Source organism: Pantherophis guttatus, chromosome 2 (assembly GCF_059756535.1).
Source record: "Pantherophis guttatus breed Tessera chromosome 2, ASM5975653v1, whole genome shotgun sequence".
Classification (NCBI taxonomy): Eukaryota; Metazoa; Chordata; class Lepidosauria; order Squamata; family Colubridae; genus Pantherophis; species Pantherophis guttatus.
In genome coordinates, this window is record NC_142064.1 from 262164696 (window position 1) to 262308874 (window position 144179).

At 43.8% G+C, this 144179-nt stretch overlaps 3 protein-coding genes across 3 annotated transcripts; 2 read left to right on the forward strand and 1 right to left on the reverse strand.

Moving 5' to 3' along the window:
- The first annotated feature begins 7692 nt into the window (after window positions 1-7692).
- On the forward strand, window positions 7693-37600 carry GPSM3 (G protein signaling modulator 3). The gene is made up of 5 exons (XM_034421416.3): window positions 7693-7959; window positions 21266-21421; window positions 23150-23297; window positions 29349-29524; window positions 34910-37600. The coding sequence occupies exons 2-5, from the start codon at window positions 21332-21334 to the stop codon at window positions 35120-35122; spliced, it is 627 nt and encodes a 208-aa protein (XP_034277307.2). The 5' UTR covers window positions 7693-7959; window positions 21266-21331; the 3' UTR covers window positions 35123-37600.
- A 6501-nt stretch (window positions 37601-44101) lies between these two features.
- Window positions 44102-56443, forward strand: LOC117667821 (vesicle-trafficking protein SEC22b-B-like). Its single transcript, XM_034421415.2, has 5 exons — window positions 44102-44818; window positions 46506-46615; window positions 49664-49824; window positions 53489-53635; window positions 55940-56443. The coding sequence occupies exons 1-5, from the start codon at window positions 44744-44746 to the stop codon at window positions 56095-56097; spliced, it is 651 nt and encodes a 216-aa protein (XP_034277306.1). The 5' UTR covers window positions 44102-44743; the 3' UTR covers window positions 56098-56443.
- Window positions 56444-58178: 1735 nt separating this feature from the next.
- Window positions 58179-116959, reverse strand: NOTCH4 (notch receptor 4). The gene is made up of 26 exons (XM_060693350.2): window positions 116705-116959; window positions 112078-112153; window positions 110425-110693; window positions 107248-107595; window positions 105790-105912; window positions 98951-99106; window positions 96237-96422; window positions 94609-94716; window positions 90847-91048; window positions 87722-87867; window positions 87464-87616; window positions 85703-85851; window positions 83818-83922; window positions 83235-83322; window positions 81858-82091; window positions 81083-81195; window positions 77118-77536; window positions 75754-76080; window positions 73847-74010; window positions 72145-72367; window positions 68074-68164; window positions 67854-67983; window positions 62354-62595; window positions 60955-61102; window positions 59485-59582; window positions 58179-59286 (listed from the first exon to the last, which is right to left on the reverse strand). Exons 1-26 carry the CDS (start codon window positions 116745-116747, stop codon window positions 58939-58941), a joined length of 4689 nt encoding a protein of 1562 aa, XP_060549333.2. The 5' UTR covers window positions 116748-116959; the 3' UTR covers window positions 58179-58938.
- Window positions 116960-144179: the final 27220 nt, after the last annotated feature.

Below are 144179 nucleotides of genomic sequence, written 5' to 3' on the forward strand. Positions count from 1 at the left end.
ATTGCCTTTCTCGAGATCAGGAGATGGAAAATCAACCTGAGAATCACCCTCTGGGGAACGCAGCGAGGGGGATCTTAAGAGACCGCAGAGAAGGGGTTCTTCAGAGACCGTTGATCTGGGTTTCTTTGCTTCATTGGCCCAACAGCTGCTCAAAGGCAGAAAGTCCTTTCGGTAGTTTCAGTGGTTGGCATCTAAGTTAATAGACAGGTGGGCAGCTTTATCTGTTGTTGTTCACATTGCCGTGTGAGCTTCATCAACCTTATCGTTTGTTTTGTTCCTGTTCCTCCTCCTCCTCTTCCTCTTTTTCCATCTTCTCAACATGTGACAGTCCCTGGCTGATACTGTATATCCGCCCACCTTCAGCCCCAGAGCCAATGTGGGAGGACGGTGAACTGGACTAGATGTGGGGAGATCCAGGTTGTAGTCTCCACTTCAGCTCTGGAAGCTTTCTGGAGTCTCTGGACCTATTTCTATGTACATTAGCAGATGTTATTTCAGGAAAAACAGGAGAGGGAGGAGGAAAGGTTACTACAGATAGTCCTTAACTTACAACAGTTTGTTTAGTAACAATGGCACTGAAAGAAGTTACTTATGACCGTTTTTCTGAGTTACGGTGTTTGCAACATCCCCATGATCATGTGGTCAAAATTCAGAAGCTTGGCAACTGTTCATATTTATGACTGCTGCTGTGTCCCAAGGTCATGTCACCACCTTTTTCAACCTTCTGACCGGCAGGGGGTTGGACTAGATGACCTATAAGGTCCCTTCCAACTCTGTTAATCTGTTATCTGTTAAAGTAAATGGAGAAGTCAGATTCACTTAGCAACCGTGTTACTAACTTATCAGCCGCAGTGATTCACTTAACAACGGAGGCGAGAAGGGTTGTAAAATGGGGCAAAATTCACTTAACAAATGTCTCACTTAACAACAGAAATTTTCAGCTCAATTGTGGTCGTAAGTTGAGGACAACCTGTACTTTGTTAGCAATTATCTGGAATGGGGCCAGGAGGAGGAGGAGGAGGAGGAGGAGGAGGAGGAGGAAGGGCTCCTAACTGCAGTACTCTGCACTTCAAGTGTACCTCAAAAATAAATACGACTGCATGAATGTGTGTGACTGAGACAGTGGTGGAATTCAAAAATTTTACTACCAGTTCTGTGGACGTGGCTTGGTGGGCGTGGCAGGGGAAGGATACTATAAAATCTCCATTTTCTCCCGATCAGCTGGGACTCGGGAGGCAGAGAATTGATGGGGCAGGGCCAGTCAGAGGTGGTATTTGCCGGTTCTCCGAACCACTCAAAATTTCTGCTACTGGTTCTCCAGAACTGGTCAGAACCTGCTGAATACCACCTCTGGTCTGAGAGTGAGTTTGTTTTGCTCCCGTTTTATTTTAAAGACCTCAAGCGATGTGTGAGGGAATGGGGATAACTGGGAGTAAATGTGCAAATTGGAATTTTGACAGCTAAGTATAAAAAGAGCTTAAAGTATAACATGGCTATTAGCCCCCTCCTCCTGCCAGAAACGGGCAGCACCTTCGGTAGCAAAACTGGGAATTTTCTGGGGGAATCTGAGCCAGTCCTTCCCTCTTAGCCCCAGAACCATCAAGAAGATGTTGTGCTAGGACGGGGAGACTCAAGTACTGGTCCCCTTCTGACTCGAAGGCTTCAGTGGGGAGGGGGGAGAAATTCTGGGTCAGCCATTTTTATCCCAGCATATCTCACAGGTTACTTCCCCATATACGATGGCTTGAGATCCTGGGGGAAAGGCAGGCTATAAATCAAATAAGTTATTAAGCTTAAGTAGGTTTGGGATTGATTTGGAATAGGATAGGAGACCCCTAGGAAAAACCAGGTTATAGGCAACAGTGAGAAACTGGGGGGGGGGAAGAGGGGGGAGATACAGAAGGCTGTGGGAGTTATTTCTTCCCCTGAAAATTGCAGGAGGTGTGATGGCAGTGAGGCAACATTGGAATGGGTGGGAGCTCCCCCCCTGCTCCCCCCCTCCCATTTTGGCTGCTTTGCACTGAAGGATTTTATTATTCTTATTTTTACCGTAATCTGTACCAATTTGCCATCTTCCATATAATACTTTTGGGCATAATCTTATTGATGTAAAACGGGAAGCCAGGATCTGGCCCATTTGCAGAGAATCAGATGGCGGCAGACTGGCTGAGAGAGAGACACGGCCTAGGGCTCTCTAGATACGATGGATTACAGCTCCCGGAATTCCTAAGTGGCATGGAGATTCTTATTTGACTTATAGCTCAACACACCAGTGGGGTGAGAATCAGAGTGAAGTAATTTAGAATAATCAAATTCTGTGGGAGACTATAGGGAGTTCTCAATTTACAACCAGTTGCTTAGCATACCAGGCGTCCTTATGACTTACATCCAGTTTTAGTTCCCCATTACAAAAAGGAGGTAGATATTTTGGAAAAAGTGCAAAGAAGAGCAACTAAGATGATTAAAAGCTTGGAGTCAAAAAGATATGAAGAACGGTTGCAGGATTTGGGTCTGGTTCAGGGGTGAAATCCAGCAGGTTCTGACAGGTTCTGGAGAACCGGTAGCAGAAATTTTGAGTAATTCAGAGAATCAGTAGTGGAAATTTTGAGTAGTTTGGAGAACCGGCAAATGCCACCTCTGGCTGGTCCCAGAGTGGGGTGGGAATGGAGATTTTGCAATATCCTTCCCCCAGGACTGGGGAGGGAGTGGAGATTTTGCAGTATCCTTCCCCTGCCATGCCCATCAAGCCATGCCCACCAAACCAAACCACACCACACCCACCAAACCACACCCACAGAACCGGTAGAAAAAAATTTGGATTTCACCACTGGTCCAGGGGTGAAATGCTCCTGGTTCGGACCGGATCACCCGATCCGGTAGCGATGGAGGCGGGTGGTTCAGAGAACCGGTAGCAAAAATCCCTGCCCCCCACCCCCCACCCAGCTGAGCTGCACAATCATCAGAGGCATTTTAAAAAAAATTTTAAAGCATTTTTTCTACAACCTCTTCGGTGAATAGGTTGTAAAAAAAATGCTTTCAAAAGGCTCTGACGATCCCAGCTGAGTTGCCTGATCGGCAGAAGCTTTTTTTCTTTTAAAAGCCTCTGACGATCCAAGCTGAGTTGCCTGATCGGCAGAGGCTTTTAAAAGAAAAAAAGCCTCTGCCAATCAGGCAACTCAGCTGGGATTGTCAGAGCCTTTTGAAAGCATTTTTTTTACAACCTATTCGCTAAAGAGATTGTAGAAAAAATGGTTTTAAAAGTTAAAAAAAAAATGGCCACGCCAACCCAGTCACATTACCCCCACCACCACCAAGCCACGCCCACAGAACCGGTAGTAACAAATTTTAGATTTCACCACTGCACTGGTCTAGTTAGTCTAGAGGAAAGAAGGACTAAGGGGGACATGATAGCAGTATTCCAATATTTGCGGGGCTGCCACCAAGAGGAGGGGGTCAACCTATTTTCCAAAGCACCGGAAGGCAAGACAAGAAATAATGGAGGGAAAATAATCAAGGAGAGAAACAATTTGGAATTAAGGAGAAACTTCCTAACAGTGAGGACAATTAACCAGTGAAACTGCTTGCCTTCAGATATTTTGAGTGCTTCATCCCTGGAGGTTTTTAAGAAGTGACTGGACAGTCACTTGTCTGAAATGGGGTTGGACTAGAAAGCCTCCAAGGTGCCTTCCAGCTCTATTCTGATTGATTGGTTGACCTGATCCCAAGGACACATGAAACACAAGCTAGGCCTTGGCAACCAGCCTGCATTTAAAGCTGGTTTTATGGCATCTCACAGTCAAGTGACCACATTTTACAACGATTTTTTGGAAAAATGGCATTTTATTTCCAGTTTGGGCAAAATAGGCCCATCACAAATGATGGGTTGGCTTTACGACTGCCTTATTCGCCTACGACTGCAGTGTTTCCTTTACGATCACAGTGTTCACTTAATGACTGCTGCAAAAGAAATCATAGAATCACAACTGGGGTCACAGCCTTTTGTGCCGTGGCACCTGTCCGCTGGAGTATCTTCTCCCACTTCCCCGGGATCAGATCTGCTTCCACTCTTTTGACCTTCCGAAAGGCATAGAAGACATGGTGGTGCCAACTAGCCTGTGGCGCCAAAAAGGGTGTGGCATTTCGGAAGCGGCTAATGGAGCAGCGGCTCCTCCTCCTTTTGCGCACTTTGACCACTCCCTCTCCATCCCGCTCAGTTTTATTTTAATTGCACTTTAAATATAAGATCTTCATTTAATTGTTTTAATGTTTGACGCAGGTAGGCCTTGGCTTGTGACCACAATTGAGCCAAAAATTTCTGTTGCTAAGTGAGACAGTGGTTAAGTGAGTTTTGCCCCACTTTGTGACCTTTCTTGCCACAGTTGTTAAGTGAATCACTGCAGTTGTTAGGTTAGTAACACAGTTATTAAGTGAATCTGGCTTTGTCAGAAATGATAGCCAAATCTGGCCCTAGGTTCTGCCTTGATTTACCTTCCCAATAAGCAACTGAGTCGGAAGATCATTTAAAAGCAGTTTATTAGGGTACCCTGATAAAGTGGGATCTCTCTATGAAAAAGGAGAGAGAGAACCCCGAGCCCCATGTTACATTCCTTTTTAGAGTTAACGCAACAAAGAAAATGCAAGAGGAAAGTTGATTGGACAGGGTAAAAGTATGCATAGAAAATCAATTACATATAGTCAAACATATCACATATTTGCATCCCATAATACCACACAACAGTGGTGAAATCCAAATTTTTTTATTACCGGTTCTGTGGGCATGGCATGATGGGTGTGGCTTGGTGCGCATGGCAGGGGAAGGATACTGCAAAATATCCATTCCCACCCCATTCTGGGGCCAGCCAAAGGTGGTATTTGCTGGTTCTCCGAACTGCTCAAAATTTCCGTTACCGGTTCTCCAGAACCTGTCAGAACCTGCTGGATTTCACCCCTGCCACACAAGTTCATTAAAATGAGGTCTGACATCAGAAGGGGCGTAAATTGTAAGGAAAAAAAGTTGTTTGGAATTCACAAAAGAGATAAACCAGACCCCAATTTGTACTAACCAACGCTTTCTTATCTGGAGCTAATCTCCAGCCTGATTATCAGTTTAGGAATGTTAAAAGTCAATAAACCTGAGCATCTTTTTAAAAGAGAGAAAACAAAGTAAAATACAAAATAACTACAGTATGTTAGTTACAAAAGTTACAAAATCCATGTCATGTGCCCTTCAGAAAGTCGCAAAAGGTGATCCTATGACCCTGGGACATTGTAACCGTCATAAATATGAGACAGTTGCCAAGCCTCTGAATTTTGATCATGTGATCATGGGGATGTTGCAACGGTCGTTAAGTGTGAAAAATGGCCGTAGGTCCCTTTTTTTCAGTGCCCTTGTAACTTTGAACAGTCTCTAAACGAATGGTTGTAAGTCAAGGACTAAACTGCGGAGCATTTTAATCAATATATGCTGCCTAGAGTTAGTTGCCTCTGGTGAGCTGGGTGACATACAAGTTTAATAAGTAAATAAATCAAGTCACGGCACTGATTTATAGGACTGATATCAATGAAGCAGCTTCGCATTGAAAGAGCAATGGCAGAGAATCAGAGTAAACATCTATTTTTGTGTTACTTCCTGAAATAACTAGAAATAGCAGAGATATCACCCTGAAGGCTAATTTCATGAGCAGCCCAGCATGGAAAGAGCTTAGCAACAGAAGTGACTAAGAAAGTTTCCTCTTTGACCTTTGCTTTTCGCTGTTTTCTCTTCGGATACACTTCTGTGTTTTGTTTGGCTGATCCTGATCCTATTATCTTTAGCTGAAAGGTTTTACCTCAGGATCAGACTTTCTCAATTTTGGCAACTTTAAGATGGGTTAGACTTCAACTCCCAGAAGTCCCCAGCCGGCATGCTTGTAAGTTGAGGACTACCGTCCTATAGCGATTCTCATTTGTGAAAGCTGGAACAGGAGTCCCCAACTCCCGGTCCATGGATCACCACCGGGCTGTGGCATGCCAGCAACTGGGCCACGTAAACAAGCGAAGCCCCATCCACAGGATTCAGGCAGCACACGAAACCACACATTCTCTGGTCCATGGAAAAATCTCTCCACAGAACTGGTCCCTGGTGCCCAAAAGATTTGGGTTTAGAAAAATAGAATAATGGAGTTGGAAGGGAGATCTTCTACTCCAACCACCTGCTTAGGCAGGAAATCCTATACTATTTCAGATAAATTGTGGTCCAATCTCTTCTTAAAAACTTTCAGTGTTGGAGCATTCACAACTTCTAGAGGCAAGTTGTTCCACTGATTAATTGTTCTAACTTTTAGGAAATTTCTCCTAGGTTGTTTCTCTCCTTGATTAGTTTCCATCTATTGCTTTTCATCCTGCCCTCAGGTGCTTTGGAGAATAGGCTGATCCCTTCTTCTTAGTGGCAGCCCCTGAGATATTGGAACTCTGCTAACATATCAGTGACAGAAAGTCCACAGGTGGGTAGAAGGTGGCTGACAATCCATCAGATCTGTAAAAGGATGGATGGAAACTGAACAAGGAGAGATTCAACCTGGAAACGAGGAGGAATTTTCTGACAGTGAGAACAATCAACCCATGGAACAACTTTGCCTTCAGAAGTTGTGGGAACTTCATCACTGGAAGCTTTCAAGAAGAGACTGGACTGCCATCTATCAGAAATGGTGTAGGGTCTGCTTGGGTCAGAAGTTGGACTCGGTGACCTACAAGGTTCCTTCCAACTTGATCTTGGAGTCTTAGTGGGCAATCAGCTAAATATGAGCCAGCAGTGTGCAGCAGCAGCTAAAAAAGCCAATGCAATCCTAAATTGCATTAACAGAGGGATACAATCAAGATCAAGTGAGGTACTAATACCACTCTATAAAGCCTTAGTAAGACCACACCTAGAACACTGCATCCAGTTTTGGTCACCACACTATAAAAAAGATGTTGAGACTCTTGAAAAAGTACAGAGAAGAGCAACCAAGATGATTAGGGGACTAGAGGCTAAAACATATAAAGAATGGTTATAGGAACTGGGCATGGCTAGTCTAGTGAAGAGAAGGACCAAGGGAGACATGATAACCGTCTTCCAATATTTGAGGGGCTGCCACAGAGAGGAGGGGGTCAACCTGTTTTCCAAAGCACCCGAAGGCCAGACAAGGAATAATGGATGGAAACTGACCAAGGAGAGATTCAACCTAGAAATGAGGAAGAACTTTCTGACAGTGAGAACAATCAACCAATGGAACAAAGTTGTGGCAGCTTCACCACTTGAGACTTTCAAGAAAAGATTGGACTGCCATTTGTCAGAAATGGTGTAGGGCCTTCTGCTTGAGCGGGGGGTTGGACTAGATGATCTGTAAGATCCCTTCCAACTCTGTTAATCTGTTATCTGTTAAAAGCGAACTATGTATTAAGAAGGGGAGGCCTGAAGAAAGGAAAAACAAAGCTCCAAGTGAACCCAGCGTGTTGCAGATGTGCCATGGGAAGGAGGCAGACTTTCGTTAACCATCTTCCCCCAAGTGTCTGCGACAGGGGAAGTGGTTGTAGAAACTGAAGGTTGAGCAAGTCGAAGAACGAAAACCATCCACACACCTGTCTGTTTCCTTTGCTGCTCTGGCCAGCCGGGGGAAGGGGGAGGGGGGAGGGGGGGTTGGTGTGTGTGTTTGTGTGAACGAGAGATGATCCGATGGCTGCCTGAAGCCGAGCAGCATGCCAGAACAGGAAGCCTGTGGTTTCCCGTGTAGAAATCGAGGCGTAGCCAGGCAGAGCTGAGAGAGAGAGAGAGAGAGGCAGCGGAAGCAGCAGTAGGAGAAACTCTCTCAAAGCAACCGTCCGAATGAGCTGACATGGAGGAAGGCCAGACGCCAGCCAAGCCAGAGCGAGAACGAAGGGGATGAGGAATGGAGCGCTGCCGGAAACTGCCAGCGGTGTGAAAGCAAGAGGACCAGAAAGGTGAGAGGTGGGGTGCCAGAAGGACTTGTTTCATGAAGTTGATTTTGTTTAGAGACAAGGAAATCTTCTGCGTAGGAGGTGGCTTTTCAGCTCAGAGGTTCTGAATAGGCCTAATGGCCTGGGACCTTAAGCCAGGAATTTCTCAATCTTGGCAGCTGGAAGATGGGTGGACTTCAACACCCAGAATTCCCCAGTCAGCACTGGGGAATTCTGGGTGTTGAAGTCCACCCATCTTCCAGCTGCCAAGATTGAGAAAGATGTAACTCCAATCTGCCGTCTTCCAGATTCTTTGGGGTCCAACCCCATAATTCTAAGTCAAGACCCAAAGCTGTGGAGATACGATTTTTCTTGATTAGGGTAGAGGTTGGGCTGTAAGGATATTTGATCTGGTGCCTGGGGGATGTTTCTAAGCATGGTGCTTCTAACCATGTTTAAAAGATTGTGGTGAGCCACCTTGTATGAGATAAGCAGCCACACAAGTCCGGTAAATAGATAATAAATAGACAAAACCAGACAGTGGCTGACAGAGAGCTTCCTGGATACGGGGGACTACAGCCCCCAGCATTTCTAAGCAGTGTGCGGTGACTGGGAATTCTGGGAGTTGTGTGCCCCAATAGGATCGCACTGGGGAAAGTTGGCATAGTCATAATCAAAATGTACTGGAGGTTTTTATTGCAAATGGTCACAGAGAGAGTCAAAGAGGACGATGTCGTGGGTTTTGGCTGTTGATAACCATGGATCTTTATTAACCAGGTTGCTAATATGAGGAAGGAGAAACTGGGCCGAACTAGAAACATGGCACTAGGGTTGCCAGGTCTGCTTCCAAAAAATAGCGGACAAGCGGGGGGGAGGGGGGGGTTAAGTAGTAAAAAAATAAATAAAAAATTACAATTAAATTATATATTTTCTTACAAACATTTTAACACGCCATTTTAGGTCAGTCGACACAAGCTACAATACATTTTAAAAATGTGAACTGTACATAATTTTATAATATATTTTTATTTTAATCTCATCATTAATTTTTTCGGAGAATCGAGTTCAATAAGATATTTGCTCTTTGTCTCATTCTAACTTATGAAAAAAAAGACAAAACGCGATTCTCCTATCCTTATTCTCTTAGACTGTACAGCTTTAGATTACGTACCATTTCATCATAAAGCTTTTGAATAAAAAAAAATGTCCACTCTTTTGTGAAAAAAAATAGTGAACATAATGTGAAAAAAGTGGACTGTCTGCTCAAATAGTGGACACCTGATGTAGGAACTGGAACTGGAAATCTTTGCCACGTCGTGGTTTTCTCAAACCTGGACTGTTTTGTGTCTTTAATAGATAAAGGAGAAAAATAATACCAGGGTATTGTAACATGCTAGCTGGGAGGAAGTCTTGATTTGATCAAGTTTAGGGCAGAGGAAATGCCGAAATAACTCCCCATCCCCCCATCCCCGATTTGGCCAGAAGAGGGGCTTAATTATCATTATAATTGCAACAAGGCCAAACAAGCCATTAACATGTCCCCAGTAAAATATACTGTACATCTGTGCAAGTGTTATGGCATAACCTACTAAGTGGCAGGGCAGTTCTGATCCATCCTATATTGAGAATGAAGCAAAGGGAAAACCAGAATCCTGAATTTTAGGGTTCAAAACTCCGGCAATTTAACACTGAATACCCTCTCAGGTGAGACGGCTTATGAATCTCCCCTCCCAAGGGAATTGTTTGTGGCTGTTGTTAAGATCTGATCACATTTCACTTTCATAAAAAATAAGGCAGTAAAAAATGCAAATATTTCTGGCCAGGACGGTCTATATTTGTGGCTGTTTGAAGTATTTTAAAGAGAATGCAAGCTTTGGAACCTTGGTTTGCAAGGAGAGAAGCAACCTAGAACTAAGAAGAAATTTCCTAACAGTGAGAACAATAAACCAGAGGGAACAGCTTGCCTTCAGAAGTTGTGGGTGCTCCATCACTAGAAGCTTTTAAGAAGAGACTGGACAGCCACTTGTCTGGGATCGTATAGGGCAGGGGTGTCAAACTCGCGGCATCACGGCGGTGTCACGTGACGTATTGGGACTTTCCTCCCGCTTCGCTAAACTGGGCGGGGGCAGAGGCAGCATATGACGCAACTGGCCCATGGGCCACGAGTTTGACACCCCTGGTATAGGGTCTCCTGTTGGAGCAGGGGGTTGGACTAAAAGACCTCCAAGGGCCCTTGCAGCTCTGTTATTCTGTTACAGTTCCCATGTACAAAGTCCACGTAGACATTTAAGTGAATATCATTGGTGTTATAGACCAGCAGAGCCAGACAAAATTAGATTGAGGAAGTCTGGCTTAACAGGGAACTCATTATTTGAGTGTGACACCCTAATGCGGGCAAAACAACTCTACTTACGCCACAAGGTGGATCAACAGCTGCTTTGGAGAAGAACGGAAGATTTGCAGGACTAATTATCCATCTGTAAAAAGGGGAGGCGAGAGAATTTAACCGGAAGTAAAATCATTTCAAAAAAAATTTTCTGTTAAGGCTAGTCTTTAAACTAGCAAGAGGAAAAACAATTGAACAGATTTTTGTGGAAGGCAATATTTTTCTGGAATATTACCGATTTGCAGAAATATTTTATAGTGCAGGATCCAATCTGGATCAGTCACCAGGACCAGAGGTTTAGTCTTCTGAGTTTTCGGATATTTTATACTGCCTTGGTAAGGCCACACTTGGAATATTGCATTCAGTTTTGGTCGTCACGATGTAAAAAAGATGTGGAGACTCTAGAAAGAGTGCAGAGAAGAGCAGCAAAGATGATTAGGGGACTGGAGGCTAAAACATATGAAGAACAGTTGCAGGAACTGGGCATGGCTAGTTTGATGAAGAGAAGGACTAGGGGAGACATGATAGCAGTGTTCCAATATCTCAGGGGTTGCCACAAAGAAGAGGGAGTCAAACTATTCTTCAAAGCACCTGAAGGTAGAACAAGAAGCAATGGGTGGAAACTAATCAAGGAGAGAAGCAATTTAGAACTAAGGAGAAATTTCCTGACAGTTAGAACAATTAATAAGTGGAACAACTTGCCTGCGGAAGTTGTGAATGCTCCAACACTGGAAGTTTTTGAGAAGATGTTGGATAACCATTTGTCTGAAGTGGTGTAGGGTTTCCTGCCTGGGCAGGGGGTTGGACTAGAAGACCTCCAAGGTCCCTTCCAACTCTGTTATTCTATTCTATTATTTAACATTTTGTTGCTGTTCCCCTTTTTTACGATATATTTCCATCCTTGCCACGGTCTGTATTGCATACAGCAATTTCTGTGTATGGAAACAGGGTGAAAGAGAAGAAAGTAGGCAGTTTGCAGAGAATCATGCATGAAGTATGTTCAGAATACAGGTACTGTCAGATGTAAATGCCTTATTCCCTAATGTGTAAATAATGTATATATGGGATATCAGGGGTTAACTTATTCTTTGTTTCTTAATGTATTCATAATTCACCACTCCTACTCTTGGCTCCACCCTTTGTATATATAAGGAGCCACCTTCACCATTTTCCTTGCTTCTATCTGTGAATATTCAGTGAATATAGAATGCCTACTATAATTAAAGAGAAATATATTTGAACCTCTAACCCTCATTATTATTATTGAGTCTGATCCTAAAAATATTGCAACAAACTGGTAGCAGAGGATGGTTAATTGATTCAATAAATAACTAAAAATGTCTAAGAAAGATAGGCCCAACACCAGGGCCTACAGCAAAGAAATAGAAACTGAACAAGAAATAATCAACGAATCCACAAACGCAATTTCGAGAGAATCCGAAGAATACACCACTGAAGAAGAAGAACTAATAAATGAAAATGATGGCCAGGAGGAAATCGAAATAGAAAATAACGAACTCAGGTCAGAGATACTGAAGCTTTTAAAAAGCCAGAAGAATGATGAAAGCCTCATCGCGAACCTCCAAGAAATGCTGAAGAACAGCGGAGCAGCGAGAGAGAAAAACATCGCTAAAGAGAAACCCAAAGACCAAAAAACTGTGAGTGATATGACTACTGAGAAAGTCGTTATGAAAAAGAAAAGATGTGATCCCGCGCGAAATTTTGAATGGCAGCCATCTTGGTTTCAACAAGCCTCCAAAGTGAGCGAAGCAGAGCCAATCAAAATGCTCAGTTCAAAATTTCTGGCGCGAAAAACGTTATCAGACAACGAAAGTGAAAAGGAGGATTCAAACTCTTCGGAAGAGCCTGAATCAGAAAATGAAAACGACTTAACGAAATCCCAAGTAAAGTCAGCAATGAAGACGCTTTTTGCTGCATTCGGGCCAAAATTAAAAATTTCCAAAGCGCCAACGAAGAAGCAAGCGAACAAGCCAATACTTCAAGACCTGCACGCTCCCATCCTGACTTCGAGAACGACGACGCCCGAGCCCAGAGAGCCATGTCGATTCCGCCCTACACCGCAGACCGAAGCAAGTGCCAACGCACCCAAAAGAAAGAGAAGAACAGTCGCCGCCATCAGAACTCCTAAGACCGAGCCAGAGACCGACTCGTCTGAAGAGGAACGGAGCGAGCGAGCTGCAATGGAGAGAACCTTCCACGACGACGTCAAAGAAGAAATGAACAACGCGCATGTGCGAAACTACGTAGACGGTCCGGAAAGACTTGAACTGGCCAGAGAACCGCGCAGACTCGTTGCGAGCATTCCCATGCCGTTTTGCAATTTCCTACACTTGCGAGACCACGGACTGCCTCAGGTTGTAAGTAATGGACAAAATAATGTGGGTAATTTACCCAATGACTTCCCAAAACTTAGGGTTGATGGCATTAATTTACAAGAATGGTATCAACAGCTCCAGGTTGTCTTTATGAAAGAAAATTTACTATTTTTTATCACTAGTCCCCCAAGAAGACCTTGGACTTTAAAAATAGATTGTTTACACCATAAGGCATTTTTCTTAATAATATCTAGCGTGTCTCCTGCAATATATCATAGCATCAAACCAAATCTAACTGTTTCAGAAATAATCCAATGCATGTTTAATTTGTTTCACAGCGATAGTGTAGCTACCACCACAAGAATGTCTAAGGACTTCTTTTCTTCCAGAGTAAAACCAGGGGTTTCCATAAGTGAGCATTTAATATCTTTAAACAAAATAAGAGCTGAGCTGCATTTGAGGGGGGAAGTGATTTCAGATCAAACAATGAAAAGTGTTATTATCAACTCACTTGATTCATCATGGGATAGTTTTATGTCACACTTAGACACCATCAATCTAGGATATTTGTCAATAGAAAGTCTGTCTAACAAATTGATAGCAGAAGACAATTCAAGAAAAAATCGTTATAGCAATCACACAGAACACAAACCTTTTAGGAAGGTAGCTTTCCAAGAAAAATATAATGAAACTTTTAAATGCCACAATTGTGGGTCCAGAGAACACAATAGAAGAGATTGCCCCAAAATTTCAAAGGAAAGACATAGGTCAGAATATAGGAATAAATACAATTATAGACAGTCTTCCACAGATAGACATAAATATAGAAGCCCACCAAATTACAGAGAAAGTAGAGGGGGCAGAGAAAATTCAAAAGAGAAAATCTGGTTCACTGAATGGACTAAATAAACAAGATAGCACCAAAACGCAACCAAATGAGAACAATAATTGGCTTATTGATTCTGGAGCAACTAATCACACCACTAATAACAAAAATATATTGTCTTCATTTACAGAAGATAAGTTTGTAATAAAGGTAGCTAATCAAGAAAAAGTTCAAGTATTAGGCAGAGGGAATGTGACCTTGCCTGGTCTAGGAAAAATAGAGGGGGTATTGTTAATACCAGAAATACCTCATAACATACTAAGTGCCATAAAATTAAGCAGAGATTCTGACATCAATATAGTTTTCTCAAAGGGAAAAGCAACTTTAGAGAAGAATAAAACAAATGTAGGCACTGTGATGATTAAAGGAGGCCTACCCTATCTGATAACAAAAGAAAGATGGTTACATAACATTGATTCAAATATGGAAGATTGCATTGAGGCAGATGATGAAAATATTAGTAACAGTGACAATGATGAATGTAAAATATCTCATGATCACACAGATACACACAATGAGAAGAAACCAAAAATAGGTAAACCAATTCATGACGAGTGTGCTCATATCTTACATAGGAAGTTAGGACATGCAAGTTTTCCTGTAGTACAAAAAATGACTGAACACGCAGAAGGTGTCAAAATAAAAAATTGTGAAAATTATTTGGAATGCTCAGTATGTAAATCTACTAAATTAAAAACTAGTCCCAGGCCAAAAAAATCCACCAGATCAACTAACAAAATTTTTGACTTAGTACACATGGACTTAGTTGGTCCATTAACTCCATCAATCACTTATAGAAAACGTTACTTCCTAACAATAGTAGACGATTACAGTCGCTATGGTTTTGTTTACACATTAAAACACAAGGATGAAACCTTTCAAAAATTTAAGGAATTTTACAAACGCATAGAAACACAACATAATATCAGAATAAAACAAATTATGACAGATAGGGGATGTGAATTCATGTCTAAGGAATTCTCCCAATGGTTAAAGGATAGAGGAATGCTACATTACACGTCTAGTCCATTTTCTGCGTTCCAAAACGGGATTGTAGAGAGAAAGAATTCCACATTACAAACCATGATTAGATGCACATTAGAGGATGCTGGTTTAGGCAAACAATTTTGGTCAGAAGCCCTACATTATTCAAATTACACTCAAAATAGAACCTGGTCCAGTATTGTGAATAAGACACCATATGAGGTGATGTATAATAGGAAACCAAAATTAGCACACATGCACATATTTGGGGTCACTGCAGACGTACACATACCCAAACAATTGAGGAGAAAGGGAGAAAACGTATCCAGAAGATTAAGATTTATGGGATATGAAACTGGCACCAAAGGGTACAGATTCATTGATAATAATAATAAATTTATAGTTTCCAGAACAGCTGTGTTCCATGAACAGGCCAACTGGTCTAAATTACATCTTAATGAAATATTTCCGAATAAATGCAAGGATACCAAATCTCGTGAGGAAGGGACGATAGAAAATCAAAATATTAACAAAAGTAAAAGCAAATCCAAAACATGGACAAATAGTCAACACAAAATAAAAACAGACACATTAACAAAAAAGGAAGCAAGATATTTGCATGACTACCATAGCAAACCAGAAAGAGCTATTAGGAACAACAGAAATCAAATACCAAATAAATACAAAGATTACATAATGCATATGGATGGTGAACAAATAACACCTAATACATATGAGGAAGTATTAAAACTACCTCGTGAAGAAAAAGAAAAATGGGAACTAGCTATGAAAAAAGAGATGGAGAGTTTGCAAGGATTAAATGTATTCACACCTGCGATTGCACCCAAAGATAAAACAATTATTGGTACCAGGTGGATTTATAAAATTAAGAATCTAGAAGGAGGCAATACCTTATACAAAGCTAGATTGGTTGCACAAGGTTATGCACAAAAATATCCGGAGGACTATACTGACACATACTCCCCCACAGTAAGAACAGAGAGTGTTAAAACAGCTCTAGTAGTAGCATCCACACTCAATCTTGATGTATTTCAATATGACATACAGACTGCGTACCTACACGCAAAACTGGATAAGGAAATATACGTAAGAGCACCTCACAGTCAATACACTAATAAAAATGAAATTTGGCTATTGAACAAGAGTTTATACGGATTAAAGCAATCTGGCAAAAGATGGTACGATTGCTTGGTGAAAGTACTTAAAACCATGGATTTCAACGCTACCACTGCTGATAACTGTTTCTTTGTCAAAAAGAGTGATGATCACGTTGAGTTTGTATTGATTTATGTAGATGATATTTTATATATAGGAAAACACAGAGAGAGAAGAGAAATCTTTGTAAACAAGTTAAATGAACATTTCTCGTTGAAATCTCTAGGTAAAGTAAACAAATACCTTGGTGTACAAATTAACAAAACTAGAAGGGGTTTCAAACTTACTCAGAAAGATAAGATTATTGAACTTCTAAACAAATGCAATTTAAACAATGCCAAACCCTGTGACACTCCTATGCAAACTGATTTCCTTAGAAATACTGATGAATCTTCCCCTGAATTCAAGGATAATACATTTTATAGATCAGTCATAGGTTCACTTCTTTATATATCTAATTGGACCAGGCCAGATATTGCATTACCACTCAATTTATTATCAAGGCACGTTAGTAAACCAACAATGTATCACTGGGAAGCTGTCAAAAGAATTTTAAGATATCTGAAAAGTACATTAGACTTTTGTCTAGTATTAGAGCCTAGTGATAATAAAGAACCAAGACTTACATGTTACGCAGATGCGGATTGGGCTGGAGATACATCATGCAGAAAAAGTACTTCTGGTTATATTTTTCTGTTAAATGACTGTCCAGTTTACTGGTACACTGGTAAACAAGAACTGGTAGCCACTTCAACCACAGAAGCGGAATATGTTTGTTTATCCAAAGCTGCAAATAACCTTGTATGGTTTAATGATTTAATTTCAGATGTTTGGAAAAAACCTGCTTTGCCTTTTGTTATGCATGAAGACAATAAAGCGGCCATTGAAATATCTAGATCCGATGCCATTGGACAAAGATCCAGGCATATAGATATAAAATTTAAGCATGTGAGACAATTGTCCCAAGATGGATTTATCAAAGCAGTGCATTGTGATACCTCTGAACAATTAGCTGACATATTGACGAAGCCTTTACCTTCTAAACAGCACAAATACTTAACTTCCAAATTGTATGTCTTATATTGTCCTGAATCTGAATGTAATTGGTGTTGTATAGCGAACCGGCATTTAGAGGGGGATTTGTCAGATGTAAATGCCTTATTCCCTAATGTGTAAATAATGTATATATGGGATATCAGGGGTTAACTTATTCTTTGTTTCTTAATGTATTCATAATTCACCACTCCTACTCTTGGCTCCACCCTTTGTATATATAAGGAGCCACCTTCACCATTTTCCTTGCTTCTATCTGTGAATATTCAGTGAATATAGAATGCCTACTATAATTAAAGAGAAATATATTTGAACCTCTAACCCTCATTATTATTATTGAGTCTGATCCTAAAAATATTGCAACAGGTACTATAGGCCTTGTTTATGGGACGCGGTGGCTCAGTGGCTAAGACACTGAGCTTGTCGATCGAAAGGTCGGCAGTTCAGCGGTTCGAATCCCTAGTGCCATGTAACAGGGTGAACTCCCGTTAGTTGTCCCAGCTTCTGCCAACCTAGCAGTTCGAAAGTATGTAAAAAATGCAAGTAGAAAAATAGGGACCACCTTTGATGGGAAAGTGACAGCGCTCCATGCGCCTTTGGAGTTTAGTCATGCCAGCCACATGATCTTCGGACAGAGCTGGCTCTTCAAGTTTGAAACGGAGATGAGCACCACCCCCTAGAGTCGGAAACAACTAGCACATATGTGCGAGGGGAACCTTTACCTTTACTTTAGACCTTGTTTAATAATGCTAACTTCATCATTAAGTAACACAGTCATAAATTTAAAAACTATATGGCTGAACATACACTCATATTTTTTATTTATTTGATTTGATTTATATGCCGCCCTTCTCCGGAGACTCAGGGCGGCTTACAATGCGTTAAGCAATAGCCTTCATACTTTTGTATATTTATACAAAGTCAGCTTATTGCCCCCCCAAACTGGGTCCTCAATTTACCTCCCTTAGAAAGGATGGAAGGCTGAGTCAACCTTGAGCCTTCCACACATAGATTTCACACACAATTTTTCAACTTTCAATTTCCAAACATTAGGGGTGCTCAAAAGCTGTGACGTGCCTTGGGGATTGTAAAGATATTTTGGTTACTTTAATATAATTTAGTTGTGCTTGGTAAGTAACTACATACATTCAACTTTTAAACATTTTGTTTAATTTGCCGTACATATATATACATACTTATCTGCATGCTCGCACACACAGATGCACACATGGTATTGCAACACAACCTACACTTACAGATGAAACTGAAACTCCTTGTTGTACATATTTTAGCTCTTAACTAGAGTGAATAGGCATAACGGGAATCAGGCTGAAAAATTGTAGTAGGAGTGCAAGTGGCAGCTAGGCAAACAGAATAATAGAGTTGGAAGGGACCTTGGAGGTCTTCTAGTCCAACCCCCCCTGCTGAAGCAGGAAACCCTATACCAGTGATGGCTAACCTTTTTGCCATCGTGTGCAAAATTGGGAGGAACGCGGGGGGTCGCGCGCGCATGTGCCCACACCCATAATTCTATGTGTCCTGCCCCCTAACGCATGTACGTACGGCTCCCCCCCATACCTTCCCTTTTGGCACGTGATGGCACGGTGGGCCCAGTAGGCCCATTTTTTGCCCTCCTCAGGCTCCAGAGGCTTTCTAGGAGCCTGGGGAGGGTGAAAACGACCTTCCCCAACCCCCCAGAGACCCTCTAAAGGCCAGAAATGGCCTGTTTGCCGACTTCCAGTGGGACCAGAAGGCCCATTTTTTGCTCTCCCCATGCTCCAGAGCCTTCCTAGGAGCCTGGGGAGGCCAAAAATAGTCCTCCCCCCCCGGAGGCCCTCCGGAGGCCGGAAACAGCATGTTTCCCAACTTCTGGTGGGCCCAGAAGGCCCAAAAATCAGCTGGCCAGAGCTGAGCTCGCGTGCCCACCGATATGACTCTGTGTGCCACCTGTGGTACGCGTGCCATAGGTTCGCCATCACGGCCCTATACCATTCCAGACAAGTGGCTGTCCAGTCTCTTCTTAAAAGCCTCCAGTGATGGAGCACCCACAACTTCTGAAGGCAGGCCGTTCCACTGATTAATTGTTCTGTCAGGAATTTTCTCCTTAGTTCCAGGTTGCTTCTCTCCTTGATTAGGTTCCATTCGTTGCTTCTTCTCCTGCCTTCTGGTGCTTTGGAGAATAGGTTGACCTCCTCCTTTTTGTGGCAGCCCCTCAGATATTGGAACACTGCTATCATGTCACCCCCAGTCCTTCTTTTCACTAGACTGGACATATCCAAATCCTACAACCCTCCTTCATGTTTTAGCCTCCAGTCCAGCTCCCTAATCATCTTTGTTGCTCTTCTCTGCACTCTTTCCAGAGTCTCAACATCTTTTTTTTATAATATGGTGACCAAAACTGGATGCAGTATTTTGAGCGTGGTCTACTTTGAAGCCATAGTCTGGATGCTTTACAGCAGGGGTGTCAAACTCGCAGTGTCATGTTATCATCACTTGACGTATTGCGACTTTCCCCCTCTTCATTAAACTGGGGGTGGGCATGGTCAGCCCGAGATGCATTCACAAGTTTGACACCCCTGTTTTACAGTCACTGTTTTTCAGAGTGTTTTCATCACTGTTTTTCAGAGCCGTTGTAACTTTAGTCACTAAAACAAATGGTTGTAAATGGAGGACTATCTGTAGCAACTTGGATAGGCAGCTTTAACAGACAGTACTTTTTTTTTCCCCCACACATGTCTAAAAAAAAAAGACTTGGCCACTGCTGCTTTTCTCCCAAGTAAACTACTATTAAGATCCCAGGAGCAGGAAGTGACTTTTTCCCTTGGTAAATTGGCAATCCCAATTCCATTTCTTTGTAGACTTGCCTCTCCCTTCCATTAATTGTCTTCCTAATTGTTTCACTGATAAATTTACAAGACATGGAGCCAATCTCTTTGTGTATATTTCTCTCCCCCACCCCCAAACAAAGAATATGATTTATGTTTATGTTTAAATGCCTATGTGCTGACGGCAATATACGCTTGAATTAAATGCATTTTAAAAAAAGTCCTGATTTATTCACACTTTCTCTTAATTTTTTTTATTTCTGTTTTTATAACCTGCCCATATGTACTATATATATATATTTAATATATATGTTAATTGTTTTAATTAAAAATAATTTCAACCGTATAATTTTTGATGATGATGTTATCCATTCAGTCAAGTGTGACTCATGGTGTTTTGATGGGCCAGGTCTCTCCATAACTTCTGTTCTTGCACTTAGAATAGAATAACAGAGTTGGAAGGGACCTTGGAGGTCTTCTAATCCACCCCCCTGCCCAAGCAGGAAACCCTACACCACTTCAGACAAATGGTTATCCAACATCTTCTTAAAAACTTCCAGTGTTGGAGCATTCACAACTTCTGGAGGCAAGTTGTTCCACTGATTAATTGTTCTACTGTCAGGAAATTTCTCCTTAGTTCTAGGTTGCGTCTCTCCTCGATTAGTTTCCACCCATTGTTTCTTGTCCTGCCTTCAGGTGCTTTGGAGAATAGATTGACTCCCTCTTTTTTGTGGCAACCCCTGAGATATTGGAACACTGCTATCATGTCTCTCCTAGTCCTTCTTTTCATTAAACTAGACATACCCAACCATTCTTCACATGTTTTATCCTTCAGTCCCCTAATCATCTTTGTTGCTCTTCTCTGCACTCTTTCTAGAGTCTCAACATCTTTGATTTTTTTTCTATGCTGGTGTCATCTTTGATGTTGTCCAGCTATTGTGTTCTTTGATGGCCTGGTTTATTTATTTATTTATTAATTAGTCATATTTCTATGTTGCCCATTCTCCGAGGACTCTGGGCGGCTTACACCGAAGACAGTATACTAAATAGCATATTGCCCCCAACAATCTGGGTCCTCATTTTACCCACCTCGGAAGGATGGAAGGCTGAGTCAACCTCGAGCCGGTGAGATTTGATCCGCTGATCTGCTGAACTAGCACTCAGCTGAAGTAGCTGAAGTACTGCACTCTAACCACTGCGCTACTTTTACCGCTAATTCTTCCATGCACAATTGCTTTCTCCAGTGAATTCCTCCACATGATACGGTCAAAATAAATGAGATACAGTTTTGTGGTATTGCCTTTCAGTGACATGTCTGGTGTTATGTGTTCAAGTACTTGAGGGGTCCTTGGTGCTCTCTGAGCTTGCTTGTTTTCTTACAGATGTTTCATTACCCTAACTAGGTAACATCATAATTAGCACTGATTATGATGTTACGTCTGCAAGAAAACAAGCAAGCTCAGAGAGCACCAAGGACCCCTCATTTCAATCCTGAGCTACAAATATTCTCTTTTATTGGTTCAAGTACTTGCTTCTTAGACACCTTTGCTGTCCAAGGAATTTGCAGGAACCTTCTCCGGTACCACAGCTCAAACGAGTCGATTTTCAAAACCATCTTTTCACTTGGAACTCCTACACCTGAAATTCTCAAATAGGACTTAAATCTGTTTCTTTTTTCTTCTAGCGAAGCAGAAAATCCTTCCACATAGAAGAGTCTTCAGACAATCCATTTGGAGCAACTTAAAGAAAAATGGAGCATGAAATGAATGCAATAGGAGAAGAACAGACACCGAAGAGTGATGCTTCGGATGCAGAGATGGCAGGAACGGCAGGAAAACGGGTAAGGGGCCCATCTGTCAAGCAAAGGCACCTTATGCAAACATTATCGGTCCCTATCACTTGAGGGAAGCTGTAGCATAGGATCGACCCCAAGGATGCAAAAGAACAAGTTAAAAACACACAAAGAGGCAACTTTTCCCTGAACAGTAGTTGGGAATGAGCGTAATGGAAGAGATGGAATGCAGCTGAAAAGCAGAAAGAGGAGAATGAATTGGCCCTTTAAGAAAAAAACATAGAGCAGCCTTCCTCAGGGTCCTGCCTTCCAGATGTGGCCGAATGTTAATTCCTGTAATTCTTCTAGTCATCTCTGACAGCAGCCCTAAAACAACTGGAGTGATGTTTGCCCATCTTGGCAATGTTAAGATGTATGGACTTAAATTCCCAGAATTCCCCGCCAGAATGCTCCTGGGGGAACCTGGAAAAAGATGGAGCTGCTTTAAAGGGACTCAACAACTCATTAAAGCATCTGTGTCTTCTTAGCACCACCAACCCATCCTTCAGCGAGGGCCTATATGCCTTTTTATTTTTAGGTTTTCAAAATGTGGATCCTGCCTTTCCAAACTAGGTTTCCCAAGCAATAAGCCATGCTAGAACAGAGATAAAGCCTTTCGGTAACGTTCTAAATTAGAATATGCAACAATATCTTACAGGTGTTCGATGTACAAACACAACTGAGCTCAAAATTCCCATTCCTAAGCCAAGAAAGTTAAGTGACTTTTGCCCCATTTTACAATCGTTCCTGCCAGCATTGTTAAGTGAATCACTGCAGTTGTTAAATTAGTGACACGGCTGTTAAGTGAATTTGGCTTCCCTGTTGACTTTTGTTGTCAGAAAGTCATAAAAGGTGATCAAATGACCGCGGGACACTGACTGTCATAAATACATGCCAGTCAGGGCTGGGCTTCAAATATTTTAGCAAGGGGTTCTCTGTCCGGTTGCTGGGTGGGCGTGGCCATGGTGGGTGTGACCTAGTCAGCCTCCTGCACCACAGTGGGGGGGTGTGTGCGTTTTTGTCCTCCCCAGGCTCTAGAGGCTTTCTTTGAGCCTCCGGGATAGTAAAAATGGCCTCCCTAGGCTCCAGAGACCTTCTGGAGGCCGAAACAGGCCCAATCTTCCGGTAGGCCCGTTTTTCACCCTCCCCAAGACTCTGTGTGCGCCCTGTACTTACCTGCATCCAAAACAGGCTGTGTGGGGACTTCTGGGAGAGGAGGGGTGGGGTGGGCAGGGCCAGCCAGGAGTGGGATTGGGGGGGGGGTCCTCTGAACTGCATAGAATCTTAGCTAGAGGTTCTCCCGAACCCCCAGCGAACCCCCAGCAGCCCACCCCTGATGCCAGTTATCAGGTGTCTGGATTTTGATAATATGACCAGGGGGATGCTGCAAGCAACAGTTGTATAAGAATGAAAAAAATGATCATAAGTCACTGTTTTCAGTGCCGTTGTAACTTAAAACGGTCACTACAAAGGGATGGTTTTAAGTCGAGGACTACCCGTAATCCTTCAGTAAGATTCTAAAACAGTTGAAACGTACAACAATATTCTAATTAAAACGCAGCCTGTTTTAAAAGCACTGTTTCTCTGTTTTGGAAACTTGAAGATGCTGCTGGCTGGGGAATTCTGGGAGATGAAGTCCACACATCTTCAAGTTTCCAAGGGTGAGAGACACTGTGCTAAGTTCGATTCAGATAAGCACCCCATTCCACTTTTCTTTCTCTTGCTTTCCGAATCCAGAGCCTCACTTCTCAAGTTGAATTCAGTGCTCTGCCAAGCCAGAGTCCGGTTCTGCGCTCGAAGCCACGAACTCAGAAACACGCCCTTGTCCGTCCCTGGAAATCGCTGCCTCCCACTCCTTCGGGATTACTGGAAAAAGACCAGAAAGGTAAGAAGAGATCTGCATATTTGTCCTCTCTTGTTTCCTGATATAGGTGGGTCTAGGTCTAGGACTTGTCCCATTCCGATATAGGTTGTTGTTGTTAGTTGCGAAGTCGTGTCTGACCCATCGTGACCCCATGGACAACGTTCCTCCAGGCCTTCCTGGTCTCTACCATCCCCTGGAGTCCATTTAAGCTCACTCCGACTGCTTCAGTGACTCCATCCAGCCACCTCATTCTCTGCCGTCCCGTTCTTCTTTTGCTCTCAATCTTTCCCAGCATTAGGCTCTTCTCCAGTGAGTCCTTCCTTCTCATTAGGTGGCCAAAGTATTTGAGTTTCATCTTCAGGATCTGGCCTTCTAAAGAGCAGTCAGGGTTGATCTCCTCTAGGAGTGACTGGTTTGATCGCCTTGCAGTCCAAGGGATATATATATATATATATAATATAGGTAGTCCTCGGCTTATAACAGTTCATTTAGTGAGAGTACAACAGCAAGTTTGAATTTTTTTTTCTGTCTTGTTTATAATACAATGTGTTTCACTAATTTAGAAAATTGTGGGGATCCAGGAATCAAGTTTACAGAGTAAAGATTCCAGTCAGGGTGTTTTCCACTTATGTTATTTCTTTTTTTTCCTCTGGTAGCAGAGGAAAAAAAATTAGGACACCCCCCCTTCCTTTAATTCAGTAATGTATACTATTTATGAATATAGAAGTTTGACGCTACTTTAAAAATCATGAAACGAAATGGCTGGGGTGATAAAATAGTGCTGAGTTTCGAAAGGCAGATATATTTGGCATTCCTCACTAATTAGACCCTCTGTGTCACATCAGAAGAAAAGTTGTGTACTTAGGTTGTATAAGTACACTATAAGCACACTTTCCACAGTAGGAAATCTATTGTGGTTCAATGGTTTAGCTGAGAAAATTGGATGTCTGCTCAGCACTGCCCCCCTGTGGCAAAGAACAAGACCTCCGCCAAAGTTCAATTTTTATCCCAAGGAGTCAAACTATATTGTAGACACCTTTTTATGCGCATGATGGATATCCTTTTGCTTTTCGTTTTTTGCATTTGGTATCTGACAAAAGCCAAAAGCCAACTGCCCGACAAAATAAGCCGCTGTTATTTTCTTACTTCCTAATTATAACGTAAGCTCAGTTTTACTTTAAAAAAAAAAAAAAAACAAGAACTTTGGGGAACTCTCTTCAATTGTGCAATAGAAACTTCCAGCACTTGGTATGAAATGTGGACTAAGCCAATTTAGTTTAGAAGGGACAGCGATTAAAATTCCCACAAGATGCAACTTTGACGCTAGTTTCAGCAATTGTTCTTGCACAATTGTTTTTCTCAAAAGAATGTGTTCATGAGCAGCAAAGTGTTGGAAGAAATATCCATCTGGTTCAGTTCCAAACTGGGAGAAAGGCACTGGAGACAAAATGGAGGCTGGAGGCTGATTGGAAAAAGGGTCCATTTATTGATGAACAGGGACCACACGTTTGTGGTTCTGGTGCAGCTGATCAGATGGAGTTGAGAGTGGGGGGTATTTATACCTTCTCTTGGGCTTTGCACTAGAACTTCCTGTTCCTGTGCAAGAACATGTATTCTATTGGCTGTTGTCAGACTCCCATGGTGTCATGTACAAAACCTAGGAGTTTGTCTGAGCTACGTTTGGTGGAAGTTTAAAATGCTGGGGGTGGTACAATTGCAATGAAGGGGCTTTGGGTAATTCCTATTGTGACTGAGGCAGTGGTGAAATGTAACATTTGTTATTACCAGTTCTGTGGGTATGGCTAGGTGGGGGGGGTAATGTGACTGGGTGGGCGTGGCCAACTTTTTTTTAAAAAAAGCATTTTTTTACAACCTCTTCAGCCTCTGACGATCCCATTTTTTCGGCTGAAGAGGTTGTAGAAAAGAAAAAATTCTTTTAAAAGTAAAAAAAAAAAAGCCTCTGATGATCGTGTGGCTCATCTGGGCAAGGGGGAGGGGCTCAGGGATTTTTGCTACCTGTTCTCCGAACCACCCACCGCCATCGCTACCGGATCGCCCGAACCGGGAGCATTTCACCCCTGGACTGAGGGCTAATCCTATCTTTGTTGGATCTTGGGTGAGGGAATTTGCTTATGAATAGAGCTAGCTATCTTTTTATCTCTTAATTGCTGACATCTGCTGAGGGCTATTAAGAAAGATGGAGGCTCTTTCCAAGAGCATGTTTCTCCATTTCTCATCCAGGGAAATATAACATTCTGCCTTTTTAATATTTCTCAAAATATTTCATTCTTCTAAGGAGAGGGGTGGGTGCTAACTTTCTACAAAAGTAAGAGGGTTTTTTTTTTGTGTGTCCGAGGACTGTATTTAACAGCTTTGGGGGTAGAGGTATCTCAGAGGTATCTGGAGCTGGGATTTTAATTTTCATTTCCCCCCCCCCACACACACACCCTTGCTGGCTTGGGAATTCTGGGAGTTGAAGTCCACTTGTCATATAGATCAGGGGTTCCCAACCCCTGGTCCTTGGATCAGCACCGGGTTGTGGCATGCCAAAAACCAGGCTTCACAAACAAGTGAAGCCCCAACTGCAGGAAGCAAGCAGCATCCAAAATCACGCCCCTCCAGTCCGCGGAAAAACCTCTCTCCATGGAACCAGTTTCTGGTGTCCCAAACTTTGGGGGCCAGTGCTATAGAGAGTAAGGAAGGTGATCTTAATGGAAGTCTGTAATAACAATTACCTAGGTCAGTGGTTCTCAATCTGTGGTCCACGGACTTCGGGGGGGGCATGATGTCACAGGGGCTCCGCGATGGCTTGTAGAAATGTTATGATTTAAATCTTGAATTAAGTCTTGGTGGTCCGTGGCCATAGTCTGTGGTCACAAAAAGTACTTAAAACTGGTCCGTGGTGAAGAAAAGGTTGAGAAACACTAATGTAGGTAAAAGGGCCCAAAACATTTTTGAAGTCCAGAGCAACGAGATAACATTCAGAAGCGACTCAGGCAGACACGTTCCTGATTCACTGGTGTATAAGAGGGAGAGGAGGGATGGCCCAGATTTATTGTTATAGCCCATCTCAATAAAAATTAGTTTTAGTCGTCTTATGAAGTTGATTTCCTGATCTGGTTTACGTAGTAGGGCTAGCAGTTTGGTACCTCAAAATGTAAAAAGCCAGGAGTCTGACTTTTGACAATAGAATAGGATGGGGTGGGGTGGGGTGATGTGGAGTGGAGTGGAATGGAATGGAATGGAATGGAATGGAATGGAATAGAATAGAATAGAATAGAATAGAATAGAATGGAATGGAATGGAATGGAATGGAATGGAATGGAATGGAATGGAATAGAATAGAATAGAATAGAATAGAATAGAATAGAATAGAATAGAATAGAATAGAATAGGCTTTATTTGGCCAAGTGTGAATAGACACACAAGGAATTTGTGTATAGGTAGTCCTCGACTTACAACAGTTCATTTAGTGACTGTTCAAAATTACAACAGTAGTTGTACTTAAAAAAGTAACTTGCAACCATTTTTCACACTTACAATTTTTGGAGCATCCCCATGATCATGAGATCAAAATTCGGATGCTTGGCAACTGGTTCATACTTATGACCGTTGCTGGGTCCCAGGGTCATATGATCCCCTTCTGCAACCTTTTGACAAGCAAAACCAATGGGGGAAGCGAGATTCATTTAACAACCATGTTACTTACCTTATCAGCTGCAGTGATTCCCTTAACAACTGTGACAAAAAAGGACGTAAAATGGGATGAAACTCATTTAACAAATGTTTCACTTAACAACAGAAATTTTGGGCTCAATTGCGGTCATAAGTCAAGGACTCCATGTGGTCCATAGTAATCCACAGTAGTCCACAGAAGGTGTCTAGGGCCACAGAAAAAGGACTCAGATGGTGCATTTTTCTCTGACATATTAGTAGGAATTTCTGAAATTAAAAGGAGAGGCTGTTTTTATTTCTAGTGAGAAGGCATCTGTGAGTTAAAGATAGTCTTCGACTTATGACCACATTGGAGCCAGGATTTTTGTCGCTAAGCAAGGCAGTTGTTAAGATTTTATGATCTTTTATTTTTGCCACAAATAAGTGAATCACTATAGTTGTTAAGTGAATCATGCAGTCATTAAATGAATCTGGCTTCCCGCATTAACTTTGTCAAAAACCAGCTGGAAAGGTCATAAATGATGATCACATCATCTCAGGAATGTTATAACCATCAAAAATACACGCTAGTGGTCAAACACCCAAATTTTGATCAGGTGATCGTGGGGATGCTGAGATGGTCTTAAATTTGAGGACTGGCCGTAAATCACATTTTTCAGTGCCATTGTAACTCGAATGGTTGCTAAATGAATGGCGGTTTTAATCTCTTTGAATAAGCTGTGTTAAACGGAAAACCCCTCCTGATATTTGGGTACCATAGGAATTTTGGGAGTTGAAGTCCGCAAGTCTTAAAGTTGCCAAGCTTGGAGGCCCCTGCCATAGATGACACAATTACCATAAAAGAACACAACAAATGCCTTAATTTTAATGCCAGTTGTTATTGATTGTGAATGATCTTCACTATAAACATCAACCTGGGCTCTGCAACAACCTTCAACGACACAACGACGGTCACTTTAGGAGACAGGGAATTGTTAAAAAACTCAAGAAATGTCCAACTTCGCTCTTCTATATTTCTTTCCAGAAACCACGCTGAGAAAGGTCGTTTCCCTTAAAATGTCCAACTTTTAGGAAGCCCAGAAACAGGGGGGACTCCCATTTTTCAAGAAAACGCTTTACACACACACAAAAACACGCTGCAGATACTACTTTTGTTGAAGGGGCTTCTTCGAAAGGAAGTTTGAAATCCTTATCTAGCGCCGGTTTGCCAGATCAAATTCTTGTGTAGTGGTACGGTAGCATATAATATGAACTTTTTGCGCTTTGAACTCTACTCCTCTTCCTGGAGTAGAAACTTCCTACTCCTCTTACTTGCACCCAAGACGTTCTCTTTCCGAGACCCATGAAGGAGGAAATGGCCAAATCACTTCTGAAAAATCTTGCTGAGATCTCTGGGTCAGCAACTCCATTGGTGACCTCTCTGACAAAACCTTCGCACGTAGCTGGTCAGGGCTTGTAGGCCTTGCTGCCTCTGGCTTCATTCTTGCAGGCCCAGCCAAGCGGTCTACAAGTCGCTCAAAATTTGGATAGATTTTTTTTCCTCAGGTGGTTGTGCTGTGCAGAGGGAGCAAGCAGAATCAGGGGGGTCTGCTGGAGGACCGCACCCCTTCCTTGCAAGGGATCACAGGACGGAGGGGTGCTGGAGGAGAGAAAGGGAGGGGAGCCTCACAACCTGGTCTGGGTGTTGTTGGAAAACTCATCCTCCTCTTGCATGGCTTGTTCAGCTCCGGCAGTTTCCACTGCGAGTCATCTGATGCCTTGTCTCGGTTCTTACTATATGCTTATCCAAGTCAACACACAGGGCTTAGTACTGGTAGCATTTCCCACCACGCACAAACCTAGTTAAGTTTTAACGTGGCTTGTTGTTTTGCTTTGTTGTAACGCGCAGGCCCATCCTTCTGGAGAAACGTTGGTTCAAGTGGATTGTGCAAAATCAGAAAAGGGGGGAGCTTGATAATTGTGGGGCATGAATTCATCCAATGTTGTTGTTTTTGTTTCCTCCTCCTTCTCTTCCTCCTCATCTTCCTGCTCTTCCTCCTTCTCCTCCTGTTCCACCTCCTCCTCCTCCTCCTCCTGTTCCACCTCCTCCTCCTCCTCCTCCTCCTATTCCTCCTTCTCCTCCTGTTCCTCCTCCTCCTCTTCCTCCTCTTCCTCCTGTTCCACTACCACCTCCTCCTCCTCCTCCTCCTCTTCCTCCTTCTCCTCCTCTTCTTCCTCCTCCTCTTCCTCCTGTTCCACTACCACCTCCTCCTCCTCCTCCTCTTCCTCCTTCTCCTCCTCTTCTTCCTCCTCCTCTTCCTCCTGTTCCTCCTCTTCTTCCTTCTCCTCCTTCTCCTCCTTCTTCTCCTTCTCCTCCGTCTTCTTCTCCTTCCTCTTCTTCTCCTTCCTTTTGCACAGTCTTTTTCTCTTCTCTGACTTCCCTCCAGGCTGAAGAGTTTTTCGACATGGTGGCCACAATCCAGGCCCGGAGGCTCAACGACCAGCGGGCGGATTTTGCAGGGCCTGAAGTTGCCAGCGAAGAGAATTCTGGGATATCAGAAGACCAACTCTATGACACTATTCTAGCTCACCAGGTATGTATGTGCCATTGATCCTCCAACCTCCCGTCCTCTTGGAGGACTCCTTTTTTTTTTCCCAGGGTCATCCTCCTTCCAAACACTAAAAATTGTAGAATTTACGATTTAAGTTGTTGTAATGAGATGGTTTTACAGCTTTATAAACCCTAGTTTTATAGTTGCAGTCCTCTTATGATTCTCTCCTTTGGAATTACCGTGGTGCAAAGGGAAAAAAGGTACTGTCATTTATGCAAAAAATAATAAATGAATAATAATTCCAGGGTGAGGATCTATTTATTTAATCCATTTCTAAGGATTCCCCCTCACCAGCCACTCTGGGCAGTATATGAAAGGATAAATAAACTGACTGTAACAATACAAGACATCCACGCTGAGAAGGAAAAGCAAAATCAATATAGAACAGTTAACAATGACAATTACATCACCGTTACAGAACCACACACACACACCTTCAGGATAGAAATGCCATTGTTTATTTAAACAAAATTTGCATGGGAAGGATCCATCAGGAGTAAGGTTTCTGGAGATTTGGTAAAACTTCACATTTTGCAGAAAAACTGAAGGATTTTTGAGAAAAACAAAAATAGCCCAAACTAGTCCAAATGCCCAGATGAGGAGTATCTACTCAGAATTTTAAAGCATTCCTTAGGTTTTAATTTTATTGCAATTTTCATTCTTTATGTCAGGAATATGTTCAGAGAGGTTAGCAGTGCAAATTAGAAAAGAAAAATATTGTCAATTGTGGCAGCAAGATAGAATGAATTTGCTGCAGGAAGTGTGAGAGCAGACTTTGCTTCTCTGTCTATTATTGCATGGGGGTAATCTATAATTAAATTCACAGTCAATTGAGGGTGAAAACTTAATAATTCAAGTCCACCAAGGACCTAAGAATGATTAAGGTAGTGGTTGAAGAAATAGGCAGTTCCAAGCAAGATAATTTTTATTGTAAAATTAAGAATTTTACATCTGATAAATTCAAAATTTCCCTTCAATATTAAACCTCTTCAAGGACTCCAATTATGATTGAAGGATTAAAAGAGGATTTCTTTTTCTTAAAGATTCATTATTATTAATCCATAAGTATTTGGTCACACAGTTTTTAGGTATCAGTCATGTGATGTTTTTACCATATGGCAGGGGTTTTCAAACTTTTTCAGATCATAGAAACTGTTAGGTTGTTTTTTTTTCTATAGAACCATGATGGCGAACCTGTGGCACACGGAGCCATATCTGCGTGCACATGCGCGCACCAGCCAATTGATTTTTGGGCCTTCCGGGCCCACTGGAAGTCAAGAAACAGGCTGTTTCCGGCCTCCGGCGGGCCTCTGGAGGGTTGGGGAAGGCTGTTTTTGCCCTCCCCAGGCTCCTAGAAAGCCTCTGGAGCCTGGGGAGGGCAAAACCCGGGCCTACTGGGCCCACCATGCTATCGCATGCCAAAAGTGGGGGGGGGGATCACGCATGCATGCTGGAGGGGGGCTGGGGTGGATTGAATTATGGGTGTGGGCAAAAAATTAATTAAAAAAAATATGGGTGTGGGCACGCACGAGCGCTCCCCCCCGCTTCCCCCCCGCTTTTGGCACGCAACGGCAAAAAGGTTAGCCATAACTACTATAGAACAACCAGAATGATGCTTTCTTGAGATACAGGCAGTCTTCAACTTACAACCATAATGGACCCTTCCCATTCCAGTCATAAATCATGATGGTCATAAAGTGCGTCACCCATAGGACCAACCTAATTTTCCAACCTTTTTTGTGGTGGCCTTTCAACGAGCCCATTGCAAATGGCCGTAAATGCGGGCCTGTTGCCAAGTGCCCAAAATGCAGTCATATGACTGGGGGACAGATATCAAAACTTTGGAACCGGATGATATCTTTTGGGGGGGTCCATTGTAACTGTAAATGTTTGCTAAACAACTGGTCATAAGTTGAGGACTCCTTGTAGGCTATAATAACAACATCTCGCAAGCCTACCCATGTCCCAAAGGTGCTTTTGCAAGAGGCAACTGGACTTTCTTGTTTTTCTTTGAAGACATTTCGCTTCTCATCCAAGAAGCTTCTTCAGCTCTGAGAAGCTCTGAGAAGAGCTGAAGAAGCTTCTTGGATGAGAAGCGAAACGTCTTCAAAGAAAAAACAAGAAAATTCAGTTACCTCTTGAAAAAAGCTCCTTTGGGACAACTGTGACCTGAATGACTGAGAATCTCCATAGACAGACTGCCCGTGTCTTTTCTTCCCTCCTTTTTATACAGATAGTCCTTGATTTAGAATCACAATTCAGCCCAAAATTTCTGTTGTTAAGCAAGACAGTTGTTAAGGGAATTTTGAAACCTTTCTTGCCAGAGTTGTTAAGTGAATCACCAGAGTTCTTAACTTAGCAACCTGGTTGTTAATGAATCTGGCATCCCCATTGACTTTGCTTGTCAGAAAGTCGCCAAAATTGATCACATGACCCTGGAACGCTGCAACCGTCGTAAATATGAACCAGTTGCCAAGCATCAGGATTTTGATAAGGTGACCATGAGGATGCTGCAACGGTCGTGTGGAAAATGCTCATAAGTCACTTTTTTCAATGCTGTTGTAACTTTGAGCCGTCACTAAACAAAGGGTTGTAACAGTGGTGAAATTCAAATTTTTTTACTACCGCTTCTGTGGGCGTGGCTTGGTGGTCGTGGCAGGGGAAGGATACTGCAGAATCCCCATTCCCTCCCCTCTCCTGGGTGAAGGATACTGCAAAATCTCCATTCCCACCCCACTCTGGGGCCAGCCAGAGGTGGTATTTGGCGGTTCTCGAACTACTCAAAATTTCCGCTACCGGTTCTCCAGAACCTGTCAGAACCTGCTGGATTTCATCCCTGGGCTGTAAATTGAGGATTACCTATACCACAATGGGTTTTTATGAGTCTCTGGAATATTCTCTCACCTCTCTGGATTCAAGTTTTTGGTTAAGTTGATTTCCCTCCCCCCCCCCAAAAGCTTCTAGATTCCTTCTCTGAAGTCAACCCCTTGGCTCCCTACACACGGTCTGAGTAACCCAATATAAACTATGTATGTCTGAAGCAGCACATGAGGTGGCAAATAAATTATTATTATTATTATTATTATTATTATTATTATTATTATTATTATTATTATTATTATTAATTGAATTTGTATACCGCCCTACTCCCGAAGGACTCAGGGCGGTGAACAGCCAGATAAAACACATATAATACAAATGTTAAAAAGCATTAAAATACAATTAAATAATTTGGCCCGAAAAACGAAATTTAAAACACCCCAAATTCTTAAGACAAATTTAAAATTTAAATTTTTTAAAAAGTTTAAAAGTTTAAACTTATCTCACATAAATTTATTCTTTGGGGAGGATTCGCTAACCAATAAAATTTGTCAGATGTGGGTTTTATTGGATGCATTCATAGGGTCTGCAAATGTTTAGTTTTATGATTCAATGAGCCTGAGCTGGAAACAATTTCAGAGTCGTCTTCTTCATCTAGCAGCAGTGAATTTTATGAAACAAGAGAATAAACTAAATGTGACTGTGTATAATAAATATAGCTATGTAACTGTTCGAACAATTTACTGCTTCTTGGAGAGTTATCTATTTCAGATGCATACGTCCATTGCTTTTAAAAACCTTAAAACTACACAAATTGCTCTTTTGTGTGTTTGCCTCTGTGTGTGTGTATAAAAAACAAACATAGACCTTCATTCCTGCCCTTCCCCCCACCCTTCTTTTTCATCTGCTGAGGGCAGTCAGTGAGGGCTATGAGAAAAATACCTCAAGAATATGGATAGGGTTGGGCTATCTTTCATTTAAACTCCCAAAAGTGCTTTTTCAAGAGGCAGCTGGACTTTTTGGGTTTTCTTTGAAGATGTTTGGCTTCTCATCTAAGAAGCTTTTTCCGCTCTGGGAAGTTTCTTGGATGAGAAGCGACATGTCTTCAAGGAAAAACCAGAAAGTCCAGTTGCCTCTTGAAAAAGTACCTTTGGGACATGGGTAGACTTGCAAGATTTTATTATTATAGCCTACCAGAAGTCCTCAACTTTTGACCAGTTGTTTAGCAAACATTTACAGTTGCCATGGACCCCCCCCAAAAGATATCACTCGGTTCCAAAGTTTTGATGCCTGTCCCCCCAGTCATATGACTGCATTTTGGAAAACTCTTGGAAAAAGCACCTTTGGGACAACCATGACCTGGAGAAACTCCATAGATTTTCATTTGAAGCAGATTCTTCTTAGATTTTCATCTACATTAAACCTGCGGGTGGCCCAGTGCAGGGACCTCTCTGGAGGGTCAATAAATAAATAAATAAACCAAGAGGAGAGCTCCGAACCCATGTTTGAGGCTGTCCACTGGACTTCATTTGCATCTATCTTAGAGGGCCAGCTTAACCCAGCTCATCGCTTTGTTTCATTTCCCACTAAAAAAAATGTGAAATATTTATTTATTTATTTATGTAATTTATATGCCGCCCTTCTCCCGAAGGACTCAGGGCAGCTTACCAGAAGGAACAAAAAATTACATAAACATTAAAATCAATTTAATGTTGACTGAAGAGCTTGTAGAAAAAAATGCTTTGAAAAGCCTCTGATGTTCCCAGCTGAGCTGCGGGATCATCAGAGGCTTTTTTTTTATTTATTTATTTTTAAAAGCATTTTTTCGGCTGAAGAGGTTGTAGAAAAATGCTTTTAAAAGTAAAAAAAAAAAAAAGCCACTGATGAGGTGGGCGGGGTAAGTGAGCGGCGACCGGGCCGGGGACCGGTTCGGGGGCGTGGCCAGCCAATTTTATTACCGGTTCTCGGAACTACTACAAATTTTTACTACCGGTTCTTGTGAACCGGTGCAAACCGGGAGCAACCCACTACTGAAGCCAGTGGCGAAATCCAATTTTTTTTATTACCGGTTCTGTGGGCATGGTGTGGCTTGGTGGGCATGGCAGGGGAAATATACTGCAAAATCTCCATTCCCACCGCATTCCAGGGGAAGGATACTGCAAAATCTCCATTCCAACCCCACTCTGGGGCCAGCCAGAGGTGGTATTTGCCGGTTCTCCAAACTACTCAAAATTTCCGCTGCCGGTTCTCCAGAACCCGTCAGAACCTGCTGGATTTCACCCCTGGAACAAGCCATTTCTATAAAGATCTATCAGTCTAACCGGTAAAACCAAAATCAAAGTATCTTTTGCAACCCTCTGACAAGCAAAGTTAACGGGGAAAGCCAGTTTCAAGGTACTAGCTGAACAACTGCAGTGAAGGAAGGTCGTAAAATGGAGCAAAACTCACGTAGCAAATGTCTCGCTTAGTGACAGAACTTTTGGGCTCAATTGTGGGTGTAAGTCGAGGATTACCTGTAGCCTCTAACTCCTTCTCCCTCTTCTGCAGAGCCAGCGTCTTGAGGATCAGCGCACGGAGCCTCCTATCCCAGTGGGAATTCAAGGGCTGCTGGATTTATTGCTCACAGCTCAAGGGACCCGGATGGAAGATCAGCGCTCTACCCTTCCTCCGGGCCTTGCTGGCCCACCCTTGCTAGGAAGACAGCCCTCCTTTCTACAGTATGAAACTCCTCCTTCCTTCATGGTTTCGGAGTTCAAATGACTTTTGACCTGGTCAGAAGCTGGAACTGGGTTGATCTCAACAGTGGGGAACTGAAAATCAAACAGTGTTGGAAGACTTCGTGCAGGAAAGATACCACGCTTTGCAAGAAAAGGATGAGGAAAAACTCATGTTCCAGCACAAACACAGCTTTGCAAGTGGCTAATTTTTTACTGGCTATGAACATGTACTTGATGCTCTCTGAGCTTGTTGTTTTCCTCGCAGACGTTTCATTGCCAAACTAGGTAACGTCATCAATGCTGGAAGCGGGTGGGTTGACATCTATCCTTTCTAATACTCAGTGGAGACTCCGCTCCTCCCTCTCTGCCTCCTCCCTGCCAAAAGCCCATGGTGACAGTACAGGTACTCCTCGACTCACAACCACCATTGGGACTGAAACTTCTGTCGCTAAGCGAGATGGTCATTAAGTGAGTCGTGCCTGATTTTACCTTTTTGCCATAGTCATGAAGCAAATCACACAGTCATTAAGCAAATTTGACTTTCTCCATTGACTTTGCTTGCCGGACATCCCCTGGGAAGGCAATCGTGACACACAAACACAGACACACACCGGATTCTACAACTATTGTAAACATGTCAGTTCCCAAGCACTCAAACTTTGATCACATGAACACATGGATGCTGCAATGGTCATAAATTCAAGGACCAGTTGTAAATCACTTTTTTCAGCACCGTTTTAACTTTGAACGGTCACTATCTAAATTGTAAGTCGAAGACTTAAACGTATTTAGAGGACCAATGAAAAGTCACAGCGTTGCCATGATTTTTAACGGTTTAGGGGCAGCATGAAAAGGAATGTACCGCTGATTAAGGGCATGGGAAAATCTCTTTTTGCAATACACGGGAGTCTTAAGATGCTACGAGACTGTGGATTTAAGCCAATGGTGAAATTCAAATTTTTTTACTACCGGTTCTGTGGGTGTGGCTTGGTGGGCGTGGCTTGGTGGGCATGGCAGGGGAAGGATACTGCAAGATCTCCATTCCCACCCCACTCTGGGGCCAGCCAGAGGTGGTATTTGCCAGTTCTCCAAACTATTCAAAATTTCCGCTACCGTTTCTCCAGAACCGGCTGGATTTCATCCCTGATTTAAGATTAGCATGTTTATCCCAAAAGCACTATGCATAACGTCTCAGGTACTTCGTCCCTGCAGTGAAAGAGCTCTCAAGTTAGCACTTTTTTAAAATAATTTGATGTTTAGTGCAATGTTTCTGAATCCGGAGCCCTCCAATTGTCCTGCGCAAAGCCATCCTAGGGAAATAGTTCAATAGGTCTAGCAAATTAGACCTAAGAGTTTATTTGAAAACAACAAAATAAATGTAGCTGCTTTCATTTGCCTGCGAAGAAAAGAGACAGGTTGATAGTCTTCTAATTCTTAAACATATTATGGGATCCTGTTTTATTTAAGAATTGCTAGAGAATCCTGCTGGGTCTGGCCGTTAACCCATGCAAACCAGCATTCTGAGTCACACAGTGGCCTATTGGCTGTGTTGGGGAAGCTCACAAGCCTAGATTGGAGAGCGAGCGCCTTCTTCACCTCTTTCTCCCTAGTCACGGGACTTTTCAGATCTTGGGCCCCATGGCAGTCTCTCACACAATGTCTAGGTACGGAGTCCCTGCTGTGAGGTGGATAGCCATGTAAATTCCTTTAATAATTAAACTATAGGTACGTCCCATTGCAAATATTGTTTTTTTTTTTTTTAAAAAGGACGGTTGAAATGACATAGTATTCCTGTTTGGAGGAATACGGTGTTCGTGCACAAGGGAAGTTTTGGAATTTATAACATTTGAAGGGAAGGCATTAAAACAGAGTTGCTCAACCTTGACAGATGTAAGACAGGTGGACTTCAACACCCAGAATTCCCCAGCCAATGTGGCTAGCTGGGGAATTCTGGAAGTTGAAGTCTACTTATCTTAAAGTTGCCACAGATGAAAAACTCTAACTCAATGCAATGTATTTCATGCAGTTCACTTGTTTGTTTCTAGCACGGTGTTTCTCAACCGTGGCAACTTTAAGATGTGTAGACTTAAACTCCCAGCTGGGGAATTCTGGGAGTTGAAGTCCACACATCTTAAAAGTCACCAGGGTTGAGACATTCTCTGTTAGAATCAACCCGTGAGAGGTATGATGTATAAATCAGCACCTGCAGATGCTATGTTGTTCTGCAGTCTGATTTTTACTCTCAATATCTTGAGAGTATAATTCCCCAAATTCAAGGTGATGTTATCCTAATGTATCTAGATTTAAAGGCTATGGGGGGGGGGCTCTTGAGTTCCACATTTTCTATTTGTAATAGCCTGGAAGTGGAACCGTAATTGAATTTTCTCACCAATTAAGCTACTTCTCCCCCAAACATATTTAGCACATAAAAGCTAACAAAACCTGCAGCTGTTGACTGCTTCTCATTCTCCATGCACAATTGCGCTTTAACGCGGTCGTAATAAATTTTGTTGCGAAGCTACGGTGTTGTGTTTCTCTGCAAGAGAGAGTTCAAGCATGGGTGAGCATGTGGTAGAAAAGTGAATCAGGAACAAACAAATGGGTGATGATAAACCATTAAAAATTCCCGTAACTTTTAACTGGGCAAAATGGTACCTCATAGGGCAACAATTTTTTAACCAAGGTACCTCAAATGGACTAACTTATAGAATGCATCCAAAACGACTCCTCTGGATTTGAAATTCGGAAATGTTATTAAATATTTCATGACATAAAAATGATCGTAAAAGCTTAGGCCATAATACAAAACGTTATAAAACATTTCCTCTTGTTAATGTTTGATTGCTGGATAGTTCAGTATGGTCTACTTTCAAAGCAGAGACATCTCTTGAAGGTCTCCCTGGATTTTTAGAGAATTTTTAAAGTACATTAGAAGCTCTGCCTTTGTTGAAGACATTGAAAGATCTGGTCAAGAAATATCTTTGAAAAATACCAATATCATTATTATTTTCCTTTTAGACAACTAAGCTGTCACAGGTTGTCTAATAGGGAAATAATAATAGATATTGTGCCTCTGTTTGCTTAGAATGATACAAGCCCTGATTCCTGATTTATTTAGAACGAGTGATGTATGGGTGTAAGCAGACTACACTGCTCAAAAAAATAAAGGGAACACAAGCAGAAGACATCCAAGATCTGAATGAATGAAATAGCCTTATTAAATACTTTGTTCATTACATACAGTAGTTTTGTGTTCCCTTTAGTTGTTTGAGCAGTGTATAAATTACTGTATGTAAAGAACAAAGTATTTAATAAGGCTATTTCATTCATTCAGATCTCGGATGTCTTCTGCTTGTGTTCCCTTTATTATTTTGAGCAGTATATTTATTCTCATTTTGTTCCAGATAAACTAGAAATGCCTTGCTTCAAATTCTATCTGAACCTGGATTCCTCTTTTTTTAGAACAAGTTAAGATTATGAACAGAATTAATTTAGAGATAGTAATGCGTTTATCACAATTCTAAATTATATCTAGTATCTTCATCCACTTGCATGAATGAGAGAGGTAAAACAAGAATGAAAAAACTCTGTGGACTATTATACAGTACTATAGCCCACAGTGGACTATTATACTATAGTCCACTGTGGACTATATAAACTGGAATAATTTAGGCTTATTCTATCTGAATGTAGCTAGTTAACACACATTTAAAAACAGGCAGTGTTTCAATCATATTGTTGCCGCTGCCATTTTGCCTTTTTTGAGCATATCTCATAGCAGCCCTTTACAGATGTGTAAAAAGAAGATAGGAATTTACCACATATTAGAATTGCTTGTGGATTATCGATGGCTACAGATAGTCCTCGATTTACAGCAATAATTGAGCCTGGAATTATGATTGTAAATCAAGGTGGTCATTAAGGGAGTCACCACATGACTGCACTCGATTTTATGACCTTTTTTGCAGTGGTCATTAAATGAACTCATGGCCATTATGATCCATCATAATTCTGAACAGTCACTAAGCTACTGGTCGTAAGGTGAGGACTACCTGTACTTGACCAAACCACTTCTTCTGAGGTAAAAATTAGTGGGGAAAACAATAAAACTGATTGTGAAAAGCAAAATAAATGGGGGATGGATTTGACTCCTCAATCTGTCCCCATTGAGTTGCAGAACACAAAATGATTTTGTTTTCCCAGAGTGACTTTCATTCTTCTCATCTGAGAATTTGAACATGAATTGACTGGATTTAAATGTAATTTTGGGAAATAAAGTGCATTTAATACACACACTAATTGTACCCCCAAGACCTTAAATACAGGTAGTCCTCAACTTATGACCACAATTGAGCCCAAAATTTATGTTGCTCAGTGAGAAGTGTGTTAAGTGAATTTTGCCCCATTTTATGACTTTTCTTCCCACATTTGTTAAGTGAATCACTGCAGTTGTTAAATTAGTAATACTGTTGTTAAGTGAATCTGGTTTCCCCCTTGACTTTGCTCCTCAGAAGGTCGCAAAAGGGAATCACATGACCCCGGGACACTGCAACGGTCATAAATGTGAGTCAGTTGTCAAGCATCTGAACGTAAATCACGTGACCATGGGGATGTTGCAATGGTCATACGTGTGAAAAATGGTCATAAGTCACTTTTTCCAGTGCCGTGGTAACTTCAAACGGTCACTAAATGAACTGTTGTAAGTGGAGGACTACCTGTATTGTTTAATGCCTCTTAAGGGAGTTTTGGCCAAAATGAGGGGTGGTCGGTTGCATTTTACAAATGACTTCAGCTCTCTAAAGCTGGGGTGTCAAACTCGCAACAACATGTTGTCATCATGTGACGCATCATAACTTTTTTCCCCCTTTGCTAAAATGGGGGTAGGCGTGACCAGAGTGTGATGCATCTGACCTGCGGGCCGCGAATTTGACACCCTTGCTCTAAAGGGTCGTGCAAACCCTTGCAAACTAAGGGGGGAAAAATAAATAAATAAAGTGGATGCTAGTTTAGATTAATTAAATATAGATAACACAATTGCTCCCTGTATTGAATTCTTTAAAGCCTCTGTCACATTAAAATTGCATTTGGGGGCCTCCTTTGGGAGGGAGCCTTTTCTTCAAAAGCAGTAGCTGCTGCAAGTCGGTTGTAGGCAAAACTCTTAATCTAAATTATTTACGTTTTTTACAAGGCCACCTATCTCACAGTGTAGGTAGCCCTTTGACCTATGACCGGTTGCTAGCAATCACTATGGACCACTCAAAAGGTATTAGGACTTGGTTTCAAAGTTCCGACAGCTGCCCTGCAGTCACATGACTCCATTTTGGACACTCAGCGAACAGCCTGCATTTATGGCCTTTTGCTGCACCCAGTCACGTGACCGCAATTTATGACATTTTTGGAGAAAACCAGCATTTCCTTCCAGTTTTCAGCAAAAACAGCCCATAGTGAACAATGGACTTGCTTTATGGACGTGGTATTTGCTTACTGAACACTGCAATTAAAAAAAAGGTGATTAAAAACAGCTCCAGTCACGTGGTAACCCACTTGTGACATTTAGTGGGATAGGGGATAAAACTGAAGCAGGATAAAGACCAGTCGTTTAGAATAGAATGAGCTGGAAGGGACTTTGAAGGTCTTCTAGTCCAGCTCCCTGCTCAATACCAGGGCTGCTCAATACCTGCTCAATACCAGGGGTGAAATGCTCCCGGTTCGGACCGGATCGCCCGATCCGATAGCGATGGAGGCGGGTGGTTCGGAGAACCGGTAGCAAAAATCCCTGGTCCCCCCCCCCCCCCATGTCCAGCTGAGCTGCACAATCATCAGAGGCTTTTTCTTTTAATTTTTAAAAGCATTTTTTCTACAACCTCTTCGGCCAAAAAAATGCTTTTAAAAGTAAAAAAAAAAAGCCTCTGATGATCGCGCGGCTCAGCTGGGATCGTCAAAGGGATCGTCAGCTGATGATCCCAGCTGAGTTGCCTGGTCGGCAGAGGCTTTTAAAAGAAAAAAAGCCTCTGGCGATCAGGCAACTCAGCTGGGATCGTCAGAGCCTTTTGAAAGCGTTTTTTGGCAACCTCTTCACCGAAGAGGTTGTAGAAAAAATGGTTTTAAAAGAAAAAAAAATTGGCCACGCCCACTGTCACATTACCCCCCCCAAGCCACACCCACAGAACTGGTACTAACAAATTTTAGATTTCACCACCGAACTATACCCGTGATGGCGAAGCTATGGCATGTGTGCCAGAAGTGGCACACAGAGCCATCTCTCTGGGCAAGCAAGCTGTCAGCTGTTGCTCTTCCGGGTTGCGGCGTGCCAGCCAGCTGATCTTCATGCGCATTTGTGTGCCGGAAATCGGAAGAACAACTGCCCGGTGTGCATGCGCGCACTGGGAAGATGATCTTCTGGTTTCCGGCATGTGTGCATGTGCACCAGCCACCTAGTCTTCCGGTTTCTGGTGCGTGTGCGTGCATGAAGACCAGCTAATCGGCGTGCTGGAACCCAGAAGAGTAACAGGCGATGGCTCGCACGCCTGGAGAGATGGCTCTGCATGCCACTTCCGGCACGCATGCCATAGCTTCGCCATCATGCATATAGCAGGGGGCTGGACAGGGTGGCTGCTCTTCCCGTTTCCGGCACACACGCGTGCTCCCATTTCAGCACTCGGTGCCAAAAAGGTTCACCAACAGTGACTTATACCATTTTAGGTAAGTGACTGTCTCTAGGCAAGGGGTCAGCAACCTGCGGCTCTGGAGCCGCATGTGGCTCTTTCATCCCTCTGCTGGGGTTCCCTCTGCTGGTCGGCTCCACAATTGATAGGGATTTAGGTTAGGACAGGTAGAGGAAAAAGGATGCCACACTAGGAGGAGACTCTATGGTGGGGGAATTGGACTTCCGGTCAGCAGAGGAAAAAGGATGCCATGCTAGGAGGAGACTCTATGATGTAGGAACCGGACTTCCGGTCAGCTCCAGAATTGAATGGGGTCTTCCGGTTAGGACCTTTGTGGCTCTTTGAGCGTTTAAGGTTGCGGACCCCTGCTCTAGGTTCTTCTTAAAAAGTCGTTAAAGGACATTGTTGGAAGGAAAATCTGTCTGGTTCAGTTCCAAGCTGGGAGAAAGACGCTGGAAACAACATGGAGGCTGATTGGAAAGAAAGTTTATTGATAACGGAATCACACACACAAAGACAAAGCACAGTTCTGGGTCAGCCGAACAAATAGTTGAATGAGTGGATGGATCTTTATAGGTTTCCGTGACATTGAAGTCTGAACTGTTCTGAGGGTGGTGCAATGAAGGGACTTGTGTTCTGAAAAGATGTTGAGCAATTCCTGTTGTGGCTAATGGCTTTCGTCCTGTGTTGGATCTTGGGTAAGGGGCTACATGTTCTAATCCTACCATTCTGCTTTTGTTAGCTGCCAAACTTTGCTGCAAGGAGTTTCGAAATATCCTGTCTCCAATGGATTTCTGCCTCTGCGGTGTTTGCTTTGCTTATGAATAGAGCTATCTAGATAGTTGCCTTCCTTTTTCAATAAACTCTTTAATCTCTTTAAGTGCTGGCATCTGCTGTGGGCTATGAAGAAAGACTGGGGACTGCTTTCTGCCTTTGAGAGCATGTTTCTCCATTTCTCCCTTTGGGGAGATATAATATTCTGCCTTTTTTAATATTCCCCCCCCCAAAAAAAATTTCATTCTTCTGCAGGTGGGGAGGAGGAGGAGGGCTTCCCACAGCATCAAGCATTAATTTCTTGATGACATTCTTGATGATTGTTTATTGGTTCAATTTTATATGCCGCTCTTCTCCGGAGACTCAGGGCGGCTTACAATGCGTTAAGCAATAGCCTTCATACTTTTGTATATACCTGCTTAGTAGGGCTTTCGGCCCCCCCTAAGCAGTGTTCTTTTTTATATAAAGTCAGTTTATTGCCCCCACAATCCGGGTCCTCAATTTTACCTACCTCGGAAGGATGGAAGGCTGAGTCAACCTTGAAGCCTGGTGAGATTTGAACTTGCAGTAATTGCAGGCAGCTGGTGCTACTTAACAGCACTTTAGTCTGCTGCGCCATCAAGGCTCATCATTACTACTTTATTTGATACACAATAATAAAGGTTATAATTTGTTGGTCTTCGCCTTGTTTTCAAAAAGCTAAGAAAGCTTTTGAAGAAAGCAGCAGAGCTTATACATTTATTTACCAAACAATCCAGGTTTGATGTGTTCTGTCTTCCTTTCGTGATCTTATCTTGGTGTTGGATTACTGGCGATGGGGGCCACCAGTGTCGACCTGCGGCCCCCAGGGGGAGAGCCTTCTCTGTGGGGGCACCTGCCATTTGGAACGAGCTCCCCCTGGAGATACGGAGGATCCCGGATTTACACACTTTCCGCCGTGCCCTCAAGACCTTTTTATTCCAGCAGGCTGGGCTGGCCTGACTCCTTTTAAATTGTTTAATTTTAATTTGTTTTTAAAAACAGGGGTGTTTTAATCATTATGGGCCAAATTTATTTAATGTGTTTTCAATTGTTTTTTTTAAATTTTATATTATATTATATGTGTTTTATCTTTGGCAGTTCACCGCCCTGAGTCCTTTGGGAGTAGGGCGGTATATAAATCCAAAATAAACTAAATAACATAAGGAGCCTTGGTAGTACAGTGGTTTAATGCACCGTTATTAACATCAGCTGCCTGCAATTTCTGCAGGTTCGAATCTTACCAGGCTCAAGGTTGACTCAGCCTTCCATCCTTTCTAAGGTAGGTAAATTGAGGACCCAGTTTGTGGGGGCAATAAGCTGACTTTGTATAAAATATACAAAAGAATGAAGGCTATTGCTTAACGCATTGTAAGCCGCCCTGAGTCTCCGGAGAAGGGCGGTATATAAATTAAAAACAAAAACAAAAACACAACGTGGCTCTCCTTTTTGTCTGCCCTCTTGGGGGGGGGGAGGTGAAGGAGGCGGGCGAGAGAGAACGTTCGACAAGTGCGATTGTGACGTCACAATCGGAACGTTCTTTTCTTTTGTTTTAAACGTTGAAACCCGAAGGTTTCATTCCACCGCGAAAGCGGCTCGAGTTTCGAACGAGCGAAAAAGCGACGTACATCATGTTGCGCGAATAAATCGCGGCTCCCTGCCTCCTCCCCCCCCCCCACGCCCCACGCGAAAAACTTCCCCGCGCGATTAACAAAAAAAAAAAAAAAAAAAAAGCAATGCCACTCCATCACGCGAAGCGCCAAGGGCCGTATATATATTTTTTTCGCACTTCTCGTTTCACCGCCACGGCATCCTCCCAAGACGCTTCGGCCGAAGCGGAGAAGGGAGGAGGATCGGGGAGGGAGGGAGGGAAGAACTTTTGCGGTTCCGCTTTTCCGACACACACAAACACACAAACACACACAAGTAGCGGACACGCCCTGGCAAGTTTGCAAAAGTAAAACTTCTCGCCTGTCTCGCTCCGCCCTTTTTTCCCCCAGCCACCCCCCCCCCCGCTCCTCTCACCGGCCGGATCAGCCACGTCAGCGGGAGACTGAAGTCCCGGCTGCAAGACTTTCACCGAGGGACGGAGGCGAGGAAGAGGAGCTGGCGGGGGGTGGGGGATCCGGGACGCTGCCCCCCCGCCCTGGGCTAAAGATCCTCTTTTTTCCCCCTCTTGCCCTCTTTTTTCCCTCCCACCAGCCAGCATGGTTCTGCTTACCATGATCAGCCGCGTCCAAGACGGGCTGCTTTTGGCTGCCTCCATGCAAGAATCGGAGCAGGTAAATGGGGGTGGGGGTGGGGGGGTTATGGGGGGAGAAGAGGGACGTCCTGCACCCCCCAATGCGGCTCTATCCCCCCCCCCTTTTCCTTCCGCAGTTGCTCAGCCGCCTCGGTTGTTCTGGAGCGCACCTGCGATTTCCTTAAGAAGGCTCCTTTTTTTTTTAAAGAAATTCGACAGGTGACAGTTTTTAATTGGAAAGAATGGATGGGGTTTCTCCCGCGGTTTTTATTTGGTTTTTAAAGCTCATTCTGAAGCCAGTAAAGGCGGCTTTACGAGCCTTGGGGAAAACGATGCGCTTGGTTTTATTTAGATATCTGCCTCCCCTTCCCTCCTCCTCCTCCTCCTCCTCCCTGCTATTTTATTTGCTGGCAAGGCCCCTTCCAACTCTGTTACTGTTAATTTGGGGCAGGGGTGAAATTCAAATATTTTCCCCTACCGGTTCTGTGGGCATGGCTTGATGGGCGTGGCAGGGGAAGGATACTGCAAAATCTCCATTCCCACCAGGGGTGGGTTCTACTTACCTTTACTACCCATTCGCAGCGGAGCCTCATGCGCAGAAGCATTTTGATGATGTTGGGGTAGGTGGGCAGAGCCTCCCGCCCGATTTTACTACCGGTTCTATACAGTGGTGTGGGATTTAAGTAATTTAACAACCAGTTCTCTTCCCTAATGATTTCTTCCAACAACCACTTTGCCAAACTGCTCAGAAAGTTAACAACCGGTTCTCCCGAAGTGGTGCGAACTGGCTGAATCCCACCACTGGTTCTATAGAACCGGTGCGAACCGGGGGCAACCCACCACTGATTCCCACCCCACTCCAGAGGAAGGATACTGCCAAATCTCCATTCCCTCCCCACTTCTGGGGAAAGGATACTGCCGAATCTCCATTCCCATCCCACTCTGGGGCCAGCCAGAGGTGGTATTTGCCTGTTCTCCGAACTACTCAAAATTTCTGCTACCGGTTCTCCAGAACCTGTCAGGACCTGCTGGATTTCACCCCTGATTTGGGGGTTTACCCTTCGCCCTCCCTTAGGCAGAGTTGCGGGAATACAGGAGAATACTAGCAAAAGGTATTTTATTTATTCCTGGCACGTTAGGACCAAGCAAAGAGGGCCTTGCTCTTCCTGGCTAAATGCAGGAAGTCCTCGGCTTACGACCAGGGCGTCAAAATACAGGTAGTCTTCAACGTGCGACCACAATTGAGCCCATCATCTCTGTTGTTAAGTGAGACATTGCTTAAGTGAATTTTTCCCCATTTTACAACTGTTCTTGCTCCAGTTAAGTGAATCACTACAGTTAAGTTAACAACACGGTTGTTAAGTGAATCTGGCTTCCCCGTTGATTTTGCTTGTCAGGAGATCACAAAAAAGGGATCCCATGACCAAGCAGCTGAATTTTGGTCACATGACTGCGAGGATGCTGCAATGGTTGTAAAAGGGTGAAAAATGGTCATAAGTCACTTTTTTCAGTGCCGTTGTAACTTCAAATGGTCACTAAACGAACTGTTTGTAAGTCAAGGACTACCTGTACTGAAAAATCAGAGTGTATAATTTTCCTTCCGTCACTTAGGTTAGGTGAAATTAACGGTAGAATTCTCCAACCTGCTTCTGTTCAAAGTTGTGAGGGATTATAATTTCTACTCCGGCTTTTTGAATGACGAACTTTTTTCCCGCATGTATCTGAAGTCAAATCGGAACTTCCAAGAATATCACAATCAAGCCAAACAGCTTTTCCGAAAACTTGGGGCTCATTCGCCAAATCGATGTTCTCTGCAGGCTGGAACGATGACTTTTCAGTAAGTTTTTCCAAATCATAGTGAGGGACCGGTCTACTCATTTATTTTTGCAGGCACCGGTCTACCCATTTATTTTTGGAGGCACTGGTCTACCACCACACTGCCTTTTAACACTGATCAGCTGTAGGGTGGCCCTTTGAAGCCCTGCGGCAAGAGTTTAAACAGTTTTTTCCTTCTAGCTGATCAGCTGGGACTCAGGAGGCAGCAATAGATTGGGGGTGGGGCCAAATAAAAGGTAAGAATAACACGGAGGGGGGGCGGGGGGACAGAACCGGTTCGGTGACATCATATCGTCACCGCTACTGTCTTGGTGGAACCGGGAGGAACCCACCACTTTATCCAGGGGTGGGTTCTACTTACCTTTACTACTGGTTCGCAACAGGGCCGCGCGCATGCGCAGAAGCATCCTGATGACGTCGGGGTTGGTGGGCGGAGCCTCCCACCAGTTTTACTACCAGTTCTATAGAACCGGTCCGAACCGGGGACAACCCACCACTGCACCCATCCCATGGCGAAACAACTGAGGAATGTGCCTATTCCGTCAGCTTGAAATTTCTTGCAATGCCTTAGGACTTGAATTATCCAAAAAAAAAAAAAAAATTAAAAATGAGGGAACTCATTACCGGATTATAAACTCACACCAATATTTAGTAACTTCTGGAACCTGGTCAGCCCTTTTGCCTGTCAAATGCTTTATAACAGAATAACAAAGTTGGAAGGGACTTTGGAGGTCTTCTAGCCCAACCCCCTGCTGAAGTAGGAGACCCTATATCATTTCAGACAATCCAGTCTCTTCTTAAAAACCTCCAGTGATGGAGCACCCACAACTTCTGGAGGCAAGGCATTCCACTGGTTAATTGTTCTTCCTGTCAGGAAATTTCCCCTTAGTTCTAGGTTTGTTCTCTCCTTCATAAGTTTCCATCCATTGCTTCTTGTTCTGCCTTAAGGTGCTTTGAAGAATAGGTGGGTCCCCTCTTCTTTGTGGCAACCCCTTAAATATTGACTGTTGTCATGTCATTCCTAATCCTTCTCTTTGTTAGACTAGAGTAGACATTCCCAGTTCCTGCAACTGTTGTTCTAGCTAAGGGGTGGGCAATTGTGGCTCTTTTACAACCTGTGGACTTCAACTCCCAGAATTCCTAACAGCCAAGCTGTCTCAGGAATTCTGGGAGTTGAAGTCCACAGGTTGTAAAAGAGCCACAATTGCCCACCCCTGTAATCTAGCTTAAAAAATTACAGCGATGAAACACTTAGGGGACTGTGATTGTATTTTCACACTAAATCAGATCTTAATTAAGCTGAACATCATATGTGCCAGCTTCAGTATTCACTCAGCTCCTTGGTATGAAATATCTACCAGCTATAGATTCATAGTTATTTAAACTGAGAAATTGAAGTTTAGCACAAGTCAAGAAATTAATCCAACTTCAAGCCATGATTCAATGACCTGGGTGGTTCTAAATAAGCTTGTTGATTGAAGCCTCCTTGTTTTTTATCTATTGTAAAGAAACAAGAGATTCACCCATTTAAGTTTATTCATCCCAAATATTTTCTTGGATGGTTCTTAACTGATTTAGTATAAAGCACTGAGGGTCAATGGAGGGCAGCGGTGTGTAAAATGGATGGAAGGGGTAGTTTGGTTTAATAGTTAAGGCACTAGGTTTCTAGTCCCTTAGACGTGAAAGCCGGCTGGGTGACTCTTAGCCCCACCCACTTCACAAAGTTGTTGTGGAGAAAATAGGAGGTGGAAGGAGTATTAGAAATCTTCACTGCTTTGAGTTATAAAAAAAAGGTGGAATAAAAATAAATGGAGGGATGCAGGGATGACAGTAAGCTAATTTTTTATACAAAGGGGCATTATCAGTGTGTAGCACTGTGTGGTATTTTCATCCCAGAGGCCTGCCATGCACAATCAGAAAAGACTTCCTTCATTTTCCAAGGTTTTAAAGTACATATTTATGACAATTTAATATCACTTGTATGCTTTTGTGGCAGGAGACAAAAATACTTGGGAGTTTTTTTTAAAAAAGTAAAAATGGTTAAACTAACTTAGACAATCAAGTCTTTCGGCTTCGTACTTTATGATGGATGAGAACACCTGCTTTTATGACCGTCTGACAAATTTGCTGCCAAATTTTGTAAAGGGATATTTAAACCAAGAAATGTAGGAGATGCAGACATCACCATGGGTGTTTGCTAAAGGAAAAGGTAAAGGTTCCCCTCACACATATGTGCTAGTCATTCCCGACTTTAGGGGGCGGTGCTCATCTCCGTTTCAAAGCCGAAGAGCCAGCGCTGTCCGAAGACATCTCCGTGGTCATGTGGCCGGCATGACTCAACGCCAAAGGCGCACGGAACGCTGTTACCTTCCCACCAAAGATGGCTCCTATTTTTCTACTTGTATTTTTTACGTGCTTTCGAACTGCTAGGTTGGCAGAAGCTGGGACAAGTAATGGGAGCTCACCCTGTTACACAGCACTAGGGATTCGAACCGTTGAACTGCCGATCTTTCGATCGACAAGCTCAGCGTCTTAGCCACTGAGCCACCGCCTCCCTTATATGGGTGTTTGCTACCATCAAACTAAACGCTCCAGATGTGTGTGTGACATAATGATGTGTGACACAATGGTGCTTGTCCAAAAGCAATGGGACGTCCATAATGAGAAGTATGACATACCCTGAGATATGGTGACGCACTCACGAATAATTTACAGATGTGTACAGCATGTCCACAGGGAAGCTGATATGAATTCTTGTCAATTACTGTTTCCAAAAGGCAGCTAGACTTCCTTGCCTTTTTTTCCTTGAAAACATTTTGCTCGTCATCCAAAAATCATCTTCAGTTCTTCGGACAACTGAAGAAGCTTCTTGAATGAGAAGTGAAACGTTTTCAAGGGGGAAAAAAACAACCCAAAAGTCCAGTTGCCTTTTGGAAAAGCAACTTTGGGGCAAGATTGAGAATCTCTACTGTTTCCAAACCTACGTGCAGATTTACTTCTCAAATCTTCTTCTCGTTTCCCTTAATGTCTGCTGTATTTTTCCCTACAGTTACCTGATCAGCCAGGGGATTTGTTACCTGACACTCTGTGAAGCTAACTATTCAAAGAAGTTGGCCTTTGCCTTTCTGGAGGAGCTGCAAACGGAATTCTGGGAACTTTACGGGAAGAAAATCTCATCGGTGTCCCGGCCTTACGCCTTCATTGAGTTTGGTAGGTGTAAAGGTGAATAGATTTCTGACAAGGAATCCCATCATAAAGAGGTCTGCAACATGGCATCCCTGGGCCTCAAGTTATCTGTCCCCATCCTGTTCTGACCTAGGCTTCCCCAAACCACGAATCAGACTCCTCGTCCCGACAAAAACCCCTTTTTATTAAGTTACTGTAAATTCTTCTCATTCACATCCAGCTAAGTCTTTCAAGGGTGAATTTACAGTCACAGACCTTATCTGGCTTAGGGAGCTGCCAGGCCAATATCTTCAAAACTTGTCAAGGAGTCACGGAGAGTCACGAACCAATTAAGCGAATTAATTGTCTCCTGCAAACTCCCCTCCCCTTTTGCTCCTCTTTTATTCCCTCCGGGAGGGGCCATTCATCATCCACCTGTGGCCTTACTCCCAAGTCGACCCTTGTTCTTTAGCTGTTCTCTTCGTCTGGCAACTCTGTGCATGCGCTCACTGGGAACAGGCTCCAGCTGTTTGAATGCCTCACTGATGTCTGACTCTGAAGGCAGCTGATAACTGGCATACGGCCCTGCCCCCCTCTCTGCCTTCATCAGAGCCTTCCCCGGACTGGCCCATGTTCCACCCCAACCTACTTACTGTCCGAATCTGCTGCCAGTTCTGCTGGCCACTTGGGGGGGCCACAACACATCCTTAAAAGTCATCTGAAGGCTCAAAATGATCCTGCCTTGATTTTCTTGTATGTAAATGGGAGCAGGGAAGGAATGGCATGGATTTTCATGGTCCTGATGTTCTACTTTTCTGCAATACAGATAGTCCTCAACTTGCAACCTTTCATTTAGTGACAGCACTGAAAAAAGCGACTTACGACTGTTTTTCATACATACAACCATTGCAGCATCCTTATAGTCAAAATTCAGACACTTGACAACGCTCATGTTTATGAAGGTTGCAGTATCCTGGAGTCATGTGATCACTTTTTGCGACCTTCTGACTAGCAGAGTTAATGGGGAAGCCAGATTCATTTAACAACCGTGTTACTAACTTTACTGCAATGATTCGGTTAACAACTGTGGCAAGAAATGTTGTAAAATGGGGCAGCGTTCACTGCACAAATGTTTCACTTAGCGAATTTTGGGCTCAATAGTGATTATAAGTCAAGGACTACCTTGTAAAGAGCGTTCCTAGAATTCTTCCCATATCTGCTTCTTGACCTGGGCAGCCTCAAAGAGATGATCTGTCCTCAATCCTCACAATTTCACTGTGTTGGATCAGAATTTCTCAATCTGGTAATTTTATATGTGCCAACTTCAACTCCCAGAATTCCTCAGCCAGACCTTTAGGATGGGGATAGATACCCTGGTGCCCAGAGAGGCCACGTTGGCAAACCTCTCTATGATGGGATTCATTGCCAGAGACATGTCTTAAAGTTGCCAAGATTGAGAAACACTGTGTTGAACATTTCTCCTTTCTTCTTCCACGGAGTGCAAATTTTTTTCTGCCACAATCATCTGCCCGTTTCTCTTTTTAAAAAATAAAATAACACTGCCATCTAGTGTGGTAGTTGTGCTCTAGGCCCAGAATAATTTGTGACAAGTCTTTCCTGTATATTTTTGTTTCTGAATTCCAGTTGTTGGCAGGGCAGAAGAACAGGGAAACAGTGTGTAGAGTCTGTAGAGCAGGGGTCCCCAAACTTGGCAGCTTTAAGACTTGTGGACTTCAACTTCTAGAATTCTCCAGCCAGCTATGCTGCTATGCAGGTATGCTGGCTGGAGAATTCTGGGAGCTGAAGTCCACAAGTCTTAAAGCTGTCAAGTTTGAAGACCTCTGCTGTAGAGATTCTCAGTCATCCAAGTCATGGTTGTCCCAAAGGTGCTTTTTTCAGGAGGCAACTGGACTTTCTGGTTTTTTTCTTTGAAGACATTTTGCTTCTCATCCAAGAAGCTTTTTTTTTTTTTTGAAGATGTTCTTTGAAGCTTCTTGGATGAGAAGCAAAACGTCTTCAAAGAAAAAACAAGAAAGTCCAGTTGCCTCCTGAAAAAAAGCACCTTGAAAATTAGATGGACAAGATCTTGGATAGACCGCCAGTTGCCTAGATGAGGGGTCCCCCCAACCTCCGGTCTGCAGACTGGCACCGATCCGTGGCATGCCAATAATCGGACTGCGCAAACAAGCGAAGTCCCATCCCAGCACATAAAACCACACGCCCTCCAGTCCACAGAAAAACATATCTCCACGGAACTGGTCTCTGATCGTTGGAACTTTTTTTTTTACTTTTTAAAGCAATTTTACCGCAATTTTTCAGGCGAATAGGTAATTAAAAAATGCTTTAAAAAAGTAAAAAAAAAGAAGAAGGCGTGGACAATCACATGGCACAGCTGTGATTATCTGAGCCTTTTTTGTAACTTTTTAAAAGGACTTTTTTACTACCCATTCGCCCGAACTGGTAGTAAAAAAAATGCTTTTAAAAAGTAAAAAAAAAAAAAAGGTTTCCGAGATCACAGCTGTGCCGCACGATTGTTGGAACCTTTTTTAAAAAACTTTTTAAAAGAATTTTTTACTATCGGTTCAAGTGAATAGGTAGTAAAGAATGCTTTAAAAAAGTTTTAAAAAAAGGTTCCGACGATCGTGTGCATAACTCTGATCGTCGGAACCTTTTTTTTACTTTTTAAAAGCACTTTTTACTACCTATTCCCCTGAACCAGTAGTAAAAAATGCTTTAAAAAGTTTTTAACAAGGTTCCCAAGATCGCACGCCACAGCTGATTTTCCCCTCTCGCTGTTCTACTTACCTTCCCAAGCCTCCTTTTGGCACATACCGCGCATGTGTGAAAAGCTTGCGTTTGATGTGAATCTGCATGCGCGCAAACCGGTTCAGATTTCACCACTGGGCCAGACCAAGTTACTTGCACTGTGTTTCCCTTGCAATCAATGGGATCGATATTGTCATTTGCCCATTGATTTCAGTGGGACATTCAATGGAAACGCAACGCCATTGGTATCTAAACACAGATTCTGCCCACTATGTTGAGATCTTGCCAGGGTACTCAAAGCAGCCTATGGCTGGCTATGCTGCTTGGGAGGATTCTGGAAGTTGAAATCCAGACCTCCGCCATGAATGCAGGTCGTGCCAAACTCCAGGCAGTCGGATAAGAACAAGGAAGGAAGAGCTATGCACATTATTTCAGACAGGGATCTTAAAGGCTCATTTGGAAGGAATATAGAAACTTGGAATCTGCAACTTCGCACCCTGATTTTTATTGAAGATTTCTTTAAATGTTCTGTAATGCTTCTTCCCAGGTTTTTTCACCACCTGGGCTGTCATTTTTTTTTTTATTATTCATTTTTATTTTTTAATATAAACATTCCATCTTCCCTTAAGTAGTGTATCATCTGAGTACAGAAATCTTGATGCAATAATCATCAAGATTTACAACAGCATCCATTACATTGATATTAATTATCTGATCTTACAATTGAAATATTGAACATAGTTTAAAAGTCTAACAAATAAAATGAGAACCATTGCTGTTTGTGGTGAGAGGAATTCAAAAGTTGGATCATGGCTGAGTAAGTAATCTCATGTGCCATGGTGAGTTGGGAAAGGTTTGGAGTACCAGGTTGTAGAAGGCTGATGTAGATGGAACAAAATACTTGCAATGCAAAAATGTGGCTTGTCTTATTTTTCCTTATTAGACATTTACATCCAGAAGCTGAAGAAAACCTACCTAGACACTTGGTCAAAACGCCATCTAAGCAGCATCAATACGGAGCTCCAGGACGTTCAGAAGATCATGGTGACCAACATTGAAGAAGTCCTCCAAAGAGGGGAGACCTTATCAGGTACAGGATGGAGACCTACATGAATGGGTTTGCTTAGCCATCTCTGCATTTACCTAACAATTGCTGCAGAAAAGGCCAGAAAATTATTTTCGATCACGTGGGTACCTCAACTTAAAACCGCAACTATAATTACAAACTCAGTTATGGTTGTATGTTGAGGACTACCTGTATTGTGGCTTTTATTGTAAATGGAGGGTGGCCAAGATGTCTTGCAAAGTCTCTTTACACTTTTCCAAGTTCTTTCACAATTCAGAGCAGGAACCCTATTCCTGCAGCGATCATCCTGTTTTAGGAAGTCACTTCTTTATATATTTCCTTTTTCTTTACTAAAGATGTCCTTGACTTATGACCAGGGGTGAGCTTCAAAAATTTTAGCAAGGGGTTCTCTGCCCAGTTGCTGGGTGGGCATGGCCATGGTGGGTGTGGCCTAGTCAGCCTCCTGCACCACGGCGGGGCAGGGGCACGTTTTTGTCCTCTACGGGCTCCGGAGACTTTTTTCGAGCCTCCGGGAGGACGAAAATGGCCTCCCCAGGCTCCGGAGGCTGGAAATGGGCCCGTTCCCAAAGTCCCGGTAGGCCCGTTTATCGCCCTCCCCAAGCCCTGCACTTACCTGCATCCAAAACGGGCCGCATGGGGACTCCTGGGAGGGGAGGGGCGGGCTGGGTAGGGCCAGCCAGGAGTGGGATTTGGGGGTTCTCCGACCTACACAGAATCTTAGCTAGAGGTTCTCCCGAACCTCTGTGAACCCCCAACAGCCCACCCCTGCTTACGACCACAATTGAGCCCCAAATTTCTGTTGCTAAGCAAGACAGTTGTTAAGAGAGTTTTACCCCATTGTACAACCTTTCTTGACACAGCTGTGAAGGGAATCAGTAGAGTTAAGTTAGTGACACAGACGTTAAGCGAATCTGGCTTTGCCATTGGCTTTGCTTGTTAGAAAGTCACAAAAGGGGATCACATGACCTCAGGAGACTGCAATGGTCATAAATATGAACCAGTGGCCAACTCTTGGAGTTTTGATCATGTGACTACTGGGAGGCTGCAACGGTCATTAATGTGAAAAACAATCATGTCACTTCAGTGCTGTTGTAACTTTGGTCACTAAACTAATGGATGTTGTAAGTCAAGTACTATCTATATATTCTTTTTTTTTTCTTTTCTACTTTTTCTTTACTGCACAGACTATTCTTTTAAATCTTTTATATATACAGACACACACACACACACACACACACACACACACACACACACATCAGACAACACAAAATGTCTGATAAAGCCTGAAAGTGGTGATTTGAGATATCACCCCACTATGGCTATACAAACATCTTGAGCTACGTAAGAAAAAACCCTGACTACAAAAGTATTATACATTTGAACTTAACGAATTAAAAGAACAAAATAAGAATAAATATATATATATAGTCCTCGAGTTACGACAACAATTGACCCCAAAATTTATCTTGCTAAGTGAAACGTTTTAAGTGAGTTTTGCCCAATTTTAGGACTTTTCCTGCCACAGTTGTAAATGTAAATTGTTGCATTTGTTAAGTTAGTAACACAGTCGTTAAGTAAATATGAACCAGTTGCCAAGCATCTGAATTTCGATCATTTGACCATATGGGGGACGCTACAATGGTTATAAGTGTGAAAAACGGCCATACGTCACTGTTTTCAGTGCCGTTGTAACTTTGGTCACTAAATGAAGTGTTGTAAGTCGAGGACTACCCATAGTTTTTATCTTTTTAATTGTCATTTTGAATAAAATTACTATAGAAAAGAGGCCATCTAATCTGTCTGGTTGGCAGTTCAGCTGTTCGAATCCCTAGTGCCGCGTAATGGGGTGAGCTCCCGTTACTTGTCCCAGCTTCTGCCAACCTAGCAGTTCAGAAGCACGTAAAAAATGCAAGTAGAAAAATAGGGACCACCTTTGGTGGGAAGGTAACAGCGTTCCATGCGCCTTTGGCGTTGAGTAATGCCGGCCACATGACCATGGAGAAGTCTTCGGACAGCGCTGGCTCTTCGGCTTTGAAACGGAGATGAGCACTGCCCCCCTAGAGTCGGGAACGACTAGCACATATGTGCGAGGGGAACCTTTACCTTTAGCTTTTAATCTGTCTGGGGAGGCCATTCAAAATGGCTGATTCTGCTCTTGAACAGCCCCCTTTCTGAGCCTTGCTCTACTCCTTCTCCTCCCACCACCCCCCCAGAAGTGGGAAACCCCCACAGCAGCTTTTCCTGGCAAGGCTGAATAGAAAGACAACTGAGGCCACTGTGTATACTTTGCCTTCTCTCCTTCTTCAGCTCTGGACTCCAAAGCCAGCAACCTGTCAACCCTCTCCAAGAAATACCGCCATGATGCCAAGCTCCTCAACAGCCGCTCCGCTTATGCCAAAGCTGCCGCCACCGGCCTCATCTTCATGGTGCTTCTACTCTACATCCGCTTCTGGTGGCTGGTGTGACCCAATCTCTCTCCCTCTTGTTTCCAAGGCCCCATGTGACTTGGGCTTTTCTTTTGAGTGAGGAGAAACATGGAAATACCGCAAAGTTCGCCACTCAGGACGATGTTCCTGTTTTTGGCATCATCCCCATTTGCACGGTTGGTCTTAGAACGGCAGCTGCAAGATGCCGAGTGGACTTAATGACTATTTATAATGGGGGAAAAGCGAGGAGAGATTCGTAACTTCCCATAGCTCAGCTTTTCTTTCAACAAAGCCCTTACAGCATTGTCAACTGCTAGCAGGTTGCTAGTGTCATAGGGTCCTACCGCAATAAATCTGTAGTTTTTGTGTGTGTTTTTTTAACATACTACAAGTCTCCCAGACTGTGTTGCTATCAGCAAGCTGAGCCTTACAACCCTACAACTGGATATGACATTTCCCTCCCTGAATCCCCCCAATATCTCCACAGGGAAACATCGAAACCTAGAAACACTGACGGCAGGAAAAAGACCTAGTGGTCCATTGAGCCTGCCCTTTTATTTATATATTATTTTTATTTATTAGATTAAATATTAAATTTTATGTATTAAATTTATCAAAGAGGTACCCTGTGGTAAGATGGCTGCCCGTCTTACCACAGGGTAACACTTTGAGTTTGTTTGTTTTTGTTTCCTTTTTAGCTTATTGTTTTTAATTGATTTTTTAAAAAATATTTTACTTATTTTTATTTTCGTTTTTATGATTGTATTTTTTCGGATGGTAAGACGTGTGTTTATCCCAAGCACGTTTAAACTCAGTTACTGATGATCGACCCACTACCTCCGCTGGAAGTTAGTTCCAAGCTTCCAGTATTCTTTCTGTGAAGTTATACTTTCTAACATTACTTTTGAACTTCCCTCCTGTCAGTTTGAGGTCATGCCCCCGTCTTCTTGATTTATGGGTTAATATTGAAAATACTACTTTCTAGAACAGGGGTCTCTAACCTTGGCAACTTTAAGACTCGCTGGCTGAGGAATTCTGGGAGTTGAAGTCCACAAGTCTTAAAGTTGTCAAGGTTGGAGACCCCTGTTCTAGAACCTTATTCACACCAGGGGTGGGTACTACTTACCTTTACTACCGGTTTGCAGTGGGACTGCGCTTGCTATGCTCATATGCGTGCACCTCTGCACATACGCAGAAACTTCCTGATGACATCCGGGTTGGTGGGTGGAGCCTCCCCACAGTTTTACTACCGGTTCTTGCAAACCGGTCCGAACTGGGGGCAACACCATTGATTCACACCCTTAGTATATTTAAAGGTTTACATTATGTCCCCACCCCTTTCCCTCCTGTCCCCCAGGATGAACATATTCAGTTCCTCCAAACTTTCCTGATATGTTTTGTCCCTCATACCTTTCACCAGGGGTGGGTTCTACTTACCTTTACCACCGATTCGCAATGGGATTGTGCGCGCGTGCGTGCTCGCTTTGCTCGCGCACATACCTAGCTTCTGCGCATGCGCAGATCGCTGATGATGACATCTGGGGTGGTGGGCGGGGCCTCCCGCCGGTTTTACTACCGGTTCTTGCAAACCGGTCCAAACTGGGGGCAACCTACCACTCCCTTCCACCATGTTTGTGGCCCAGAACTGGACTCCCTCAGTCTTCTCAATATCTTGTTAAATGAGGTCTCCAGAACTGGATGCTTGAGGTCTGACTAAAGCCGTATATAGCAGGAGTATGACCTAATTTTTCTTGCTGGTAATCCCTCTAGTCTAGTGATGCATTTCAGATATGACATCTCAAATGCATTTGCTATCTGTCTTGTTTGCTTGCAAGCAGGTAACAGTAACAGAGTTGGAAGGAACGTTGGAGGTCATCCAGTCCAACCCCCTGCTTACGCAGGAGACCTGTACTAGGGATTCAAACTACCGAATTGCCAACCTTTCTGATCGACAGGCTCAGTGTCTTAGCCACTGAGCCACCTAGTCAGGTCGACATCCTGGTTTGCAGACTGGGAGATGGTGTAGTTATTACTGTGAAAACAGAGGTGAAAATTCCCACCTAAGGTGAAAACATCCACCTGAGGAATCTTGTCTACAAATGAAATCACCAGGAACTGAATTCAGTTTGGGGGAAGTTTTAACTTTACTTCATGCCTGTAGGCTTTTGCACAATTATAATAATCGGTAACAACATTCCATTCTTTAGAGACATTCTTAGTGGAAGGTGAGCTGAATTGCAAAACACTTCGGTGGAATCAGAAAAAATGGGGTAGAAGGTTTGATGAAACCTAGCTTGAGATCCTTTTCCATCCCACGCCTGCTTTTTCCAACCTCCATATATGTTGGACTTCTAGAATTCTCAGCAGCCTAAATTGCCAGGTTATTCCATCCTTCCCTGCAAAGAGACCAACTCTGAAGACAGCTGTAAGAAGACAACCTAGTAAGTCTCAATGAGTTTGAAGAGACTTCCTCTTGAGTCAATGGCTGTATGTCTTTTCCATTCTCCTTCTTGATATATGGGCTGAAATCCTGCTGCTAGGACTACTGGCCTGAATTAGAGTTGAAATCCAACACATCTGGAAGATATTCTGGGGAAGATCTACCAAGGTGGGATGAGCTACTCTATATGCTTCAGATTTTGTAAGATGACATTAGGAATCCAAGTCATGTTGCATCACACATGGGACAGCAGAAACATCTGGAGCTTTTTGAGGTCACTGCTGGAATTTCTTCATTTCTCCACATTGCCCTTTGATATTTCACCAATCCAAGCCACTGCCCTGCATATGTCACTGGGGAAAGCTATGTCCTTGGCCAGAGTTCCCTTCCAGCTCCTATTCATTGCTGACCCACAGTGTCCTCACGCAGGGGGTGAGGATTCACTCCACCATCTGCCCCATGGCCTCTTCCGATGGGGTAGCATCCTTAAAAGGTCCCTCGTTCTCTGGAACGGGAGTTAGCTGGGAAGGCTTGGTTGGATACGGCCATCTGTGCAATTTGGATGAAGGCTGTGGGCGGGGCCTGTGTGGTGAAAGCTGGCCGGTCCCAGGAGGAAGGCAGGATCTGTCCAGGAGGGAGAGGATATCGTGGTGTAGACGCTCAAGTGCCACGTCTTTGGGGAGGTGACCCGTATGGTTCCGGAGGTTCTGCTTGGCACCATGTTGCAGAAGTAGACCTGCCACTTGATAGCTTCCCTCCCGGGCAGCCAGGAACAGAGGGGTTTGGGCCTGCAGACAGTGAAATGGGACAAAGAAGAATTAGGGGTGACATGATAGCAGTTTTCCAGTATTTGAGGGGCAGCCACAAAGAAGAGGGGGAAGGCAACTTTCTTTATATTCTAGTGCTTGGGGGAATCCGTTTGGCATCTTCACGTGTTGGTAGCCTTCTAGAGAAGGATCCACCAAAAGAAATCAAATGCACATTACCTGATTATCTAGAACGTCCTTGTCAGCTCCATTTCTGAGCAGAATGAGGGCAGCCCGGACATTGTTGACTGCTGCAGCCCAATGGAGAGCACTCTTCCCTGTGAGACAGGAGATATCCAGGCATGAAGGAAAGATTTTGAGTCTAGGATGGTGGGTGGGAAACTTGATTCACCCAAAGGTGCTTTTTTCAAAAGGCAACTGGACTTTCTGTTTTTTTTCTTTGAAGATGTTTCTCATCCAAGAAACTTCTTCAGCTCTTCAGAAAGTCCAGTTCCCTCTTGAAAAAGCACCTTTGGGACAACCATGACCTGGATGATTGAGAATCTTCATAAACATTGGACTTGATTCAATAAGGGCCTTCTCTGTGGGGGCACCCACTATCTGGAACGAGCTCCCCCCGGAGATACGGAGGATCCCGGATCTGCGCACTTTCCGCCGTGCTCTTAAGACCCTCCTATTCCAGCAAGCCGGCCTGGCTTAATTTTCTCCCCTTTCTTTTAAATTTTTAAATTGAAATTTTAATTTGTTTTAAATTATTGGGATTTTTACTTGTCTTGGGCTAAATTATTTAATTCGGTTTAAATTATGTTTCTAACTTTTGTATTTATGTATTTTATTTTGTGCCTGTTCACCGCCCTGAGTCCTTCGGGAGTAGGGCGGTATATAAATTTAATAAAACAAAACAATAAAACAAACAAACAATAATGGTGGGCAAACCATCTCTGAATTTTTCCTTCCACTGCTTTATGGAATTTTGAGAAAGATTAGAATCCTGCCCTGGATTCTAATGTATAATAAGTAGATAATGGGAAATGGTGCCCCCCCTCCCCCCCAGACTGACCTTTCTCAATCTGCTGTCCAGAGGTGGGCTGCTGCTGGTTTGGACCGATTCACCCGAACCAGTTGTTCCGATTCTGTGCTGGTTGGAGAACTGGCAAATCGGACCACTGGCTGGCCCCACCCGTTTTTCGGCCCTTTTTCAGGCCGTTTTTCCGGCCAAAATTGGGCCAAAAATCAGCCTGAAAACGGCCCAAAAAAACAGCCTGAAAATGGCCTTCAAAAAGATCTGAAAACGGCCTGAAAACGGCTCCAATAAAGGCCTGAAATTGGCCTGAAAAACAGTCTGAAAACAACCCAAAAATGCCCCAAAACAGACTGTTTTGCAGGCTGTTTCAGGCCAATTTTTGGGCCGATTTTGGCCGGAAAACTGGCCTGAAACCAGCCTGGATTTTGGCTGTTTTTCGGGCCATTTTTCAGGCAGTTTTCAGGCCATTCAAGGTGAGTTTGACATCAATAGCCCCCTCCTTTCTCTGTTACTTCTTCCATATTTATTTCCCTTTCTTTGTCAGAAATGGACAGATCTCAAAATTGTAGTCCTTTGGTCTTTTCTACCACAGTTCCCTGGAAGAGTTGTCATTACCACTACCTCCGCTTATAACTCAGCCAGCATCTTGGAGCCGTGAACCTCACCTCTCTTATCTATGGCATGGATGTCCGCGTGGTTGGCCACCAGCTCTTCCACCATATTTTCGACCCCAAGCCGTGTGGCAAGAATGAGAGGGGTGGTGCCATCGTCTGCCGAAGCATCCAGTTCTGTCTGTCTCTGCCGGAGAAGGATCTGATGGAGGCCATTTCACCATTAGGAGATGCAAGTGCAAAGAGCAAAATACAATATTTGAGGGATGCCTTTTTATTGCTAAACTGCCTTGCCCCATAAGGAGCTAATCTCTCAGTGAAATTTTCAGCAAATTATTCACTTTGGCATTTATTCTACATGGGAAATCAATTTACAGGAAGTCCTTGACTTACGACCACAATTGGGGGGGGCAGACTTTCCATTGCTAAGTCAGACGGTTGTTAAGTGAATCATACCCAATTTTGCGACCATTTTGCCATGCTTGTTAAAGCGAATCATTGCAGTTGTTAAGTGAATCATGGAGCCATTAAGCAAATCCAGCTTCTCCCATTGACTTTGTATATTATTGGTTCGATTCGATTTCGATTTATATGCCGCCCTTTTCCGGAGACTCAGGGCGGCTCTAGGGTCTATACGGCGGTATAGAGTCTTCTGCTTGAGCAGGGGGTTGGACTAGAAGATCTCCAAGGTCCCTTCCAACTCTGTTATTCTGTTACTGTCAGAAGCTGGCATGTTGCAACTGTCATAAATATGTGCCAGTTACCAAGCCCTTGAATTTTGATCAGGTGATGATGGAGAAGCTGTTGTAAATATGAGGACTGGTCATAAGTCATTGGAACTTCAGAACCAGGTCATAAGTACCTTTTGGGGGTATTTATAATCTGGTTCCCCCCCCCTTTTGGGGGTTCCAATGCAATTTCAATCAGTCGTTAAGTGACTGATTGTTAAATCAAAGACTACCTGTATATATAACAACAGAATCTGGAAAGCCTGACCAAATGTCTTTCTGTTCCATATTATATTAATCCACGGGTGGGCTTCAAAAATTTAACAAGGGGTTCTCTGCCTGGTTGCTGACATGGCCATGATGGGCGTGGCCTTGTCGGCCTCCTGCACCATGGTGGCAGGAAGGCGTTTTTGCCCTCCCCGGGCTCTGGATGCTTTCCTCAAGCCTCCAGGAGAGTGAAAATGGCCTCCCCAGGCTCCAGAGGCCCTCTGGAGGCCGAACTTCCAGTAGGCCTGTTTTTTGCCCTCCCCAAGCCTCCGCACGCCCCCTGCACTTACCTGCATCCAAAACAGGCCGGTGGGGACTCCTGGGAGGGGTGGGGTGGGAGGGGCCAGCCAGGAGTGGGATTTGGGGGGTTCTCCGAACTGCACTGAATCTTAGCTAGAGGTTCTCCCGAACCCGCAGCAGCCCACCCCTGTATTGATCCTATTTTCTCTTTTTCTGACCTGGAATACCCCCAAAGCATCGGCTGCTATCGCACTATGCAAGGGGGTCCGTCCCCACTGGTCCCGGGCATTAACATCGGCTCCAACTGTCAGGAGTCTGCGGGCAGCATCTGCACGAGAGTATCGAGCTGCTAAGTGAAGAGGGGTCTCTCCGAAGTTCTCCATTTGCTTGTCTGTCCAAGAACTCTCCACCTTCAACCCAGAAGAACAAGCCAAGGACATTGGTGGAGTCAGGCCACAAACTGGAAGTATAAAGAGCATACATGAAGCATACATGAAATAGGATTGACTATTTTAGCTCAGTTTGCCATCTTTAGCCAACTTTGAATGATTTTGGACAGAGAGCATTCTGATTCTGATTTCTCAATAGCAGTAACTGTGAGAGGGATCTTGGAGTCCTAGTAGACAATTGCTTAATATGAGCCAGCAGTGTGCAACAGCTGCCAAAAAAGCCAATGCATAAACAGAGGGATAGAATCAAGATCACGTGAAGTGTTAATACCACTTCATAATGCCTTGGTAAGGCCACACTTGGAATACTGCATTCAGTTTTGGTCACCGTGATGTAAAAAAATGTGGAGACTCTAGAAAGAGTGCAAAGAAGAGCAACAAATATGATTAGGGGACTGGAGGCTAAAACATAGGAAGAACGGTTGCAGGAACTGGGTATGTCTAATTTAATGAACAGAAGGACTAGGGGAGACATGAGAGCAGTGTTCCAATATCTCAGGGGTTTCCACAAAGAAGAGGGAGTCAAGCTATTCTCCAAAGCACCTGAGAGCAGGACAAAAAGCAATGGGTGGAAACTAATCAAGGAGAGAAGCAACCTAGAACTAAGAAGAAATTTCCTGACAGTGATAACAATTAGCCAGTGGAACGACTTGCCTCCAGAAGTTGTGAATGCTCCAACACTGGAAGTTTTAAAAAAGAGATTGGAAAACCATTTGTCTGAAATGGTATAGGGTTTCCTGCCTGAGCAGGGGGTTGGACTGGAAGACCTCCCAAATCCTTTCAAATTCTGTTATTCTATTCTATTGAACTGATCTGATCTGATCTCAATCCTTTGAAGTAGACCAGATCAGGAACTTGATCCTATTGTTAGGGTATAATAACAAATATCTGAGTTTCCCTCTGCTACTTTATATATTATTCTTACTCTTTCTATAATAATAATAATAATAATAATAATAATAATAATAATAATAATAATAATAATAATAATAATAACAACAACAACAACAACAACAACAACAACAACAACAACAACAACAACAACAACTTTTACTCACCAAACATGAAACTTAATCAACTGAACACTCAAAAACGCATCACAAATACCACTGACTGGTGCTAGTGGTTGATACGGGTTACCAGCGTCCTATCAGTATCAGGTATTGATAATAATGATAATAATAATGATGATGATAATAATAATAATAATAATAATAAAAATAAAATAAAAATTATTTATTATAATAATATTTTATTTTATTACTTATTTTATTAATAATTATTAATTAATTAATAATATAATTATTTATAATAATAAATAATAATAATTGTTGTTGTTATTTCTCATACCTTCCCTTGCCCAAGACTTGTCTCTTACAGGTAGTCCTCCACTTATGACCACATTTGAGCCCCAAATTTTCATTGCTAAATGAAATGTTTTTTAAGTGAATTTCACCCCATTTTACGACCTTTCTTTTCACAGCTATTAAGCAAATCAGTGCCTTCATTAAGGTAGTAAACAAAGTTATTTAAGCGAATCCAGCTTCCCCATTGACTTTGCTTGTCAGAAATTTGCAAAAGGTATTCATGTGACCTCAGGATGCTGTGACCGTGTCATAAATATGAGTCAGTTGCCAAGTGTCTAAATTTTGATCACGTGACCATGGGATGCTGCAACGGTCATAAGTATGAAAAATGGTCATAAGTCACTTTATTCAGTGCTGCCGTAACTTCTTGGTTTTGCTCTTAAAATTTTTCTTTTTAAAGCAAAATTATTAATACAAACCTTTAATTATTTTTATCTTTATCCTTATGATCCTCTTTTAGATTTGCCCATTTTTCAGGTTTGCTCTTTATTTTTTCCAACAAAATATGGTCACTGTAGAAATAGCGGAAAGCAGGATCCCGACAAGCAAAATCAATGGGGAGAAGCCAGATTCGTTTAACGGCTGCTTGATTCACTTAAACAACAGCAGTGATTTGTTTAACAACACCACCAGGCAAAACATGTCGTAAAATTGGACATGACTCATTTAGCAAACACCTTGCTTAGCAATAGCAATATTCTGTGGTAGTAAATCAAGGACTACCTGTATCCTTAACAAGGTATTTCCATGTAAAGCTCAGCCAAAATCCCTTAATTACAAACCACAATAGTTTGTTTCACACGTGGCTCTAAGTCAAATTCTAATCATATTATTACTTAGTCTAGGGAGTGAACAAAATCATTTGCTAGTCTGGCTGTTTGAAGTATACATGCTTAGCAATTTGTTATTGAAAACTATCCAACGCAGCACCTGCCAATTTCCTGAGCTTTGCCAGCAGCAACAAAAACAACAAAATGCAGTCTGAGATCCACCCATCCTAAACACACACAAAGAAACAAATGCAATGCCCCTAGGCAAGTACAATATGATCTGATCTCATCTAATTGAACTAAGTGATCCTGTTTTATAGACCTTACCAGGGGTGAAATGCTCCCGGTTCGGACTGGATTGTCCAATCCGGTAGCGATGGCAGCGGGTGGTTCGGAGAACAGGTAGCAAAAATCCCTGCGGGGCCCCCCCCCACCATGCCCAGCTGAGCCGCACGATAATCAGAGGCTTTTTTTTTTTAACTTTTAAAATCATTTTTTCTACAACTACTTCTGCCGAAAAATGCTTTTAAAAATAAAAAAAAAAGCCTCTGATGATCGTGCGGCTCAGCTGGGATGTCAGAGGCTTTTCAAAGCATTTTTTTCTGCACCCTCTTCTGGGGAAGAGGTGATTAAAAAAATGCTTTGAAAAGGCTCTGCCGATCAGGCAACACAGCTGGGATCCTCAGAGCCTTTTCAAAGCATTTTTTAAACCACCTCTTCCCCGGAAGAGGGTGCAGAAAAAAATGCTTTAAAAGTCTCTCTGACGATCCCAGCTGACTTGCCTGATCGTCAGAGAGACTTTTCAAAGCATTTTTTTAAACCATCAGGCAACTCAGCTGGGATCATCAGAGAGACTTTTGAAGCATTTTTTTCTGCACCCTCTTCAGCGGAAGAGGTGGTTAAAAAAATGCTTTGAAAAGGCTCTGACGATCCCAGCTGTGTTGCCTGATCGGCAGAGGCTTTTCAAAGCATTTTTTTGCATTTGCAGAAAAAAATGCTTTGAAAAGTTAAAAAAAAAAAAGTTGGCCACACCCACCCAGTCAGTCACATTACCCCCCCACCACCACCACCAAGCCACGCCCACAGAACCGGTAGTAACAAATTTTATATTTCATTCCTGGACCTTACCCCTGTTCGGTACACTGTGTTGTAAATACAAAGAAAATAATTGAAATGTAAGCACGATTTGGGTTTTTGGAAGGGGAAGCAAATCGACGTTCTTCCCTGGCCACTGAACAGGACAATGAAAATCATAGCTGGCTTGTTACCACACCATCAGCAAAAGCTGCCACAATATTTGGCATACTACATATTCACTCAAGTTACACAATTCTTCCTTTGGTTCCTGAATTCCCTGGGTTTGCCCAATAGGTTGGATGTATCACAAAGGGGTTAGAGCACTGTCAATCAATCAATCAATCAATCAATCAATCAATCAATCAATCAGGATAGAGCTGGAAGGGACCTTGAAGGTGTTCTGGTCCAACCTTCTGTTCAAGCAAGAGGCCCTATGCCAGTGATGGCTAACCTTTTTGGCATGTGATGGCACAGCAGACCTGGTAGGCTCGTTTTTCTCCCTCCCCAGGCTCCAGAGCCTTTCTAGGAGCCTGGGGAGGGCGAAAATGGCCTTCCCCACCCTCCCTAGAGGCCAGAAATGGCCTGTTTGCCGACTTCCAGTGGGCCCAGAAGGCCCGAAAATCAACTGGCTGGTGCACACATGTGTGCCAGAGCTGAGCTTGCGTGCCCACCGATATAGCTCCGCATGCCACCTGTGGCACGCATGCCATAAGGTCGCCATCACGGCCCTATGCCATTTTAGACTGGTGGCTGTCCAGTCTTTTCTTTAAAACCTTCAGTGATGAAGTACCTACAAGTTCTGGAGGCAAACTATTCCACTGGTTAATTGTCCTCACTGTTAGGAAGTTTCTCCTTCATTCCAGGTTGCTTCTCTCCTTGACAATGTCTCAACCTTGACAATTTTGAGATGTGTGGACTTCAACTCCCAGAATTCTCCAGCCAGAAAGTTCCTTGGTTGGGATATTGGTTACTTCTTGGATTGTTTTTTTCCCCAAGTTTTTTTTATTTTTTATTTTTTGCAAACATATTATATCAAATCAATGCGTAAACAGCATGGCCCCTGGGTGTCATATATTCTAATACAAATAAAACTAGTAGAATTAATCTACTTAATTTAAGGTAAATTAAGGACCCAGTTTGTGGGGGCAATAAACTGACTTTGTAAAAATATACAAAAGTATATTTGTATTTGAAGGCTATTGCTTAACGCATTGTAAGCCGCCCTGAGTCTCCGGAGAAGGGCGGCATATAAATCAAATTTTTTAAAAAAAATCATAGTTATTACATTCAGTCAACTTATATATTTCTAATATTGATACACATTTATATTAAGTTGCAATCTGTCGTCGTTCAATTATTCCATGTGTTCTCTTGTTATTACTTTTATTTCATTATATAAAAGTGTATACACTAATATTCCCCCTTCTCTTATTTCTATCACTTATTCTAACTTTTAATCATGTCGCCCTTTATTAAAATACTTTTTCTTTCTATCCTACCTAACTTCTAGTCATGTCACCTACCTATAAAAAAAAAAAGAAAGAGAGAGAAAAGGAGAAGCAAATCAGAACAACAACAAAAAAGAGAAATCGTCCATCCATCGTCTTTTGCTCGCTTCAATACTTTAATTACCATGCTTTTTTTTTTACTTGCCTCCCATATTCCTCTCTTGGACCTCTATCTCTGTCTGCATCTGCTTCTTGGCTGTTCAGTCTAGGTATTTCTCCCACCTCTACCCTCTTCCACTGCCTAGTTTCCAAAATTTCTGCCCAGGCTCCTGTCTCCCTTTTCTTGGATTGTTGAACTGGCAAACAAGCCAACAGCAAGCAGCCCAATCAAAGAACCTCCAACACCACTCTCACCAACACTGACAGAGCAAGACATTAGAATATAAACTGAGAGCAAACCCCACTCCTTACTAGCACTGATGATGTAACCTAGTTTGGGAATGAAACGTCTCCAAGAAAACAACCAAGCTCAGAGAGCACCAAGGACCCCTCATGTCAATCCTGAGCTACAAATATTCTCCGTTATTAGTTAGCTTTCTTCTTTTACCTGGCTCTTGATTTCTGGCTGCTTTTGGCCTGGTATCCTTCCCCAGGTTTGGGACCGCGACATTCCCCAACATCTGTGTCTTCGGTTTCGGAAGGCCTTGATCTGAGATCGGGACGGAATCAAGATCCTCCTGCACAGAAGAGATGATCGTAAAGAGAACCCAAAAAAAGACATCTGTAGAATGGACATTTCCCACAACCTCTTCATCCAGCATAAATACCTGTATATCTTTGGGGTTCAAAGTCCCATCGAAATGGGGGTTGGAGAAGATGTCATGATCTTCTGCAAATTCAGTACTGAGTTTTGTTGGCCTGTGTTTGTAAGGAGAGCAAAAGAAATCGAGAAGAACGATTGTTATTTTTTAAACAGAGTTGGAAGGGACCTTATAGGTCATCTAGTCCAACCCCCCACTCAAGCAGGAGACCCTACACCATTTCTGACAAATGGCAGTCCAATCTTTTCTTGAAAGTCTCAAGTGATGAAGCTCCCAAAACTTCTGAAGGCAAAGCTGTTCCATTGGTTCATTATTTTCACTGTCAGAAAGTTCCTCCTTATTTCCAGGTTTCCTTATTTCCAGGTTGAATCTTTCCTTGATCAGTTTCCATCCGTTATTCCTTGTCTGGCCTTCAGGTGCTTTGAAAAATAGTGTGACCCCCTCCTCTCTGTGGCAGCCCCTCAAATATTGGAACACTGCTATCATGTCTCCCCGGTCCTTCTCTTCACTAGACCAGCCATGCCCAGTTCCTGTAACCGTTCTTCATATGTTTTCATCTCTAGTCCCTTAATCACCCTGGTTGCTCTCCTCTGCACTTTTTCAAGAGTCTCAACATCTTTTTTATAGTGTGTTGACAAAAACTGGATTTTTAAGGCCAGCATGGTTCTCAGATAGCAGAGCAGTTGCCTTGAGCAACAGAAGCTGATAGGTGACACCCCCCCAAAGCAGAAAAAAGTTCTTCACATTCTGTGATTTCCATGGACCCCTTAAATTTGCTTGCGGTCTGCAGATGTAATGTGGAATGTTGGAAGAAAAATTCTAATATTTCAGCCAGCTTTTATCCATGGAATGGGAACAGTACCATTTTCTCAACTTTGGCCACTTTTTAAGACATGTGGACTTCAACTCAGCATACTGGCTGGGGAATTCTGGGAGTTGAAGTCCACATGTCTTAAAGTAGCCACGTTGAGAAACATTGGATTAGAAGATTTGAAGCCACCTTAATTTAGGCCAAATCAGTTTGTTCATCCAAATCAGTACTCTCTTTGGCTGGCATCAGCTTCAAAGAGTAGAAATCCTTTCCGTGACAGTTACTGGAGACTTTTCAAGTGGAAGCTGCTCACATCTGAGTCTGGGAAACTTTTAGAGCATTCTTGATGACTCTTCTACTTTTCTTCCATCATCAAAACAGTAGAAATACAAACTTGTAAACAAAGCCTGCTTGAGAGATTTCATCAGCCCCCGGGTTTAAAAAAAAAAATGTTTGAAATGAGGTTTCTATTTCCTTCCTCCTAGGAAAAAAAAATCACCTCCTTCTTTAAATACCAGAAATATTAAGTCATTAGTTGTAGTTTTATTTTTGCCACTATTATATAAACGGTTTGGGTTCTGCCTTCCCCAGAGAAATGTTTTCCTGATGATATTGACCAGGCTTACTATAAGACTTAATAGTCCAACCATGTGGATGACTGTGATTTGGGAGTTAAACTGCAAATTTGGCTAATTTTAAATGGAAAAAAAGTTTACTTCCAATGTTTCTACTCAGCTGGGTAGCCTCCTAAATGGAAATTAGGAAGGCTACCCAGCTGAGTAGAAACATTTGGAAGTAAATGTATTTATATTTGATCTGGGGGAAAAAAATGGTTATTGCTTGAATGGAAGACCAAAAAGAAATTGCAGATCTGTGGCAATTTTTTAAAATAATCCACAGGGGGCAATATAGATTTAGGCTTAGAACTTGCAATAACTTTATTGTCACTTCGAATGTACACTAATCGGCATACATTAAAAAGAAATTTTGTTGCATATGGCTCTCAAAGGGTCTCCACTTCTAATATACACTACATAAACATGACTAAATAAATAAATAAAAATATGCATATACCCACATATATTATATGACATGGAGAAACAACACAGTCAGATTAGGATGTCTATATGTACATGGCGAGAAAAACGAATCCTGCGAGGTTATCAGATGGATGGCATAGGGAACAAAGTTGTTACAGAATCTGGTAGTCCTGCTATAGATATTTCGAAACAGAGGTAGGTTTCAGCAGATTCTGATCAGTTCTGGAGAACCAGTAGCGTAAATTTTGAGTAGTTCGGAGAACTGGTAAATACCACCTCTGACTGGCCCCACCCGCATTTATTCTCTGCCTCCAGAGTCCCAGCTGATCGGGAGGAAATAGGGATTTTGCAGTAACCTTCCCCTGGAGTGGGGAGGGAATGGAGATTTTACAGTATCCTTCTCCTGCCACGCCCACCAAGTCACATCCACCAAGCCATGCCACGCCCACTAAGCCACACTCACAGAACTGGTAGTAAAAAAATTTGAATCCCACCACTGCTTTGACACGTAAAGTGGGTGTGTGGGGTCTCTAACAATGCTTTGAGCTCCAAGCACATTGGGCTTATAAGCAGTATCTTGAATGACAGGAAGAGAGCTTCTTATAATCTTCTCGGCTGTCCTCACAATAGAGCTACATTTCTAGGTAAGGCCAAACAGGAAACATACCAGATCAGCTAATTTTTACTTTATTGCAAAAGCGGCCTTAATAGAACCTTTCAAGTCTGAAAATACGATTCTCCCGCCGTTCCCTTTATAGCCTGAGAAGCTAGGAAGAGTCTCTTCTGAGACTCGTTTTACCAACTATCCATCTGCAGGCTATGATGTATCTCATTGGATTGTTCCCTAGGCTAGGGGTGTCCAACCTTGGCAACTTTTAAGACTTGTGATCCAAAAGTTTTAAAGTTGCCAAATTTGGAGATCTCTCCCTAGGCAGCACCACAGTCATGGTGGCACAGTGGTTAGAATGCAGTACTGCAGGCTACTTCTGCTGACCTCCGGCTACATGCAATTTTGCAGTTCGAATCTCACCAGGCTCAAGGTTGAGTGAGCCTTCCATCCTTCCAAGGTCGGTAAAATGAGGAGCTAGACTGTTGGGGGGCAAGATGCTGACTCTGTAAACTGCTTAGAGAGGGCTGTAAACAGTGGTGAAATCCATTTTTTTTTACTACCAGTTCTGTGGGTGTGGTGTGGCTTGGTGGGCATGGCAGGGGAAGGATATTGCAAAATCTCCCTTCCCTTCCCACTCTGGGGTCAGCCAGAGGTGGTATTTGCCAATTCTCCAAACTACTCAAAATTTCCGCTACCAGTTCTGCAGAACCTGTCAGAACCTGCTGGATTTCACCCCTGGCTGTAAAGCACTGTGAAGTGGTATATAGGTTTAAGTGCTATTGCTATTGCTATTTGATCCGTTGTTCCAAGGCCATTCCCACATACCTTTACAGCCATTACCTTATGACTTTCAAGAAGACATGGACATACCCTGTTTCCCTGAAAATAAGACATCCCCTGATAATAAGCCCAATTGGGCTTTTGAGCGCAAGCGCTAAAATTAGCCTCCCCCAGAAAATAAGCCTGCCCCAAAAATAAGACATCCCCGAAAATATTTAAATGCAGAGCTGGAAATCAGGTAAGACGGCAAGAAGAGCCCCATCTTGCTCCATGTGCCTCAAAATAATAAGACCACCCCCAAAATCAGGCCAAGCGCTTATTTCGGGGTTCAAAAAAATATAAGACAGGGTCTTATTTTCAGGGAAACACGGTAATCCTAAACTCACCCTGACTTGGAGGGAAACTTTAATTATCTGCATGGATCTCAGGTTATGACCACTCATTCAGCAACTGCTAAAACTTGTGATGGTGCTGAACAAGGGGTCCTCAGATTCAGGCACTTGTTCTCTAGCTCGCAATTACAATATTGCAGTGAGCCGTGGTCATGTTATTACAATTTCCAACATTCTCTGCTGGCTTCCAACAAGCTAAGTCAATGGGGAAACCGACGGGAAATCGGAAGTCCCAGTCACATTATATCCTTGCTTAACAACCTTAACAACAACAGCAACTGGGACAGCCAGAATTTCTGTTGCTAATCGACGCAGTCATGAGATGTCATGCTTTATGACTGCGTAACTTAACAATGGCAATTCTGGTCCCAATTGCTGTCGTAATTTAATGACTACCTATGCTCCATTGAAAGCAAAGCCCCCAATCCACTTTTCAATACTCACTTCAGTCTAATCGCATCTTCACCCACCGGATCCCTCCGACAGCGACGCTTCTTGCCTTGGCGGGGTGCAAATCCTGGCGGGAGCCAAAGAGATCCGTGCTCCCGATGCTGAGGTCGACGGATTCTCCACACCCCGATAAAGATCACCAGAGCTAGTACGAGTGCCCCAACACCCACACAATAAACGAGGGGCCCAGAAAAATGGGAAGAGGAGGGCTCGGGATCTGGTCAAAGGAAAAGGAAGATTGTCAAATGTCCGTCTCATTCTCTTCCCTGTTGCCTCCATTTTTGAACCCATCTACATCAAGGGTCCCCAATCCCCAGTCCTTGCCCAGTACTGGTCCGTGTCATGCCAGCAACCAGGCCATGCAAATGAGCAAAGCCCCATCCATGGGATGCAGGCAACAAATGAAACCAAGCCCACTCCAGTCCACGGAAAAACTCTCTCCACGGAACTGGTCCCTGGTGCCCCAAAGATTGGAGGTTGCTGATCTACACTACAGACCAGGAGTGAGATCCAGCAGGTTCTGACAGGTTCTGGAGAACCAGTAGCAGAAATTTTGAGTAGTTCAGAGAACCGGCAATTACCACCTCTGGCTGGCCCCAGAGTGGGGTGGGAATGGAGGTTTTGCAATATCCTTCCCCCAGAAGTGGGGAGGGAATGTGGATTTTGCAATATCCTTCCCCTGGAGTTGGGTGGGAATGGAGATTTTGCAGTATCCTTCCCCTGCCACGCCCACCAAGCCACACCCACAGAACCGGTAGTAAAAAAAAATTGGATTTCACCACTGCTACAGACCTTAGATCAGTTTCAGACTAGTTCAATGACCAAAGCTTCTCCTTCTAAAGCCAAGAATTTGGGTTTGATGGACATGCTGAGAATTCCCTGTTAAATAACCTCGCTGAATTTCCATACACAATAAGCCGCATGTACAGATAGCCCTCAGCTTACAACTGTAATAGAACTTCCCTGTTATGGTTGTAAGACATTAAGGTTGTAAAGTGGGTCGGCCAAAATGGTGGGCAGCAGTTTTGTCTAGTGCTTAAGGCACCAGGCTAGAAAGGCAGAAGACCGTGAGTTCAAGTCCACTGCAGCATCGCAATTGTAACATGATCAAAATTCAGATAGCAGTAGCAATAGCGCTTAGACTTATATACCGCTTCACAGTGCTTTCCAGCCGTCTCTAAGTGGTTTACAAAGACAGCCTATTGCCCCCAACAATCTGGGTCTTCATTTTACCCACCTCGGAAGGATGGAAGGCTGAGTCAACCTTGATGCTTGGCAAGTGACTCATATTTATGACGGTTGCAATGTCCAGGGGTCATGTGATCCCTTTTGGTGACCTTTTGACAAGCAAAGTCAATGGGGAAACCAGATTTGCTTAACAACGATGTTATTAATTTAACAACTGCAGTGATTCACTTAACAACTGCGGCAAGAAGGGTCTGTCAAGTTTCAAGGTCGTCTCAAATAAATTGCACTTCAACCTGCATTTACTCTAGTGCTGACAGGGTCGTAAAATGGGGAGAAATTCACTGAGCAACAAATTTGGGGCTCAATTGTGGTCGTTAAGTTGAGGACTACCTGTATACAAGGGTGTGAGAGGAGTGTGCAGGAGGCACTGTGTGTGTTAGGGAGGATGTCACACCTTCTCTCTCTCTCTCTCTCTCTCTCTCTTTCTCTCTCTTATGTTCACACATACCGTTTTCTACAGTTTCAAACCAGGCTGCTACTATTCGGTGAGGGATCAGAGATGACAAAATCCCTTTGGCCATCAAGGAACCCAAAAGATTCAGGGCGGATTTGGCAGAAGTGGGGCACTGCCCTTGGCACGAGCTCCCCTCCACCACCAGGAAGACGGTATATCTACAGTAAAGAAGAAACAAAGGTGACCGATAAGCACAGTTACTATATTTTCCTGGAATTACTTCCTCCATTTATCACCCAAATGTTTGTCCTTCCAACAGTTGGAGCAGCCAGAGCTGTGGGGTTTTTCACCCCCATTTAGAGAAGATTTCTGTAGGCTGATATGCAATGCTATCTCCCCACAGAGATGAAGTTTCATAATATTTTACAGAACTTGAAAAACCCTACAAAGACTTATCTACTTATAAAGAGCATTGTTCTTTATAAATTATTGAGAATAATGAAATCCTGAAATGAATATTGACATGAATTTTATGATAATTACATCTAGCATCCGATTGGCAAGTGAGCATCTTTACTTGTAGGCCACTGTGCCATTCGAATGCAATCATGAATGACCAGTACAAAAAGAATTATGATTTTTGACATCATTTGATTGACCATCCATTTGAGTGTCTATGGAGATGCTCAGTCATCCACGTCATGGTTGTCCCAAAGGTGCTTTTTTAAAGAGGCAACTGGACTTTCTGGTTTTTCTTTGAAGACCTTTCACTTCTCATCCAAGAAGCTTCTTCAGCTCTAACTGATGGGATGGTGGGGAATGGAAGGATTTATACTCCTTGATGACAGCTGGTCACTTGCATTCTTTTAGCGAGTCATTGTGGAGACCTGGACAACTCCAGGTGGCCTCTCTAAAAGGATGCAAATGACCAGCTGTCTACAAGGAGTATTCGTCCTTCCATTCCCCACCATCCAGTCAGAGCTGAAGAAGTTTCTTGGATGAGAAGTGAAAGGTCTTCAAAGAAAAAACCGAAAGTCCAGTTGCCTCTTGAAAAAAGCACCTTTCGGATATTCGTGTGAGTATTTCATGATCTTCTGCATTGTAACAAGGCTGAAATTATACAAACCTGGTTTTGATCTGCTTTGAACTAGTTCAGTGTTTCTCAACTCAGGAACTTTAAGATGTGTGGCTGACACTTTCTTTTGCAAGATGCCAGCATCATATGGACAAGAAACAAAGGATGGAAACCAATCAAGGAGAGAAGCAACCTGGAATTAAGGAGAAACCTCCTAACAGTGAGGACAATTATCCAGTGGAACAGCTTGCCTTCAGAAGTTGTGGGTGCTTCATCACTGGAGGTTTCTAAGAAGAGACTGGACAACCACTTGTCTGAAATGGTATAAGGCAGTGTTTCTCAACCTTGGTAGCTTGAAGATGGGTGGACTTCAACTCCCAGGATTCCCCAGCCAGCCCTGCTGGCTGGGGGATCCTGGGAGTTGAAGTCCACCCATCTTCAAGCTTCCAAGGTTGAGAAACACTGGTATAAAGTCCCCTGCTTAAGCAGTGGGTTGGACTAGAAGACCTTCAAGGTTCCTTCCAGCTCTATTCTGATTGATTGATTGATGGATGGATGGATTGATTGATAATTTTTCAGCAACAGGTAGATCTCACTTAGCAACTTCTTCATTTAATGACCATTCAATTACAAGGGTGACCAAAAAAACCCAATAACTTTGCAATCAGTTCTTGCATTTACAGCCTATGCAGTTCTGTAAAGCCAAGAAATGATGTAAGCACAGTTGGTGGTTTCACTTAGCAACCGCTTCACCTAATGACTGAATTGCAGCTCTTAATTGCTGTCACTAAAGGAGGACTGTAATTTTTTTTTTCTTTAAGTAGCAGGCATACGGAGGGAGTTTAGGATGAAGATATCAGTGAGAAATAAGAGAACCCCTTCTTACCCGACGGTCTCCGCCAAATCTTTTGTCCGAATCCCTGTCCAGTTGCTCCGGCTCCCCAGCTCTTCCTTCCCTGTGTAAGGGTAAATCCGCTCCCGGTGCTGACGGTCCCGTTGAATTCGTAGCTCTGCCCGCGTGGCGACGACCAGGGAACGCAGGAGCTCCGGCACGCTCTCCCGGGATAGCAGAACCACCAGCGCCAACGTGGACTCTACCGGTGGAACAGAAGAGGCGCAGTCCCCACCATCCCAGCCACAGGATGCCGAGTGGCAGCCTCTGTCGCAGTGTCCGTCCGAGAAGCAGTCCCGACAATATCGCGCATAGGAAGGGCTGAGGAGAAGTGGTCCTTAATGGGGAGCGCACTGCACGAAGGCAGACATACTCCCATTCCATTCCCTCCTCTACAAGAGCCGCGGTGGCGCAGTGGTTAGAATGCAGTACTGCAGGCTACTTCTGCTAACTGCCGGCTGCCTGCAATTTGGCAGTTCGAATCTCACTGGCTCAAGGTTGACTCGACTTTCCATCCTTCCGAGGTGGGTAAAATGAGGACCCAGATTGTTAGGGGCAAGAGGCTGACTCTGTAAACTGCTTAGAGAGGGCTGTAAAAGCACTCTGAAGCAGTATATAAGTCTAAGTACTATTGCTATTGCTGCCACTTCTGTGGGAAGGTAATAGTATTCCATGTGCCTTTGGCATATAACCATGCTGGCCACATAACAATGGAAAAAGTCTTTGGACAATGCTGTCTCCCTCAGCCAAGGAACAGAAATGAGCTTTGGGCCCTAGAGTCGGACACAACCGGACAGGGAAACCTTTAACTTTATCTTTACACAGCACCAGTGGTAGGTGTGCAGTTGTTTCCTGCTGTCAAAACTGACTTGCTTTCATCGTTGCCTGCATCAACTTCCAGCTCGCAGTTTGCCAAACAGAAACGGGAGGGGACGGGTTGGTAAATTCATAGGGTGAGGGGGGAGGCTAAGGAACGCATGAAAGCCTTCTGCTGCCCGGAGAGGAGATACCCACCAAGGCCAAGTTTTTGGAGCTACCACCACAGATTGTCTTCCCAAAACAAAAGTACTGAGTGTGATTGGTGGACAACGAACCGTGGGTGGCCCAGGGGGTGAAGAGGGATTTTTACCTATGTAGGAAAACCTCAGAGCTGACTTAGCTTCTGCTGTGCCTAAATGGATCTTTCAATAAAGTTTTACTCTTGATAATTCCTAAGTGCCAGGAGTTACTTTTTTGGGGAAGGTGCCAAATGGGATGATTGACACTATGTCGGGGGGGGAGGAGAATCCTTTCTTGGCTGCACCACCCACCCACCTCCCCCCCGCCCCGATTCATGGTACCATCTGGGGATAACTCACTTGCACTCCTTCTGTGGGACGCAGTCAAATCCATCATACAGGCACTCTTCATTGTTACAAGGGGGCTGGCAGTGACCATCTCGGAAAACCCGCTGGCACAGGTCTTGTTTCGGGCAGTTCTCCCAAGGATTGAGCAACCCCAGTGCACAGTCTCCCCCATCCCAGCTGGTCTCTGGAGAGCTGCAGATCCGGTCACAGTGAGCATCTCTTGCCAACGATGGGCACCTGGAGAGCGTGGTGGCATTGGCAGCAGGGCAGGAGGCTGAGGAACATGGAGGCTGGTGGCAGTCTGGCCCAGAGAAGCCTTCCTTGCAGAGACATCGAGGTCCAGATGGGCGGGCGATGCAGATCCCTCCATTGTGGCAGTAGGAGGATCCACAAGGTGGGGCAGGCAGATCACAAGTCGATCCATCATAACCCTGGGGTGGAGGAGATCCTTTCTCAGTCTTGTTGGATTATTTTCATACAAATCACTGGCTATAGGATGGCACCTCAGAATTTTTCCCACTTACCATATTTTTCAGACTATAAGACGCACAGTTTTTAAGATGCACCAAGATTTCAAAGAGGTAAGTAAGGGAAAAAAGTTTTTGCCCTCTGTCAGGTTTCGATGTCATCTCAAATAAATTGCACTCCCAAACAATTAATCTTTGCTGAAATATTCCATTTATTGAGTACGACAGATCTGGCCCCGACTTCGTCGTAGCCGATACTAACCTTCTGACCCCCAAACTCTTCCCTTTTCGTTCCCCAATTCTCATCTTCTCATTGGCCATCTTCCAAGTCAGTCTCCCCAGCTTCTGACCTCACCCCACAGGAATGTTCCCCCCACCATCCCATCTCCTAGGGGATATTATCTACAGAGAAATAAGTAGGTGAAAAGTCAAGCCTCGTCTTTTTATGGCAGCATCAGAATGCTGACACCCTCCCTGGCCCTCAGAAGCACTCTGCAGGCCTCCCAAACCCTCTGTGCACCCCATTTTTCACAAAAAAGGCTGTTTTTTTGCGTTTTTGCCCTCCCCCAGCCCCAGGAGCAAAAAACGAGGCACATAGAGGATTTGGGAGGCCTGCAGAGTGCTCCTGGGGGCTGGGGGAGGGCAAAAGCGCCCCCATTTTGCAAAAAATGGGCCTTTTTTGCGAAAAACGGGATGCATAAAAAGTTTGGGAGGCTTGCAGAGTGCTCCTGAGGGCTGGGGGAGGGCAAAATGACCCCATTTCTGATAAAATCAGGCAAAAAACGGGTCTGTTTTTCACAAAAATGGAACGAGTGGGGCGGGGCTTTGGTGTATAAGATGCGCCAACATTTCTACCCTCTTTTAGGGGGGAAAACGTGCGTCTTATACAGTATAGCTCTCGGGCGGCTGCAGAAACCACCTTATGCTAGATCAGATCCTTGGCCTATTCAACCAAAGAACATCCCATCTTCTTACCAGATATTTACTCAACATTCCCTAAGCTTAGACCTCTGTCTGGGTGATGAAATTTCCAAATGAAATTTAATGTAGAGAAAAGCAAGGACTTACACTTAGGCAAGAAAACCCAAAAGTACAGGTCCAGACTAGGTGAAACCTGGCTCAATAGTAGTAACTACAAGATGGATCTTGGAGTCCTAGTGGACAACTCTCTAACTATGAGCTAGTAGTGTGCAGCAGCGGCCAAAAAAGCCAAACAGAGGAATAGAATCAAGATCATGCGAAATATTAGTACCACTTTATAAAGCCTTAAAGACCACACTTAGAATACTGCATCCAGTTTGGGTCACTCCAATACAAAAAGGATGTTGAAATTTTGGAAAGAGTTCAGAGAAGAGCTACAAAGATGACTAGGGGCCTAGAAGCTATAACATATGAAGAATGATTGCAGGAACTGGGGATACCTAGTCTAGTGAAAAGAAGGACCAGGGTGAGATAATAGCAGTCTTCCAATACTTGAAGGGCTGCCACAAGGAAGAGGTGGTCAACTTATTTACCAAAGCACCTGAAATCAGAACAAGAAACAATGGATGGAAGCTAATCAAGGAGAGAAGGAACCTAGAACTAAGGAGAAAATTCCTAATGGTGAGAATAATCAATGAGTGGAACAAATTGCCTTTGGAAATTGCGGATACCCCGTCACTGAAGGCTTTTAAGAAGAGACTGGACAGTCGTTTGTCAGAAATTGTATAGGACTCTTGCGTGAGCAGGGGGTTGGACTAGATGACCTCTAAGGCCCATTCCAACTCTGTTACTGTTACTGATGAGCAGTTGCCATCATTCCCAGTCAGTAGAGACGTGGGACCATGTGACTAGGAAAGTAGGGAACTGGAGTCCAAAATATTTAGGAGGCATCTGGTATCGCTTTTCTTGGGAAAATGGTCCTTCCCAGTTCGGTGTATCCAATGGCCACCAACCTTGTCTTTTCAAGAGCTTTTTATTTCACCTCCCTCCTTCTATGGTTTCGCTTGTTAATCTCCATCTGGTCCTCAGTGTTGATTAACAAGAGTCAACCATCCAGGAAAAGTTTTATTAGCAAACAGAATTAGCCACTATTTATATCCATCTGGACAAGGAAGGGACCTGGGCTGTTTGAGCAAAAGGATGCTATAAACTATGTAATGAACTACTCATTGGGTCCACACAACATGCTTATCCTTAAACCCAGATCATTCAAACACCATAACTGGGTCCGTGTCCACATTATGCCCAAAGAAATATTGTAAATTTGTTTTGTATTCTTGTCTTATGTGATTTTGGAATTTTAAAAGACGTCGTTGATTTATTTCGCAGTGATTGACTGGGCCTCTTGAAAGCTTGACGGGTGAAAAGTTACTAACTTTTGTATTAAACTTTAACTATCCCACCATCTAATTTAACATGTTGGACTAGATCTTCTAGTCCAACATCCTGCTCAAGCAGGAAACCCTACCTATTTTCAAACAGAGTAGAGTAGAGTAGAGTAGAGTAGAGTAGAGTAGAGTAGAGTAGAGTAGAATAGAATAGAATAGAATAGAATAGAATAGAATAGAATAGAATAGAATAGAATAGAATAGAATAGAATAGAATAGAATAACAGAGTTGGAAGGGACCTTGGAGGTCTTCTAGTCCAATCCTCTGCTCAGGCAGGAAACCCTATAGCATTTCAGACAAATGGCTGTCCAATCTCTTCTTTAAAAGGAGCCCTGGTGGTGCAGCAGACTAAAGCACTGTTATTAACATCAGCTGCCTGCAATTACTGCAAGTTCAAATCTCACCAGGCTCAAGGTTGACTCAGCCTTCCATCCTTTCTAAGGTAGGTAAAATGAGGACCCAGATTGTGGGGGCAATAAGCTGACTTTGTATAAAAACTTTGTATAAAAAATATACAAAAGTATGAAGGCAATGCTTAACACATTGTAAGCTGCCCTGAGTCTCCGGAGAAGGGCGGCATATAAATCAAATTAAAAAAAAAAAAGCTTCCAGTGTTTGGAAAATTCACAACTTCTGGAGGCAAGTTGTGAATTGGTTAATTCTAACTATCAGGAAATTTCTCCTCAGTTCTAGGTTGCTTCTCTCCTTGATTAGTTTCCATCCATGGCTTCTTGTCCTGCCTTCAGGTGCTTTGGAGAATAGCTCGATTCCCTCTTCCTAGTGGCAACTCCTGAGATATCGGAACATGGCTGTCATGTCACCCCTAGTCCTTCTTTTCATTAAATTTAATGAATTTTAGGCAAATGGCTTTCCAAACTCTTATTGAAAATCTCCAGTGTTGGAGCACCCATAACTTCTGGAGGCAAGTCGTTCCACTGATTAATTGTTCTCACTATCAGGAAATTTCTCCTCAGTTCTAGCTTAGTTCTTTCCTTCATAGGTTTCCACCCATTGCTTCTTGTCCTGCCTTCAGGTGCTTTGGAGAATAGCTTGACCGCTTCTTCTTTGTGGCAGCCCCTCAAATATTAGAAGACTTCTGCTCTTCAATTCTACTTTTTTTTTTAATTGACCCATTCATACCTGTGGACAATGGCAGGTGAATTCAATAGGATTCTTGGGCAGCACGCTACAGCTTCCACCATTAAGGCAAGGATTTGATTGGCAACTGTCAATCACTGACTCACACAGAAGTCCTGGAGGGAAGAACAAACACAGTTTGTTTAATTTTTACTTCTGTTGGTTTCTTCTTTGCAATCTACCAGTGTTGTCCCTTCCTTTTTTCTAAACTTCTGGCAATTTGATGTTAGCAGTTTCTGCTACAAGGTCAATTTCTGATGATTTGTACGTAGTTCTCCACTTACGACCACAATGGAACCCAAATTTTGGTTGCTAAGCAAGATAGCTATGAGGTGAGTTTTGCCTCGGTTTAGAACCTTTCTGCCACAGTTGTGAAGTGAACTCCTGCAGTTCTTAAACTAGTAATAGACAGAGTTGTAAAGTGAATCTGGCTTCCCCACTGACTTTGCTTATCCAAAAGTCGCAAAAGGGGATCACATGACCCCGGGACACTGCAACCGTCATAAATATGAGTCAGTTGCAAAAGAGTCCAAACTGCTACAGCAGTTGTTAAGTGTGAAAAATGGTTGTAAGCAGGGGTGAAATCCAGCAGGTTTTGCAGGTTCTGGAGAACTGGTAGTAGAAATTTTGAGTAGTTCAGAGAACTGGCAAATGCCACCTCTGGCTGAGGACCCAGATTGTTGGGGGCAGTATGCTGACTCTGTAAACTGCTTAGAGAGGGCTATAAAGCCCTGTGAAGCGGTATATAAGTGCTATTGCTATAGTGCTATTACCTTACCTGAATATCCAGGGTTGCAGAGACAGTGAAAACCATGTTCATCAGATTGGCAGCTCTGGGACCCAGGCTGGCGGCAAGGCTGGGAGAAGCAGGCATCCACAACCCCCTGACACCTTTCTCCCACATATCCAGTGGGGCAGATGCACAAAAACCCCTCAGGCTGAGTCACGCAGGTCCCGCCATAGTAGCAGGGAGGGCTGGCTAGAGAGCAGGGATCCAGGTGACAATTGGGTCCTGGAAGGACAAAAAGAATGTCAGATTCCTCTCTTCTTCGGCCACACAGTCAATCTCACTAGCTTTCATTTTATTTTAGGCAAAAGGTCCTTTTAATTAAAATGAAGAGAGGCCGGGTTGGGAGCAGCAGTGTGGGTCCAAACTGGCAACCCAGCACAAAGAGTGGCTCTAATCCAGTGTTTCTCAACCTCAGCCACTTTAAGCCATGTGGACTTCAACTCCCAGAATTCCTCAGCTGGGGAATTCTGGGAGTTGAAGTCCACACAGCTTAAAATGGCTGAGGTTGAGAAACACTGCTCTGATCACTCCAATAAATCGCTCTGGATGGATTCGAAATATTTATATCCATAAGAGATCAATTATCAGAGATATATTATATTATAAGTGATATACCATATTTTTCAGAGTATAAGACGCAGTTGCCCCCCCCCAAAAGTGGCTGAAAATTTTGGTGCGTCTTATACAGCGAATGTTGCGTCGAGGGAGAAGGGGTTGACGCGGAGCCAATCAGATATTCTAGAATGGGCCGCCGTGGCAGTGGGGAAGGGGGTGCAGCGGTAGCGAACAGCCGCGCCAAATGGGCTGCACTAAAATGGGCTGCGGCAGTGGTGAATAGGCCACAGCAAACAGGCGGCGGCACACGGGCCACACCAAATGGGCCGCGGTGGCAGCAAATAGGTCGTGGCAAATGGGCCGTGGCAGTGGTGAATGGGTGGCAGCGGCAAACGGGTGGTGGTGAATGGGCTACAGCAAACGGGCCAGATGAATACCAGATGGATGCTGGGAGGCAGAGGCAGATTTTTTTTCTTTTTTTCCTCCCCAAAAAAGGTAGGTGTGTCTTATAGTCCGGAGCATCTTATACTCCAAAAAATATGGTATCTCCCTCTGGGGAGTGTCTTGCAAGTATTGGTTCTTTTGCATGGTGTGGGGCACACACCCCATTTTCCTTAGGCTGACATGGCAGCTCAGTCCCAGCCCCATATGCTCTTTGGGGCATAGAATTTATTACCTCATTTTATCTTAATATGGTGTGTTTCACCTGAAACTTGACCACCAAGCCTTCTGCCATTTTGATTGTGGGAGGCAGTTGATTGTTCCTGGCTCAGTGTGTTTTGCTCAGGCCTACACAAATCTCTCCCTCACCTTTTGTTCCTGGAGGACACAAGCATCGAAAACCATCTGCCGTCTTGGTACAGGTTCCTCCATTGAGACATTTTTGTGTTGGCAGGCACTGGAAGGAGAGAATTTGTCATGACAGGTAGTCCTCAACTTATGACAGTTTGTTTAGTGACCGTTCGAAGTCACAATGTCACTGAAAAAAGTGACTTATGACCATTTTTCACATTTATGACTGTTGCCGCATCCCCATGGCCATGTAATGCTTGGCGACTGACTCATATTGTGACGATTGCAGTGTCTTGGGGGGGGGGTGTCATGCCAACACTTTTTGCAACCTTCTGACCAACTAAGTCAATGGGGAAACCAGATTTACTTAACAATCGTGTTACTAACTTAACCACTGCAGTGATTCACTTAACAACCATGGCAAGAGAGGTCGTAAAAGGGGGCAAAATTCACTTAACAAATGTTTCACTTAGCAATGGAAATTTTTGGGCTCAATTGTGGTTGTAAATCGAGGACTACCTGCAGTAGTGATAAAATCCAGGAACCCTGGATCTGGGACTACAATATTTAAGCAAACAAGTCCAGTTCAAGTATCACTTACAGAAGTTTGGTCAGCTTCTCCAAGGAAACGTCCAGCAAACGGGAGCTTGTTTCCCTTGTCGTTCGGTTCCACAGTAGACCTGATCTTAGGATTGAGACGTTTTACCTAAAATTTAAGTCAAATTGAGCAACACAAAAGGCTGGAAAGAAAATCAAGTCAGAAATGAGGACTGGAAATGAGGAACTGGACATGTTCCCTGGGTGGAGCAGAGTAAGTCACACTGCCAACCAACCCCGTGCATTTTTAACAGCTGCTTCCTTTGCAGACCAACATCAAAGGTCCTTGAATGGATTTCCACGCAATGACATTTTCTCTGCTCATTCCTGGAGGGGCAGCTACGGTTAAAAGGAAAGGGAATTCCGTCCCCGCCCCCACCTCTGATCGGGTTACATTCCCTCCTTGAGAGTTTCAAGAATCCATTACAGCAGGGGTGAAATGCTCCTGGTTCGGACCAGATCTCCCGATCCGGTAGCGATGGTGGCTGGTGGTATAGAGAACCGGTAGCAAAAATCCCTCCCTCCCATGCCCAGCTGAGCGCGCCCAGCCACGCCCACAGAACCGGTAGTAACAAATTTTACATTTCACCACTGCATTACAGTGATGTCGAAGCTATGACACGTGTGTCAGAAGTGACACGCCGCATTCGGGTGACAGGCCACCCATCATCCACACCCAACAACGATTCTCAAAAACATGTTCTCATGCAATTTTTTTCGAGGTTGTGGAGGACTGTGGGAGGTTAGGGTGTGCTCTCGCGTGGCCTCCAGAGCCTCTAAAAATTGTGTAAGAATGGGGCATGCCTTTGCACAAAGTTTGTAGGCTACGGAGGTTACGTGAGAATGGGGCATGGTCAGAGGTGGTATTCACTTACCTTCCCTACCGGTTCGCAAATATGATCGCGGGCGCATACGCTCGCTTTGCTTGCACGCGCCACCTTCCGCACATGCTCTATGCTCACACACGTGCCTCCCACGCATGCACACAGCCTCCAAAATGTGTCTAAATAGGACGGCATTACGTCCAGGTGGATGGGCGGGGCCTGTCGCAGTTGGCGCTACCAGTTTGACCGAACCGGACAGAACCGGCTGAATCCCACCAGTGGGTATGATCTTGCACAGCCTTCAGACCTTCCGGAATTTGTGCGAGAGGGCCGTGTTCTCATGCAACCTCCGGAGCCCTGGAAATGAGTTTGTTTGAGCTATATGTTGTTTTCATAATTATCTGACATTTCTTTATAAAGTACATAGCAGGAGCCGTGGTGGCGCAGTGGTTAGAATAAAGTACTGCAGGCTACTTCTGCTGATTGCCAGCTGCCTGCAATTTGGCAGGTCGAATCTCACCAGGCTCAAGGTTGACTAAGCCTTCCATCCTTCTGAGGCGGGTAAAATGAGGATCCAAAATTGTTGGGGGCAATATGCTAACTCCGTAAAAACCGCTTAGAGAGAGTTGTAAAGCATTGTGAAGCAGTATATAAGTCTTAGTGCTATTGCTATTGCAAGCACCGCATGATTTGACTATTTTTTATATATTTATTTATTTATTTTATTTCTATACCGCCCTTCTCCCGAAGGACTCAGGGCGGTGTACAGCCTAATTAAAAACACAAAGACAGACAATATTTAAAAATGATTAAAATTATTAAATATATAAATGATCTTATAGAGAATTCTCTTTCATTCTCTTTCATTGAGGGGAGGGGAGAATGACACACCAGCAGAGTCAAATTAGGCATTTTCCAAAACTTTGAGGTGTCAAGTCCCCAAACTTCACCCTCTCTGATCTAACAGATAGATGCCATCACCCACCTGATAGATGAGATTGGACAACCATTTGTCTGAAATAGTATAAGGTTTCCTGCTTGAGCTGGGGATTGTTCTAAACTCACCTGGCAACTATTTTTTCCAGTCTGGTCCGTGCAGTTGTCTCCGTTCTGCTTGGTCCTGTGTTGGCAATGGGGGCCACCCCATCCTGGAGGGCAGAAGCAGTGGGGTCCAGACTCCTTCACTCTGCATCGGCCTCCGTTCTTGCAGGCGTCTGTAGCATGTGGTAGAAAGAAACAGATGGGGAGACCTCAGTTGACAGGCATTTAGCTCAGGAGGGTTTTGAGATGCCATCTGCTTATTCAGCTGCATTCTGTAATGTGTGGGGGAAAACTGCATAAAATCCAGAATTTCAGCATTTGAGCCTTTCTCTGGGTGATTAATACAATAATAAGAAAAGTTTTACCTATTCTATTTCTCTCTGTTACAATGGAATTAAAAGCACAGGAGCAGGGGCGCGAACATTGGTGAAATTCAAATTTTTTTACCACCGGTTCTGTGGGCGTGGCTTGGTGAGCGTGGTATGGCTTGGTGGGCATGGCTTGGTGGGCATGGCAGGGGAAGGATACTGCAAAATCTCCATTCCCACCCCACTCCAGGGGAAGGATATTGCAAAATCTCCATTCCCACCCCACTCTGGGGCCAGCCAGAGGTGGTATTTGCCGGTTCTCCGAACTCCTCAAAATTTCTGCTTTTTTCTTATTTTCCTCCCCAAAAACTAAGGTGCGTCTTATACTCCGAAAAATACGGTACTTAATCTCGATGTTTTTAGTGTTTTTATTGTCTTAAAATGTTTTTAATTGTATTTTTTTTTATTTAAAAAGTTTTAACAGTCATTACAACAATTTTCCCCCCTCCCCCCCATCCCCCCTCTCCCTCCAACCCCCCTCCCCCCCCGACACCCACCCCCCCGGACTTCCCAGAGCAAAAACAGAGTATAGCATAACAAACATAAGCTAAAATAAGCTAACTTTCTGTGGTCTCCAAACTCCCCCTTGCTCTTTAACTCCCCTTTCAACTAACTAAACATATTCAAAAAGGAAATATAGATTTCATTCATAAGCTATTTGAAAGTTTTTGTATTTTTTTTATAAACCGCCCAGAGTCATTGACTGAGATGGGCAGCTATAAGAATTGAATAGTAAATAAATAAACCATGATTTATAACTGTAATTCAAGGTTCAATTAAGGTTGTAAGTCAAGAACTACCTATCTTTTGTTTCCTATCTGTTCTCTCTGTCAAAATTTCCAATTAATGTACATGTTCCAAAGATCTTAGGTCATCATTCTGCATGAGACATATATAACATTTCTCAACTTCAACATCTATAAGATGTGTGGACTTCAACTCCCAGAATTCTTTAGCCATCACGCTGGCTGGGGGAATTCTGGGAATTGAAGTCCACATATCTCAAAATACCCAAGGTTGAGAAACATTGATCTAGAGGCCCTTATGGGTACTAGAGATTGGTGACTAAAACAGCTAATAAAATAGTAATAAAAGTAATAAAATGAATATTGGGATTCTCTCCAATTTGGTCCTTTCAAAGTGTGTATTCCATCACATAAAGCAGGGTTGTTGTTTTTTCAAATTGAGCTATATCGGTGCACTTCAACTCCCAGAATTCCCCAGTCAGCATGGAGTTGAGGTCCAACTATCCTAAAAAGTTGCCCTATTTGAATAACACTAACATAAAAGAAATATTCCAAAAAACTTTGGACTCTCACATTTAACATGTACTTTGCAGAGCAATGATGTGTGAGAGAATCAGCCAAGAGGATTTTTCAGAAATTGTGCAGAGCTGGTGCTGCTGCTAGATACTCACAGTCTGAGCAAAGATCCAGGGTAACTTGGCATTTGCGTCCTGAATAACCTCTGGGGCAGAGGCAGTGAAAACTTCCAGGGCTGTTAAGGCAAGTTCCAGCATTCAAACAGGGGCTCGAAGAGCATTCGTCCTCATCTGCATCGCACACTGCCCCTGCGAGGGAAGGAAGAATCGGTGACCCAGGGAGGAAGGGAGCAGATGTGTTTGAGAGCTGCTGGGCTGCCCGAAGGAGGAACTGACAGATTCAGACCGTGTTACCTACGTAGCCGCTGGGGCAGATGCACTGGAAGGATCCTTGGCGGGTCAAGCAAGTAGCCCTCTGGTGGCATGGGCTGGAATTGCAAGCATTCACCTCTGTGTCGCACAACTGGCCGGTCCATCCAGGTGAACAGGTACAAAGTGGTCTGGGAGAGGAGAGGAGAGGAGAGGGGGGAGAAAGAGAAAATTATTTTATTTTATATTTTCTTTTTGTTTTTGTATTTGTTATTTTATTTTATTATTTATTTTATTTTAGATTTTAGATCATTTTAGATTATTTTAGATTCATTTTATTTTTTATTTGATATTTTATTTTATTATTGATTTTATATTTTATATTATTTTTTATATTTTATTTTTATTTTATTTTTTATTTGATACTTTATTTTATTATTAATCTTATTTGATATTATTTTATATTTTATTTTTATTTCATTTTTATATTTTACATTTTTATATTTTTATTTTATTTTATTTTATTAACAGGTTATATGGTGTCCCATCTCATGGCCATGGTAAACCTGGTTCTGGTTAGCTTTATTTTAGAGGGATTTTGTAATATTACTGCAGAAGAATGACAGTGAAATCACAGCTTCACAGACCAAATTGGGGAGAGGGCTTATCTCATCTGCAGGTCTTTATTAAATGCCAGCGTACTCCCCATTGCAATTTGCATGACTTAACTCCTAACAGGATGCACATTATGCAAATTAGGTCATACATGTCTATTAGTGCAATTATACCGTGATGCAAATGATGTTAATTGACACAAATGATTAAGGAGGGCTATTTACATAAAGATGCTGCGATGTTAATGAAGGGAATTGGGCCAATAAGGTGTGTTTATTTCGCATGGCTTTTAAAGGGCTTGGACTGGACTCCTTCAGATGCAGACAGGCTCCTCATGGGCCCTTTTGGGAATTGCTTGGATGGAAATTTCAGGGGGTTTGAAATCCAATAAGCTGGAGAGCATTAAACTGAGGTTCTATTCTGGGATTTGGGAAGGTAAAATTATATATAGGTAGTCCTTGATTTACGACCATAACTGGGACCAAAATTTCCTTTGCTAAGCAGGATGGTTGCTAATTGAGTCATGCCTAATTTTATGACACTTTATGCCATGGTTGTTAAGCGAATCACTGCAGTTTTTAAATGAATGATATGGTGGTTAAACATATCCAGCTTCTCCCATCGATTTTGCTTATCGGAAGCTGGCTGGGAAGTCACAAATGGAGATTGCATGATCCCAGCAGTGGTAAGTTGTTACCGGTTCGCCCCAGATCGGGCGAACTGGTAGCGGTGGCAACAGGAGGCTCCGCCCACCTGTCCGGATGCTTCTGCGCATGCATGTGAGGACCGGTTGTAAGTCACTTTTTTCATCACCATCATAATTTCAAACTGTTATAAACAAATAGTGTTGAGTTAAGGACTAACTCTATATATATACTACGTCTACCAGATTATTTTTTTTCATGGTTCTGGGTCTCTGATCCTCAAACATTTAATAAAAAAGGAAGTCCCTGGCTGTGATGAACAGTAATTCACAATCTAGTAGTCCAGTTTGTAGTAGAAATTGTAGTTCAATTTTGGATTGTAGCCCAAAATTTCAAAATGGTGACAGTGGCAGCACGATTAACCTCTGCCTCTTTTTAAATGTGTGATGTATGTGTGATACAGATACTCCTCAATTTACAACAGTTTGTTTAGTGACCATCCAAAATTACAATCATACTGAAAAAAGTGACTAATAACAGTTTTTTATGTATATCTCTATCTCTATCTATTTATAGACTACCTCATTCAAATTAAGACCCCTAATGCTATTGCATTCTTGTGTAAATATAGGGTCTTAATTTGAATGAAGTGATCTACAAATTTTGGTGTGTTCTAAAGGTGCTTTTTTAGGAGGCAACTAGACTTTCTTGTGGGTTTTTTTTAAAGATGTTTTGCTTCTCATCCAAGAAGCTTCTTCACCTCTGACTGGATGGTGGGAAACGGAAGGATTTATATTCCTTGCAGACAGCAGGTCATTTGCATCCTTTTAGAGAGTCCTTTTTTTTTTTAAATTTGATTTATATGCCGCCCTTCTCCAGAGACTCAGGGCAGCTTACAGTGCATTAAGCAATAGCCTTCATACTTTTGTATATTTTATACAAAGTCAGCTTATTGCCCCCACAAACTGGGTCCTCAATTTACCTACCTTAGAAAGAATGGAAGGCTGAGTCAACCTTGAGCCTGGGGAGATTCGAACTAGCAGTAATTGCAGGCAGCTGGTGTTAAATTACAATGCTATCAGTCTGCTGAGCCACCAGGGGTCACCTGAGTAGTGCAAATGCACAGATAAACCACAAGCGCTTCAACGACACTCTAAAAGGATGCAAATGACCAGCTGTCTGCAAGGAGTATAAACCCTTCCATTCCCCACCATCCAGTCAGAGCTGAAGAACCTTCTTGGATGAGAAGCGAAAGGCCTTCGAAGAAAAAGTAAGAAAGTCCAGTTGCCTCCTGAAAAAGCACCTTTGAGACAACCATGATCTGGATGACTGAGAATCTCCATTGACTTTCGGTGTGTTCTAGTTCTCATAAAGTTAGAGGGAGGGAGGAAAGAACCCTGCTGAGACTTGCAGGGTTCTGTTCCTATAAACTTATAGGTAAAAGGTAAAGGTTCCCCTTGCACATATGTGCTAATCGTTCCCGACTCTAGGGGGCGGTGCTCATCTCCGTTTCAAAGCCGAAGAGCCAGCGCTGTCCGAAGACGTCTCCGTGGTCATGTGGCCGGCATGACTAAACACCAAAGGCGCACGGAACGCTGTTACCTTCCCACCAAAGGTGGTCCCTATTTTTCTACTTGCATTTTTTATGTGCTTTCGAACTGCTAGCTTGGCAGAAGCTGGGACAAGTAACGGGAGCTCACCCCGTTATGCGGCACTAGGGATTCGAACTGCTGAACTGCCGACCTTTTGATCGACAAGCTCAGCATCTTAAGCCGCTGAGCCACCGCGTCCCTATAACGTTATAATAAAGGTATATTTATTTTACTTTAATAAAAGTAAATTTATATTTACATACATGACTTTGGTTTCCTAGTCCGGTCTACCTTGAAGAACTGATGGATCCATCCTTACCCGGATTCTGTCCCGCGGCAACTGCCTCCGTTAAGGCACTGAAACGTCCAACAAGGGTCACTGAATTCCTTGCAGAGGGATCCTGTGAACCCCGGAGCGCAAACGCAGGTGAAGGAGCCGGGGGCATTGACACAGGTTCCATGCTCGCAAGGGGCACCACGACAGAAATCAGTATCTCTCTCGCACTGAAGTCCCTCGAAACCTGGGGACAAAGCGTTGACACCATCAATCTTTTCCTGCCTTTAACCTTACCCTTATCCAAAGCTTATCCTGCGCCAACTCAGACAGTTCAGGCTGCCCCAGGAGCTGATGACGATACAGGTCTACAAAGGAGTTAATGAGTCTGTCATTTGTACCTCTGTAACCATCTGGTTTGGCACAGCAACCAAACAGGACAGGCAAACAGACTTCAACGGAGAGTTAGGATTGCAGAAAAAACAATTGCAATCGGTCTGCCTTCCATTGAGGACCTGTGTACTGCACGAGCCAGAAAGAAGGCTGTGAAAATATTGACAGACCCCTCACATCCTGGCCATAAATTGTTTCAACTTCTTCCCTCAAGGTGACGCTATATGGAATTGCATGCCAAGACAACCAGACACAAAGGCAGTTCCCCCCCCCCCCGTCCATGCTACTGCTCTGCTAAACAACTATAGGAAGCCCGCCCCCCGATTAAATATTCTTTATTCTTAATATTAAGAGAGGCAGAATATTATATTTCCCCAAAGGAGAAATGGAGAAACATGTTCTTAAAGGCAGAAAGCAGCCCCCAGTCTTTCTTAATAGCGCACAGCAAATGCCTGAAGTCTTTAGAGATGGATATTTTGTGCCCATTGAGAAAGACTGGGCCAGCCTATTCAAACACACACACACACAAAAAAAAAACAGCTCCAGCTTCAGCTGATGGGATTAAGAATTTACATCCCCCACCTAAATTCTAAGGACAGGACCTCTAGGACAAAGTAGGATTAACTCACCACCATTAGACTAGGAAAAGACACAAGGCTCGTTACACTGTACAACCCCCTGGAACATCTCAGAACCCTATAAAAATTCATCCATTCCTAAACCAAGGGGTCAGCCACCAAGGAAAAATTGCTTCTGTCACTGAAGTTTCTGGAATCCAAATAAACCTTCTTTCCTTGCAGCCTCCAATCAGCCTCCATTTTATTTCTAGCACCTTTCTCCTGGCTTGGAATCGGACCGGATTTTGCTTCCCACACATTGCTATGTCCTTTTGCAACCTTCTGATAAGCAAAGTCAATAGGGAAGCCAGATTCACTTTACAACCTGGTTACTAACTTAACTACAACTGAGCCCAAAATTTCTGTGGCTAAGCAAGACAGTTTCCTGCCACAGTTCTTAAGTGCAGTTGTTAAGTTAGTAACACCGTTGTTAAGTGAATGGGGCTTCCCCATTGAGTTTCCTTGTCAGAAGGTCGCAAAGGGGAATCACGTGACCTTGGGAACTGTCATAAATACGTGCCAGTTGCCAAGTATCCAAATTTTGATTGCGTGACCACAGGGATGCTGCAACGGTCATAAGTGTGAAAAACGGTCATAAATCCGTTAAGGAGCCTTGGTGGAGCAGCGGACTAAAGCGCTGTTAAATAGCACTTAGCTGCCAGCTGCCTGCAAATACTGCGAGTTCAAATCTCATCAGGCTCAAGGTTGACTCAGCCTTCCATCCTTCCGAGGTAGGTAAAATGAGGACCCAGATTGTGGGGGCAATAAGCTGACTTTGTATAAATATACAAAAGTATGAAGGCTATTGCTTAACGTATTGTAAGCCGCCCTGAGTCTCCGGAGAAGGGCGGCATATAAATCGAACCAATAAATAAATAAATAAATAAATAAATAAATAAATAAATAAATAACTTTTTTCAATGCGGTTGTAGCTTTGAATGGTCACTAAATGGATGGTTGTAAATCAAGGACTACCTGTTCTTTTCTTTTATGACTGCGTAGTTCTCATACATACATTTACTTTAGGGATGATTGCAATGGAGCCACTCGGAGGAGGTTAAAAGATGAGTGGTTAGATAGTAAATCTGTTAAATAAATGCTGAACTCCAGCCAACCTTAGAAAAAGTCTTAGTCACTCTAAGACTGAGGCATTCAAAGGATAGCCAGGGTACAATCTCTGTCTTAAAACGGAAGGAAATCTGTGACTTTCAGCCACAAAGTCATTTGCTGCTAGCCGCTAACACTTAGCAATAGCGCTTAGATTTATATACTACTTCATAGTGCTTTACTGCCCCCTCTTAGAGTCAGCGTATTCAATCAATCGGAATAGAGCTGGAAGGGACCTTGGAGGTCTTCTAGTCCAGCCCCCTGCTCAAGCAGGAGACCCTAAACCTTTTCAGACAAGTGGCTGCCTAGTCTCTCCTTAAAAACCTCCAGTGATGAAGCATCTGCAACTTCTGGTGGCAAGCTCTTCCACTGGTTAATTGTCCTCTCTGTTAGGAAGTTTCTCCTTAATTCCAGGTTACTTCTGTCCTTGATTAGTTCCCGTCCGTGATTTCTTGTCCCGCCCTCTAGTGCTTTGGAAAATAACAATCTGGGTCCTGAATTTACCGACCTCGGAAGAATGGAAGGCTAAATCAACCTTGAGCCGGTCAGGATCAAACTTCTGGCAGTGGGCAGAGTCAGCCTGCAATACTGCATTCTAACCACTGCGCCACCCCACAGCTCATACTACTACCAGTAGCCCTGATGATGTTACCCAGTTAGGCTAATGAAACATCTCCAAGAAAACAATCAAGCTCGGAGATCACCCCTTACTTCAATTCTAAGCTGCAAATATTCTCCTTTATGGGTACAGAGGCCTGAAGCAGAGGGTGGAGGATTCTAAAGTTGAAAGATGTTAGTCCAGGAACGTAACTATTAAAATGATAGATAAGTTGACATACTAGAATATGATGGTCAGAAACTATTGCACAATGCTAGCACTGTTTAAAATAGTATATATGTTATTCTGTTGTTTTTTTTACTTTTGTTTTAGGGTAAGTGAAATGCCAGGACAATTACACTGTATTCAATATATTCAGGTGGAAACAATAAAAATATATCTTAAAAAAAAAGAAAGATGGTAATCCAAAGAGGATCTTCTGTAGGGAAGATGGAGGGATCATGTCCTCTGGGCTCTCTCTGTTGTGGTCCGCCAGCAGCCTGCGGAGCTGGCAGCGGAGTCGGACAGTCAGGAGGATGGGGAGGACAATGGGCCAGTCCTGGAGTCAGGGGAAGGCCCGGATGAGGGCTCTGCGTCGGAGGCAGAGATGGGGCCAGGGCCATCTGGGAGCGATGCGTGGACTCCGGAGCCTCCAGAGGCAGACAGCAGAGAGGCAGAGGAACAGGAGGAGCCTGTTCCTAGTGCATGCATGCAAAGAGCTGCCAGAAGGCAAGAGCAGCTGAAGCAAAAAGGACAACTCAGGAGTAAGGCCAGAAGATGATTGGCCCCTCCCATAAGGCTTAAAAGAGCAGCAACGAGCCGTTGGGTTCTTTGTAGAAAAACAACGTTGATTCCAGTGCTTCTTGCCAGCATCTCTTGAACTTTATGGGGGTTTTGCCAAGAAAAGCCTTTGGCAGGTTGCCAAAGACATCAAAGGTTGGTGATAAGGCTGAAGAATTTGTTTTGGACTAAAGCTGAGAATGAATTAATTCTCAGCTGTTTTAATAAAGTAAGCTTGTTCAGGACTGAATTGTGTTTGGTAATCACTACGCGGGCCTCGGTCATAACACTCTCTTCGCCATCCTCACTCACCAGGGGGACACAGGCAGGCTGTGCCATGGCTCTGGAGTACACAGGTTCCCCCGTTGAGGCAGTGGCCTTGGAGACACTCTTCGACTTCACACAACGGCCCACCGAACCCTGTAAAGGAAAGATCTTAAGGGATCGAGAAGAAGGAGGACCAAACAAGCGTCTGTCAAATGTTGTGCAGCATACATGTCTATCAGTTAAATCTAAAACAGGGGAGTCGTGTTGTCTAACCCAGGAGTGTCAAACTCAAGGTCTGTGGGCCAGATGCCACCCGCAGGGTGCTTAGACTTGGCCCGCAGGGCCGCCCTGGAAACAGCGAAGGATGCCTCTGCCAGTGGCCTTGCAGATGGTCCTCCTGAGCCCCGTTTTTGCTGGCAGAGGGTTGCAGGAGCTCGTCCCAGCTGAAAACGGAGCTTGGGAGCCTGTTTTTGCTGGCAGAGACTCGGGCCACCACAGACGCCCCTGACACGAGTGATGTCAAGCTGGCCACGCCCACCCCAGTCATGCCCATCCCACCCCGAGGACAAACACAATCCTGATGCGGCCCTCAATGAAATCGAGTTTGACACCCCTGGACTAACCAAAAATCAGGAGTACCTTTTCTAATTTATAGAAATTTATAACCAAGTCATAAATTTCCAGGTGTTGCAGCTTAGGCCTCATAATAGTCCTCGACTTACGACCGCGATTGAGCCCAAATTTCTGTTGTTACGTGAGAAATTTGTCAAGTGAGTTTTGCCCCGTTTTACGACCTTTCTGGCCACAGTTTTGTCAAGTGAATCACTGCAATTCATAAATTACTAATCTGGTTGTTAAGTGAATCGGGCCTCCCTATTGATTTTGCTTGCCAAAAGATTGCAAAAAGGGGATCACATGGCACAGCAACGGTCATAAGTACGAACCAGTTGCCAAGAATCTGAATTTTGATCACATGATCCTGGGGACGCTACAAAAGTCGTAAATGTGATCAATGGTCATCAATCACTTTGTTCAGTGATGCTGCAACACTGAACAGTCACTAAATGAATTGTTATAAGTCAAGGACTATATGTAATGTATCACAGGTAGTAATACTATACTATACTATAGTATAGTATTATAGTACACTATAGTATATAGTGAATGATAATTGAGCCTGGAATTACAGTTGTATATCATTAAGTGAACATAGCAGTCATTAACTGAACCCATTGTCCACAAGGGGTGTTCTTTGCAAGAAACCAGAAATAAACCCTGGATTCCAGCAAAACAGCCATAAATCACAGTCACGTGATTGTGGGACATTGGAAACAGCCATAATTGTGGGCAGGTTGCCAAGTGCCTAAAATATGATCATGTGACTGCACGGGGGGGGGGAGGCAGACCTCAAAACTTCGAATCCAGGTCATAAGTACCTTTTTTTGTGGTCCACTGTAACTTTCAACGGCTGCTAAGCAACCAGTTGTTAAGTGAGGATTATCAGTATGAAATGAAATGAAACATTCTAAGAAAGGCTTATGTCCTCAGATAAAAATATTACTTCAGAAAAGGCGCTGCTCGATTCCGACTGATTTCCTATCTGTTCAAATAAAAATAAAAAAAGAAATCCATGATATTTATCTGCATTTTTGCCTAATCCAAGGCCTTCTTACCGGATGGGCAGAGGCATTGGAAACGGTCCAGCAGGTCCAAGCAGGAGGCCCCGTTCTGACAAGGCTGGCTGAGGCACTCATTGAGGTTCGATTCGCACCTGGAGCCTGTGTAGCCCCTGAGGCAGGAGCAGGTGAACGAGCCGGGCGTATTGTAGCAGCTTCCTCTGTGTTCACATGGGTTGCTCCCTGGAGCAGGAGAGAGGAAGAGTCTAGAGAAATTCATGTCATGTAATATATATGTGGGTATCAGTGGTGAAATCCAATTTTTTTTACTACCGATTCTGTGGGCGTGGCTTGGTGGGAGTGGCAGGGGAAGGATACTGCAAAATCTCCATTCCCTCTCCACTCCAGGGGGAAGGATATTGCAAAATCTCGATTCCCACTCCTCTCTTGGGCCAGCCAGGGGTGGTATTTGCCGGTTCTTCGAACTTCTCAAAATTTCCGCTACTAGTTTTCCAGAACCTGCTAGAACCTTGTATTGTATTGTATTGTATTGTATTGTATTGTATTGTATTGTATTTAGTCATGTTTAGGTATTTTAGAAGGCCAGATCCTGAAGATGAAACTCAAATACTTTGGTCTCCTAATGAGAAGGAAGGACTCACTGGAGAAGAGCCTAATGCTGGGAAAGATTGAGGGCAAAAGAAGAAGGGGACGACAGAGAATGAGGTGGCTGGATGGAGTCACTGAAGCAGTCGACATGAGCTTAAATGAACTCCGGGCAGTGGTGGGATTCAAATAATTTAACAACCGGTTCTCTGCCCTAATGATTTCTTCCAACAACCAGTTCACCAAACTGCTCAGAAAGTTAACAACCGGTTCTCCTGAACTGGTGCGTACTGGCTGAATCCCACCACTGACTCCGGGGGATGGTAGAAGACAGGAAGGCCTGGAGGAACATTGTCCATGAGTCGGACATGACTTCACAACTAACAACAAAATTAGAGATGGAGACCCTTTGAGAGCTGTATGCAATGAAATTTCATTTTAATGTATGCCGAGTAATGGGTGAACATATACCTTATTCATTTAAGAGCAGTATTTTCAACAACCCATCTAAAAAAAATCATCGGAAATATGCAGGGGTTGAAAATCTTTGGATTTCTTGTTCAAGCAAAATGGTTAAGGAAATCAAGACTGGAGAAAAGGGGTAGAAAAGAGATTGATTTGTGACAATAAAGTTAGTCTAAGCCCAAGTCTTCTGCTAACTTTATATTTCAAGGATAAAAGTTTGTCAAGTTTTCCTGGAAGAGGTGGCATTTAAATTACATTCTACCACAAGAGGGCGCTAGTGCACTGCAAAAATTTGTCTCAGCCCCTCAGCACAAAAGCCAAGGCAGTTTTTGACTGAGGCAGCAATGAAGACCGATTTAGAAATTTGCAGGTGTTTGGGTGACGCTCGGTCTGGTCCAGAAACAGGTAGTCCTCATTTAGTGACGACCTTGTTTAGTGCCCATTCACAGTAATGAAAAAGCAACTTGGCAATCCATCCTTGCGCTTGTGCCCTTTGCAGGTCTGTAAAAGCTAATGGTAAGCAAAATTGCGGTTTCGCTGAGCGACTGCTTTACTTAACGACCAAGTTGCTCATGCTAATGATGGCTGCTAAACGAGGACTACCTGTATTGCTCACTTGTGGGAATTGGGTATTTTTTTCCCCCCTTCCAGAAGAACAATGTAAACTTCTGGGTTGTGATACATGTTGGACTGTGCTGCCGCTGGTTATTATATTATTATTATTATCCTTCGGATGGTGACAATGCTTGGTGAGTGGGGATTTTTTCTTTCAAGAGCAGGTATCGGAATTTCATTATAAAGTATGCCATTGTATACACAACAAAGTGACAATAAAGATTATTTTAATTTAGCTTAGTTTAGTTTATATTGTAATTTATATCTTATTTTATATTTTATCATATCTTATCCTAGCTTACCTTATCTTATATTTTATCCTACTTTACCCTACCTTATCTTATCTTGTAGCTTATTTTATATAATATCTTGTGGCTTATTTTATCTTATCTTAGCTTAGTTCAGCTTATTTTAGTTTAGCTTAGTTTAGTTTAGTTTATCAACTTACCTTACCTTACCTTACCTTATCTTGTATCTTATCTTATCTTATCTTATCTTATCTTATCTTATCTTATCTTATCTTATCTTATCTTATCTTATCTTACCTTATCTTAGTTTAGCTTAGTTTAGCTTAATTTATCTTGTACCTTAACTTGTAACTTATTTTACCTTACTTTACCTTACCTTACCTTATCATCTTCTTATTTTACCTTATCTTATCATATCTTTCCTAACATCTCCTCTTCTCTTCTCTTCTCTTCTCTTCTCTTCTCTTCTCTTCTCTTCTCTTCTCTTCTCTTCTCTTCTTCTCTTCTCTTCTCTTCTCTTCTCTTCTCTCCTCTCCTCTCCTCTCCTCTCCTCTCCTCTCCTCTCTTCTCTTCTCTTCTCTTCTCTTCTCTTCTCTTTTCTCTTCTCTTGTAGCTTATATCATATCTTGTGGCTTATCTTGTATCTTATCTTATCTTATCTTATCTTATCTTATCTTATCTTATCTTATCTTATCTTATCTTATCTTATCTTATCTTATCTTATCTTATCTTATCTTAGAGTACCTTACCTAAGACTTTACTTTATCTTATCTCTTATCTCTTGCCTCATCTCATCTTATATCTTATCTTGACCCTTATTCCTTCAGCCCATCTTACCCATCCGGCACTCGTCTATATCTTCGTAGCACAGAGCCCCAGCATAACCCAGCTGGCATGTGCAGATGGCATGGCCAGTTTGGAGGTCTGTGTCACAGTGGGCATCATGATGGCACGGATTGCTGAGGCAGGCATCAGGCAAGTGGCAAAGAAGCCCTGAAGAAAGAGATAGGGATGATAAGCAAAACGTTCTTGTCTCCAGAGATAAAAAAATCCACCCTTCAAATCCATCTTTTGGGGTCTTTCAAAATTAACACCAGCACTTCATGCTTTGTGACCATATCCCCAAGCTCCAACCAAGGTTATCAGCTGTTATTTGAGATGCCAGGGAGTGTTTATACAGATAGTTCTTAAGTTACAACCATAATGGAGCCTGCCTATCACAGTCATAACTCATAATTCATGGCAGTTATAAAATGACCATAAAATGAACCATAAAATGATTTTGTGACTGTTTTTGTGACTGTCACTAAGTGTTAATGACATAGTCATTAAGTAAACCAATGGTTTGCTATGGGCGCAATTTTGCCAAAACCCTGAAGTAAGGCTAGTTTTCGGCAAAGCCATCATAAAATGTGGTTATGTAACCATGGGACACTGCAAATGTTCGTAAATGCCCAAACTGCAGTCACGTGACCATGGAGGGGGACCATCAGAACTTCAAATCTGGTACACCCTCCAGGAAGGTTCATTAGAACTTTAAATGGTCTCTAAGCAAGTGGAGGTAAGTTGAGGACTACCTATACCCGTGATGGCACACCTATGGCACGCGTGCCACAGGTGGCACACGGAGCCATGTTTGTGGGCACGTGAGCGTTGCCCTAGCTGAGCTCCAGTGCGCATGTGCATGCTGGTCAGCTGATTTTCGGGCCTTCCGGTCCCACTGGAAGTTGGGAAATGGGCCGTTTCCAGCCTCTGGGGGCCTCTAGGCAGGTGGGGGAGGCCGTTTTCGCCCTCCCCAGGCTACTAGAAAGGCTCTGGAGCCTGGGGAGGGTGAAAAACAGGTCTACCGGGCCCACCGGTAACCTTTTTGCCATTGCGTGCCAAAAGTGGGAGCGCGGGTGTTATGTAAATAGGTTTGTTTGGCGGGAAGTTCGAATTAACTGACCCTCAGCTGATTGGCTGACCACCACAGCTGCAAGGTATATAAAGGGAGCTGGCTCCCCTGGTCAGTTGCTGGAGTCTCACCCTATAATAAAGAGCTGTTGTCACTAACTACTCTGGCTTGCTGCGTCCTCATTCACCCCACATAATATTGGCGACGAAGGTGGGATTTTGAGGCCAGAAGCAGAGGAGAGCTGAAGCCACGTTCAGAGAGGGGACCGAAGACCGCAACCGAATCCAGCCAGGCGAGCGAGCAGAGCACAGGAGAATCCCCGAAACGATGTCTGCCTACACCCCGCCAGCGCCTTTCGACCCCAAGGAAGAGAAGTGGGGATCCTACATGTCTCGGTTCGAGTGCTTCATGGTGGCAAACGACATGCAAGGGCTACCGGACGTTCGGAAGAAAGCCCTGTTCCTGAGTCACTGCGGGCCAAGGGTCTTCGACACAGCCGAAGCATTGTCGGAGCCGAATTCGGTCCACAACATTTCCTGGTCAATGCTACAGACCCTGCTGAAAGACCACTATGCACCAACACCATCGAAGTACGTCCAACGCTATGATTTCCGGCAACGGCTACAGCAGGAGGGCGAATCGATCAGCGAGTACGTCGCTGCCCTGCGTAAGGCCGCAACCCAATGTGAGTACCGAGACCTGGATGAGATGCTCCTAGAGCAACTAATTTGCGGAGTGAGAGATAGCCGGCTCCAGAGAAGGCTGCTTGCGAGGTCAAACCTGACCCTACTCATCGCGCTAGACGAGGCCAGGGCGCAAGAGTTGTCAGTAAAGGCCGCCGAGAGATTAAAGAGCTCCCACCTAACCAAAACAACGCAGAAGACGGCACCAGTGCATCGAGAGGCCGTAAGCACCGCGAGCGAGGGGGAGTCTGAAGAGGAGGTCTACCGCACCGAGCAGTCCTGCACAACCCGGAGGGAGCCCAGAGATGGATGCGCCAGCTGCGGAGGGTCCCACTCACGACAAAACTGTAAGTTCAGGGACGCCGTTTGCCGTTCCTGTGAGAAGAGGGGCCACATCGCTAGAGTCTGCAGATCGAAGACACACCAGAGCTACAGACCACGTGGCCAGACTGCCCAATCCGAGACGGCGCCACACCGAAGGCCGAACAGGGATGGTGGAAACCGGAAGGGCGCGAAATTTGAAGACGCTGGGGCCTACACCATACGCATCGCACAGACCTGCACCTCGCCCGGAGAAAAGACCTACACCACGGTCGAGATCGAGGGACGGGAGTGCCAGATGGAGATAGACACGGGATCACCAATATCCATCATGTCTTGGGAGAATCTGAAGAAAGTCATCCCCAGCGTACACAAGCGACAGCTCCAGCCGCAGCAACGCAGACTGAAGGATTACCAGGGGAACCACATACCCGTCGAAGGCAGAGGCGAGTTCCAAGTCCAGTACGGGGAGTTTACCGAGAAACTGCCCCTCACCATCGTCAGCGACAACCTCCCCAGCCTCCTGGGCATGGACTGGTTTCGGGCCCTAGGCATGGGATTCACCGGGGTAAGGAACGTTCGAAGCACCCTGAAGGAAGACCTGATGCAGGAGTTCCAGGACGTGTTCGACGAAAGGCTTGGCAAGTATGTGGGGACCCCGATTTCGTTTAATCTAGACCCCAATGTTGCACCTATCCGTTTAAAGCCTAGGCGGGTACCATTTGCCCTGAAGCCCAAAATAGACATTGAACTGGACAAATTAATCAAACAAGGGGTGCTCGTTCCAGTCGACCACACCAAATGGGAGACCCCAATTGTTACACCGGTCAAGCCGGACGGGTCAGTGCGCATATGTGCTGATTATAAATGCACAATTAATAAGGCCCTGCAGCAGAGCGCCTATCCAGTGCCCGTCGTTCACCACTTATTGCATTCCCTGGGCCCCGGCAAGATCTTCGCAAAACTCGATCTTGCGCAGGCGTACCAGCAACTGCCGGTAGATGGCGCTACCGCAGAGGCACAGACTATCGTAACCCACAGAGGGGCCTTTAAGTGTACCCGTTTGCAATTCGGGGTAAGCGTGGCCCCAGGACTGTTTCAAAGTACCATGGAGCGGCTACTACAGGGGATCCCCGGGGTGGTACCCTATTTCGACGACGTGCTCATTACCGCCGACAATGAGCACCAGCTAAGAGAAAGACTGAGGGAGGTATTAAGGAAATTCAGGGGCGCAGGACTCAGAGTGAAACGCAACAAATGCATGATCGCAGTCCCCTCAGTCGAATTCCTAGGGTACAGGGTAGATGGCACCGGCATTCACCCCACAGAAAGCAAGATCAGGGCAATCCGAGAAGCACCCACCCCCAAAGACAAGGCAGAATTACAGGCCTTCCTGGGACTATTAAACTTTTACGCCATTTTCCTTAAAGACAAGGCAACAGTGGCAGAACCCCTACATAGACTGTTAACCAAAAAAGCCACTTGGAAATGGGGGAAGGCTGAAGACAGGGCATTCGCCGGCATAAAAAAACTGCTATCAGCGGAGAGTTTTCTAATCCAGTACAACGCAACGCTTCCCCTTGTTCTAGCATGTGATGCGTCCCCGTTCGGGGTGGGAGCCGTCCTGAGCCACAGACTCCCGAATGGCCTAGAGGCGCCCATCGCATATTACTCCCGAACTCTATCAAGTGCCGAGCGAAATTATAGCCAGCTCGACAAGGAGGCCCTAGCCGCCGTTTCGGGAGTGAAGAAATTCCACGAGTACTTGTTCGGGAGGGACTTTGAGTTAATCACAGACCATCGCCCGCTCCTGGGTCTCCTCGCGGGAGATCGACCAACCCCGGCAGCACTTTCGCCCAGGATGACACGCTGGGCCATCTTCCTCGCAGCATACTCCTATCGCCTGGTACACCGACCAGGGGCGGACATGGGCAATGCGGACGCACTCAGCCGATGCCCACTACCCAACAGTTTAGAAGACCCCACACACCCGGCATCCCCATCCTGCTGATAGACGTTTTGGACTCTGGGCCCATCACATCAGCCGAGGTTGCGAGAGCCTCAACCAAAGACCACGTGATCCGGACAGTCGCAAGTTGGGTTATGAGGGGGTGGCCGGAAAGGATTGGGAGCGGGGAATTTAAACCATTCGCGGGAAAACGGGATGAGTTGACAATGCAAGGGGGTTGTTTACTATGGGGCGATCGGGTTGTTATTCCCTCACGTTTAAGGGAAAAAGTTTTAACGTTGTTGCATGAGGGGCACCCTGGGATTCTAAGAATGAAGGGGCTAGCCAGGAGCTATGTCTGGTGGCCCAGCATGGATGCAGACATTACCGAGTGGGTGGGGAAATGCCAGCCCTGCCAAGAGTCCAGATCAGACCTGCCAACGGCACCCGTGAGAGAGTGGGAAAGGCCCCAGGGACCCTGGTCCAGAATACATATTGACTTTGCAGGCCCATTCCATGGACAGACCTTCATGGTCGTCGTAGACGCATTCTCCAAATGGTTGGAGATCAAGCTAATGAAGGCCACTACCACCGACGCAACCATCAGAGAGCTAAGACAATTATTCGCCACACATGGGTTACCGGACATCCTAGTGTCAGATAACGGGCCACAGTTCACTGCAACACAGTTCGAGGGTTACTTAGCGGGACTTGGGATCAGACATGTCCTTTCTGCCCCGTTTCATCCGGCTAGTAACGGACAGGCTGAGAGATTTGTTAGATCAGCAAAGGAGGCCCTTTCACGCTTAAGCCCCGGGGACTGGCAGGAAAGGGTAGACAAGTTCCTAATAGCCCAGCACTCCACACCCTGTACAGCCACGGGCCGAAGTCCGGCTGAACTATTAATGGGGCGGAAACTCCGGGGAATACTAGATAGACCCAGAGGTCTTCAAGGGGGGGGAGAGGAAACTTAGAGAGTTCACCATAGGAACACCGGTACACGCTAGAAACTATGGACAGGGCCCACTCTGGGAGGCCGGAACAATCACAGAAATCACAGGCCCCAAGTCATACCGGGTAGACATGGGGGACGGGAGAGTTTGGCGCAGACACATTGACCAATTAAGAAAACGAGTAACCACAGACACCGACGATACATTAGACGACCCCATCCCCGACCACGACTACCAACCAGAAGCACAAACCACTAGCCCAAGTAGAGCGGGGGACTTAGCTGAGGATTCTGGTATCCAGCGCCGCCCCGTCGAGGTAGTCCCAACAGCCGAAGAAGTCGCCGCCCACGAGGAGGTCCCGGAGGCCTCATTGGCGGAGCAGGGAGAAACAGAAAGTCCCTCCGACCTGCTCGACGCCGCCCCTCCGACTGAACTGCGCAGGTCAACTAGGACTCGTACACGCCCTAGTCACCTGAGAGACTATGTATGCAAATAACACCCCAAGTGACTTCTGGGAGGGGAGGAGTGTTATGTAAATAGGTTTGTTTGGCGGGAAGTTCGAATTAACTGACCCTCAGCTGATTGGCTGACCACCACAGCTGCAAGGTATATAAAGGGAGTTGTCACTAACTACTCTGGCTTGCTGCGTCCTCATTCACCCCACATAATAGCGGGGGTCCACGCATGCATGCGTGGGGGGCGGGGCATGGGGGCATTGAATTATGGGTGTGGGTATGTGCACGCGTGACCCCTGTGCTCCCCGCGCTTTTGGCACGTGACGGCAAAAAGGTTAGCCATCACTGACCTATACATTAGTTTACACAGAGGTCTCCAAACTTCACACCTTTAGGACTTGTGGACTCCCAGAATTCCTCAGCCAGCCCAGGGAATTCTGGGAGTTGAAGTCCACAAATTTTAAAATTGTCAAGACTGAAGACTCCTGGTTTACCAGATGGGAAAGGTCACTCATGACCTATGGAAACAGGCCAGGCAATTCTGATCACATGCATCAGTTGTGAATGATAAAACCTATTTCTCCTTTCCTGGTGTGGCCAAACCTCCTTCCCACCATTCACTTTGAAGGGACTGAGAGCCACGTGTTTAGAAGAACAGATGCTTCTCCTTCATGTCAGCCAGATTCCAAGTCCGGTCCTTGCCAGGGGTGAGCTTCAAAAATTTTAGCAAGGGGTTCTCTGCCCAGTTGCAGGGTGGGTGTGGCCATGGTGGGCGTGGCCTAGTCGACCACCTGCACCACAGCGGGGGGGGTTTACCCTCCCCAGGCTCCAGAGGCTTTCCTTGAGCCTCTGGGAGGGTGAAAATGGCCTCCCCAGGCTCCGGAGGCCCTCTGGAGGCCGGAAACGGGCCCATTTCCAGCCTTCCTGATCTTCTAGTAGATCTGTTTTTCACCCTCCCTCAGCCTCTGTGTGCGCCCTGCACTTACCTGCATCCAAAACGGGCTGCGTGGTAACTTCTGGGAGGGGTGGGATTTGGGGGTTCTCCGACCTGCACAGAATCTTAGCAAGAGGTTCTCCCGAACCCCCAGCAGCCCACCCCTGGTCCTTGATATTTCTAGCCAACTCTGAGAAAGATCCGTGCAATCCCATACAGCATATCGTTTTGGATGATCACATTAATGGATTGAGCAGTTGTGATGTTCTATTTGGGGACCGTTTTCAACGGTTATGGCAATATGTTAATAAACAGAGCAACTTTGATCAAGAAAAAGAAAGTTTAGCGTGGCTTAGGAAGATTCTTCTGCAATAAGGCAAATGTCTTGATTAGGTATGTTTATAGGTTTGTTCTGTAAGTCCAGAATTCGATATATTTTGGCATAGACAAACAAACCTTTGCAGATTTGCTTCTTGCTTGCATCTTACCTGTCCAGCCTTGGATGCAGTGGCAGCTGTATGTCCCGATACCATCCTGGCAGGTACCTCCGTTGAGGCACTGATGCCCTGCGCAGTCATCTGGATTCACCTCGCAGTACTGACCAGTGTAGCCTATTGAAAGAACAGGAGGTAATAAACTTAGAGTCATTTTGGGGGAGACAAGACAGGGTCACCGGCTATGACAAGGGAGGCCTCCAGATGAACAGCAATTCCAGCCTCTCACTTCCTAGGATATTTTCACTCACATTGTTTCTGGTTCCTCAAATTGTCACAAAACAACTGAAAAAGACTTGAGATCATCTGCTGTTGACCTCAAAATGCTGCGAAGTGGGACATGTAGTGACTTCATTGCAAAAAAACAACAACAACAACCAAATAAACTAAAAATGTAATCCTGTGGTCATTATAAGGGGAAGCTTCCTGATCACAAAAACATTATTCTTCTGTTGCAACACTCTGATCTTGAAATGGTGATGGGGCAGGAATTTTGGAACTATCCTAAAATACGGTCGATTGTCCTTGTTTAGCATCCACAATTGGGACCAACAACTTGGTTGTTAAGACTGGCGCTATTAACAGAGCATTGACATTAAGTTATTTTGGTTAGTTCCGTTCAAGGCATTGGCTTGCAACTATTAAACAGTTAGACTACAGTGGTAAAGAAATCAGACCCAAACCTGTTTCTGGGGCAAATTTTGGGAGAAAACTGTGGGAGGAAAAAGAAGCATGGTTTCATTTACATAATGTGCTCATTGCTTCATGATAAATGAACTAACTTACCATAAGATGCTAAGCAGAAGGAGGAGGAGAAGTGATGGAGAAGGAGAAGATGGTGGAGGAGGAGGAGAAGGAGGAGCAGGAGGATGAGAAGAAGAAGAAGAAGAAGAAGAAGAAGAAGAAGAAGAAGAAGAAGAAGAAGAAGGAGAAGGAGAAGGAGAAGGAGAAGGAGAAGGAGAAGGAGAAGGAGAAGGAGAAGGAGAAGGAGAAGGAGAAGGAGAGGAGAAGGAGAAGGAGAAGGAGAAGGAGAAGGAGAAGGAGAAGGAGAAGGAGAAGGAGAAGGAGAATTTGATCTCACCAACTTGCCATCTGCAACCTGAATTAATATCTTGAATCCACCAATGTTTATGATGTTTATCTCACCACGAACATACCTGCTTACTAAAGACTATGGGCAGTAAACTAGTGGGTTGACACCCAAGACTTCCCCCGTGCAAGGTCTCAATTGCTGGGCACATAGAGAAGAGTTTTGTCCCATGTAGCTCCCAAACAGTGACTTGGTCTCCCTTCACAATTCCATTTATCCTCTCGCTTGATCTTTGAGAAAAGGCATCCATTCACATTTCCTTCCTTGGATGTCTTACTTAAACTATTTTTTGAATACTCTTGGGGTAGAGCTGCAATGCCTTTTAACCAACAAATGCAATAACAACACTGATAATAATGAACCATAATTCCCTGGCAGACAGAGGCAGCCGTGGTATCCTCCATCGACGTGATGGCAGGTGCCCCCGTGGAGACAGATCTCCGAGGAACAAGGCCCCCGTCGGTACTGGCAGAGAGGACCAGAGAAGTTGGATGGGCACAAACAGCGGAAGGAGCCGATGCTGTTGATACAACTGCCCCCATTGAGGCAGGGGCTGGGAGACGCAAAGCATTCGTTGATGTCGTGTTGGCAGGTGTGCCCTTCGAAGCCTGGCCAGCATTGGCAGACAATGAAAGGGTAGGTGATGACACACGTCCCACCGTTGGCACAAGGGTTGGCTGGGCAGAAATCCATCAACTGGCAGTTCTTCCCTAGGAGAGAAATCAAAGTCAACGTGATTCACAGCTTCTCCTCCAGTCTGGGAGAAGAGAAGATCAGAGGACAAGTTCATCCAGCATCTTCTAACAATCAATGACTTCTAGGAAGTCCCTAGAACTTCCTTGAGTTCTAGGAAGTTCTTACTACAGGTGGTGTCAACCCTGAAGCTGATCTAACTGAAGGCATTTTTGACAGCTTCAGTGTTGCCACTCTGGAGCTGAGGAATAGGGAGGAGGGATTTGAGATAGTTGGGATTCTGTAGCCAAAACAAAATATTTTCTCTTGGGAACCAAGGACATTCTCACACCTGGTCAGAGGAAGATGGAGTGACGTTACCTGGCAGCCAGACCGCACCGTGATTGGACCGTGTGACTGATTGTTTTGAAAAAGTGAAAAACTTTTACTTTTAATTAGGTGAAAACCGTGGAAGTCTTCAGCGTCGGTTTTCATCAGATTTGTACCAATATGATATTTCAAATAAGACTATTCTTTGAGGAGTCAACCTGCCTTGGAGTTTTGCTTGATATGGATCTAGAACTTGGAACTCTGACAGGGGGTTTTGACTGTGCAACTTATGCACAGTCACTTTTTTTTTGGAATTGGGTGATCTAGAAAGCAGAGGGATAAATCAATCAGTTGCTTTAAAGTGAACTCTCTATCCACAGGATAGAGAACCTTGGAGGGTGAGCAGTGCCTGGTCAGAAAAAGTCAAAATGGCAACTATGGCAATACAATCTAAGCTGAGGGATCCTCGGTGGTGTCTGAGCTTGCTTGTTTTCTTGCAGATGTTTCAAACTAGGTAACATCATCAGTGCTAGTAAGGTGTGCAGTTTGCTGTCAGTTTATGTTCTGATGACCTTCCCTGTCAGTGTTGGTGGGGGGGTGTCTTAGAGATTCTTTGGTTGGGCTGTTTGGCACCCTGACAAATCAGCCATCAATAGACACACAGACATTAACAGCATCTATAAAGTATGCAAAAGAGACAATCAACCAGCCAGGGGTGGGTTCTAAAATTTTTACTACCGGTTCTGTGGGCGTGGCTTATTTTGTGGGCGTGGTTTGATGGTCATGTGACAATTCTTTAGGATTTAGCAGAGGTACTGGTCTACCAGGCTTTTAACTGCTTGCAAAGCTGTACCGGTCTACCCATTTGTTCTTGGAGCGTTCCAGTCTACCCATTGGTTTTTCGAGCGCATTGGTCTACCACCACACTGCCTTTTAACACTGATCAGCTGTAGGGCGGCCCTTTGAAGCCCCACAGCAAGAGTTTAAACTGTTTTTTTCCTTCTAGCCAATCAGCTGGGACTTGGGAGGCAGCAAATAGATTGGGGGCGGGGCCAAATAAAAGGTAAGAATAACATGGGGGGGGCGGGGGGCGGGAGGGCCCAGCTCCCGAACAAAGAGAACCAGTTTGGTGATGTCATATCATCACCGCTACCGGCTCGGCTGAACCGGGCCGAAACGGGAGGAACCCACCACTGCAACCAGCCCAAAAGGGACTATCGGAACTCTCGGATGATTGACAACTGCATTCTAATCACTGCACCACTACAGCTCATCAGCATAGTGTCAGCCCTGAAGCTGACCTGACTGAGGCCATTTTGAGGCTGCAGTGTTGCCACAGTGTTGCCACATTCCCACAGGTGATCAGAGAGAGGAGGAGTGAAGTTACTAGGCAACCAGACGGTACCTTGATTGGACCGTGTGACTGATTGTTTGGGGAAGGAAGAAAACTTTTACTTTTATTTAGGTGAAAACCGTGGGAACATTCAGAGTCGGTTTTCACCAGATCTGTGCCAATATGATATACCCAATAAAGCTATTCTTTGCGGAATCTACCTGCCTCGGAGTTCTGTTCGTTATGGGTGTATTACTTGGAACCTTGACACATACATTAACTCCAAAGTTAACATCAGACCAACAATCAAGTAAACAATACCTTGATCCAGAAACTGTCAAAGAGCCATCAGTAAACAGCCCAACCATTATTTATTTATTTATTTATTTATTTATTTATTTATTTATTTATTTATTTATTTATTTATTTATTTATTTATTCCGGCAAGCCGGCCTAGCCTAAATTGGTTTTTAATGGGATTTTAATTTTATAGATTTGGGGTTTTAAATTGGGAGGCCGATTGATTTAATCTTTTTTAATTATCTTAACTTTTGCATTCTATGTATTTTTAATTTTGGCTGTTCACCGCCCTGAGTCCCTTCTGGGAGAAGGGCGGTATACAAATTAAATTAATAATAATAATAATAATAATAATAATAATAATAATAATAATAATAATAATAATAATAATAATAATAATAACAACAACAACAATAACCAAAGAATCTCTAGGACTGCCCCCACGAACTCTGATGATGTTACCTAGTTGGATAATGAAACGTCCACAAGAAAACAAGCAAGCTCAGAGAACACCAAGGACCCCTCATGTCAACCCTGAGCTACAAATATTCTCCTTTAGTCATACAATCTAAGCCAGGGCTCGGCAACCTTAAACACTCAAAGAGCCATAAAGGTCCTAACCGGAAGCCCCCCGTTCAATTCTGGAGCTGACCGGAAGTCCAATTCCCCCACCATAGAGTCTCCTCCTAGCACGGCATCCTTTTTCCTCTACCTGTCCTAACCGAAAGCCCTATCAATTGTGGAGCCAACCGATGACAGGGAGCCACAGCAGAGGGATGAAAGAGCCACATGCAGCTCCAGAGCCGCAGATTGCCAACCTCTGATCTAAATTCTTCAGGTTTTTTTACATGCACCACAACACATGAACTGGGACAACTTCAAAGTTCCCAGTTGATTACTTTACCTGTCCATCCTGGTAGACATTGGCATTGATGCTCTTTCCTGGAGATCCGCTGACATGTCCCTCCATGTTGGCAGGGTGACGGGAAGCAGGGATCGCCAACCACACCCTGGCATTTATCCCCAGTGAAACCAGGAGGGCACGCACACACGTACTCGGGGGCGGCTTGAGGAAGAAGAGCTCTGGAGGAGCAGCTGCCCCCGTTTTGGCAAAGCACAGGGGTACAGGGATCTGCAAACTGGCACGTGTCTCCTACATAGCCAGGAGAGCACCTGTGACAGTCAGAAAATGGGAAAGAAACAGAGAAGCCAAAGGTTTAAAAGAAAAATGTTAGAAACAGGATGTTTTTTGAAGATCTGAACTTAATCTGGAGCTAGGAGTTAGGGAAAGTATAGATCAGGGGTGAAATGATCCCGGTTCAGACTGGATCGCCCGATCCGGTAGCGATGGTGGCGGGTGGTCCGGAGAACTGGTAGCAAAAATCCCTGCCCCCCACCCCCACCATGCCCAGCTGAGCCACCCGATCATCAAAGGCTTTTTTTTTTTACTTTTAAAAGCATTTTTTCTACAACCTCTTCCGATGAAAAAATGCTTTTAAAAGTAAAAAAAAAAAGCCTCTGATGATCGCGTGGCTCAGCTGGGATCATCAGAGGCTTTTCAAAGCATTTTTTTCTGCAACCTCTTGGCCAAAGAGGTGGTTAAAAAAAATGCTTTGAAAACTCTCTGACGATCCCAGCTGAGTTCCCTGATTGGCAGAGAGGCTTTTCAAAGCATTAGAAAAAATGCTTTGAAAAGTTTAAAAAAAAAAAAAGTTGGCCACGCCCACCCAGTCACATTACCCCCACCATCACCAAGCCACACCCACAGAACCGCTAGTAACAGATTTTACATTTCACCCCTGATATAGATAGTATATGCAAGTTCTCAGGCTGCCCAGCTGAGTAGAAACATTGGAAGTTAAATGTACTTATATCTCATCTGGAAAATAACGGTAGACCTTGACTTACAACAGTTCATTTAGTGGTGATTCGAAATTATAGCAGCACTGAAAAAAGTGGTTTATGATCATTTTTCACACTTATGACCATTGCTTGGCAACTGGTTCATATTTATGACAGCTGCAGTGTCCTGGGGTCCCGTGACCCCCTTTTGCGACCTTCTGACCAGCAAAGTCAATAGGAAAGCCAGATTCACTTACTAACTTAACAACTGCAGCGATTCACTTAACAACCGTGGTAAGAAAGGTCGTAAAACGGGGCAAAATTCACTTAACAACTGTCTCGCTTAGCAACAGAAATTTTGGGCTCAATTGTGATCGTAAGTTGAGGACTATCGAGATGTTGGTTAAAAAATGGAGAGTCAAGTTATACATGGGTGGGCTTATACACGAGTATATATGGTATCTCCATGATCATGGCTGTACAATAGGCTGAATATTATTTCTCCTGTACAAGTTTTGCCAGAAATGGCATGAATTGAATTCCTAGCTCAGCTCCACCCCTCTGCCTTCTTATGATGGACAGAAATAGCAGCAGCATTTCCTGTACACCGAATCAAGCAGGGGAGAGAAATCTTTACATGTTGAGGCTCTGCTTGTCTTTCAGTTTTAACCATTATGGGAATCTTGACACTTAAAAAACAACAACTACTACTTACAGGCAGGAAGAGGTCCCATTGGAGTGTTTCAGACAAGTCCCACCATTCTTGCAGGGCATCCGAGGACAAGATTCAGCTGGGGAAACGGAAACACCAAGAGCTTCAGAAAAAGGCCCTTGCCTTAATATTTGCAGATAGAAGTGTGTCTCTGTGGCAGGCGTGAAATCCAGCAGGTTCTGACAGGTTCTGGAGAACCGGTAGCGGAAATTTTGAGCAGTTCGGAGAACCAGCAAATACCACCTCTGGCTGGCCCCAGAGTGGGGTGGGAATGGAGATTTTGCAATATCCTTCCCCCAGGAGTGGGGAGGGAATGGGGATTTTGCAATATCCTTCCCCTGGAGTGGGGAGGGAATGAAGATTTTGCAGTATCCTTCCCCTGCCACCCCCACCAAGCCACGCCTACAGAACCGGTAGTAAAAAAAATTGGATTTCATCACTGGTCTGGGGGAATTAAATCCCCCAGTACAAAATAAACTATATCATGGAACAAATTGGAGACGTTGTTTTGACAAATATCAAGCTAGGGATCAGGTGCCCAGGCAATGCCCACCAAGCCACACTATGCCCACCAAGCCACACCCACAGAACCAGTAGTAAAAAAATTTGGATTTCACCACTGGAAGAAAGGAATTGTTAATTTATTCATTTTTGCCTGCCTCAGAGATCCTTGCAGTCCACCGACCTCCATTTGCAGCCTTTTGTGAGAAATAAAGAGGGAGCTTATTATTAAGCATTACAACCAACATTTGTGCCCAGAAGAAATCAAGTTATGTCTCTTGCTTGATATCTTCAAGTGAAAGAAAATTTCTGCCAAGGAACACACACAATTAGATTATGGGGAATTGAAACTTCCTTGTAACTAAACATGCAACATTCCCCAATTCCTTTGCAAATGATGAATTTGTTCTGTCCCTTTTTTTAAAAAAAAGGCTGGTGGTTTTTTTAACTTCAAATTTAAATTTTTGCAAAAACCATCAACCTAGGTGAGCCTAATACCCATGTTTTCCCAAAAATAAGACCAGGTTTTATCATTTTTTTGCCACCAAAAAAAGGCACCAGGTCTTATTTTCGGGTGTGGGTGTGTCATCCAATGACTCACCTCACTTGCATGTGTCACCCCCAGCTTCCTTTTCGCTGTCAGAGGCCTTCAGGAACTTCTTCTGCAGCCGGCAAGGCTTTCCTGAAGGCCTCTGCAGCCAATAACAGAGCTCCGGATTGATCTGGAGCTGTTATCAGTTGAAGAGGCCTTCAGGAAAGCCTTGCCGGCTGCAGAAGAAATGGGCCGGCAAGGCAGGTGTCGGGGTGTACGAGGCCTGGCTGCAACTGTCCGAAGGTACAGCTCCACCCCCACCCCCCACCCATCCCCACCCTGTCTTAATTTTTACCCATGCACCCTGGAATGGGCGGGATCTTAATTAGGGCTTATTTTAGGGGTAGGGCTTATATTGGGCACTCATGTAAAAGTCAAGCTAGGACTTACTTTCGGGGTATGTCGTATTTTTGGGGAAACATGGTAAATGAAGACAGGGTAAGGGTGTCTCCCGTTTTTTATTTTTTTTATTTATTTAATTAAATTTGTATACCGCCCTACTCCCGAAGGACTCAGGGCGGTGAACAGCCATAAAAATAAAACATATAGATACAAAATTTAAAACAGAGATAAAACCGATTAAATAAATTTGGCTGAACCATTTTAAAACCCCAATAATTTAAAACCAAATTTAAAATTCCCATTTAAAAGAGGAAAATTTAGGTCAGGCCAACTTGATGAAATAGGAACGTCTTAAGCATGCGACGGAAGGTACGCACCCCTAACTTTGGCCCAAACATGTCCTGACAGTTAGGGGACTTTTTCTCCTGTTCCCTTCTGATATTTATTTATTTATTTAATTTATTTATTAAATTTATTTGCCGCTTATCTCAACCACAAGGTGACTCTGGGTGAGCAATAAATTTAACATATTAGCAATAGCACTTAGACTTATATACCACTTCATAGTGATTTTACAGCCCTCTCTAAGCGGTTTACAGAGTCAGCATATCAACCCCAACAATCTGGGTCCTCATTTTACCCACCTCGGAAGGATGGAAGGCTGAGTCAACCTTGAGCCTGGTGAGATTTGAATTGCCGAACTGCAGCAGTTGAAGTAGCCTGCAGTGCTGCACTCTAACCACTGCACCACTTCAGCTCTTTATTACTTTTACTTCATTCCTAACCCATACCCGATGCAGTTTAAATACAACCTGAGCTTTTTAGTAGTAGAGGAACACTTTCCCCTGTAAATAGACAACACATCACAACTGTTTTTCTATGTGCGTTCTGAATGAGCATCATCTACAGATAGCTCTCAACTTGCAACCATTTGTTTAGTGATCCATACAAAGTTACAACAACTCTGAAAAAAGTGACTTAAGACCAATCCTCACACGTATTTATTTATTATTATTTATTAATTCAATTTATATGCCGCCCTTCTCCGAAGACTCAGGGAGGCTTATAATGCACTTATAGCAATAGCCTTCATTCTTTTGTATATACCTGCTTATTAGGGCTTTTGGCCCACCATAAGCGGTGTTTCTACAAAGTCAACTTATTGCCCCCACAATCCGGGTCCTCAATTTACCTACCTCGGAAGGATGGAAGGCTGAGTCAACCTTGAGCTTGGTGAGATTTGAACTTGCACTAATTGCAGACAGCTGGCAGCTAAGTGCTATGTAACAGCACTTAGTCCGTTGCACCACCAAGGCTCTTATGATTGTCACGGCCTCCCCGTCTGCTTGACTGTGCAATGAACCATAATCATATAATATTATAATAACAACAATATCAAGAAGGTAACAATATATCAAGATCTGCAAATAGAAATAGAATAACTGTGGAAAAAAAGAAAGCAAAGGCAATACCAATAGTAACCAATAGGCGCTTTGGGGGTGATCCCAAAACAACTGGAGTACCATTTGAACACCATCGGCATTGACAAAAACATCATCAGTCAATTGCAAAAGGCAGCTTTACTTGGAAGAGCTTAGGACACCTTTAACACCAGCAAAACTCAACATCTGCCTCTCCCAGGTGGAGTGGATAAAACTCCCAAACTCGGTCTAAACCTCTGGCTGACTGTGAATCCAGACATCATAATAATAATATCAACATTTTGAATTCCAAAATACTGTAATTATCCAAGAGAACAGAAGGGTTTTAGCTTCGTAAACAAGCAATCCGATTGTGCTGCTAGGTAAATCTTGTTAAAGGAGAATATTTCAGAAGCAACGAAGAAGACAACATCCTAACATCCTTTTTCTCAGGTTGCTCTACTCCATATTCTGCCAAAAGCTTTTTTTTTAAGACAAGCAAGCAGAGGTACAATTGTACAAGAGTGTGTGAACATAGAGAGGTGGACTGCCATCCATGACCTTTACACAATGACAACTGTACTAGTCCACGAGATACCACAAAACAGTTAACAACAGATAGACCCAGCAAGCTCTTTGTAGACGTCAACACTAGAAAACACAAATACATACACAAAAACCCTGCTGAAAATCTGCACTGAAACTGCTCCAAGGTCTGATTAACGGCTGCAATCTATCTTCGCTGGTGTTGTGTGTGCAACACACTTAAACCATGATATTCTTGATATGCCAGAAGTCCCTCGAGATCTGGTTATGTCATCCAGGTATGGGCCTCTCAAGGAACCCGAGATATGCTTAGATGGCTCCATAGGAAGGTGCTTGTTATATATTTTTATATTGCCTACTTTTATATTATGTCATAGGCAGTGGTGGGATTCAGCCGGTTCTCACCACTTCGGGAGAACCGGTTGTTAACTTTCTGAGCAGTTTGGTAAACTGGTTGTTGGAAGAAATCATTAGGACAGAGAACCGGTTGTTAAATTATTTGAATCCTACCACTGGTCATAGGCCACCCAGAATCATGTTTTATCAGATGGCTGGCTATATAGCAATAGCACTTAGACTTATATACCACTTCACAGTGCTTTTTAGCCCTCTCTAAGAGGATTATAGAGTCAGCATACTGCCCCCAGCAATCTGGGTCCTCATTTTACCGACCTCGGAAGGATGGAAGGCTAAGTCAACCTTGAGCTGGTGAGAATTGAACTGCCGAACTGCTGGCAGCCTGCAGTCAGCAGAATTAGTTTGCAGTACTCCATTCTAAACACTGCGCCACCACAGCTCATATAAATTTGATAAACACGCAAACAAATAAACGAGATCAGATCAAGACTTAGTGGTTGTATTTTTTTGCAGCATACAAACCTTGGTTATTTAATTAAGTAATTAATATGTCACCCATCTCACTTTCAAGCAAGTATAAGCGGCCCACCACATCATAAAAACAAGAATATAAAAACATTGAAGTTAAAAACACTGAAACATTAAGCTTTAAAAATAAAAATAAAAAATTGGGTAGGCTAGACTCTAGGATGCAAATGGGATGGTTAGTTTTTTTCTGGTGGCAGGAAATCAGTTCATAAGATGAGTTTAGGCTTCAAGGTATTGGGCAGATCCAGGAAAAAAGATAATTCATTAATGACGCTATGCAAAGCCTTCATGTAAAAATCTACTCCATTCTACTTATCTCTTTAAAAGTCTCTTTTTAACTTACCTCCAGCAAACGGGATCAACATGAGCAGTAGCAACGGTTTCATTCTCCTTTAGATCGCTCTTCCACACCCTCATCACTCCATCCGACACTAGGAGAGGACCTGGGAAGCAGAATCTGGGTGTCCAAAAAAAGCGGGCTCAAACTGAAGCCAGGGCTGAGGATGACTGCTATTAGAGGGAGCACCCCGGGGAAGCACCCCAGTTTCTTCAGACACAACCTAGGACTCTGTGTGACACCCCATCACTGCCCTCCCTTAAAAAATACAGGACACATCCTGCCGTTTCTGTTCTCCATTGTCGAAGACTTCCTGCCCCACACAATGCCTGGGACGGGAAAGATTTCCTGTTACCCAGGGCACTGTTGTCAACAGTGGACAAAGGGTGGGAACGATTAGGGTGGGTGGCTGATGAGGAAGAAGGGAACATTAGACCAAGGAACAAAAGCAGAGTAGAAGAGTTCTGAAAGACGAAGTACTTGTGCTGGAAATGGGACTACACACAACAACATCTCGTCTTCAGGATGAGGAGGTGGGCAAAGGGGGTGCAGCGGTAAAGCGGCAGAGATTTATTTTATTTATTTAGATTTATTTATTTAGATCTGAGCTGAACTCCTGGGAGATGCCTGAAGCTCAACCAAACCTTGTAGCATATCAATGCTCCTTGTGATGGTTCTATTGACGTGATCTCTGCTGACACAATGCTCCTTGTGATGGTTCCTTCCATGTTGTGGAAAACTGGACTTCTAAACAGCATCTCAGTAGCCGCCCAAAGATTTGGTGAATGGTTTTTTTTGTTTTAACCTCCTGCTGCCACGTTAAGATAGTGTTTCTCAAACTTGGCGACTTTTAAGATATATGGATCTTCAGCTCCCAGAATTCCCCAACCAGCATGCAGAATTCTGAGGGTTGAAATCCGGACATCTTAAATGCTTTGAAAACCATTGCTCTAAGAATTCTCTAGCAAGTATTTCTATTATGCTTGCTCCAACCATCTAAGATCTGACTTCTCTGCTTTTCACAGTTTGCTGCCACCGACCCCTAAGAAGTGAAGTGAGGCCAGACCTGCTCAGTACTTGAAATGAAGGCCGCTAGGAAATCACGGGTCCATAGGGTAGATTGGGAAGTTGAACAAGCATTCTAGAAGAAGAAAAGGACATGCTGATTCCCTATTGGGGGAGCAGAGAAAGAGCCCACATGGAGTTAGTAGGAGATGGCCGGGCTCTAAAAATGCAATAATATTTAGAGTTTTCACTCTTAACTCTCCTACATCAAGTTTGCTATTCTGTCAAATCCAAGCACTCATTTGATAGGAGCAGAATAACACACTAGGGCTGTGATGACGAACCTATGGCACAGCCAAACAATAAAATACATACATACAAAATTTAAAAGTGGAATTAAAATCAAATTAAATAGTTTTGGCCCAGACAAATTAAAACCCCAATCAATTTAAAACCAATTTTAAAATTTGAATATATAAAATACTAAAAAATATTAAAAAATTAAAAATCTTTTATAAAAGAGGGAGAAAATTAGGCCAGGCCCGCCTGGTGAAATAAAAAGGTCTTTAAGGCACGGTGGAAGGTGCGCAGATCCGGGATCCTCCGTATCTCCAGGGGGAGCTCGTTCCAGATAGTAGGTGCCCCCACAGAGAAGGCTCTCCCCCTGGGGGCCGCCAGTCGGCATTGTTTGGCTGACGGCACCCGGAGGAGCCCCTCTCTATGGGAGCGTACCGGCCGATGGGAGGCTATTGGTGGTAGTAGGCGGTCCCGCAAGTACCCAGGTCCTGAGCCATGGAGCGCTTTAAAGGTGGTAACCAAAACCTTGAAGCGCACTCAGAAGACCACCGGGAGCCAGTGCAGCTCGCGCAGGAGGGGTGTTACATGGGAACACCATGTTGCTCCCATTACCACCCGCGCGGCCGCACTCTGCGCCAGTTGGAGCCTCCGGGTGCTCCTCAAGGGGAGCCCCATGTAGAGAGCGTTACAATAGTCCAGGCGGGAGGTGACGAAGGCATGAGTGACTGTGCGTAAGGAGTCCCGATCCAGAAAGGGACACAACTGGCGGATCAGGCGAACCTGATGAAAAATCCTCCCGGTCATGGCCGTCAAGTGCTCTTCTAAAGACAGCCGTGAATCCAGGAGGACGCCCAAGTTGCGCGCCCTCTCCATGGAGGCCAAAGATTCGCCCCCAATAGTCAGTGATGGCACCAACTGACTATATCGGTACGTCGGAAACCACAGCCACTCGGTCTTGGATGGGTTGAGCCTGAGCCTTAAAACCCTCCAGTGAGGTAGCAACTACAACTTCTGGAGGCAAAGCTGTTCCACTGGTTAGTTGTTTTCACAGTCAGGAAATTTCTCCTTAATTCCAGGTTGCTTCTCTCTTTGACCAGTTTCCAACCATTGTTTGTTGTCCTACTACCCTCTGGTGCTTTGGAGAATAATTTGATCCCCTCTTCTTTGTGGCAACCTCTCAAACACTGGAATAGTGCTATCATGTCACCTCTAATTCTTCTTTTCTTTCGACTAGCCAAACCCAAATCCTGTAACCTTTCTTGATATGTTTTGCGTCTGTGATGACGTCTGGGCGGGTGGGCGGAGTCTCCTGCCGCCACCGCTACTGGTTTGCCCGAACCGGGGTGAACTGGTAGATACCCACCACTGCTTATGATGATTTTTCACACTTACAACTGTTGCAGAATCCCCATGATCACATGATTAGAATTTGGATGCTTGACTTGTGTTTCTGACGGTTGCAGTGTCCCGGGGTCATGTGATCACCTTTTGTGACCTTCTGTTAAGGAAAGAAAATGGGGAAGCCAGATTAACAACCGTGTTACTAATTTAACAGCTGCCGTGATTCACTTAATAACTGAGGCAAGAAAGATCGTAAAATGGGGCAAAGTTCACTTAACGACTCTCTCACTTAGCAACAGAAATTTTGGGCTCAACTGTGGTTGCAAGTCCAGGACCACCTGTATGTAACCCAGACTCAACACTGATCAACCAAATATTTCAGAATGGCTTTGATTTAGAATTGTAATCCAAAATAAGGAACATCTCAATCCTCACACCAGCTATAGGCAGGATTCAGAAACAACCTTTGTTGTAAATTGTAATGGTATTTACCTCACTTTTTGCATTACCAGCCTTACAGCCTTGAATCAGTTACCTTGTCTGACCCTCAACATATCCAGTGGTTTGGGTTTTTTAAAAAGAATATGTATTTGTTTCCATAGTAAAATCCATCTCTTCCTGTTTATCTGAGCTTCTGTTTTATCTTGGAATTGGGGACTAGAGAAAAGTCAACTTGTACTGCTTTGAAGCACAGACCGGATATCCCCTAGCTACACAGAAGATACTAGCTCTCCCTGTTGGACAGTTACTAGAGATAAGGAGTCTGGAGAAGTTTAGATTAGCTTCTTATGTACTTGTCCATACCCCTTGTCTTGCTTCCTAGCGACAAATGGTGAAAGCCTTGGATAGAAGCATGTGATTATTTTCCCAAGTACGGAATTTATTTATTTATTTATTTATTTATTTTATTCAATTTGTATACCGCCCTTCTCCTAGTGGACTCAGGGCGGTGCACAGCCAGAACTAAAACACATAACAATACAAAATTTAAAATTATTAAAAGAATTATATACTTTGGCCCAAATTTAAAACAATTTGAATTAAAACCCATTGACAGATTAAAAGCTAAACAACTAAAAAACTAAAAAAACTAAAAAAGGGGGGGGGGTTTCACGCCAACCCTGCTTGATGGAAAAGAAAAGTTTTCAGGGCACGGCGAAAGACCCGGAGATCCGATATCCTTCTTATCTCCGGGGGCAAATCGTTCCAGAGGGCGGGAGCTGCCACAGAGAAGGCCCTCCCCCTGGGGGTTGCCAGCCGACATTGCCTGGCTGACGGCACCCTGAGGAGTCCCTCTCTGTGGGAGCGTACTTGTCGGTGGGAGGCTATCGGCGGCAGAAGGCGGTCCCGCAAATACCCAGGTCCTATGCCATGGAGCGCTTTAAAGGTGGTAACCAACACCTTGAAGCACAGCCGGAAGACCACTGGAAGCCAATACAACTCACGCAGGAGAGGTGTCACATGGGAGTGATCCCTCGCTCCCATAATCCCCTGCGTGGCCGCATTCTGCACCAGTTGGAGCCTCCGGGTACTCCTCAAGGGGAGCCCCATGTAGAGAGTGGAATTATACTGAGACTGTGAATAACATACTATAAGTAGCCTAGCCTGGGGAATATCATCCCACTGGAGATTGAATTGACCGCAATCCTGCTGGTTTTCTGCAAGGCTTAAAAAACCTACTTCTATGCTCATGCTTAGGTGTGTGATGAAAGTTAGCTTTACGTGCTTTGGAACAACTGTAATACTATTCATAATATGCAGCCTGCACAAATCTACCAATTTAGAGACACTGCAGAGCCACCTCAGATTCCAGAGACAAGACATTATATGAGTATAAAACTGGGATACTGCATCCATTTTTGGTCACCACGATATAAAAAAGATGTTGAGACCCTAGAAAGAGTGCAGTGAAGAGCAACCAGGATGATTAGGGGACTGGAGCAGTGGTGGGTTCCTCCTGGTTCGGTCCGGTTCGGCCGAGCCGGTAGCGGTGACGATATGACGTCACCGAACGTCACCCCCCTCCCACCCCCCCATGTTATTCTTACCTTTTATTTGGTCCCACCCCCAATCTATTGCTGCCTCCTGAGTCCCAGCTGATGACTAGAGGGAAAAAAACTGTTTAAACTCTTGCCGCGGGGCTTCAAAGGGCCGTCCTACAGCTGATCAGTGTTAAAAGCAAACAAATGAGTCGGGTCGTAAGTGCGATGACCTTCCAGAAATGACTCTGACCAGCTAGCCACGCCCACTTAGTCACATGACCTCCAAGCTACACCCACAAAGTAAGCCACGCCCACAGAACCGGTAGTAAAAAAATTTAGAACCCACCCCTGGACTGGAGGCTAAAACATATGAAGAACGGTTGCAGGAACTGGGTATGTCTAGTTTAATGAAAAGAAGGATTGGGGAGACATGATAGCAGTGTTCCAACATTTGAGGGGTTGCCACAAAGAAGAGTGGGGGTCAACCTATTATCCAAAGCACTTGAAGGCAGGACAAGAAGCAAGAATTTTTTTCTGACAGTTAGAACAAGTAATCATTCTAACACTTGCCCACCCCCAGAGATTAAACACTTTTTTACCTGGCTCCTAACGACCCCAGGTTTTCTCCATGAGGATCTGTTCCTAACCTGATCCTTCAGATCTTCCAAAGTGCCCCACTGGCACCTGAACTGAATCCATCCAGAACGGTTGCAAGAACTGGGCATGGCTAATCTAGTGAAGAGAAGGGCCAGGGGTGACCTGAGAGTAGTCTTCCAATATTTGAGGGGCTGCCACAGAGAGGAGGGGGTGTTTTCCAAAGCACCTGAAGGCCAGACAACGGATGGAAACTGAACAAGGAGAGATGCAACCTAGAAATAAGGAGAAATTTTCTGACAATCAAAAACAGCCAAAAAAAATATGTGAAAGGCACAAAATATCTAATATTACACATATGAACTGTTGTCAGGATTGCCTATGCTCAATGTTGGAAACAGCCATGTACACCCACAGAGAAACTGGTCATACAAAAGGTCATGCATTGCGCAGAAATGGACAAATTAACGCTGAGTTTAAAAGATAAAGAGACATCGATATTTTACAACGTGTGGGAACAGTGGTATAACTGGACAGAATGGAGATAGATTGAAGATAGATAGTTATTAAGTACAAGTAATAGATAAAATAAGAATGTAAACACGCACAATTTAATTTTTGTAATTAATGCACGAATTATTGTCACAAGAAAAACACCCCAATTAGCTGTTGTTGAGTGAAATAATTTTTTATGTTTTTAATGTAATAAAAGTTTAATAAAGTGTTTATTAAAAAAAAACAGTCAACCAATGGAACAGCTTTCCTTCAGAAGTTGTGGGTGCTCCATCACTGGAAGTTTTTGAGAACTTTTGAAGAGTTTTTGGACAGCCAAAATACTATAGGGCAGGGGTCCCCAACCCATGGCCCGTCCACCAGTACCGGTCTGCAGCATGCCAGCAACCGGGTCGCGCAAACAAGTGAAGCCCAATCCACGGGATGCAGGCAGCACAAGAAACCACGCTTCCTCCAGTCTGCAGGGGAAAAACCTTTTTTTTATTATTATTATTTGTCAAACACATAACAGATAGAAGTATAAACATGATTATGAATACAGGATAAGGATACGAATACATGGGGACAGTTGGACAGGGACAGTAGTCACGTTGGTGCTCTTATACACGCCCCTTACAAACCTCTTAGGAATGGGGTGAGGTCAACAGTAGACAGTCTAAGGTTAGAAGTTATGGGGGTTTGGGGAAGTAACCACGGAGTCAGGTAGTGCATTCCAGCAGGGGTGGGTTCTAAATTTTTTTACTACCGGTTCTGTGGGCGTGGCTTATTTTGTGGGTGTGGCTTGATGGTCATAATGACAATTCTTTAGGATTTGGCAGAGGTACTGGTCTACCAGGCTTTTAACTGCTTGCAGAGCTGTACTGGTCTACTGATTTATTTTTGCAGGCACCGGTCTACTCGTTTGTTTTCTTTTAACACTGATCAGCTGTAGGGCGGCCCTTTGAAGCCCTGTGGCAAGAGTTTAAACAGTTTTTTTCCCTCTAGCCGATCAGCTGGGACTCAGGAGGTAGCAATAGATTGGGGGTGGGGGCCAAATAAAAGGTAAGAATAATGCAGGGGGGGCGGGGGGTGGAGAGGCAGAACCGGTTCGGTGACATCATATCGTCACCGCTACCGGCTTGGCGGAACCGGGCTGAACCGGAAGGAACCCACCACTGCATTCCAGGCATTGACCACTCTGTTGCTGAAATCATATTTTCTACAATTGAGTTTGGAGCGGTTCACTTTAAGTTTGTATCTATTGTGTGCTCGTGTATTGTTGCGGTTGAAGCTGAAGTAATCATTGACAGGTAGGACATTGTAGCAGATAATTTTGTGCACTACGTTTAGGTCTGACCAAAGGCAGCGTAGTTCTAGGTTGTCTAAGCCCAAAATTTCAAGCCTGGTGGCATAAGGTATTCTGTTGTGAGCAGAGGAGTGGAGGACTCTTCTTGTGAAATATCTCTGGACTCATTCAATTGTATTAATGTCCGATATGCAGTGCGGGTTCCAGACAAATGAGCTGTATTCAAGAATTAGTCTAGCAAAGGTTTTGTATGCCGTAGTTTGCAGTACAATATTACCAGAGAAGGAGCTTCGCAAGATTAGGTTAACAACTCTTAATGCCTTTTTGGCAATGTTGTTAACTGGCACTTAGATCATTAGAGATTAGAGATTAGTTCCTTTCTCCATGGAACCAGTCCTTGGTGCCCAAAAGGTTGGGGGCCACTGGTATAAGGTGTCCTGCATGAGCAGGGGGTTAGACTAGATGACCTCCAAGATCCTTTCCAACTGGGTTGTTCTGTTCTGAATTTAGAGAAATTGTAGGGCCGATTCAGCGATAACAGAGATCTTTAGCGATCCTAGGCGCCCTCTGCTGGATCTAGATGCAGCTCCAGTTCTGAGATTGGATTCTCCCTGTTTCACTTCCTTCTGTTAGCACAGCAGCCTTTTCATCAAATTGTTGATGGTGCAGAGGATGAGCAGAATGAGGAAAAGCACATTTGGGGTACAGGAGATGGTTAGCATCAACCACTCTCGGGTTTTAATGAGAGCAGACATGATGGAGAAGGCCAGATTGAAGTCTGGTGGGCAACGTGTAGAGGAGGCCACTTCTATCTGCAGAAGCGCTGAACTGAAACCAAATCACATTGTCTGCCGTGTGCTGGATCTCAAGTGACGAAGGCAATGCTGGCTGAGAATTATGGAACTTCAGTTTCAGATTTTTTTTAAGGACACAGCAAGGTTTGGAGGGTGGGCACAGTAGTGCAGGGAATCTGCTTTGTTAAGTAAAGTGATTGCTAAATAAACAGTGGGGCTATGGAGATTCTCAGCCATCATCCAGGTCATGGTTGTCCCAAAGGTGCTTTTTCAGGAGGCAACTGGAGTTTCCTGTTTTTTCCTTTGGGGGCATTTCGCTTCTCATCCAAGAAGCTTCTTCAGTTCTGGATGGTGGGGAACGGAAGGATTTAGAATGACCAGCTGTCTGCAAGGTATATAAATCCTTCTGTTCCGCACTATCCAGTCAGAGCTGAAGAATAGAATAGAATAGAATAGAACAGAACAGAACAGAACAGAACAGAACAGAACAGAACAGAACAGAATAGGAATAGGAATAGGAATAGGAATAGGAATAGGAATAGGAGTGGAGTGGAGTGGAGTGGAGTAGAGTAGAATAGAGTAGAACAGAACAGAACAGAATAGAATTTTTATTGGCCAAGTGTGATTGGACACACAAGGAATTTGTCTAGGTGCATATGCTCTCAGTGTACATAAAAAGAAAAGATACATTCATCAAGAATCATAAGGTACAAAACTTTATGATAGTGATAGGCAGGGGCGGTTCCAAATCTCATCGCTACCGGTTTGCTCATGTGAGTGTACTTGTGTGCAGGCAGGGCGCTTCTGTGCATGCTACTGGTTCGCCCGATCCGGTGCAAACCGGTAGCAACCCACCACTGGTCATAGAGTACAAATAAGCAATCAAATCACATTAGGAAACAGTCAATATAAATTGTAAGGATACCAGCAACAAGGTTACAGTCATACAGTCATAAGTGGGAGGAGATGGGTGATAGGAACGATGAGAAGATTAATAGTAATGCAGACTTAGTAACTAGTTTGACAGTGCTGAGGGAATTATTTGTTTTGGAAGCTTCTTGGGTGAGAAGCAAAACATCTCCAAAGAAAAATGAGAAAGTCCAATTGCGTCCTGAAAAAGCACCTTTGGGATAGCTTGGAGGATAAGTTGTAAACACTCAGCTCTATCCAGTCGCCCCGACTCTACCCCGAATTTAAAAAGGGAGTTTAAGGTTAGGCTTCTTCTTTGTCTCCTACAGCTGTCTATTGTCCTGAGCTTTTTCTTTCTTTCCTTTCCTCTTAAGATCTAACTAAACAAATGATGTTCCTTCCCTCTTGTTATCCTCTCCTGACAGAGTAAGCATCCCTAAAGATGGTGGGAAGGAGGGAGGGATCATCAGATCTGCCTCATAAAAGCAATCCTTTATGAGTTGCCATGGCCATTTCTTCCTCACTGTCCCATGCATTTGAGGGAAGAGACTTTTCAACATTCCAAGTATTTGTACACTTTATTAATACTCTTCTTAACTGTAATTCTCTAGGCATCTCCTTCTACGTATTGCTTTTTTTGCTATCTGAATCCCAATCATCACAGCCGGCAATACTGAGTCCTCCATTTAAGCTAGGAGGGGCAAAGACAGCCCGGGGGACCAGTTTCTGTTTCTTTAGGTTGTGCAGCCCCTGGAAACTGGGTGGTCAAGAACCAACCAGCCAGAAACAACCAAGAAAAAGTAAAGCAGTGGACAGAACAGAAAAAGTAGAAATAGAAAAGGACAGACTGAAGTACGTAGACAAAGGAGGATACCACCATAGAGAGGAACCACAGGGATTATGACAAAGCCACCAAATTGGTGTGAAGGAACCTGGAGACCATTTACTTCCTTACTTAAGAATCAGTTGACCAAATCAAATAAAAAGAGCCTTGGTGGCGCAGCAGACTAAAGCACTGTTAAGTAGCACCAGCTGCCTGCAATTATTGCAAGTTCAAATCTCACCAGACTCAAGATTGACTCAGCCTTCCATCCTTTCGAGGTAGGTAAAATGAGGACCCGGATTGTGGGAGCAATAACCTTTGTATAAAAAAGAACACCGCTTTGGGGGGGGGGCAAAAGCCCTACTAAGCAGGCATATACAAAAGTATGAACGTTATTGCTTAACGCATTGTAAGCCGCCCTGAGTCTCCGGAGAAGGGCGGCATATAAATCGAACCAATAAATAAATCGCCTTGCTGAGCGTCTGTCCTGCTGCTCATTGAAAATAGAGAACACAGAATCATAGGAAGGGACCTCAGAGGTCTTCTAGTCCAACCCCCATCTCAAGGCAGGAGCCCTTATACCATCCGGGTGAAATGGTTGTCCAGTCCAGGGGTCACCAACCTTTTGGACGTCAGGGACCACTAAATTCATAATTTTAAATCCCCCAGACCACTAATATGATTTTTTAAAAAAGATAAAATAGTATTTTAGTGCAATATAAAAAATGCAAATAATTTTTCTGCGGACCACCAACATTTTCTCACGGATCGTCAGTGGTGCACGGACCACTGTTTGGTGACCACTGGTCCAGTCTGCTCTCTTCCCCCACTTGTCTATGGAGATTCAGTCAGTCATCCAGGTCATGCTTGTCCCATAGGTGCTTTTTTTCAAGAGGCAACTGGACTTTCTGGTTTTTCTTTGAAGACTTTGCTTCTCATCCAAGAAGCTTCTGAAGAAGAGCTGAAGAAGCTTCTTGGATGAGAAGCGAAAGGTCTTCAAAGAAAACCCAAAAAGTCCAGTCGCCTCTTGAAAGAAGCACCTTTGGGTCTCCCCCACTTCTTCCACCTATCCCAAGGAGACACCCACATTTCCCAGGAGATTCGGGAACAGAGAAATCCCAGCTGCAGGGAAACGACCATAAAAACGGTTTCCATCCCAAGGCCGATTTGCTCATTCCAGCCTCCCTCATCATCCCCCCGCCACGCCCTTCTCCACCTCTCGCGCCCCCCCCTCGCCCCGAACCAAAAGCTCCGCCAGCGCTGGAGCTGGGGCTGCTTTCTAGTGTCTAGCGAGCACGAAAGGCGCATGCGCACCAGGGCCTTTGCGTGAACTGAAATCAATGTCCCCAGCGAGGCTCTCTAGCTCAAGGGCAAGAAAGGGGCGGGGCACCTGCCGCGCTTTGCCCCTCTAGGAAGCCGCACTCTTTGACCTTGAGCGCGGAGGAGGTTTTGGCGGGAAATGGTTGCAGCGGCTCTTCGCAGGCGCGGAAAAGGCGAGGGAGCCGCGCCGCCTTTTCTCCCCTCCGGCAAAGCGGGAAGGGGGGAGGCGGAAGGGTCATGGGGGGGGGCGCTTCTCCTTGGATCCCGGGGCTGGGAAAGGAGCCTCGGATGCTACCCGGTGCTGAGCCCCGAAGGTGGCCGGAGCTGCTGCGGCAGCAGGAAAGAGCGGCGCTTGGGAGTCGCTTCTCCCCCCACGGACTCCGCTTGGCTCCTTCGCCAGAGCTTCTGCCCCGCTCCCGAAGCGGGAAGAAAGGAAGGAAGCTAAAAAGGAAGCAAAGAAGGAAGGAAGCAATAAAGGAAGTTAAGGAAGAAAGCTAAGAAGGAAGGAAGCAAAAAAGGAAAGAAGGAGGCAAAGAAGGAAGGAAGCAAAAAAGGAAGGAGGCAAAGAAGGAAGGAAGGAAGCTAAGAAGGAAGTAAAGAAGCTAGGAAGGAAGGAAGCTAGGAAGAAAAAAGGAAGCTAGGAAGGAAAGAAGAAAGAAAGCTAAAAAGGAAGCAAAGAAGGAAGGAAGCAATAAAGGAAGTTAAGGAAGAAAGCTAAGAAGGAAGGAAGGAAGGAAGCAAAAAAGGAAAGAAGGAGGCAAAGAAGGAAGGAAGGAAGCTAAGAAGGAAGTAAAGAAGCTAGGAAGGAAGCTAGGAAGAAAAAAGGAAGCTAGGAAGGAAAGAAGAAAGAAAGCAATCTAAAAAGGAAGCAAAGAAGGAAGGAAGCAATAAAGGAAGTTAAGGAAGCAATAAAGGAAGTTAAGGAAGCTAAGAAGGAAGCAAAAAATGAAGGAAGGAGGCAAAGAAGGAAGGAAGCTAAGAAGGAAGTAAAGAAGCTAAGAAGGAAGCTAGGAAGGAAAGAAGAAAGAAAACTAAGGAAGCAATAAAGGAAGTTAAGGAAGAAAGCTAAGAAGGAAGCAAAAAAGGAAGGAAGGAGGCAAAGAAGGAAAGAAGGAGACAAACCACCTGCCACCATCGCTACCGGATCGGGCGATCCAGTCTGAACCGGGAGCATTTCACCCCCAGTTTATACCTCCAAAATTAACCCCACATTGTTTTTCAGGGCTATTTGAATTTGCACTCTTATCATTCAAAGCACTTTAAGCTGGAGTCCCCTTTTATTCTGCGATTGGAAATACTTTGCATCTGAAAATTGGGGTTCTTTTTATAAATCATTTTTGCTGGAAACTTAACTGACCTCAGGGATTTTACCCATAGAAAATATGAATTGTATTTATTTTTATACTGAGATTTGTTTTACTAGAAATATGAATATTAAAATATTTTGATAGAGATAAAAAGAGGAAGCATAAAATATCACGAGCTGCAGTGACGCAGTGGTTAGAGTGCAGTACTGCAGGCTACTTCTGCTGATCACCAGCTGCCAGCAGTTTGGCAGATCGAATTTCACCAGGCTCAAGGTTGACCCAACTTTCCATCCTTCTGAGGTTGGTAAAATAAGGACCCAGATTATTGGGGACATTATGCTGACTCTGTAAACTACTTAGAGGGGGCTATAAAACACTATGAAGCAGTATATAAATCTAAGTGCTATTGCTATCACAAATCCAGGTGAAAGTCATTTTCAGTATGAAGCCAGATATTTATTGAATGGGATGAATAAATAAATGAATTTCTTTTTGCTTTTTTTTAACTACAGGAAATTTGTAAAAAATAACAAAAAATAAATTTGGGCTTATGGGATATCAGAGCTCTTTCAAGGAACAAATGTTCAGTAATTGTTCAATTAAAAAGCTAAAAAAAAACCTGCATGACTGTTTTTGATATACAAAATGTTTACCTGGAGATGTATTTGAGATCAGTTGTGTGCTGAGATTTTTGAGTAAAAAAGAATAAAATCATACTTCCTGTATGAAAGTTTGCATTGCTTTTGTCTCCTGGGTGTAGAATTGGGGGGGGGGGAGAGATGGGGGGAGGGTCCTGGGTGAAGAAACCATGTGGTTTTGCCTTCTTCTGGAGGCGGCTGTGGTTTACTGGACACGGAGTACCGGTAGTCCTCAACATATGACCACAATTGAGCCCAGAATTTATGTTTCTAAGTGAGAAATTTGTTAAGTGAGTTTTGCCCCATTTTATGACTTTTCTTGCCACATTTGTTAAGTGAATCGCTGCAGTCGTTAAATTGGTAACACAGTTGTTAAGTGAATCTGGCTTCCCCATTGATTTTGCCTGTCAGAAGGTCGTAAAAGGTGATCACATGACCCCGGGATACCACAACTGTCATAAATACGAGTCTTCTCAAGCATCCGAATGTAAATCATGTGACCATGGGGATGCTGCAATGGTCATAACCGTGGAAAATGGTCATAAGTCACATTTCAATGCCGTTGTAACTTGGAACGGTCACTAACTGAACTCTTGTAAGTTGAGGGCTACCTGCACAGGCCTGAAATCTGACTGGCAAGAGCTGGAGGTGCCTCCCAGCCAAAAACTGAGCTGAGGCAGGTAGGAAGGCAGGTGGGTCCTGGATCTCTCCCTGGAGGCCTCAGGAACATTCAGATCTCGTCCCTGGGAAGGTCCTTTTCCCACTGGCCTTCCAGGGACTTTCACCTCCTGGGATCAATCCTGATTTGGACCAGTTAACAGGGCCTCCTGCTATTTTGCTCCAGGTGTCTCTTAATGGCACCAGCATTGGATCAGCCTCAGAGCCTCAGCGTCTTCTCCTCAGTCCTCCCCTCTCCAGAGAGAAAAGACTCAAGCCTTTGAGTCTCTAAAAGCCCAGATTCAGGGCCTTTAACTGTTTGTGTTTGTTTGTGTGTGTGTGTGTGTCTGGAGGAGTTTTTCAGCCAGAGAGTGAAGAGCTGCCTGCCTGAAAAGTTTAGCCTTGTGCGCGACAAACTCTCTGCCAAGAGCAGCAGTTTTGCTCTCCCAGAGGCTGGCTGGAAAAAGCCAGTCTAGATTTCGGGGGGGCCTTTTCCAGCCAGCCCTCAGGAACCAGTCAGGTGGCAAAGGCTTGAGGCCTTCCCTGCTGGCTTCCTGGCTTTGTCCTTGGCCTTCAGGGGAACCAGCAGGAAAGTTTGTCTCTTGTGATCTCATAGTTGTAGGGCGATTGGCAATAGGTGGTAAGTGCGGATAGGTTGCCAAGCATCCCGATTGCAATCCTGTGTTCCTGAGGAGGCTGCACAGCCATCACTGCCTACACCATGGGATTCTGCACCAGTTGAAGCCTCCAAATAGCCTTCAAGGATAGGCCCATGTAGAGCCCATTGCAGTAGTCCAGGCGTAAGACCAGGACTTTGGAGTATAAGACGCACCAGAGTATAAGACACACCTAGCTTTTTTGGTGACAAAAAGAAGAAAAAGAAATCTCCCTCTGCCTCTAAGCAATTCTGCCTCATTGCAGCAAACAGCCTGCTTTACTTTCAGTTTTGTTTTCAGCATAGCTTGATTAACACAAGCTCTCAGTCCCACTGCTCATGGCAGCCCTTTCTGCAGGGAGACCCAGAGGACACAGATAAACCTCCAAGGGCTTCAAGGACCCTCTAAAAGGTTGCAAATGACCAGCTGTCTGCAAGAAATAGAAATCCTTCCATTCCCCACTATCCTGTCAAGAGCTAGGGAAGCTTCTTGGATGAGAAGAGAAACGTCTTCAAAGAAAAACAAGAAAGTCCAGTTGCCTCCTGAAAAAGAAACTCTGGGACAACCATGACCTGGATGACTGAGAATCACAGTCGGTCTCCCCCAAGGTTCTTATATTCAATGCCTTCTATCATTTCCTCCCTGTTTGTGAGGATTTGGCTGACCCCCCAGTTCCCTTCTCTACAGTTTAGGAGACAAAATTGTCTGTTAGGCTTGCCAGGAACAGGTTGGATCTGCCCCTTGGGGCAGAGTTTGTCTCCCAGCTGATGTCAGGGTAGTTAAGACCCTCCGGTACTATTGTTGGCGCGCTTCATGTATTTAATATTTGCTCAGATTTAGCTCCCTCGGCTTTCCCTGGTCTTGAAAAGGCTTCTGCCCTCAGTCACCGTTTCTTCACGATGGACGTGCCCAAGAAACGGGGAGGCAGGCGAGAGATGTGCCTGGAAAGCTCCGCCGCAATGACTCAAAGTAGGAATGCGCCTCACGGTGAGGAAAAGTGTGACATGATTCAGCCCCTCAGACTGAGGCGGCAAAGGGAAGGCGGGGCAGGTCGGCGTGAGAAACCTTTGTCCGCCTAGTTTGGCGCTTCGAGGCTGGGACTTCGGCGGAGAAGGAGCCATGCAGCGCGGTGAGGCTCAGATGGGGCGCAGGGGGAAGAGAAGAGGGGCGCCTTTTCTCCCAGGCATCTTTCCTGGGAAGTTGTCAATAACAACCTTGGGAGGGAAACCAGCTGGAGACGGAAGGCCCCAAATTCTCCCAGGGGCCCTGGGTCATGTAGGGCTTGGATCCAGGTTGCCCCAATCCAAGCGCTCTCCTTCCTCCCTTGGCTTCCTCAAGGGCTTCCCAGAAGATCCTGCAAGAGAGCCTCCAATTCCCTCCACAAACTCCCTGCCTTTTCCACAAAATTTCACATTTTACATATTGAATGTTCACCCCCCCCCCACCTTCATACATAATATGCTGGTAAACAACAACAACAAATGAGTAAAAGACACTCTTGGCAATGAATGGCTTCCGGCTTCCTTAAACTCACTTTTTTCGAGGGATCTTCCAGGAAAACCTTTGGAGAAAAGATGGAGTTTGGCTGCCCCTGAAAGGGAGGAGCTGCCCCCCCCTCCCCGTGAAGGTAGCTGAGCTCCCCCACCAGGACCCATCCCAACCTGTCCGGCCACAGAATCCTAGAGGAGGCTTTTTAGGCCCCCAAATCTAGTTTCCCCTGAGAGTCCCAATCCAGATCAAAGCTTCCGGGATAAAGACTTGTGCAGCCTCTACTTTTTTTTTTTTATTGCAAAAGTTTTACAATTACATTTTCACCCCGTTTCCCCCCCCCAACCCACCCCAAACTCCCCGACCTAACCCTCCCTAACCCCCCCTCCCCCCTGACTTCCACAGAATATACTCCCATCAAAACCCCCCTTTATATAAAACTTGAACTCCTCCATCCCCCATATAATTTTCCATCTTCACAAAATTCAAATATTTCTATCTTAATATAATACTGTCAGCGAAAAGATATTTGATACTTCCTAGTTTGATATTTATTCTGCACATAATCTATCCACTTTTTCCATTCCCATTCATAAGTCTCTTGTGAGCGATCTTTTAGGTATGCTGAAATCTTCGCCATCTCTGCAAAACTGGCCATCTTCAAAGTCCATTCCTCGATAGTGGGCAAAGCTTCATTTTTTCAGTATTTACCTATCAATAATCTCGCTGCTGTTATCATATACAATATCAACTTTGTTTCATCCAATGTAAAACCCTTAACTATACCCAATAAAAACAATTGTGGAGAAAATTGAATTTTTTTCTTCAAAACATTCTGCATAACCCACCAAATTTTTATCCAAAAAGCCTTAACTTTCTTACAAGTCCACCAAATATGATAATATGTAGCATCTAAACATCACATCTCCAACATTTTGGCTGAACATTAGGGTACATACACGACAATTTCTTAGGACCTAAATGCCATCTGTAAAACATTTTATAGAAATTTTCCCTCAAATTCTGCGACTGTGTGAATTTAACGTTCTGAACCCAAATTTTTTCCCATGTTTCCAACATCACTGGTTCTGCAAAGTTTTGTGCCCACTTAATCATACAATCTTTAACCAATTCAGTTTCTGAATCCCTTTCTAACAAAACATTGTAAAGCCTTTTAATATGCATTGGACCCTTCTCTTTTATATGTCTAACCAATTCTTCCTCATGCAACATAATACCAATTTTTTGGTCCTCTTTCCATCTCAATTGAAGTTGATTATACTGTAGCCAAGTTAAGTTAATCCTTTCGTCCAACAGCGTCTCTAATGTCTTCAGTTGCCATCTGCCCGCATCTGTAAAAAGAACCTCTTTATATAAACCCCCCCCGAGTGACATTATATTTGTATTCCACATAATATGACCAAGATCCAGCCATAGCGGTATTTTATAATCCCATTTAAGTCAGTGCTTCTTCCAAACTCTCATCAAGGAGTCTCTAAGTATATGGCTTTTAAATACTTTATCCACTTTGTTTTCATAAAATAAGTAAGCATGCCATCCAAATTCAAGATCAAAACTTTCTATATTCAATATTCCAGTCTTTTTCCTTCCAAACCAATCGCTTGCTTGAGTCAAAACTGCTGCTTCATAATATAACTGTAGGTTTGGAAGTTTAAGACCTCCCCTTTCTGGAACATCTTGCATAATTTTCAATTTCACTCTCGGTTTTTTCTCGTTCCAGACAAACTTATTCACTCCACTTTGCCACTCTTTCAGTTGTTTATCACTTTTAAGCACCGGAATCATTTGAAACAAAAAAAGAAATCTTGGCAAAATGTTCATCTTAACTGCTGCTATTCTTCCAAGTAAAGACAGCTGCAGTTTTTTCCAAGTCTCCATATCTTTCTGTACATCTCGCCACAACACCTCATAATTATTTTGAAACAGTTTCATATTTGATTCTGCAACCTGAACTCCTAGATATTTACCCTTTGGTACAATCTCAAAACCTGCCCTCCTTTCAAGTTCGTGTTTTCGATCTTGTGTCATATTTTTAACTATCATCTTAGTTTTTTTCTGGTTCAGTCTAAAACCTGATACTGTGCCATAGTCTTGTATAATGTCTTTCATCTGGATTATTGATTCCTTCGGCTGTGTTAGGGTAACAACCAGATCATCTACAAATGCCTTTATTCTGTAGTCCTCTTGACTTATCACCAGGGCCGGATTTTCCTATAGGCTAACTAGGCTTCAGCCTAGGGCCTCAAGATCCAGAGGGGCCTACACAGTGTGGGATTCTGGGGGTTCTAGGTGGCTCGGCCAAACCCTTTGTTAAATTGCTGGCTCCCCCGCCCCTCCGCACCACTATTTATTGCCAATAAATAGTGGTGGGCGAGGGGCGGGGGAGCCAGCAATTTAACAAAGGGTTCGGTGTTTTTTTTTGTAATTTTATTGGCCCCCGGAGCTTCAGCATAGGCTAATTGGCCTCCCGGCTCTCAGCTGATTTGTCTCTGCTATTTTGCTTCCTTCCAAAGAGTGCTGATTTTTTTCCCCCTAGCTATACTGAGAAACGAAAGTGAAACTGCTTTGCTGTTGCTGCAAGGTTGGAAAATTAGGCAGGCAGAATTCTTTTCTTTTTCCTCACCAAAAAAGGTACGTGCAAAAATGGGAAATTTAGGGAAAAAGAGAAGAGTTCAGGATTTTAAAACACAAAAGAAAAAAAAGCTGTATTTAACTAGGGAATTGTAATAATTGAGATACTATTAATTGTATATTTCTGAAAGCAGAAATGGTTAAGTTGTGGTTTGGAGGAATATATGGGGGAAATTATTTGGTTTATTATTATTGGTAAATATAATTAATGGATTTGTAAGAAATTGGATTGCATGGAAATAATTGGAATATTCATGTTCATATTGATTAATATACAAAAAAGGTAGTTATATAACTAATTGATTTATATTAAAATGTTGAATTTATATTAAACAACTAATATTACATAATTAACCAATGTGAGGATGGATATAAAAATAGATGACAATGGGAAGGGGTATAATATAGAATAGAAGGGAAAAATTGAATTTGATTAAGATTAGAGATGAGGATGAGGGTAATATTGGTTTTTTACAAAAATAGATGAGGAATAAATATGGCAAAAAGGAAATATAGAAATTGTAAATTTAATTGAAATGACTAAACACTGTTTAAATTTGTGAACCGGCCAAATACTCTGTTCAAAGAAAATACATTGTATGTTTCTATGTGTGTTTCTAATTATTGTTATTTATTCATATTTGTTCTCTTTTATTCTTTAAAGTTTAACAATTCATTCTTTATCTTAATATCTTTATATTTGTTTGGGGTTGGCTTTCTTCCCTTTCATCTTTTTTATTGTATAGCAATCTTTCTCCTCAAACCTACCACCTCTCTTTTCTTTCCTTCTTACTTTCTCTTCCTCCCCCTCTTCTTCTCCTCCCTACTTCCTCTTCCTTTCTCCTTCTCCTCCTCTCTTCCTCCCTCTCTCTCCTACTCTAATTTCCCTTCCCTTCCTTCATCCCTCTCTATTGCTGTATCCTTTTATGCATATGGACTACTCAGAGGGCTGAAAAAGTTATTTCTGACTGGTCCTCACACTTTTGACCAGTCCTCGAACTTATGACTGTCCTCACATTTTACGTTTTTGCCCTATCTTGTCACCATGGTAAAGAGAAGCAGTTGTGAAATGAGTGACATGGTTGTTAAGAAAGCTGCACGGGCATAAATGTGAGGATGGTCAAAAGTGCGAGGCCCAGTCAGAAATGACTTTTTTCAGCCCTCTGAAAAAAGTCTATGCACATAGCCACGCCCACCCGGTCACATGATGAGCTACCCACGCCTACACAGTCACGTGATCAGCTAGCCACGCCCACCCAGTCACATGATTGCCAGGCCACACCCCCAACTAAGCCACGCCCACAGAACCTGTTGTTAAAAAATTGAATCCCACCACTGGTGAAAGGGCCTCATAAGTGGAATAGCCTAGGGCCTCTTTCAATCTAAATCCGGCCCTGCTTATCACTATTCCTTTCAAGATATTCGAATCTCGTATTATATTCAACAAGACTTCTAGTGTTAAAATAAATAACAATGGGGATAACGGACAACCTTGTCTTGTTCCTTTTTCAATATTAAAGTCTGTTGTCAAACTTCCATTAATAATAATCTGTGCCTTTTGCTCTTGGTAAATTGCTGAAACCGCCTGTATAAATTGATCTTCAAAGTCCATCTTTTTTAAAGTCTTTAGTAGAAAATTCCAGTCCACTCTATCGAAGGCCTTCTCCGCATCGAAGAAAACCAGCACTGCAGGGATCTGTTTATTCTTCTCAAGATATTCCAATAAATCTATAACTTGCCTTACATTGTCCTTCATATATCTGCCCTCTATAAATCTCGCTTGATCATCGTGAATCACCTCTTAAATTACTGGCATCAACCTGTTGGCTAATACTTTTGCGTAAATTTTATAATCATTACTCAGAAGAGATATTGGTCTATAATTCTCCGGTTTTTTAGGACCTACTTGCTCTTTTGGTATCAAAGAAATGTAAGCTGTTTTCCATATTCCAAGCACTGATATTCCCTCCGATCAATTCCCATTAGGAATTGGAAGGATATTTCCATATCCAGTATTTAAATCCAGTTTTTCTCAGTGCCTCCAAGTGTCTCATATTTATCATTTCAGGTCAGGGCGGATCCAGAGACGCAGCATATTTTATTCTGCTCTTAGGCTGTTCAGCAATTAGTGGTAAATTCCAGGAAGTGGCCCTTTACAGCCTTGAGATACCTCTGTTTGAAGAGAAAGGGCAGAATTATCTCTCATTGTCCATCCATTCGTCCATAATAATTGGAATATTTTTATTAATGAAGGGGAGTGTAATAACTGGAATATTTTCAAATGCATTCTAACTAAATGAAAAAAGAAAATTGAAATGATATTGGATTATCAATGAATTAGATACAATTAACTGGTTTTTATAAAAATGTTGAAGTGTATTATTTGGAACAGTTGATAAAGAAAAAAAATTTGGAGACTGGAATAAGAGATTCTAAGAAAATAATTAGGAATTGTACTATGTTGTATGAGTTTAAATGTAGGGATACTAGAGTAAGATTGATATTTAATTGATTTTTTATTGAATATGTTTCATTAATTAATGAAATTATGATAAATGGATTACTTTTAAAATAAGAGATAAGAATATAAATAATTGATGAAATTATATAATGGTAATAATGAATTATCTAAGTCAATATGAAATGACAAAATGTAGGGATATTTAAGACTTGAAAATAAGACCCAGAAATAAGACATTTAATGCATAAAATTGCAGTAGTTAGAACATTTGGGTTAAGATATATAGTTAATTGGTTAACTCAACTCAACTAATACGTTGAGTTGTATTATTGGGAATAGTTGATAAAAGAATTATTGGTGATTAGAAGAAGAGAATTTAAGGAAATAATTGGGGATTGTACTATGTTATGGGAATCTAAATTTAGGGGTTCAAATTTTAAAGAGGGAAAAGAAAAATTGAGCTATAATAGGATGAGAAGTCAAGATGAAGGGCAATATTGCTTTCTTAAAATTAAAGAGAATAAAGGTAATGAGAAAAATTGAACATATAAAATTATGTTAAAGATGAACAATCTTTAACAAAAGATTGTACAAATTTAAGACCGGGCCAATATTCTGTTCAGAAAAGATGTATTGTCTGTTTGTTTGTGTGTTTAAAAAATTAAAAAAAAAACTTTAAAAAAAAGAAAAAAGAAAGCAGGCAGAAACCGGACAGATTTTTTTAATTTTGAGGACTGATTGTATCCAGAAAAGATATGAACAATATTTGCAGTTAAATCGCATCAAGGATGTTTTCCTGTTGGAGTTCAAGATGTGCCTCACGCTGCTTTCTCCTTTTCTTCCCTCCGAAGGAGAATTCCAGGAGGCCTCCAGGTATCTTCTGCCTTCCACGGAAGATTCCCCAACTTTTCTGGTAAGTCCTTTCGACCCACAAAGATTGGCCCTCAGTTGATTCTCTTCCACAGGATTCCAGGATTTAGGGAGAATGAGATCAAGATTCCCAACAGCCACATATTTCTCTCTGCTCTTCCAGCTACTCATAAATGGCCTAATTGGACAAATAGCCATGAGGACCGAGCGTTGAACAAATCCAAAGCATCTTTTGTAGTTTTCATAGGGAATTCATTAGAGGCCCAGCTCTATACATCACTCAGAACCTACCATATATGCCACAGAAGAGGACCTGGGGACATAAAAGGACACCACCTCCTCCATCCAATTAAACCTCTCCCACATTGAATTCTAGGGAATCTCCCACGTCTGCATGGCTGGATCCAGCTGGTGGCTAACTAGGTTTCTTCAGGATCTCCTGGACCAACATTAGAAGAAAGGACAACATCTCTTTTATCAGCAGGGACTCTGCGAAAGGAAAGGCATATTAATACTTTCCTGTATGAAAAATTTCATATACTCAGGAAGTTTACCTTTTTACTCTGATGGGTTGATAACCCCCAAAATTAACCCCCCAGAGTTCTTCAGGGCTATTTGAATTTGCACTTTTATCATTTATCATATCCATATCAGTGGAAAAATTCAATAAAGTATATTTAAAAAAACAAACAAACTTCCTAACAGTGAGGACAGCTAACCAGTGTAACAGCTTTGCCTTCAGAAGTTGTAGATGCTTCATCCCTGGAGGATTTAAAGAAAAAACTGGACAGCTGCTTGTCTGAAATGGAACAGGGTCTCCTAGTCTGAGCAGGGGGTTGGACTAGAAAACCTCAAGGTCCCTTCCAGCTCTAGTGATCTCTCTCTGGAGGCCTCAGGAGCCTACAGGTCCTTTCCCCACTGGCCTTTCAGGGACCACTTTCTACCACCTGTATTTTGTGGGAGGGCTGGGGACGCAGCTGCAAAGCCAGTGGGATCCCTGTCGGCTGTAAGGGGAGAGGGCCAATCAGGTGCCATGAATGATGGACATTGAAGGACAGGAGAGATGAGACTTCCTGCCAAGATCAAAACAGTGCAGCAGTGCAGAACAGCAAGCTGTTTGCTTTTGCTCAAACGCTCACTTCCCTATGAAGCAAGAAAGTGAGAAAGCTCGGGGCACATGAATAATCCTTCAAGAATTAGCATAGGTCTTTCCTTCCCCCGGCCAACGTAAACTAATTTGGAGCCAATGGGGAAGCTTCGATAATAAAGCGCCTCCTACCAACCACAGAGGATAGATAGATGTGTTTGAGGCATCACTCAACGCTCAATCGGCAGAGGTTGAGTTTGCAAGCTTTGATTAGGGCACAGAAAGAACCATGGAGCGTAGTAATCCCGGGGCCCTCGGGAGATGGAGGGCAGAGGGGGGCTCTGGGTGCCCGAATAGGTTAGAGGGGCTCCAATGTAGGCGGGGGAGGGGAGGGGAATCTTCGGAGGGGGAAGCGTCCCCTGAGTGGATCCTTTTTATGAATATACTACACTTTTAGACAGTTTTAATAATACATCGCCCAGAGTCCCTCTGTAAATGGAGGGATGGGCTATCTAACCCATAAGGCAAATCAAGTAAATTTAAGGGGCGGGATCCACTGCGTCAAAAAACCCATCGGCGGGGTACAGTCCCACTGTGACTGAGGGGCGGGCTATCTAACTTCCAGAAAGAAAAAATTTACGCGAGCCAAAAGGAGGCTTGGGAAGGTAAGTAGAATGGGGGGGGGAGGGTGATCAGCTGTGCCGCGCGATCATCGGAGCCTTTTTTTTAATCTTTTAAAAGCATTTTTAACTACCACTTCGGGCAATAGTTAGTAAAAAAATGCTTTTAAAAAGTAAAAAAAAAAGGGCTCCGAGGATCGTGTGGCACAGCTGTGATTGTAGGAGCCTTTTTTTTTTACTTTTTTAAAGCATTTTTTACTACCTATTTGCCCAAACGGGTAGTAAAAAAATGCCTAAAAAGTAAAAAAAAAAAAAGTTCCGACAAACTCTGAACTTTTTTTTTTTTTTTTTTACTTTTTAAAGCATTTTAAACTACCAGTTCTGGAGAACCGAGTAAAAAAAAATTGTGGAGTAAAAAAATGCTAAAAAAGTTTTTTTTAAAAAAGTTAGGACGATCGTAGGTCACTCAGCTGATTATAGGAACTTTTTTGTTACATTTTTGTTACAGAAAAGGACCTGGGGACACCTCCTTCTAATTAAACCTCTCCCACATTGAATTCTAGGGAATCTCCCACGTCTGCATGGCTGGATCCAGCTGGTGGCTAACTAGGTTTCTTCAGGATCTCCTGGACCAACATTAGAAGAAAGGACAACATCTCTTTTATCAGCAGGGACTCTGCAAAAGGAAAGGCATATTAATACTTTCCTGTATGAAAAATTTCATATACTCAGGAAGTTTACCTTTTTACTCTGATGGATTCATAACCCCCAAAATTAACCCCCCAGAGTTCTTCAGGGCTATTTGAATTTGCACTTTTATCATTCAAAGCACTTTAAGATGGCGTCCCCTTTTATTCTGCAAATGGAAATACTTTGCACCTGAAAATTGGGGTTCTTTTCATAAATCATTTTTGCTGGAAACTTAACTGACGTCAGGGATTCCATCTATAGAAAATATGAATTGAATCATGTATTTTTATACTCAGATTTCTTTTCCTGGAAATATGAATATTAAAGTATTTTGATAGAGATGAAAAGAGTAAGCATGAAATACCACAAATCCAGGTGAAAGCCATATTCAGTATAAAGCCGTACATTTCTTGAATGGGAAGAATAAATAAATGAATTTCTATTTGCTTTTTCTTAACTGTTTTAAAATTGAGGTTTTTTAATGTAACGGCCGAAATATTTAATCTATTTTTAAATTGTTTTAAATTTTGTAATTTAACTAATTTAACTATAGAAAATAGATTTGGGATTAGAATGGGATATCAGTGGTTTTGCTTTCTTCTGGAGTCGGCTGTGGTTTACTGGACACGGAGTACAAGTAGTCCTCAACTTATGACTATAATTGAGCCCAAAATTTATGCTTCTAAGTGAGAAATTTCTTAAATGGGTTTTGGCCCATTTTATGACTTTTCTTGCAATATTCGTTAAGTGAATAACTGCAGTTGTTATATTGGTAACACGGTTGTTAAGTGAATCCCAGCTCATTCGCTGCAATCACTTTCGAGTCGCGTAGTTCAGCGGGAGGCTGCCGTAGGGAGGGATCTGGGTGGGGCGTATCCCACCTAATTCGGCTGCGTTTTTTCCCTTTCCAAAACACCTCCAAGCAAGCAGGGCAGGTGGCACCACAAGAGCTGCTGACGTTTTGTGCCGCAGCCCGTCCCCTTCCCACAGTAAGAAAGAGGCATTTGGTGAAATCAGGAGCTTTGCCACTGAGCCTGATGTCACCAGAGGCCTTCCCGGCATGGCTAGTATGTCTCCAACCAGCCAGCCAGGCCTGCTCCCCGCCATGGCAGCCGACCTTGATCCTGAGTAGCACAGTACCAGCGGCAGCCAGCCAGGCCTGCCACCCCCACCCCAGGCCTCCCCCCACCGCAGCCCTCCCCCCACCGCAGCCCTCCTCCTTCCTGAGAACATACAAAACGTGGTTTTGTATGTTTCTGGAGTTGGCTGAGGTTTACTGGAAACGGAGTACAGGTAGTCCTCAACTTATGACAACAACGGAGCCCAAAATTTATGTTTCTCTTTTTTTTTGAGTTTTTTTTTCACATGAACATATCTCAAATGTAGTTTTTTATCTGACATATTTTCTTTTACCTTTCATACTAATACAATCTTCATCCTAAACAATTTATGTATGTTCAACATAAATTCTTGACAACCATCCTTCTTCTCCCTCTCCTCTCTTTCCTTTCCCTCCCTTCTTCCATCTACTCTTCTACTTTCTTCTTTCCTCCTTCTCCTTCTCCCACACCTCTGTCTAGCTGCCTTCTCCTCTCCCAGCCGATGTCAATTAGGATCTAAGGACCATTGAAAGGAATTTCATTAGGCAACTTAGCCCAGAGTGAGGCTTGCCATGAGCCAGCGGGGGCGGGGGGGCGGGGGGGCGTGTTAAAGCAGGAAAACAGGGGAAAGACGGCTGGAAGAGACGCTTCGCCATTTGCTTGGAGCGTGGAGGCTGGGACTTCTCCGCAGAAGGAGCCCTGCAGCGAGGCGAGGCTGAGATGGGGCGCAGGGGGAAGGAAAGGGGGGCTCCGGTAGTTTTCTTGGCGCCCTTCATGTATTTAGTATTTGCTCAGATTTAGCTCCCTCGGCTTTCCCTGGTCTTGAAAAGGTTTCTGCCCTGAGTCACCGTTTCTTCACGACGGACGTGCCCAAGAAACGAGGAGAGAGATGTGCCTGGAAAGCTCCGCCGCAATGACTCAAAGCAGGAATGCGCCTCACGGTGTCACAAAAAGTGTGACACGATTCAGCCCCTCAGACTGAGGCGGCAAAGGGAAGGCGGGGCAGGTCGGCGTGAGAAACCTTTGTCCGCTAGTTTGGCGTTTCGGGGCTGGGACTTCGGCGGAGAAGGAGCCATGCAGCGCGGTGAGGCTCAGATGGGGCGCAGGGGGAAGAGAAGGGGGGCGCCTTCGCCTTGGGGAGGAGGAGGGCAGCGGGAGCCTCTGGGGGCCAAAGACAGGTTGGGGGGGGCTGCGATCTGCCTGCCATCAGTCACAGAAGGGGGGGAGCGGCGCCTGAGCGGATCCTTTCATTGAGAGATTGTCCAGTTTTATGTTTTATGCAGTTTTAGCTCTTTACGTTTAACTTATAGGTCGTGGCTGAGAGGCGGTGGAGCTAAATTCCACGCAAACAAATGAAGTGTATTTTTAACAGATTAACAGAGTTGGAAGAGACCCTAGAGGTCATCTAGTCCAACCCCCCCCCCCGCCTAAGCAGGAGACCCTGCACCATTTCTGACAGGTGGGCGTCCCATCTTTTCTTGAAAGTCTTAAGTGGTGAAGCTCCCACAAATTCCGAAGGCAACTTCTGTTCCGTTGCTTGATTGTTCTCACTGTCAGAAAGGTCCTCCTTCCTTCCAGGTTGAATGGCTCCTTGATCAGTTTCCATCCATTATTCCTTGTCTGGCCCTCAGGTGCTTTGGAAGATAGCTTGACCCCCTCCTCTCTGTGGCAGCCCCTCAAATACTGGAACATCGCTATCAGGTCTCCCCTGGTCCTTCTCTTCACTAGACTAGCCATGCAACCGTTCTTCGTATGTTTTAGTCTCCAGTCCCCTAATCACTGTGGTTGCTCTCCTCTGCCCTTTTTCCAGAGTCTCAACATCTTTTTTAACCCTCTGTTAATGCAATTTAGGATAGCCCTGGCTTTTTTTTTGCTGCCGCTGCACACTGCTGACTCATATTGAGTTGGTTGTAACAAACTCGTGCTGGCTGTTAGTTATTACTTTATTCGTTTCTAGGTGTTAGTTATTACTTTACTCGTTTCTAGGTGTTGGCAGATCTGGTTTTTTATTATCTTTTCCAGGATCTTCCCAGATATTTTTTTTTTTATTGCAAAAGTTTTACAATTACATTTTCACCCCTTTCCCCCCCCCAACCCACCCCAAACTTCCCAACCTCATCCTCCCTAACCCTCCCTAACCCTCCCCTCCCCCCGGACTTCCACACAATATACTCAGATCAAGAAAAAAAAACCCCTATGTATAAAACTTGAACCCCTCCATCCCCCTTATAGTTTTTCATCTTCATTGCATTAAAATATTTCTGTCTTAATCTAACATTTTCAATTAAAAGCTATTTGATACTTCCTGGTTTGATATTTGTTCTGGACATAATCTATCCACTTTTTCCATTCCCATTCATAAGTCTCTTGTGAACAATCTTTTAAATATGCT

Coding starts and splice junctions, on each gene's coding strand:
- GPSM3 (XM_034421416.3), top strand. CDS start 21,332: ATGGAGCATGAAATGAATGCAATAGGAGAAGAACAGACACCGAAGAGT. Junction 23,298..29,348: donor ACTGGAAAAAGACCAGAAAG/GTAAGAAGAGAT, acceptor CCTTTTGCACAG/TCTTTTTCTCTTCTCTGACT. Junction 29,525..34,909: donor ACACTATTCTAGCTCACCAG/GTATGTATGTGC, acceptor CCTCTTCTGCAG/AGCCAGCGTCTTGAGGATCA.
- LOC117667821 (XM_034421415.2), top strand. CDS start 44,744: ATGGTTCTGCTTACCATGATCAGCCGCGTCCAAGACGGGCTGCTTTTG. Junction 46,616..49,663: donor GCTGGAACGATGACTTTTCA/GTAAGTTTTTCC, acceptor TTTTCCCTACAG/TTACCTGATCAGCCAGGGGA. Junction 49,825..53,488: donor TTACGCCTTCATTGAGTTTG/GTAGGTGTAAAG, acceptor TTTCCTTATTAG/ACATTTACATCCAGAAGCTG.
- NOTCH4 (XM_060693350.2), bottom strand. CDS start 116,747: ATGAAACCGTTGCTACTGCTCATGTTGATCCCGTTTGCTGGAG. Junction 91,049..94,608: donor AGCCTGCCTGTGTCCCCCTG/GTGAGTGAGGAT, acceptor CTTTGTCCCCAG/GTTTCGAGGGACTTCAGTGC. Junction 77,537..81,082: donor TCACCTGCCATTGTCCACAG/GTATGAATGGGT, acceptor CCTCCACCCCAG/GGTTATGATGGATCGACTTG.